The sequence below is a fragment of the Sorex fumeus genome, unplaced genomic scaffold (genome assembly GCF_029834395.1).
Source record: "Sorex fumeus unplaced genomic scaffold, SorFum_2.1 ptg000131l, whole genome shotgun sequence".
Taxonomy (NCBI): Eukaryota; Metazoa; Chordata; class Mammalia; order Eulipotyphla; family Soricidae; genus Sorex; species Sorex fumeus.
Window position 1 is genome coordinate 13,413,456 of NW_026606188.1, and position 144,179 is coordinate 13,557,634.

Below are 144,179 nucleotides of genomic sequence, written 5' to 3' on the forward strand. Positions count from 1 at the left end.
AAATGGCAGGCTACCGAATGTAACCTGCCCACACAGCAGAGTCTGGCAAACTCTCCGTGGTGTACCCAATATGCCAAATACCAGTAACAATGATAGGTCTCATTCTCCTAACCCTGGATGAGCTTTTAATATGGCAGTTTTTAAAAAATCTCAGGGCTAGGGCGAAGGAGATGTTACTGGGGCCTGCTCGAGGCAACAGGACGAACAACAGGATGGTCGTGATCGTCATGATAAAATACTATATTTAGAGAACCCTAAAGCCTCCACCAAGAAACTCCTAAAGACAATAGACTTGTATAGTAAAGTTGCAGGCTATAAAATCAATACCCAAAAGTCCATGACTTTCCTATATGCAAACAATGAGACAGAGGAAAGTGACATAAAAAAAGCAATCACAATCATGCCCCAGAAAATCATGTACCTTGAAATCAACTTAACTAAGGAGGTAAAGGACCTCTACAAAGAAAACAACAATAACAACAACAACAAAAACGCTGCCTCACGAAATAGAGGACACGAGGAAATGGAAACATATCTCCTGCTCATGAATTGGGAGAATTAACATTGTCAAAATGGCCATACTCCCCAAGGCATTACACAGATTCAATGCGATTCCTATAAGGATACCCATGACATTCTTCAAAGAAATGGAGCAAACACTCCTGAAATTCATATGGAAAAACAAATCCCCACGAATAGCTAAAGTAATTCTTGGGAAGAAGAAGATGGGAGGCCTCACCTTCCCTAACCTCAAACTCTACTACAAAGCGGTTATAATTAAAACAGCATGGTACTGGAACAAAGGTAGAGTTGCAGACCAAAGGAACAGGGATGAATATCCTTACACACATCCTCAAATATATGGTCATCTAATCTTTGAAAACAGAGCAAGAAATGTGAAGTGGAACAAGGAAAGCCTCTTTAACAAATGGTGCTTGCAAAACTGGATGCACACATGCAAAAAATGTGCTCAGACCTCTACCTATCACCATGCACAAAAGTCAGAACAAAATGGATTAAAGACCTCAATATCAGACCGGAATCCATAAGGTACATTGAAGAAGACAAATCGGCAAAACCCTCTACAACACTGAAGCTAAAGGAATCTTCAAAGATGACACTTCACTGACCAAACAAGTGGAAACAGAGATAAACAAAAGGGACTATCTTAAACTAAGAAGTTTCCGCACCTCAAAAGATACAGTTACCAGAATACAAAGACAATCTACAAAATGGGAAAGGATATTTGCCCAATACCCATCTGATAAGGGGTTGATATCAAGGATATAGGAGGCATTTTTTGAACTCTACAAAAAGAAAACATCCATCAGAAAATGGGGCAATGAAGTGAACAGAACCTTTCTCAAAGAAGAAATCCGAATGACCAGAAGACACATGAAAAATGCTCTTCATCACTAATCATCAGGAAGATCAAGAGCAAAACAACAATGAGATATCACCTCACACTACAGAGACTGGCCCACATCCAAAAGAACAAAAGCAACCGGTTTTGTCGTGGATATGGGGAGAAAGAGAATCTCTTTCAGTGCTGGTGGGAGAGCCAACTGGTTCAGCCCTTTTGGAAAACAGTATGGATGCCTATCTAAAAATTAGAAATTGTGCTCCCATTGACCAAGCAATACCACTCCTGGGAATATATCCTGGAAAGGCAAAAAAAGTATAGTTAAAATGACATCTGCATTTGTGTTTTCACTGTAGCACTGTTTACAATAGCCAGAATTTGAAAAAAACCCAAGTGCCTGAAAACAGATGACTGGTTAAAGAAACTTTGGTACATCTACACAATGGAATACTACACAGCTGTTAGAAAAGATGAAGTCAGGAAATTTGCATATAAGTGGATCAACATGGAAAGTATCATGTTAAGTGAAACGAATCAGAAAGAAAGGAACAGACATAGAAAGATTGCACTCATGTGTGGAATATAAAGAAAGGGAGACTTAACACCCCAAAATAGTAGAGATAAGCACGAGGACGATTACTCCACTACTTGGAAGCTGGCCTCACACGCTGGGGGAAAAGGCAGTTCAGATAAATAAGGGAACACCAAGTAAATGGTGCTTGGAGGGGCCTGCTTGGGATGGGAGATGTGTGTTGGAAGTAGACTATAGACCGAACACGATGGCCACTCAATACCTCTATTGCAAATCACAACACCCAAAATGAGAGAGAGAGGGGCCGGAGTGATAGCACAGCGGGTAGGGCATTTGCTTTGCACGCGGCTGACCTGGGTTCAATCCCTGGCATCCCATATGGTCCCCCAAGCACCGCCAGGAGTAATTCCTGAGTGCAGAGCCAGAAATAACCCCTGAGCATCGCTGGGTGTGACCCCCCAAAAAGAAAAAAAAACAAAATGAGAGAGAGAGATCAAAAGGGTATGCCCTGCCACAGAGGTGGAGTGGCGTGGGGGGGGGGGGGATGAGGTGGGGATGGGGGCAGGTATACTGGGATCATTGGTGGTGGAGAATGGGCACTGGTGAAGGGATGGGTACTGGGCATTGTATGACTGAAACGTAACCATGAAAGTTTGTAAGTCTGTAGCTGCACCTCACGGGGATCCATTACAAAAAATAAAAAAAAGAAATGCAATACCACCCAATTTCTTATTTTTTCCGTAAGGCTTTGGCTTTTGAAATGTTTTATTTCTTATTTTATTTTTGTTCTTATTTAATTTTTAATTTAAAAATATTTATTAGAACACCATTATTCAGTTGTTCCAGTCATTAGATGTTCTAGCACCAATTCTACCTTCTTCCACAAATGTCCACAGTTTTTCACCCACCACCCAGCTTGATCCTTTAGCAGGCACAAACCAAGTGTTTGTTACAACACAAAGTCAAATGGAATTATCAAGTAAAAGTCAATTTATGACTACTGTTATATCTCACAATGGTGTTAATGAAGTCACTGAGAGTTACTGTGCTGGTCCGTGCTAGTTGAGCTTCTGTGTTAGTGGTTTTGCTCATTGAATTTGGTGGGCTTCTGTGCAAATTTTCCATCAGATTTGCACTCAATGACGGTGGGCTTCCTTGGAATTTTAGGATCCTCTGTTCTCTTACTGCCTCAGTCCTAGAATCAGTCATTTCTCCAACACAGATCCAATCAGAATGGGTATTAGACTTGTTGTTTTGTATTCTTGGTTATGAGTAGCATATGATGTCGTGGCTGCGGGAGTGGCCTTGCATTCTTGTAATTCTAATAATAAGGGTCTGGAGAGATTTCTATAAGAGCTGCTCTGTTCCGAGATTCGTTTGTGTGTCTCTGGGATCACGGTCATCAAGGAGCTTAATAAGTAGCCGGAGGGCCATTCATGGGTGTCATCCTTTATTTCATATCTTATCTACACTGTCCACTTATTTTGCTAAACATCATGGTAACATAATCACGATCATGATCACGACCATACTGTTGTTCGTTGATTGCCTCGAGTACACCCCAGTAACGTCTCCTTCGTCCTAGCCCTGAGAGTTTTTTTTTTAAAAAAAATGCCATATCAAAGCTCATTCAGGGTTAGGTAACATATTCAATATTGTTTTATTAATTAGTTTCTCAATCATTTATTTTATTGTGTCCTCTAGTGAGCATTTTGATTTGCTTCCAATTTTGTTGAACACTTTCATTCTGTACCTCTTTTGGTTTCCTAAGTTAGATTCCTTTGATTCTGAGCACCTTGTTTTTGAAAATTCGTGGATGTTTCTGCCAGTGAGAACACGGATATAGTTCATTGCCCATAAGAATAGTGTAATTAAGGGTCAGAAGACTAAAATTTTCATTCAGCCCAAATTACAAAACGATATTAAGATGGAAGATTTCCTTCTCTGTTAGAGGTTGTCAAGGTGTCTGGAATGATTGGCAAACAAATGAGCAAGCAAACCTAGTAATCTTGCAGAGCTCAGAGAAGAGCTTATGAAGCGCTTCTTTATAAGGAAGAAAAGGATAAAAAAAGGAGAATGGAAAATGAAATGGTTTGATAAAAACCCCTCCAAATGGTATTATCAAGCTAGGGGTAGTGCAGGAGAAGGGGATAGACAGGACTGTACAGTACACGGGGTTCTGTTTCTATCTCCAGCCATACACCCCAAGCCCATCAAGGTGTAGTTGTGAAGTCTGCCAGTCAGGTAAGTGAAGAAAAACATGTAGATAGCAAATAGCAAGTGATATGTGTGAAGTAATGGGAGAAGGATTCAAGATGAGGCAGGGAAGCAATGTCAGTAGACAACCCCCTGGCAGTGAGGGTCCAAGCTAGGCAGAAAAGCCTGATTTACAGGCGTGAGAAAATATTTCAGAAGTTCTATGACAGACTACATGGTCTCTCTCTGTTACAGCCAGGGGCAGCAAGTACAAGCCAGTCCCAGGTAACCACTGAGCTACTAGCTCACTCTACATTCATTAGAATAGTTTAGCATATCAAAACCATGCAAACTGGTGCCAGGACCCTTTCACAGCCACCATGAGAAAGCAGTTAGGACCTCAGACCCAAGGCATTTCATCTCCCTTGGGGAGGAGGATGGGAGGTCAAAGAAGGGTGGGAAGTGGAACAATGGAAAAGGCAAAATGTTGACTGAACTAGGAGCATGGGTTGGGGCTCACTCCTTGCATTTGGAGACCCCACTTTGATCCATGACATCATATGGTCCCTTGCGTATAACCAGGTGCATATCAGGCCTTCAAGCATCTCTGGGGTGGCTCTGGAAGCCATTGAGCACTGCTGGACAGGCCAATGTAGCCTCTGGCCCTGTATGACCCAGTAGCACCCCAACCTTAGTCCCTCACTAGAACCTCCAGTGCAGCTGCCAAAAATCACTAGGAGGGACCCAGGTTTCATAGAAGCCCTGGGAGCCCTTCCCTGGAAATATGCACCATGAAGGCAGTTGTGGTGTGCCCTCTTGCACCTCACTGCCTGCTCATGCCAGAGTCTCTCTGCTGCTTTCTCTTCCCCTGAAGCAAGGACTCTCTTGATGCTGAACTGATGCTTGAATTTCTTTTCCTTCTTAAAGAAACAGTCCTTTATTTCCTCACGAAAATGGTTTCTGAGAAAAGCACAAGAATCAGGGGCAAGGTGGTAGGTGCTGTGCAGATGCAAGCAGCGCTGTATCTTGGGGCTCTCATCCTCAACTGGGTACCAGACTGGCTGAGGACAACTGGGCACCCTGAGCACTGCTTGGGAGGTCATCTACCCATCCATCCATCCATCCATCCATCCATCCATCCCTCCATCCATCCATCCCTCAACCCACCCACCTTTCCATCCATCCACCCACCCATCCCTCCATCTCCCCAAAAGAAAATTAACAAACAGCATGGCCCAGAGCAGTTGAAGAAACAGAAAAGGTCCTAGGACACGATGCAATGCCGCATGGGGCCACCAGTTAGACATGTCTGGCTCCCTGCAGGTCCAGGCCCCTGTGCACAGACAGAGGGAGATCTCTCAGGCTTCAAGATAGAAGAACTTAGAGTCCTCACCCCAGGCCTACCAAGGCCTGGAAGGATTCCCACTAACCCCACTAGCACAATGAGGAAGCACAAGAAGTCCCCTGCACTAATGGATGATGTAGAAAAGATGGGGAGGCCCTAAGCACACAAGAGCTCTCAACTCTTTCCAGTGAAGTGCAGGACAGGGTGTTAACTGAAATGAAGACAACAACAGAAGAGAGTTTCAACAATGAAAGAGAAAGTATAAGGAAACTTAAATCAGAAATCACCGAATTTTATTATTAGTATAATAATAAGAACAAACAAATAGCACAATGAAGAGAACTAATTGGAGCAGAGGAATTCATCCATGTGCTCAAGAACAAGTCTCAGAAAACCATTCATAAGTAATAGTAGGGAAAAAAACGATGAAGAAAACATCAGAAATTTATGAAGCTACAAGAGGAAACAATATCTTAATTATAAGGATCCCAAATGGCATGGAAAGAGAAAACAAAAAATAAGCTTTGGTAGAAGAAATTGTAGCAAGTGTTTCACCAATCTGAGGATTGATCATACACATACATATAGAAAGCACAAGTAGTACCAAACAGAATCAATACAAACAGCAAAATCATTCAGATGCATTATAATCAAAGTGACAAAGATAGAAATATAATCCCAAGAACAGCAAGAATGAAGCAAAATATTCCCTACAAAACAGGTTTTTTGAAATTGATAATAGATCTCTTGAATGAAAGGCTAAATGCTAGGAGGAAATGGTATGACATAGCCAACATAATAAATGAAACAGGCATTCAAACAAGTATCCTCTAAGAGCCAGCTATCATTCATGTTTGAAGGAGCAATATAAAACTTCAATGACAAACAGAAGCTAAAGAAGTTCATAGACACTAAACTAGTAATGCAAGATATACTGAATAGTTTTTACAGAAGGCAAATTAAATACTACAGAAATGGAAATTATACAAAATATACAGAATTCATACAAAGGAATAATAACTTGCTTTGTTAAAAAATTTCCTTAAAAATAAATGGACTGAACTCCTGAAAACACAGAATGGCCAGATGAATCAGAAAAATTGAACTAATGGGAAAAGAAAGAAAGAAAAGTGGTCTGCTGCTTCATATGTGTTTAATATATATTCATGAAACACATAAAAACCATCATGGAAAAACATGGGCTCAAGCTAAAAGGCTAGAAAATCATCATACTGGGAAGTGGCAATTAAAAACCATGGCAATTAAAAGCCATGGTTATACCAGATGCAACAAGTGCTTGAAGTCTGTAGCACTGTCCTCCTGTTGTTCATCGATTTGCTCGAGTGGGCACCAGTAACATCTCCATTGTGAGACTTGTTGTTACTGTTTTTGCCATATTGAATATGCCACGGGGAGCTTGCCAGGCTCTGCTGTGTGGGCGGGATACTCTCGGTAGCTTGCCCGGCTTTCTGAGAGGGGCGGATGAATCGAAACTGGGTCGACCGCATGCAAGGCAAACTCCCTACCTGCTGTGCTATTGATAGAAAATTGTCAAATGGTATCAGGAAGAGAATTTCCAAGGTAATTTAGAAAACCTCAAGGAGGGTGGAGAGATAGTGTGGCAGTCAGGGCACTCACCTTGCCTTCGGACAACCCGGGTTCTATCCCTGGTACCCTGTATGGGCCCACCAGGATATAGATCCCTGAGTGTAGATCCATGGAGTAAGTCCCAAGAACCCGAGAACAGACTTTTAAACAAAACAAATAATGAAAGATGGTGATGGTTAAAGGGAATGTATGTGAAGAAGACAATAATAATTAACACATATACACCAAATGAGGGAGCTTTAAGAAATGGAAAGGAACCATTTTAGGTCAGAAGGAAAATCTCAGTAATATAATATAGAGTAATATAATAGAGTAATAAAATATAATACAGTAATATAATAGAGTAGGTGGCTTCAAAACTTCCTTCTCACCCTTAGATGAACTAGACAGAGAATCAGTAAGAAAACAGAAAGGAGAAATAGAGTCAGGATAAATAGACATTTATAGTGGTCTCCATTCCCTGAAAGTTAGCTATGCATACTTTTCCAGTGCACGTGGGTCATTCTTTCTAGACTCACAAAGAAAACATCTAAAGAAAATTCCGATAAACTTAATCAGAAAGGAAAGGGGAGAAACTACAATAGAAATCAAAAAAATAGAGATCAGAAGAGTTTACCATGAATGAATTTAAGCCACTAAGCTGGAAGATATGGAATAAATGGATAATTTCTTCAGAACCAGACAGCTTTCCAAGACTAGATTAGGAGGAAGTACAAAACCTGAATGCCCTATTACCAAAAATTCCCTATTACCAAAAGTAGTGACAAAAATTGTCTACTCAAGAGGGCCAGGTTGGTTTATCAATAAGTTCTTCCAAATCTCTACATAGGACCCCATCTTCCTCAAGCGCTACCAGGCAGTAGAAGAAATAGGAAACTTCATAGTTTAGATTAGAATAACATCCCCTTTATAATATAATATGAAAGAGACATTACTAAATAAAAAGAACACTTCAAACCAATTTTCCTGGTGAACATACATGCAGTTATTCTCAATAAAATTCTGACAAATCAAATACAATGCATAAAACACATTACACACCATGATTAAAAAGGATTTATCTCAGGGATACAAGGATGATTCAACATTCGCAAATCAATTAACATGATATGCCATATTAATAAAAGGAAAACAAAAACTATATGATCATTTCTATAAAAAAGTTTAACAAGAATCAGTATCCATTAAGATGAAAACCTTCAATAAAATGAGAATTTAAGGAATGTAATTCATTATTGGAAAGGTCATATACAACAAACCCACAGTTAACATCTTTATTGGGGAAAATCTGACAGACTTTCCTCTAAGATTAAGCACAAGTCAAAGATGTTTACTTTGAGCATTTTCAGTTAACATAGTACTCATGGCCTAATAAGCAATTCAGCAAGAAAGAGAAATTAAAGGAATCAAAACTGCCAAAGATGAAGCTAAACTATCACTAGTTTCACATGACATGATGTTGTACTTAAAATTTCTAAAGACTTCATCAAAGGAGTTCTGGAAACTGTAAATATATTCAATAAAGTAGCAGGCTACAAAATCAATGCACAGAAATTTGTCACATTCCTTAATTTTTTTTATTAAAGCACCATGACTTACAAAGTTATTCATAGTTGGGATTTAGACATACTATGTCCCAGCATCAATCCCACCACCAGTTTTCTTCCCTCCTTCAAGGTCACCAGCTTTCTCTCACCCTAACCCCTCATCCCATATCCCCAGTCTGTCACCTTCACAAGCACCCTTTATGTTTGGTTGTTGGAGCTTGTATCTCTTGTTTTCAGTGTTTTTGACTGTGGTTTGGATATTTGTTACACCACTACTTTACACCACGATGTATTGGGACCCCACTGACCCTGTTCTCCATTGATTTCCATCTATCTCTTCTTCCCCCACTCAATTTCTTTCTTGTCTATCCTATTTTCGACACTCTATGACTAAAAGTGACCTAAGCATGCCCCTTTTCAAACATTGTGTTCCATTGTCCAGTTATTCTCTATGTTACAAACAAGTGAGATCACCATGTGTTTGTCCTTCTTCCGACTTACTTCATTAATATGAAGTCTTCTAGTTCCATTTTGCAGTGAGTCGCATGATTTCATTATTCCTTACAGCAGTATAGTATTCACTGTGTAGATACACCATGCATGGCAAAGCCTGGCAAGTTACCTGTGGCGTATTCGATATGCCAAAAACAGTAACATTAACAGGTCTCATTCTCCTGACCCTGAAAGAGCCTGCAGTACAACAGCGTTGGGAAAGACAAGTAAGGAGAGGCTGCTTAAATCTCAGGACTGGGACGAATAGAGATGTTACTGGCACTAGCTTGAGTAAATTGATGAACAACGGGATGACAGTGATACAGTGATACAGTGATATACACCACATCTTCATATACACTTATCATTGGACACCTAGGCTGAAGAAACCTGTTACATTCTTATATCCAAACAAGAATGCAGAAAGGGAATAAATAAGTATTTAAAACCACCCCATTTATAACGATATAAAAATAACCTTTAGTATCTAGGAATCAATCTAAAAAAGAAAGTGAAAGAGCTGTTCAGTGAAAATTATAATTCACTCTTGGAAGAAACAAAAGAAGACACAAAGAAATGGAATCAATTTCTTGTTCATCAATTGAAAGGGTCAACATCATCATTTTTGTATTTCCCCAAGTAAATTACAGATGGAACACAGAGAAAACTTTTAAAATTTGTATGAATCAATAAAACTCCCCAAGTAGTCAAAAATATGGGAAGTATTTGATTCTCAGACTTTTTCTATTTTTTTTTGTTTGTTTGTTTTGGTGCCACACCCAGCAGTGCTCAGGGTTTATCCTAGCTGTGCACTAAGAGATCACTCCTAGAGGACTGAAGGGACTGTCAGGGACTAAACTGGGATTAATATTTTGCTGCATGCAAGCAAATTCCCTACCCACTGTACTATAGCTCTGACCCTTGTGTTCCCAGGCTTTAATAATATTTACTTTAAGCTAAGAACAATTAAAATGCCATGGTTCTGGGAGAAAGAGGCACTCTCAGGTCGCTGGAATAGAATTGGAAGTTCATAAACGAATCCTCAAATGTATGGACAACAAATTTATGACAAAAGGGGACAATGCATGAAAAAGAGTGAGGAGACCTTCTTCAACAAACAGTGCGGGAAACTCTGGTTAGCCACATGCAGAAATGCATTTAGACTCTACTCACATGATTCACAAAGGTCAATTCAAAATGATCAAAGACCTCAGCATGAAACCTGCCTCTATAAAATATATCGAGGACAACGCAAATGGGATCCTTCAAGATCTTGGTCTCAAAGGGGTCTTCATTGATATGACCTCATTGGCAAAGAAAACAAATGCATAAATAAATGATATGATGTACAACTATAAACACTCTACACTCTGAATAAAATGAGGCCTAAAAACAAAACGACACCCCACACAACCAACACAGGGATAATATTCAGATTATATAAAACTTTCAAAGTTCAACCAAAACAAAATAAAAACACCAATTAAAAGTGGGGAGAAGAGATAAACAGATAATTCTTCAAATTTCCTCTCAACATAAAGCTGAACAGTCATATGAAAAATTGTTCATTATCTCTGACATGAGGATATGCAGATGAAAATGACAGTAAGATATCACCTCATGCACTGTTGGTGAGACCACAGCGTGGCTCAGTCTCTCTGGAAAATGGTTTGGAGACTCCTCAGAATATTACAAATACAACTTACATATGACTCTGCTATTCTACTCCTGGGAATTTATAACAAAACATTAATTTGCACACCTATGTTTATCATAGCACTATCTATAAGAGCCCAGTTCTGGAAACAGCCCAAGTGCCCACCAGTAGGTGAGTAGATAAAGACGTTGTGGTATACGTACACAATGGAACAGTATTCCACAATGAGAAATGATGAAATTTTGGAAGTTTGCTGCAGCTTGTATGGAATTAGAAGGCATCATGAAGAATGTGAATCAGAAAGTAAAAGATAAATACTGAATGATCTCGCTCCTATGTGGAGCATAAAGAAAGAAAAGAATTAGACAATTCCCGATGGAGACAAACCTTGAAATATAATCAATGAAACTGGGAACTGGGTGTGGGGGAAGTAACTGTGGTTTAATGGTGGAGGGACTGGTGTCATGCTCTGCAGCCACAAAATAACAAATTTAATACTATTGTAACTATGATATCTAATTTAAAAACTCAGGAAAAGGATAGCTACCATTTGAATGCTCTCTGTTGGAGGTTTTGAGATCTGAATAGCAAACCTTTCTCTTCATAGGTGTTAAACAAACTAAGAAATAAGACAAAAGATGGCAAATAATGCCCTTTGTATCAATAAAGGCTAAGATAGGAGAATGGTTTATTTGTATAAGCAAATGTCTTTTTCTAAGGCTATCTCTGGCATGTGGGAAATAATCATTTTGTTAGGTCTTTTTATAGCACAGCGGGTAGGGTGTTTGCCTTACAAGCGGCCGATCCGAGTTCGATTCCTCCGCCCCTCTCTGAGAGCCCGGCAAGCTACCGAGAGTATTCGATATGCCAGACACAGTAACAACAAAGTCTCCAATGGAGACGTTACTGGGCCCGCTCGAGCAAATCGACGATCAACGGGAGGGCCTTTACCTTTACCTTACCTTACCTTTTATATATTTTAAAATTCAAGGTCCACATGAAATGCTTTATTTTACACAAGAAACAGAAATAGCAAATGAGGGAGATATACTTAAATGCTCTCAGGTTTAGTTATGTCTGTTTTTTTCCCCCCTGATTGTCCATCTCTTTCTGTCCAGGCATAGGAACTGTAGAGTCCTGCAATTTGTTGCCCCATTTACCTGGCGAGCTCCAAAAGCAGAATTATAAATCATGATGGCAGGGCCTTCCTGAACTTGTATGAATTGAAATAACACAGATCCTCCTGTCTCTGCAGCCCACTAGTTCCAGCTATGCTGGTCACACTAGACTCCTGTATGAGATCACCTGTAGTCTTGCCTGGAGGGGCAGTGTTCAAGGACCCAAACAGGCTGTCCCTGTGCTTCATTCATGGCCACTGCAGATGGAAGTCTCTTCCAGGGTGTGCAGGAAAACGCAGAAAATCATTCCTGTTCCAGCTATGCTCAATGCACGGTTCTGAACTTTTTTTTTTAAATTTTATTGAATCACCGTGAGATAGTTACAAGCTTTCATGTTTGGGTTACAATCACACAATGATCAAACACCCATCCCTCCACCAGTGCACATTCTCCACCAATATCCCTAGTATACCCCCCTTTCCCACCCTTCTGCCTCCATGGCAGACATGATTCCCCATAATCTCTCTCTACTTTTGGGCATTATGGTTTGCAATACAGACCCTGAGAGGCTATCATGTTTGGTCCCTTATCTACTTTCTGCACGCATCTCCCATCCTGACTGATTCCTCCAGCCATCTTTTTCCTAGTGATCCCTTCTCTATTCCAGCTGCTTTCTCCCCTTTGCTCATGAGGCAGGCTTCCAGCTATGGAGCAATCTATCTGTCCTGTGTATCTACTATCCTTAGGTGTCAGCCTCATGTTATGTTGTTTTATACTCCACAAATGAGTGCAGTCCTTCTATGTCTGTCCCTCTCTTTAGAGCTCAAGCAAGGCAGCCCGTCTTCCAGCTGATTTGCGGAAGTCTTCCACAGTGCAGCTGCGCTCCTGCAATGCCATCGCATCTCCTCCTCAGGGAATTGGCAACTACTGAGGGTGGGTTTGGGGGAGGGACAGCACTTTTGTTTGCATTAAGATCTGATCTCTGGGGTCAAGAGACAGCACAGCAGTCAGGATGCCTGCTAGGTGTGTGTGGAACCCGCCAGGGCAGCCCTGGAGGGTCCCTGAAGCTCTGGAGTCTGGCACCACAAGCCTAGCCCCCCAGCTCTCTTGGGTCCCGCAATGAACACTGGTATTTCCTGAAGAGGCCCCTGCCCCCTGAGCACTGCTTAGGAGACCCCACTCTTCCAAACCTGACCCCTCAACCAGCAGGAGTTAAGACCAACCAAAACAGTGCATGGAAAACTAGTTTCCAAAGCTCCTTGTGTCTGGAACACATTCAACAGGGATCTGAATTCGCCCTCTCTGCACCTCTTCTGTTCCTCAGAGCCACTCTTGCTCCACTCACTCCATCACAGGGCTGCCTGCAACTGATATCCCTCCTTGTTTGGAGACATGGGGAGAGTTTTTCTTTCCTGCAGAGACTTCCTTTTTTGCCCAAGTGAAAGAGCCAGCCAGATCTGCTTAGCTCCAGCAGCCGGTCACTGGTAGACTTGGTCTTGAGTGCCGCCCTGGGTCTGCCTAGGTGTGGCCTGCCCTGTCCCGTCCCTGTAGCACTCGGAGACAATGCATATGGTTTCTTGTTTCTCCTGTCTTCTAATAAGAGGCACTGCTGGCTTTGTTCCTCTTTTCAAAGATGTTTGTTTAGAAAAGCCTGCTTCCCCAGTCCCTGGTGAGAGCAGATTTTGCAGGCCCAACAGGTGTCCTGCTCTGGGATACAGGTGTGGCCGCCTGCCAGGAGCCCCTTGCAAAGAGTGCAGTTTCCTAAGCTCAGATACTCTCATCTGCAGCATAGGGTCATCACGTGTCATGCATAGTCATGCACAGACTCTGCATCAACCTGCAGCAACCAGGAACCAAGCGAATGGAGGCAACTGGCAAAGTCCCACAGCTTGGAGTGATGTGAGGAATAAAACCTGAGAGATATGTAAGTTGCAAATTAGATTAACTCTCCCCCACTCCTGCCCAAACCTTTAACAATGAGCAAATAGTTGTAGTTAACCTATAATTTAGATTTGGTAGCAAAAACAGAAGCAGAGTGGTTGGCTTATCAAGGTCATGTTACTTTAAATATAATTTTTGAGAGAAAAATATTCCAGAATTTAATAAAAATGAGCATGGCTTTGGTTACTTATTGAACTGTAGGGGAGAAAAATGTACAATGTATGGGGTGAGTTGGGAAAGGAAGTAGAATAGTTTCACTAACAATAAGGCATTTCCATTGACAGTGTAAATTTTTTTGCCAGCCAAACAACAGTTTCTTTTAGGAAAGATAAAACACAGGGAAAGTACATACATGGTTTCTAGTTGCTTCGATTCCTGATTAATGGAATTAGAGTCACATAGGGATATTCTGAAAGAGATATTTCATTCAGTTCTCTAAATTATCAATAATTTGGAAAAAGTTATTAGTTATTGATGCATGCATTCAAAGGCATGCTTTTATCAATATTGAATTGCGCAAGACTAAGAGAAAGAATCAATGTATATGTGTGTTCATATATACTTACAAATGTGTAAAGAACATGACTAGTTTAATAAGGGTGGAGTTAGTTCTTCAATTCAGTTAAGAAGAAGCTGTTTGATTGTTACCTGCCATGCCTGGGAATTCAGACATGAGAGAATGATGCAGGAGAACCGCCATCTGACAGTAAAGGTTAGTCACTTCAGGTTGGCAATAATGCAAGGACTGTGGTTCTGAGCAGCATTTTAAGGAGGTGGTGGCAGAGCCCCCACCAGAGTTGGCCGGTGCAGAATGAGAAAAGTGGCCCTATACAAAAGGCAGGAGCTGTTTCACATGTGTGCTACTGGGAGACATGATTGGGCCTATGAAATGCCGCCCATGGAGGGATTCTGAACGACTCCAGTTCCTTAAGCAGTGGCCAGGTGAATATCCTGTAATAAATGGACTTTTATGTTTAGGATGCAGATGCTATAGAAGGGATTTGCCAAAATTGCTAGCTCTAACACTGTTGATTCACTGACATATAAACTGTTATTCTATTAACAGAAAGAGAACCAGAAACTTTCTAAAGCTTCTAAACAAAATGAATAGTTTTCTTTTAATGTGAAATCTACTCTGGGTATTCAATGTACCCTTCAAAGCTGGGTGAGAGGCCAGAGGCCTTTGGCATTGTACAAAGTTCTCCTGAAGCAGGTAGCTGACTGTGCTTCATAGCTGCCCAGGAGGGAGTCCTGAGGGTCTTCATGGCTATGCCCTCTCTCTTGGCTGAACCCACAGGGATGCTACTATCCCTTAGGCAGGTGAAGGCAGGGGCTACTCCTGTAGGGCCTTTTCCAGAGGAAGGTTCATCAGCCACTTCTGTAAATCCTGGCTTTAGAAGGAGGGCCTTCCTAGATCAAAGCTCGGGAGAGGTAAAATCATGTGCTCACAAGTCATCTATAGATTTTCTTAAAAGCTGTTCCTTGCCATAACCCTATTGCTGTGGGTTTATGACAGAAGTGATATGACTGCACATTAAATGTTAGAAAAGACCACTGAGTATATCCTGTTTATTTGTTAATGATTTACATGGAAAATGATGACTTGGTGTTGTAGAACAAAAAACTAATCATTACATTTAGACCTGGGCTTTTGAAAAACTTGCATTCCATTTTAACAATTCATATACATTTTACAGCTTATATATAAAAAATCAGATCACAATCTTAAGAATTAGTTTGCTTAGAGATAAACAATTAAGAAACACAAAAGAAAACCACATGGATCTACCTTTAAATATCAGCATTCATATTATGAGAAAAAGAAAATATAAAAAAAATTAGAATAAGTCGTTTAACAGAGAAATGAGAAAAACAATTTTATTAACATTCATACTTATTTCTCATATAGTGTTAACTTTCTCAAAAGGATCCAAGTTATAATCAAACAATATTTTGGTATTTAAACTTACTAGCCTTATCATCTATCATTTTGTTACAATAAAAATGCTAAAACCTGAATCTTTTTTTTTTTTAAACTAAAAGGTTTAAGTCAATTCTTGTTCAACTTTGCTCCTTCATAGCAGCTGTTTGGAGACAAAGGGGCACCAAGGATGAAGGTGGGTGGTGGGTGGATGAGAGAGCACAGCCGCTCTCTGCAGTTCAGCTCTCAGTTAGGGGCCAAGCTCCTCAACAACAGGAAGACAAGAGCTAAATCTCAACAGGCGAAGAGTTATTTTCTTTGGGACAGCTGCTATCTAGGAGAAGAAAATCAAGGTCCCTTAATACTGCCTAAATATAATATGTGGCTTTTATTAGAGAGAAATCTGGCGTAATGTGAGCTTAACCAGTAAGTGCCACAATGGATAAATATTATTTAAAACAAACAAAAAAAATCACACTAGCCACAAAGTTTTGAAAATAAACCAAAAAAATTACACTAACCACAAATTTCCACAATATACACATGAGAAGTAATTTTAATCTGATTTGAATCCTTGACACTAACAAATCATTAGTGAAATATGGTATGGAAAGATCAGAGTAGAAAACAAGCAAAGATCAGTTTTTACAACAGTGACTATATACATCAGCAGGGCAGCATGCTAGCTAATGCAGTATTAAGGCCTGAATGTCAGCATTTCCAAAGCCATAGAAGCCCCAAAGAACCTCTAAATTACAAATTCACCACATTACATGCATGCAATGTTCAATTCTTTTTACCCATTAAAGGCTACACAGTATTTTTTTTTGCTGTAAATACCAGACACATTTACAATATATGCAAAAATTAGAATGCAAGTGTTGTATTAAGCCAACAGCAAAAATTCATTTATGAACAGATAAAATTGATGAAATATAGAGAAATTACACAAACAAAATTTTTCTTTGGGGAAGCCATGTATTCTTTTTATATATTCAGACTAAATAAATAATTAATGTACTACTTGGGTAGATGTGAACTCATCAAGTGCTTTGCTGTTTTACTTGCTCATGTGTATTCTAACGCTCATCATTCTCGGGTGCTGATCTCAAGTCATATATGGAAGTTAAATATTATTTCCAGATTTGCACATATTTGCCTACTATCAGTGCGATCACACAGAAGGAAAGCTATGCAATAGCAATTTGGGGTCTTATAATCACAAGATGACCCAAAGGATCACATTTCAATAAAAAAAGAATAAGGAAAGTTGTTTCCCTTATTGTAGACATTTGTGAAAAGAACTCGTACAGAAGGCAAATCTGAGGTCAGAATCTCCTTATCTCTTTTAGAGAAAGGAAAATAAGAAAGGGATTATACACATACTCGTTCCATTCACACTAGGCAATCATCCTATCTACTCCCTTCTTCACCCGTGGTGTAATCAGCTTAACTTGAACTACCTATTTTTTTTATTTCAGTTCCAGGTAAACGATATTACCAAAACACATTATGGTACAACAAAGCAACAAATACTAAGAATTTAATAGGAACACTCCTTACTCCAAAATACTTTTAAAAGAATGAATTATAATCTAGGTATAGCTTAGGTAGGTTTTAAAAATGGTATTAATGGCCATTAACAGTCTTATCAGTTTCATTTTTTATACAAGTTAGTACAATTAATATTCTAGCTTTCTGAAGTATTCATAATTTCCTTCAGAATATAACAGAGTACGTGTTAAAGCATTTATGCATGTCCTCACACTTCCCAAAATATATCAGGACCAAAATTATCTCAGACAGTATAAATCACCCAATATTTATTAAACTAATATGCCTCAAGTGTTCTGGACCTTCAAGTATAACTTTATCCTACAGTCGCCTAAATCACTTCACAGCGCACTGAGCACCAAACACAGTCCTTACGCATTACTAGGTTCACCTCTAGCTCCAGCCATAGCAATGATGCTGTATGTTTTATTAATATAACTTTAAGTACATCCACCACTTGAAGAAAATAACTTACTTTACTATCTACAATTTTAGACCTTAAAATTTTGCAATGCTCTAGTGAGAATTTTAGCCTTTGACTTTGTAAAAATTCCTAATTTTAAACAAAGATGGGAAAGTAGACACTTTCCAAAAAAACCACTCAGTGTTAGTTACCAAGAGGTTTTAATGTGGCAAAAGTAAAGGAATCAATGCAGAAAAACATGTTTTAGAAATCTTTTTATTTCCAATGAAACCAAATTTTACCACTGCTGTGATCACAGTCTTCACATTTGATGCAAATAGGAGAACTTAATCATAATCACTTAGTGGCAATGCTCAGACAAAAACAATATTATATGCCACATAGATGATTATTTCTTCTGGAAGAATTCACAGATAAGCATGACTTTACAGTTAAAATGTGAACACAGTCAACTAAGGATTCAACATTCAGCTGGAAAATGTTTAGCACTTCCTGCAACCTAAGCTTAGTTTAGAAGGCAATTCCCTTTCTAAACCACTGCACAGACTACACAGAGCATTCCAATATATTTCTATATAATCATCTGCATGTCGGTCGGTCGGATCTGCTGATGCACTGCGTCGGGACTCCCTCGGTGTTGCTTTAGGAGGTGGACGGTGGGGCGTCGCGCTCAGGCTCTGCTGGCGAAGCTGCAGGGGCTTCCACGACGACGGGCGGGAAGTGGCGGCGGCACACGGGGCACGTTCCTGACTGCAGGGAGCCAAAAGCAACAGTTCAGAGCAAACAGGAGACCTTACCTGCCACGAAAGGCCTAGTCACTACAAAGCTGTCCCCTCTCAAACAGCCAAGTGTCAGTCCGACAGGGAGGTGGGCACTACCGCCACACACCGACCACACCGGCTGGAGCCGCCTGAACCCCGCTCATCTCGGCCAGGCTGGGTGCGAAAATATGCAGGAATCGCTCAGCACTGGCCAACACAAAGCAGGTGTCAGATACTGCAACCTTTCTAAATCTGAGGATATCTTGGGATTTTAAAGAAATGGGATATTAAGGGCAAAAGAGTGTAATTTTAGGTGAACCTTCCTAAATCAAGTAATCTTACAGCCGGGAAAGGGGACGATAATACTGGGTGCAGCGAATCAGAGGTACTGTACAGAGGCGTGATGCTGAAGGCAGGCGGAATGAGAGAAGCATTAGATTCCCACAGGAACAGCAAGTGTTTCTACTTAGGCTGCAAAAAAGATTTTTAAGTAGTCTGAACAAGGATCATCTGTGAGGAGAAAGGGAACAAAAGCTCCCCCTGCCCTCACTCCCCCCAAAAAGGGACAAAAGTGAAAGAAAAGGGAAGAAGGAGAAAAGGGAGGGGAAAGGCTGCAGAGAAGAACCATATGACTAAGTGGAACAGCCGGGCAGTGATTTGTGAATTTCTATCCTTTAGGCAAACTGTTCACAGGAGCCTGGGCAGTGTGCTGGTCACTGCAAGGCAGCTGTGTGAGTGATGCCTAGTGCTGCCCGCAGGCACCATGCACAGACCCTGGCAATGTAGGGTCTCTCTGCAGCCCTAGGTGTGACCCCCACAGCACACACAGAAGCACGTATGTGAATCCCCATCATTGTAAAGGACAACGGAGAGAAGGGCTGGAACGGAGGAAAGGAGTCCACATTATGGGAGTAAAGGTTCTTCTTAAGCAAAAAAAAAAAAAAAAAAAAAAAAATATCTAGAAGTTTTTGAACAAATTTTAATGATAGCATATAGAGAAGCAGACTAAGAGATTCCTGGTGGTTCACTAAATATTGCTTATTTACATTTTCAGAGACAATGTTCACATTAGCAGAGTACCTGCATATTCTACCATCCTCTGCAGAGTGCCAAAGGCTTCTTTGCTTGAGATGCTTTTGAAATTCCATTTCAGAGATATGAGTGTCTTAACCATAAAATGTTTCGATATTGACTCATTTCCCAAAATTTAATTTCCTAGGACATGCCAAGTGTCATTATGAGCCCATATAATTCTTCAGGAATGTTAGTGAAGGAAAACATTCTCTTGTAATTAACTGTAAACATTAAAAGAGAACTACCTTGAACACTAGTGTTAGAAGTAGTATAAACACGCAGCTAAATTAAATAACTGAAAAAGCCACTATGCTGCTACCTTACAGGAGAAACCTAGAATCTACTCGGAAGCTGAAGTCACTCTGGTGCTCACCTTCTGGAGCCAAATGGAGACGCAGGGTTTGTGGAAGAAGTGGTGACAGGGCAGCTCCGTGGCTATGTCGTCCTTGATGTATTCACTGCAGCAGATCGGGCAGCACTGCTCCTGGCCAATCGCTGCAACGATGAGCAAGGTTACTGCCACCCATGTCCCACCAAGACCAAGCTGGATACCAGCCAGACCCAGAGCTATCTCCAAAAGGCAAAAGGCACCAAACACTGACTCCTGAAATGGCAAGACGTTTCTATCTGAATTGAACTACTGAACACTGCTTCTGTAGGAAAGCTGATTAAAAAATATCTTTCTCAGCCAACCACTTAGAAAACAGAAAGTATTCTTTCACTACGTGAAAGTTTGTCAGGATGTGGTTTAGAGCTATTTAATAAAACTTTCCTTTCATATTTTTTCTTCCAGATGACCTGGCAGTGGGTGACCTGACACTAGAGATGGATAGGGCCTTTACCGGTGTGATCCTCAAGAACCAGGGTCTCGGGAAGCCCATCGATGCTCTCCTTGCTGGCTGGCGGGTTGGCTACCTCCACGTCCACTGCGAGAGACTCCAGGTGTGCCAGGGCGGTCTGCAAAGAAGGCACAGTTCTTTATTAGCAAACAGCAACAATGGTTCACCAATTATGTGTGTGTTTTAGGATTGCAAAGTGTCACACCCCTCTAACCCTGTCCAAGGCCCTGTCAGTCCCTGACCCCTGGCCTGGGTAACCAACTCCTATTGTCAGAATCAGGCTTTGCTCTCAGTGGGTCTGCCTCCTCCCGTGTTTGTTTCTTCACACACTAAGTATGAGTGAGATCACACGGTCGTCTTTTCTCATGGATGTGACAGCAAAAAAGCAAACTTCATCTTTTTCTATAGCTGAATAATATATTGCTTTCCATGGATAACAAAACTTGATGCATCTCTCATTGGGCACTCGACCATTTCCACCCCTTGGATAAGGGAATCTCTCCACCTTTGCTGACACACGTGTACCAGCAGGGCATTCTGCTAAAGAAACTCAGACAAACTCAACAATACTGAACACATTTGGCTCTTTGTGCAGACACTGTGGAAAGAAAAGAAGGGCAGTAGGGGTAAAGTAACTGTCTCTCTGCCATTCATGACTGCAAACCAGGTCTGGGCCTTTTAAGTACTTCCCCCTTGTCTGGAATGCTGGGAAGATTCCACGTGAAGGAAGGACTCTGCCTCCTGGGTGCTGTGTCTGCAGGGTTGAGAGCAATGGGCGAGGGTGCCCTACTGAGGGCTCCCTCTGCAGCATGGAGCACTCCAGCAGGACACTCCTGCAGCGAGTGGGCGAGGCGGACTGGCTCCATCAGTCCCTGGGCCCTGAAAGGGATGACTCCATAGCAGAGTACTTCTATCACCAGCTGGGAGAGCTTCTCATCACTGGAGGGATGATCTTTGCTGAGTTCCAACAGGCAGCTCTCAAGTAGGATGAGCCAGCCCAGGGCGAACACCTCTGCAAGTCGCCTGTGCCCGCCAAATGGGGCATTGGCCTGGGCACAGGAATGGGAATGCTTTAACTCAGAGTATCAAACATGTCTTTACAGCTGAAATTCCTTTATTCTTCTGTAGTCACTTTATTTTCTACTGGCCCAAACAATTACTGGCATAGATTCCTGTCTTTATTACTCTAAGCCAGTGTTATAGTTATTCTTCATATTAAAATCCTCTATTCAAAGGACCATTTTCCTCTAGAGATTGAGCCCAGACTGACGAGAAAACTGGTTTTAGAAATGGTTCCTAAAAAAAGCAAAAATGGTATTTGATGAGTAATTTGGTTGGGTGTTTTGACTTGAATTTAGCGCTGAGGCACTTGCTAATAGGAAAGGGACCCTTCACCTCTGGTCTATAGTGGCACAATGAACCAAACTATCACTATGTATGGCTGCAGGGAAGTGCCAATTTAAGGCATGTCATAGGAGCCCAAGGGAGCTGCACTTAACCTTTCAGAAGCAACGTTAAAACTGGAATAAGAGATGGATTTTTCTGAGTGCCCAAGTGAGTTTAGAAAGCAAAGATGACAAACTCAGCCAAAAAACTCCTAGAGTAAAACACAGAATGTGAACCAAGAACTTTTCAAATAACCCTATAAAGAACCCTTCTGAAATTAAGACATAGAGGGTAACTATAAATTGTTAAAAATAAAGAGAGATCAATTCTGGGTCAGAGAGATGGTAAAACTGGTAGGATGCTTGCCTTGCACGTGGCCAACTGAGGTCAGAACCCATATGGCCCTCAAGCCCTGTCACGAGTAAGCCTGGGGCACTGCCATGTGTGACCCCAAATCAAAGAGAGAGATTCTTAGTCTTGTCAATTTCTCAAATTATAAAAGACAAAATTTTGAATTCACAATGGGGACATCAGGATGGACTCAGATCTGACTCTTTTGAATATCCAAGTCTCCTATTATTAGGGGTAGTAGCTTATCCTCCACAGACCAGACTTTTTTCTACTTGAAGTTCTATGATAATGTCATTTGAAGTATATATCTAAGCATGTTACCAGAAAACAACAATTGTCAATAAGGCAGAATGATCCAGAACACAGACTCTTTGAGGTATGCTTGGCTCGCTCCAACCAGGCAAGCATCTTCACCAGCTGACAGAAGGAGTTATAGGAGGAAATCCTATGTACTGATACAGTTCTGTGCTTGTATGACCAATTACAGAAACAAGACTAATAGTTTTGCACATTATCTAATGCGTGTTACATATGTGTTTATTTATGCCTGCATGGCATTTTCTTTTTCCTCCTTCCCATTTTAATTTAATAAAGCAGTCAATTTTACTGTAATTTAATTATTAAAGACAGCACTCAAGTGACGGACTGAACTTATAATTTGTAATTATAAAGCCAGCACAGAATATAACCCCTTTCGGAACTGTTTATTCATCTGTTCATGCTGGGGAAAGGAAGAGAGTCTTTGGTCTGCGGAATAGCTGTATTTTGTTAGGCAGACATACTGTCATTGGGTGACGGTTCACAGGTATGCAGGAAAGAGCTCTATGGGTGCCAGATAGCGAAAGGGCCGCCTGCTCCATCATCAACGCAGGGCTCATCCCACAGTCACTATTTCTATCAGCTTTGTGAAAGTGGATCTGGGCCACTTCATATTTCTCCTCCTGATCATGGTCACGCTGTTTGTGTACTGAGGCCCCGGCGGAGGCTCTGCAGGGGGAGGATCTGCTGCACCTCCTGCCTGTGGGACCCGGTGGGGCACAGCCTCGGCAGTTCTGCAGCATCTCACTGACTCTCCTCACAGAGCAGTGTCTGCTGAACAGCAGTGCTGAGACCAACAGTCTCCATGGGAGATCACACACACACATGACCCAGTGTGGCATGTGGGCACGTGGGCCTGTCCATGGTGCTCTACCATAGACCTACCAACCTCAACTGTACTTACTTACCTCGGGAAATTTTGAGATAAAAATGATACTCTAATGTTCCTGAAAGTCTTAACCTTTTAAAATACGTGGTACTGTGATTACAGTTGTTCATAGTTGAGTTTCAAGCACCCAATTTCCAACATCAGACTCACCACCATGTTCTCTCCACCAAGGAACCCAGATGGACTCTCCTGGCCCCGTGCCCCTCTCTCCCTCGACATGCACATTGTTAAGTGTGGTGGTGGTACTTCAGACCTCATGCTTTCAGATTTGCTGGTTCTATGGTTCAGATATAACGTTATTCCACACCTTTACACCGCCAAATGTGTCCATTACCTTCCGTCAGCTTCTTGTTTTCCCCACTTCAGCTTCTTTCCTTCATGTCCTCAGCTCTATGATCCAGGGACAGGGCCATCTCAGGATTTCCCCCCTTCTACACCTCATATTCCCTTGTCCTGTTATTCTATAGACCACAGGGAAGTGAGATCATCTGGTACTTTTCTTTTTCTGACTTTATTCAACATGATTATCCTCCAGTTGCATCCAAATTGTAGCAAACTGCATGACTTCATCCTTCCTGGCAACTGTATAGTATTCTACTGTGTATGTGCACTCCTCTGCTGTTGGATACCTCAGTTGATTCTGTACTCTAGCCACAGTGATAAGTGCTACAATGAATAATGGTGCGCATGTCCTATGCAATGTTTTTGTGTTCTGGGAGTAAAGGGCTAAGAAGTACAATTGCTGGGTCATATGATCACTTTTCAGAGAACTCTCCATACTGTTTTTCACTAGATTGAACTAGACATCATTCCTTAATAGCAGTGGACGAGAATTCCCTTTTTTCCCACATTACCTCCAACACAGATAACATTTTTGTTTGCTCATCTTTTGGACATCCAACATCCAAATTAGTTTCTCTGAAACAATTTAGAAACTGTGGCTTCTCTGTGTGGGGGGAGGTCGGTGCTTGTGGGGAGTTTGGGTCTCACCTGCTATACTCTGGGCTGACTCCTGGCTCTGCACTCAGGGGTCAATCCTGGCAATGCTCAGAGGCCACATAGGTTACCAGGGATCGAACATGGGTAGGCCATATGCAAGGTAAGCTCTTATTCTCTGTATTATCCCTCCAGCCTCTAGAAACTATGGTTTAAAGAAGACATCTACTAGTGTGGTGAAAAATTTCAAACATGAAAATGGACTTCCCACCTTAGGCGAAGACAATTATGAGCAAGTTTTTCTGTTTCAGTTATATTAAGATAAAAAAGGCAAATCAAACCTAAGCACTGAATGTTCCAAATATATGGACGTATACTTGTGATGTGGCAAAATAAGCTTCCTAATGGCATGATGCATCAGGAAAACATTTAAAAGTCATGGGAACAAAATAAGAGAAATAATTTGTCTATACACAGAGATCTTCAATTTCATGTCATAAATATACTTGCATTTCAGGTTCATATATTCATAATTCAGTGGGAGGGAAATGTATTTTCTAGATTTAAGCAGACCATTTTCCATTCTGCAATAAAAACTGGAAAGCAGTGCAATCCAGGCAAACTGGCCACAGTGATGATTCAAAAAAGCTGCCACTGAACGTATAGAAAACTTTACCTTTAAAACATAAAGACCAAATAAACCTTAAACCTTGAATTTTTATCATTCTGCACTCTGAGCATCAGAAATACCTCCATAGCCTGGGCCAAGCGTTCTTCCAGGGCCATGTATGTCAGGAACTGAGGATCCACATAGGAAATTGCTTCAGCAACTCCCAGTCCATCCGCAAAGCCATCAAAGAGGCTGGAAAAGATACACACAGTTGGTAAGTTTCGCAGACAGAGACAAGTCTATTTCCATACTGATGCCAGTAAATAGATTCTGAGCAGAAAGCCTTAAGGTATTTTCATTTAAATTTTGTGGGATAATTCCTGGATAACAAATCTTGGCTGAGACTTCCCAGGCGATCTTGGGAGAACTTGGGTGATCTTGGGGAGTCAAAGTTCCTGACTGATCAAAGTCCTGGCAGCCGCACTCACACCCCAGCAGCCACCACCATGCCTCAGATCAGAATTCCAAGTGAAGAATTTTCGATTTTCTGGAGCACGTGGCCACGAATGCAGCCATGTGACACGTCCAAACTATAATGCTGACAGCCCAGTAGAAGCATACCAGATTGAATGGGAATGCAATGTACAGCCAACCAATTAAACTAACAAAACGTTAACACAGAAGTCTCAGCTTGAAACAACAGCTTAGAAACTCTCAGAGAAGGACTTAATGTCCCTGTGGTGAGATAAAACAATTCTCACAAATTTGGTCATTCTGTTAGCCATTTAGTGGTACCAAGCAATACAGAGGACCTCTCGTGGACCTCTTTGGGGACAGGCTTGAAGGGTGGCTGGGAAAATGGAGACAATGGTGGAGGGAAGGTGACAGTGGTGGTGGGCTTGGGGTTAGAATACTGAATGCCTGAAACAAATAATCACCAACAACTTTGTAATGCAGTGTTTAAAGTGGGAAAACATTTTTAATTAAAATTTGTTGGAGAAGAAAATCTAACAGGAGAGTTAACTGTGAAGCATCAAGAGTAAACACAACTCTGCCCCTTTTCCAGTAGGCTACACACTATTGCCCAGTTTGCAGAAAAATGATGTCTGGATGTTTCCAGCTCCAACTCAGGGTAACTGGCAGCTGTGACCAAGACAGCAGGATTTCCCCCTCTGATCTTCCCTTCTGGTTTTTCCTTCGACTTGTTTTCAGTTTCCCACTAAAATTTAGGGAGGCCTTTTAACATGGTCAATGAATCATCGCGTTTAATTCTATCTTGACAAAAATAATATCTCTTTTCTTGCCTTGTATTATGACTTTGGGCTTTACAATTATTTTATGTTTTTTTCTATTTCCCTCCCTCACTCTTTTCCTCATTACTTTTTAATTTTTTTCCCCCATTTGTTTTTATTACAATACTGTGATATACAAAGTCAGTCAGAATTGAGTTTCAGGCTTATGTTTCAACACCAGTCCTATCAGCAATTTCAGATTCCCCCCAGTGTCTCCAGGTTCCCCTCCTGGTGGAATTTGGATCCGATACCTTCAGTGATGCTGGCTCTCCAGTTCAGTTAAATGCATACACCTCACCTCCAAATCACACTCAGAGGGTCCTCACCCCTACCCGTCACCTCACATCCTCCCAGTCTTAGGCCCAGTCTTAGGTTCTTTCCTTTCCTATCCTCCTTAGATTGAAAATCAAGGGTAAATGTAACTTTGCATTCCCCTGTACTGGAATTCTATTAAGTCTCATCGCCTTGTTTGGCTCTTCTTCCTCTGATTAACTTCTCTTAACAGTTTCATCCAAATTGCAGTGAACTTCTTGATTTCACTGTCCCTTGTGGATGCATGGATTCCACTGTGTACATACGCTACAACTTCAATACCCGCTCATCTGCTGCTGGACACCCACGCTGATTCCATATCCTAGCAGTGCAGCAATGACATGCTATGCCCTTTTGAATGAATGTTTTTGTGTCCTGGAGGTGATACCAAGTATGCCACAGGTACACTTGTGATACCAAGTAAGTGGAATTGCTGGGTGATATGACAGCTCTATTCTTCTTTGGCGAAATCTCTCAAACTGGTTTCTATCGGGGTTGAACCAGGCAACATTCCCACCAAGTTCCTTTACACCACATCCCTGCCAACTCAGTTTCCAGTTTTTTGTTTTTCTAGGTAAAAGGCAAGGTAAGGGCCCTCCCGTTGATCGTCGATTTGCTCGAGCAGGCCCAGTAACGTCTCCATTGGAGACTTTGTTGTTACTGTGTCTGGCATATCGAATACTCTCGGTAGCTTGCCGGGCTCTCCGAGTTGTTTTTCTAATATGTGTTATTCTCACTGGTATGAAATCTCAGTGTTTTCCTGATTTGGATTTCCTTGATGATACGTGATGATGAGCACTTTACCATGTGCCCAGTGGCCATCTGCCTGTCTTCAGAGAAGTGGTTATTTCGTAGTTTGTTATTGTTCTTGATCTCTTGAGTTCTTTATGTATCTTGGATTTTTACCCTTGATCTAATAAGTACAAATATTCACTCCAATTCAGTGGATGTCTTTCACTTAAATCGTATTTTTTCTGTCATGCAGAAGCCTTTAATTTGAAGTAGTTCCACCTGTTTAATTTTGTTTCTGTTGCCTTTGATTATGGAACCATATTGCTGCAAACAACTCAGGTTGAAATCTTGAAGTGTTCTGCCAATATATTTCTCAATGTGTGTTGTAGATTCTGAGCTGATCTCAAGAACTTTGTTCCGGTTTGACTGACTTTTGTGTAAGGTGTATCCAGATTTTTTTTTTTGCTTTTTTTTAGTATATGATCACCCATTTTTCCCCACAACACTTGCTAACGAGGTTATTTTTATTTCGTGTGCCCAGCTCCTTAGTCGAAAGCTACCTGACCACAGATCTGCTGATCTGTCTTTTGGATACTTGATTCCAAACCATTGGTCAGAATCCATCCTTTTTCCAACCCCATGCTGTTGATCACTATAATTCAACAATAGTTTCAGTTAAAGTAATGAGTTCCCTTTGAATTTCCTATTTCTCAGTATGGCTTTGGCTATTCAGGGTACTTTATGATTCCACACAAACTTTATTGTTGATTGATCTAGGTTCTTGGAAGATGTCATCAGAACTTGGATATAAACTGCATTAGATTTATGCAATAATTCAAGTAGGATGGTCATTTTTCACAATATTAAATCTTCTGATCCATGAGCCTGAATATATATATATATTTTCATTTTCTAAGGTCTTCTTTCTCTTTCTCACATGATTTATAGTCTTCACAGTATAGATCTCTTGTATCTTTTGTTGAATTGATTTTCAGGTTTAATGTTTCTGGACACTTCTGCATGTAATCTCTTTGATATTCACTATTCATTTTGATCTCTATTTTAGTTCACAATTTGCATATAGCAATGTAACAGATTTTTGTTTGTTGACATTGTACCCAGCTACTTTATTGGTTTTCTGTTACTAGGAACTTTTTAGTGGACTCTTCAGTGTCTTCTATTTATCTGCAATGTCACCTGCAAATAGTGATAATCTAACATAGTCTTTGCCAATTTAGATCCTTATTTCTTTGGGCTGGAACGATAGCACAGCAGGCAGGGCATTTGCCTTGCATGTGGCTGACCCGGGTTCAATTCCTCTGCCCCTCTCAGAAAGCCCGACAAGCTACTGAGAGTATCCTGCCTGTACGGTAAAGCCTGGCAAGCTACCTGTGACGTACTGGATATGCTGAAAACAGTAACAACAAGTCTCACAATGGAGTCGTTATTGATGCCTACTCGAGCAAATTGATGAACAACAGGATGTCAGTGCTACAGTGCTTGATTTTTTTTATTTGCCCAATGCCAACTGTTGACTTCTAATACTATACTGAATAAAAGTGGACATAGTGGACATAATTGCCTTGTCACAGATATCAGAGGAAACATTTCTTTTTTTAATTTTATTTTAATTTTTTTTCTTTTTATATTTATTGAATCACTGTGGGAAAAGTTACTAAGCTTGCAGGTTTAAGTCTCGGTCATACAATGATCAAACAACTTTCCCTTCACCAGTACTCATTTTTCACCATCAAGAACCCCAGTATACCCCCTCTCCCACCCCTCCAAATGCCTGTGAGGCAGATGATTTCTACTTAACTCTTCTCTACATTGATTACATTCATTATTTCGATGAAAGATGCACCATTATTGTTTTAGAATTTCCCCCCGAACAATCAGAATTGCTGAAAAGGCATCGTGAAATATTTTGTTTTCTATAGCTGGTTATGAGAATCATATAATGTCATGCAGCCACGATTTTGGATTTCTGCAAAGAGCCAGATAATTACGAGATTGGTCTCTGTGTGGCTGGTGTTATGGCTGTGCCAGAGAGCCGCTCATGGGGGATAACTCGTGACCTCAGTAGGGCGTGAAGGATGTGCTGGTACCGCCCCCCTTCCCATGAGACTGCAGTTGCCCTGTCACCACCGGCTCGTACCTGGTTTTCCTATAAGCTCTGAGGTGGCGGCCACCTTGCTGCCAGGGGGGAAAAAGGCGGAAGGGAGCAACACCCTTTCCCTCCTGGGGAGGCATGGCACCGTAGTTTAACGCATGGTTCATTCACTTTTCTTCTGAAAGCTGCTGGGCTCTGGACTAAATCCTTTTGCCTCTGGAGCCATGGCCATGCCAGAGAGCCACTCGTGGGGGATAACTCGTGACCTCAGTAGGGCGTGAAGGATGTGCTGGTACCGTCCCCCTTCCCATGAGACTGCAGTTGCCCCGTCACCACCGGCTCGTATCTGGCTTTCCTATAAGCTGAGGTGGCAGCCACCTTGCTGCCAGGGGGGAAAAGGCGGAAGAGAGCAACACCCTTTCCCTACTGGGGAGGCATGGCGCCGTAGTTTAACACATGGACCATTCACTTTTTTTCTGCAAGCTGCTGGGCTCTGGACTAAGTCCTTTTGCCTCTGGCGCCATGTCCGTGCCAGAGAGCCGCTTATGGGGGGCAACTCATGACCTCAGTAGGGCATGAAGGATGAGCAAGTACTGTCCCCCTTCCCATGAGACTGCAGTTGCCCCTTCACTGCCGGCTCATACCTGGCTTTCCAATAAGCTCTGAGGTGGCGGCTACCTTGCTGCCAGGGGAGAAAAAGGTGGAAGGGAGCAACACCCTTTCCCTCCTGGGGAGGCATGGCACCATAGTTTAAGGCAACATTTCATTTTTTTTTACAGTGAGAATATTGGCTGTTTGTTGCAGATGATCATTATTATCTTAAGAAAGGTTCCTCCCACTCCTACTATGTTGACAATTTTTAATCATGAATGGATGCTGAATCATGATGAAGGCTTTCTCTATACTGATTATGATTCTATGATTTTTATCTTTCCTTTTACTGACGTGGTATATCAACAAAAAAGATCACCTACTAGGGCATAACTCAAACATATATTAATTTACAAAAATATAAATCAAACCATATAACCTTTCAGACCACAATTCCATGAGTGTAGAAAAATAACCATAAAAAAAAGTTGGGGACAAACTCCAACACCTGCAAACTGAACAAAAATAACAACTGGATTAAAGAGGAAATTGAGGAAGAAATATAAAGATTCCTTAAAACTAATAAAAATGAAGAATCAAAGTATCAGAATCTATGGGACACAGCAAAAACTATAGTGAGGGGAAATTCATAGTAATACACACCGACACAAGAAAAGAAAAAGCTCAAATCAATAAGACAACGCACACCTTAAATACCTGGAGAAGGAATAACTAAATCTCAAAACTAGTAGAGTGGAGGAAAGAATAAAAACCAGAGCAGAAATCAGTAATATCGAAGCCAAGAAAGCAATGTAAAGAATTAATGAAACCAAAAGCTGGTTCTTGAAAAGAATAAACAAGATAGACCAATTTTAGCTAAACTCACAAGGAGGGTGGGGGGGGGGGGAGAGAGAGAGAGAGAGAGAGAGAGAGAGAGAGAGCGCTAAATAAATCAAATAGGAGATGAAAGGGAGAAGTTACAAGTACATTCAGAAATCAAAGATATCGTGTGAGGGGTGACTATAAACAACTTCACACAGCTGGAGAACCTGGAGGAAATTGACAGATTCTTTGAATCATGCCACCTCCCAAAACTGCAAGGGAAAATAGAAAACCCGAGGAGACCAACCACAAGCAAGGATATTGAAACAGTAATTAAGAATCCCTCCAAAAAAAAAAAAAAAGCTTTGGGCCAGTTGGGTTCACTGGTGAGTTCTATCAGACCTTCAAAGAAGATTTTTACTCTTCAAGCACCTTCAAAATATTAAAGAACAGAAATCCTTTCTAGTCAATATCCAATTAAGGGAAAAAAAATTTCCGAGACCAATTTCTCTGATGAATTCTCAACAACAACAAAAAAATTCTCAACAAAATCTTAGCCAACTAAATTCAATAGCATCGAAAGATCAAGCACCAAGATCAAGTAGGATTTATTCTAGGGAGGCAAGGATGGTGTGGCACATGCAAGTGGGTTGGATGAGCAAGCCCTCTCCAAGGCAGATCTATCTTGTTTACTCTTTTCAAGAACCAGCTTCTGGTTTCATTGACTCCTGGTAGGCCAAAATTCAGCTACTTCTTAAAGGAAGTGCACTCTCCGCCCACGGGTGGGGGCATAGGGCCTGTTCTCCTTCCCTTTGCAGACTCCACAGATCTCTCAGCGATTCTTTTCTTCTCAGGCAAAAACAAACCCAGACACTCAAAACCCGGTTATAATGGTTATAATTTGGTCACTGCAGACTAACAAGCACTTAACTACTGTAAATGCTAACAATTGTTTCAAAGAGTAACAAGAAATGATACTGAAAGTGTTAGGAGTTAGTAGGTGAAGAAGTGGGGTTTTTATAAATTTTTATCTTTCTAGTAGTCCTTAATTGTAAAGGGATGCCTGTAATTATGGAAGGGCACCTATACAGTGGAAAATTCTGAATGACAACACCCAGCGTAGGGATCAGAAGTGAACTCAGCAGAAACGTGACTGCTGAGCTGAGGAGAACAAAAGTTCCCTTTCGCCCGGAAAAATTCATAACTCAGATCTGTCATTAGTCAACCTAAGGGCCACAAAATAAGTGGCCTGTACTTTCCACTAATATCAAGATGATGAAAGACAAGGAAAGACTGAGAAAGCAGTTGAGATCAAGAGACTAAGGAGACAGGCTGACTAAATGTGATGAGGGCTCCTGAGATGGGCAAAAAAGAACATTTTCTCCCAAGCTTTATGGGACAATTGTAGACAGTTAAGGTCTATAGGCTAAATAATAATATTTTGATTTATTATATGTTAATATTCTGATTCTGTAATTTCAGTGTATTATAAGAAAACATCCTTGTTTTTAGAAAAATTCATCCTAGATTTTTTATAGATAGCACTGTAGCGCTGTCCTCCCGTTGTTCATTGATTTGCTCGAGTGGGCCCAGCAATGTCTCCGTTGTGAGACTTGTTGTTACTGTGTTTGGCATATTGAATACATCACAGGTTGCTTGCCAGGCTTTGCTGTGCGGGTGAGATACTCTTGGTAGCTTGCCAGGCTCTCCGAGGGGGCACAGGAATCGAACTCAGGTTGGCCAAGTTGGCCGCCTGTAAGGCAAACGCCCTACTGCTGTGCTATCACTCCAGCCCTTTAATGTTTTATAGGTATTAAATATAGTATTTGCAACTTAGAAAATGGTCAGGAGTTTAAAAAAAAGGCCATGAATATAGAGGAAGAAAGGAAAAAGAATCAATGTGGTAAAGGTTAATATTTAAGAAATCTTGCTATATGGGAAGTCCTAATTGTAGTTTCTGAAAGTCTTATTTCAAATTAGAATAATAAAACTATTAACAAACCATGGCTGAAGCCAAAGAGATAGTCAAGCTGGCAAGGCCTTAAAAAGCTGGGTCAGCCTTGAACAGGCCTGACCTGCGCTTAACCCTGGCAGCACAGGTTCCCCCAAGCACTGCCTGCAGTGGCCCCTGAGCTGAGAGCCACGAATAAGCCCTGAGCACAGCCAGGTGTGGCCCCCCAAAACAAAACAAGAAACCGAACAAAAACTCAAGCTGTGGTCACAGCCACACAATTTAGCTTAATTATAACTCCAATTTCTTATATGAAGATTTAAGTTAAGTAGTTTGGTTTTCTTTTAACAAAATCGTTGAGGACACACCTTGATGGTGCTCAGGTGCTACCCCTGGCAATGCTTGAGGGGCCCACATAGTACTGGGGGCCAAACTAGGACTCCCCCAAGCATAGCATGCACGCCAGCCCACTGAGCTCTCTCTAGCCCACTGCAGTTACCGAGTTAGCTAGGAACAAGTAACAGAATTAAGATTTATTTAAATCTAAAACCCATGCTTTCGCTACATCAACTTTTGCCTACTAAGTTATGAGAAATACTTTCTGAGCACTCGGGAATACTCTGTGATTTTTAAAATAAGTTAATGTATGGTAGAGGCCTCTTTCTACTTAAAACTACAGAACTCAAAAGCCTTATTTTTCTTCTAAGTAGCAATAAAACTTAAAAAAAAATACAAGTAAAATGCTATTAACATTTGGCTAGACACAAACAATTGCTGTGGTGCCATGGTTTTTCCTTTTTAGTTGCCAACCCTGCATTTTATCTTAATAATAAAAATCAAACTATGATTGACTGAGCAACTTTTAAAATACTGAGATGTTGGCACATGTAGAAATTCAAAACAGTTACCTTTGAAAACTCCATTTCAGGGCCAGAGAGGTAGTTCTCGGGGGTGAGGTGCTTGGGTCAGCACCATTTCTGACACCACACCGAGTTCCCCAGCACAACCAGTTCTGACCCAGGAGCACAGAGCCAGGAACTAAGTCCTGAGCAAAGTCAGTTGTGCCCCTCACCAAAACAAACAAAATACCCAATTTGGTTTTAAAATCAATGCAAAAATTCTTTTCATTTAAAAAATATTTTCCTATTTAAAAACCACAGCTACTATGAAGCACTCCAAATCTGATAATCAGCAGGTCTCTAGAACTTTAACACAACAGCAATATCCAGACATAACTGTCAGTATCAAAAATAAAAATGCTTTCAAAATTAAGCTGAAATTCTATTCAATAAAGACTTCTATCATTCCTTTTAATTTTCTTTAAATGTGGAACATCATTTACAAGTTATTTGGAAATGCGTATCAAGATATTAAAACAATATTTATCTCAGCAATGTCATCTCGACTGACTTATTCTAACGAAATAACACCAATACAGAATAAACTCTGGAGAGAGACGGTGGTTATGGAATTATTTCAGAGTGCAATGGTCAGTTAAATTTTAGTGCATCTACAGGATCGAGCATCTTCATAATGGGATTGCTTTTATAGCCTTGAAAATGTGCACTAGAAAAATATTTCCTCATATGAAATTATAAGAAACATAAACATGCACAGATGGTGATACACAGATGATTCTGTCATCTGCTGAGCATTTGATAAAATGATGTCGAACAATGGAGAGAAGACCTAAGAACTCCGGGGTCAGGAAGGTGGCTCTGCATTTTGCATCAGCAATTGTTTGTTGATAACTGCAGGGCTGCCCCTGCGTCCCCCCTCCACCATGTGCTGTGAGATCTCCACAATTATCCTTTAAAGTAAGGATGGACAAGGTTAACAAGCACAGTAGTGGACACATATCAGGGGTAGAGACAGCACCGAGATCTGCAGAACCATGAGCAGGTGACGTCACTGATCTTCCCAAACACAAGAAACAACAATGGGGTATGGGCGGAGGAGGTGAGGTTGGAGGGTAAGCTGATCATGCAGTGGTGACAAACCACACTACTACTTCCACAGAATAACAGATAAAGTTCTCTGCCGCACACTCTCTTCAGAATGAAAATAGGAAACAGTTGGGAGGATCTTGAGAATTTGCTGAGTTTCATGTCTGGAACAAGTTGGAGAAAATACAAGAAAGTAGCAACATACAAAAAAACTGAACACAGAAAGGATGTCTCAGACACAAACCTAGAAATCTCTGGTTATGAAACACACAACATTAAGTCTAAAACACATGAATTCGAGAAATCCACATTTGTCAGGAGATAGAAGCTTTTTGTCTTCATTTTTCTTTATTTTCAACAATAGCTTTTTAATAGAAAAAAATAAGACAAATTCTATCTATGCAGAGAAACTTGTATCTTGTACATTTCATTAATTAGCTACTGTCTAATGCTGTAAGTGAAAACAATTTCCAAGCATGAGCATTATAAAATGTAAGAATTTTATAATCTACCTAATATATACTCTTCTTTTAAAGAAGTCCACTGTTCAGGGCTGGAGCAATAGCACAGCGGGTAGGGCATTTGCCTTGCATGCAGCCAACCGGGGTTCGATTCCCAGCATCCCATATGGTCCCCTGAGCACCACCAGGAGTAATTCCTGAGTTCAGAGTCAGGAGTAACCCCTGTGCATTGCTGGGTGTGACCCAAAAAGCAAAGAAAAAAGAAAAAAAAAAGAAGTCCACTATTCCTTATCAGCAAAAAGTAAAATAAGTAACACAGCAGAAAAGATACAATAATATCTTCTATATTTTACCTGTAAACAAAGTTAAACTGTGAGAGACACACACACGAACCTTGGAACAGAGCGGCTCTTGGCAGAAATGTCTCTGGACTTTGCATTAGGCCACCTTTGCTTGGCCACCTCAGCTGGGAAAAGGTGTCATCCCTCTGTCTATTTCCCGGAAGCCCGGTGGCTGCCATCTCTTCCAGAGCTCACTGGAAAATCCAGGCATAGGCCAGCAGTGATGACACATGCTGGGCTTCATGGGAGCCTGTCCTTCTCTTCCCCTGCCCCGACAGGACCCTGAGATGCCGCCCACAAATGGCCCAGCCAGCTACTGACTAAGTTCCATAATGGCCATGGTCCCAGAGACACACAAATGAATCTCAGAACTGAGTGGCTCTTGGTAGAAATCTCTCCAGACCTAATTATTAAAATTTCAGAATTCCAAGATCACATGTGGCTGCTCTCAGGACTGCGCGGCATCATATGCTATTCACAACCAGCAACAGAAAGCAAATTGTCTAATGCTGCCTTTTCGGCAGGTCTGAGTGTTGGGGGAAAATTCCAAATAACAATGGTGGGACTGGTGTCAAAATGTTGAATGTAATCAATGTAGAAAGCGAGGGTAATGTGAAAATTATCTGCCAAACAGGCAAAGGTAGGAGTGGGATTTGGGGTATACCGGGGTTGCTGGTGGTGGAAAATGTGCACTGGTGAAGGGATGGGTGTTTCATCATAGTATGACTGAGACTCAAACATGGAAGCTTAGTAACTATTCTCACAGTGATTCAAAAAATAAATAAAAAAAGTTAGAACTGTGAAGGAAAACTATTCTTCTGACTCTGGTTCAAGCACTTCTTAAATTCTTCTGGTGGCATTCATTGAGTTGGTTTTTTTTTTTTTGTTTTTGCTTTTTTTATAATGAGAGGAGGTTATATTAATCTGGACATGTAAGGTACAAAGTGAGAAGCTTGAAACTAGTGAGTGTATAAATAACTAGTGTCTAAGATGAGCTTCAAGGTAGTTGCAGGTAGAGAAACAGTTCACTGAGAAAAGTCCAGTGTGAAGAAGTTTGGGTGACACAGTACAGGGGGAAGGCGCTTGCCCTGCATGCAGCAAACCCAGATTCTATCCCCAGTGCCCCTTATGGTCTCCTGAGCCAGGAGTGATCCTGAGCACAGAGCAGGAGTAAGCCCTGGGCACTACTGGATGTGGCCCCGAAAGAAAACCAGAACAGTAAGTGAGAAATGAAAAGGAGCTTTGGAAGGAAGAAGCCCGACTGCCTTGGAGCTAGAGAACAGGCAAGTCTGAGAGGGGAAGAAGAGACCCAGCACACACCTCCAGTCCACGTCCAGGTCTTCACTCACACTGGAGTCGTCCTCAAGGTTGTTGTTCCCGTCCAGCATGAAGGCTTCTGGCTGTGCAAACTCACTGGCAGGCTCGTTCCCCTCGTCACTGCTGCTCTCGTTCACTTCACTGTACTGCAGCCAGGGGATCTCCCCCTCCTCCAAGGATGTCTGTTCCCTGAAAAACATTCCAAGGGGAGAGAAACCATTATTTTAAAATACATCGTACTGTTCTTTAAAGAATTCTAGTAAGTGCAAGTAGAATCTTGAGTTCTTTCCACTTGAAAAAAATTGACTACGAACTTTTTCTAAAGGAAAGCAAGTTTAGTAAGGGTCACTAGCAAAGAGCAATAGTTCTTATTTCCATAAGAACCGACTTACTTGATTTATGAATCGTTTTTACTCCTCTGTTCTCTTTTGTCAGGACAAGGATTCACCTTAGATAATATAAATTAATTTTAAACGTAATAGCTTTCAACACGCTTAAACTAAAATCCAAATTCCTCAACCTGGCCTCTAAACAAACACAGGTAGCACATGCTTTCTCCGCGTCCACTTCCCAACTGCAGCTCTCGTGACTCTTTCTACTCCCAGAACACAGGAAGGTCATTTCCACCTTGGGGCCATTTCCTCTACCTGAAATATGCTTTTATCAGATCTCTGAAGACCTATTTCCCCTTTATATTCAGGTCAGGCTGAGTCCCTCCCTCTCAGGAGGGCTCTGGAAGCACTTCTTTTAATTACCTTACTAAAGGCCCTTGGCCTCCACCATCATTCCATACGGCTTCATTAAAATGTGTACATAATCTGCAACCCATCACTAAACCAACACACAGAAAAGTAAAAATGCCCAAAACTCGAACAAGAAATCAACTTGTTAAAATTATAGGACATGAAGCAGAAGGTAAACATTCTTAATAAAAAAAAAGTCTTAAAAGGCAAAAGTAGCCGCCCATGAGTGGCTCTCCAGCACAGTCATGGCCCCAGAGGCACAGACCTAATTTGCAACCCAGCAGCTTTTGGCAGAAATGTGAATGGACTATGCATTACGCTACAGCACTGTGCACCCCCCCCCCCCCCGCCCACCACCAAGGGAAAGGGTTCTGTCTCTTCCACTTTCCCCCCCACCCCCAGGCAGCACAGTGGCCGCCGCTTCAGAGCTTACCGCACAACCAGGTATGAGCCGGTGGACGAGCCGATGGTGATGGGGCAACTGTGGCCTCAGGGGATGGGGTGTGGAACCAGCATATCCTTTCTGCCCCACCCATCGAGAACAGGAGTTGCATCCCCCCCCCCCCTCAGCTGCTTTTGGCAGAAATCCCTCCAGACTTAATTAGTAAAATATCAGAAATCCAAAATCACACGGCCTTGTGGCTGTGCAACATCACATGGTCTTCATAACCAGCAATAGAAGACAAATTATTTCACGATGCCTTTTCTGCAGGTCTGATTGTTGGGGTAAAATTCCAAACAATAATAGTGCATCTTCTGTCGAAATAATGAATGTAATCAAAGTAGAGAGAGAGTTAAGTGGAAATCATCTGCCTCACAGGCATGCAGAGGGGTGGGATGGGGGTATATTGGGGTTCTTGGTTGGTGAAAAATGTGCACTGGTGAAGGGTTGGGTGTTTGACCATTGTATGACTGAGACTTAAACCTGAAAGCTTTGTAACTGTTCTCACGGTGATTCAATAAATAAAAAAAAAAAAATAAGGCAAAAGTATACCAATAAGAAAATTATGGATACATTTCAACAGAAAGAGAGCAAAGGACATAAGCAATTGGAAAACGAAAAATTCTAATGGATCTTAAATATATGAAAAGATGTTGCAGTTTACTTACAACAATATAGATTAACAGAGAAGTGAAATATTGGCAAAATGTTAAATCCTGGTAATCCAGTATTGGTGAAGCTTTGATAAAAGGTAATTCATATAGTTTTGATAAGAAAATAACTATACAATTTCTTTGTAAAGAAATTTGGCAATAACTATAGTATCTGTGCTTTCACTGAACTATTTCCACTTTTAGATATTTCTCCTAAAAATAAAAAAAAAAGAAAATGGAGTGCTTGGAGAGACAGCACAGCAGGTCAGCCTGGCATGTGGTCACTCAGGTTTGATCCCCAGCACCCCACATGGTCCCCTGAGCCTACCAGAGAGATCCCTGAGCACAGTACTAGGAGTAAGCCATGAGCACTGCTGGGTGTGGCCCCGAAACAAAGCAAGCCTGAAGTCTGCACATGATCATCTTTGCAGTGCTGCCCGAGAGTGAGAATGACAAGACCTCTAGACAGGCTTGGTGACGTACGTCACGACATTCCCAACTCGTTTCATTAATGTGGATGTTTAGAAGACTGAACTGATGTCCATGGACAGAGGGGTACGCAGGCTGCCCAACACACAGGTCATCAGCAGGCTCCAGTGCCGGAGGCCCAGCGGATTCCCCGACCCTGAATGAAACATCAGAGCCTGCCTGAGCCATTGCTCGGGAGAAGCAGGGCGACTTCCAGCAGGAGAGGGACACGCCACAGCTGGGAGAGACAGGTGTAGAGGCAGCCCTGGGCACCCTTCTGAAAGGTGGGAGTCACAACTCTGAAATCCTGTCCGCACCTAGGTCTTGACAGAGTCCCAGCCAGGGGACATGTCTCAGCGGCCCTGCAGTTCTGTTTGTCCTGGTCACTGAGGGATGCGTGCTCAGCCTGTCCACTGCTGACTGCAAGCAGCTCCCTCAGTCAGCAAGGTGTCCCCCTGCTCAGGGTGCCAACACACATGCCAGGGCAGCAGGGCACTGCCGACACCTAGCCATCTCGGCTGCTTCTCATGTGCTCTGGGAACTGGCACAGGGCTTGCCTGGCCCTCATGAACCCATGTTCTTGCTTGCTGCAGGACATCCCCAGATGCAAAGGTGCCCCTAGCACTCAGGTTCTCAGAGCCCTGATAGCCCAATAGGACTATCTGGACTTGGCACAGGCCTCGCCCTGGGTGGTATGGAGGCTGCTCAAACAGGGCACATGGAGGGGCACCTGTGACACGGCATACTGGCTACCCGGCCAAATACATCACATCACACCCGCTGCTACCAGGTGCCAGCACCACGACCTGGCTGCAGTGACAGCTCTTCGGGACTCAGGACTACAAACCCCACTGCTGACAGGCCTGAGACATCACAGCTACTGTCAGGTACCAACCATTGCAGACCTGGGACCTGTCCCAGCCTGCTAAGTCTCCAGGCTGCACTTTCAGAGGCCCGAGGGGCTGTCAATTTGGTGAGTCAGGCCCACACATGCTCAGAGCCACTACCACTACCACTCACTACCCAGAATTTGTACATGGATCTCTGGTCCCCATCTGGGTTGGCTGAAATCTGGCCCCTCAACCCTAACCTTCCGTGGCACCAAGCACATGAAGGAATGAGGACTCCATGGGCATCAACAGATAACGATATCAGTCTGGGCAAGGACTTGAAGAACTGCAGGGCTTGCGACCTCCCTGATAAAGACTTCCGAGCAACAATTCTAAGGACGTTCACCAAGTAAGGAGATCGATGGCAGAGAACTTCAGTAAGCTAAATGATGAGAAATCCAAATTTAGCCACAAGCTAAACACAGAAGCTGAACTTAGAAAACAATCACGGGCCAAGACCGTCAACAGCAGAATGAAAGAGGCTTGAAAAGGTAGAAGAAACCACCAATAAGGAAAAAAGGAAAGGGCTTGTTCAAAGGGCTGCAAGTGCAGTCCTGAGTTCAGCTTAAAACCTCATCTCCCCTCTACCCACTGGTCTCCAAGCGTCCCTAAAGCAATGCTGGGTATATCTGGGTGCTCCCTGAGCACTGGGAGCACCACACCAATGGTCTGAGCACCTAACCATCAGGCCTGCATAGCTGGGCCACAAAGAAATAGAAAAGTTACATATTAAAAACTGGAGAAAACCTAAGAAATTAACGTGACAGTACCAAGAGAAATAATATTAAAATACAGGGGTTCCAGAAGGAGAGAAAAGAGAGAAAGGGGAACTGAATAAACAGCCGAAAATTTCCACAGTCTGTCTTTGGATGGAGATATCCCAGATCCAAGAAGCTCAAGATACCAAACAGACAAATACCATAACACACTGCAATTAAAATGACAGGTGCAAAGACAGAAATAAAAACCAAAAAGCAATGAGAAAAGCAAAGGTTCCATGTAAGGGAAACTCACACAGACCTTTCAATTGAAATTCAACATGACACAGGAAATTGTTATGGAATACTCAGAGCACAGTGTGAAAAAATCTCCAGCCACCTGATTCTTCCTCAAAGGAAAAAAAAAATCTTTAATCAAAGAATACACTAGAGGGGCTGGAGCAATAGCACAGCGGGTAGGGCATTTGCCTTGCACGCGACTGACCCGGGTTCAATCCCCAGCATCCCATATGGTCCCCCAAGCACTGCCAGGAGTGACTCCTGAGTGCAGAGCCAGGAGTAACCACTATGCATCAGCTGGGTGAAAATTTGAGGGAGTGGTAATTTTTTTTTTTTTAACACAAGCATCACTTAAAGGAATAAATGGGAACTAATCTGACTCTGTTAAGAAATAAGATATAAAAAGGAAAGAAGCCCTACAGAGAAGCAGGAAGATAAATAAACATAAGACATGGTAAAGCCGAGTAATAATGGAGTGTCAGAGAATGAACAACTCAAGTCAGAATTGCTTTAAATTTAAAACGGGTTTTAAGTGTAGAACTCTAAATATAAACTTTAGGGGAACACTACAAGAAATAGTCTTTGTAAGTAGGATAGTCACATACAACAGAATAAAGCTACACCACTATGTCAGACAATGCACAAAGTTAAACTCCAAACGGATTAAACACTTGGATATTACTCATAAACAAATGGTACTATATCTAGCTAAAAAGTTTCTGCTGCAAAGAAAATTACTGCCAATACAGAAAAGAATCATACTCAGTAGGACAAAAAACATCCAAATCATCATGTCTAAGATATAAAATTGTCAAAAAAAAAATCCCATCAAAAAATGAAGAGAAGAGCTTAACAGACATTTCTCCAAAGAAGATATACAGACAGCCATCAGGCATATAAAAAAATGCTTATCATCACCAATTACCAGGAAAATACAAGTCAAAATGGCAATGAGAGAAAATTTCACACCAGTAATACTCGCCCATATCAAAAAGAAAAGGAATGCAAATGTAGGAGGTGAAGAAAAAGTAACCCTCACTCACTGCTTGTAGGAATATAAATTGGTACAGTTTCTATAAAATTAATAAAAGGGCCTCTCAAAAAATTAAAACTACTCTATGATCCTACAATCCTACCACTAGGAATCTAAATCAAGAAACGAAAAACAGGAATCCAAAGAGAGATGCACAACATGATGACATTTGTTACAATCTGGACATAACACCGTAGCCACCAACAATCGAGCAGGTAAGGAAGCTGGGACCCATATACAGGGTGGAATACTACTCACTCACAGGAGAAGATGAAGCCTGGCCCCTCTGTGGATGTAAAGCATGGATAGAAACAGAAGGACCATGCCAAGTGAAGTCAGTCAGAATGAGAAAGAACTACCAATACTGTGATAAATATACACAGAAACACAGCAGGGGTAAACAAGAGTCAAACCCTCCTCTGGAAGTTAACAAGTTAACAATGTGTGTGTGTGTGTGTGTGTGTGTGTGTGTGTGTGTGTGTGTGTGTGTGTTTGGGGGTGGGGGCAGGGAGGCAGGAAGGATTCCAGAGAAAGGGAAGATGTAATATTGGCTCTTTGGTGGTGGCTGTGGTATAGTAAGATTTGTTCCCAAAACTTACAAACATTTACATTCCTACAAGCCACTGTTACCTCAAAAACAAAACTTAAAAAAGAGAATTGGAAAAAAAATCGGAGTATCTGTTTCTTACAATAGTTATTTGGACATAATAAAACATTTAGTTAGATATTGCTATTGGTAACACTTGATAGTTTCTTACTGTCATTACAATAATCAACTTATTCAGTTATAAAATAATATATAGATGCAAATATTGAAATGAAAATACTAATAAGCAAAAATAAGAGAAATAAAGTACTAAATATACCATTCTTTTATACCAATTTGGAATGCATGTTCATATTTACCTTCATATGTCTTTCTTTAAATGTAGATAAAAGCCATAACTGTTGATAAAAGTTTATAGTTGGTAAGGTAAGGTAAAGGTAAAGGCTCTCCCGTTGATCGTCGATTTGCTCGAGCGGGCCCAGTAACATCTCCATTGGAGACTTTGTTGTTACTGTGTCTGGCATATCGAATACTCTCGGTAGCTTGCCGGGCTCTCCGAGAGGGGCGGAGGAATCGAACTCGGGTCGGCCATGTTGGCCGCGTGCAAGGCAAACGCCCTACCCGCTGTGCTATCGCTCCAGCCCTTGATTAAATAACAAAGCTCCACTATTAAAATCAGTAAGTTCAAAAATCAAGTATTTTTAAATTTGAAAACTGTTCTATCTCACCACAGAGTTGTCAAGGCCTTGTCTAAGCATTGACCAGACTGTGTTGCTGCTAAACCTTCTATAACTCTCCCATCTAATCTGGAGAATGGAAGAATTAGGTGTCTAGAGTCTGCGGGCGTGGCCACCCAAGCTTCGGGAAGTACCGGAGGAGGTGGTGGAAGGTCACCTACCCCCACTCCCAGAAGACCCCAGAGTTCTCAGCCTGTAGAGCGAAGTAACTGACATTATTTGCAGTATGGCATATCTCAGGGAGTATTAGCACAGGGCTGCCAGGACTTATGCAGGGCGAGGAGCCTGCCCCCTTCCCAAGGGTGCCCACAGTGTGTCCATGAATTTTAGCTGCACGGCAGCATCTCCTCAGAGATTTACTCCTGAATTCATACAGTATGTGTCTATATATTTTTTATAATTATTAAATTTTATTTCCATTAAGATGTTCACAATAATCGATTACATTCAACATTTCAACACCAATCCCACCACCATCACTTCAAATTTTCCTACCACCATTCAAGTCTGTCTCACAGGCAGATGCTAGATAATTTATTTTGCTTTGTTATGAATAGTATGAGATGTCTGTAAGGGTCTTTCTCACAGTGATGACAAAAAAGCAAAAAAAAAAAATTATGAAATGTCATGTGGCCACTTTTGCAGCCTCATGCTCCTGGAATTCTAAAATTTTAAATAACTGGAATCCAGAAGCCCCTGAGTTGCAAGCTGATCAGTTCCAAGATTTATTTGTGAGCCTCTGGATCATGGCTATCAGTGTGCTGAAATCTCACGTGTCTATCTTTTAACTTCCACAGAGGAAACTGCAGTGTCCATGTTTTCTGGGAACAGCACTGAGCCCATTGTGGGTCCCAGAATACTGTGGGTCCCAGTTCTGAGCTGCAATGGTTTCTACCTCTTCACAGTGTACAGGGGAAGACCAACTGGCCCCACTCCCTCCAGGTGGAGGCAAACTGTCTTTGACCCTAGTGCCTAGAGCGTGAGCCCCTTTGACAGATCAGATTGGGAACGTTCCATGAACGTTACACACATGTTCCACACACCAGAAAAGCTGGTGTGTGCTGAGAGCTGGCAGAGAGGCAGGACACATGCTCATCTGGCAGAAAAGCAAGCTGCACACCAAGCGGGGAAAATCAATAAAGAGGTTGCCTATTGCTTATTTTTTTTAAACAATCAGTTTTTCAACTATTATCTGACTGTTTTGGTTTTTGTTTTACTATTTTCAACTGTCTTATCTTTAGTTTCTTATTTTGGGGGGGGGTTCTATGTTAATTAATGAATTGTTCATCTATTGTCCTACAAATACTCCTGTTCTGTGGAGTCCAGCTTGCCTGCTCACTCAACAGGGTCTATAAAAGCTCAGCAAGAGAGTTGGGGGCTGCTCTCCTGCTCAAGTCCTGTGCAGAAATAACCGGCACTGATGAGCTAATAAATAATTCCCGACTTCAACTTTTCAACTTTGCCAAGTGTGCCTCGCTCCCTCCGCCTGTAACATTATACAGATTTTTAGCATGTTTATCAATTCCTACTTTAAAATGTGTTTTTATGAGAAATTCATCTAGAAATAGCCCTCTTAGCAATTGATTTCTAACAATTTGTTAAAAAAAAAAACCCTCCAAATTAAAGGCTTTGTAATTAAAAGGTAATTAATCGTACGGCCTTACAAATATTTCAGAGACCAACCCTTGACCAAAGTAGAACAAGAAATGAATCTTCAGTAATGAGTCATATAACCAATTACTCTGAACACAATTGTTTCTATATTTAGTGAAGTCAACAGGCATTTAACAGGTAACATCTGCTAACATTCTGAACACTTGTGTTTCCTTAATTTCAACCAAAGTACACATTCCTTTTTCTTTTGAATTGGAAACTAAGCTTTATTTATTCACTTAATCACTTAACTTCCCGATAGTCGTGGATTTGCTCGAGCGGGCGCCAGTAACGTCTCCATTTGTCCCTGTCGCGTGCTACTGTAGCCCAATGGCATCTGTTCGCTCCGGGAACATGAAGGGCCTCAAACCGATCCTTCATGATCTTGACGAAGAAGTCTGACCATCTGGTAGGTGGGCGGCCACGCGGTCTTTTGACATCCCGTGGAATCCAGTCGGTAACAGCTCTAGTCCAGCGGTCGTCTTTAAATCTCATTACGTGACCAGCCCATCTGATTTTCGACACCTTGGCAAATGAGACAGTGTCCCTGAACCTTGATCGTCGATGGATGTCAGAACTCCGGATTCTTTCTCTCATTTGAGTGAAACGTGATATTCCAAGCATAGCTCTTTCTATTCTTCTTTGGGAGACCTGAATAGCGTTCTCATCTTGTTTGCGTAGGGCCCAGGTCTCTGAGGCATATGTTAATGCAAGCTTTATTTATTTATTGCACTTACAAATTCAGATTTCCAATTACTGTGTTTTGATTTTTTGACATGTACTTTAAAATGACATACGTTTATAATTTTCTTCAGGTTTAAGGATACAAAGGCCATAGAAAGTTCTTTTTATACTTCGCTGAAAAATACAGTAATATGATTCTTCAAAAATTTAGTTAAGAAAATCCTAGAGTATTTAGGAGGATTCATAAAATCATCTACTTTTTTCCCCCTCCAAGGGAAGATATTACATCATTGATTACATTTTTGTGGTGATAAAATTATTCAGATTGTTGTCTCCCAAATTTTGGTAAGTTCTGATTTTCTTGAAATTTGTCAATTTTACGTTTATAAAAATACTGGTGCAAAATTTAGAGAACTTTTTTTAGTTCATCCAATCTTTATTGTTTTAGTAATTATATACCCTTTTATACTTCAATTATATAATCCTTCTTCTGGTTCACTATCTGATCTTTTCATGGAATCAACATTTAACGTTTTTGTTCCTCTATGCATTTTATCTTTGCTATTTCGATTATTCTCCTTATTTTCTTTATTCCAGGATTCTTGTTCTACTTTAAGATAAATGAACATTTATCTATCTCTGTTTTCACTTGCTCAGACAGTGGCGTGGCATCTTTGAAGATACCATTAGCTTCAATGTCATGGAGGGTTTTGCCAACTTTGTCTTCAATGTACCTTATGGTTTCTGGTCTGATGTTGAGGTCTTAATCCATTTTGATCTTACTTTTGTACATGGTGTTAGGCAGAGTTCTGAGCCCACTTTTTTGCATGTAGCCGTCCAGTGTTGCCAGCACAATTTGTTAAAGAGATTTTCCTTACTCCACTTCACATTACTTGCACCTTTATCAAAGATTAGATGATCATATGATTGAGGGGAGATGTCAGTGCATTCAACCCTGTTCCATTGGTCTGCAGTTCTGCCTTTGTTCCAATACCATGCTGTTTTAATTATTACTGCTTTGTAGTACAGTTTGAAGTTCGGGAGGTTGATTCCTCCCATTTTCTTTTTCCCAAGAATTGCTTTAGCTATTCGTGGGGGCTTATTGTTCCATATAAATTTCAGGAGTGTTTGCTCCATTTCTTTGAAGAATATCGTGGGTATCCTTATAGGGATTGCATTGAATTTATACAATGCTTTCGGTAGTATTGCCATTTTGACAATGGGTCAAAAAAAAGATATCTCCCGACACATGAGCAGGGGATATCTTTCCATTTCCTCATGTCCTCTTTTATTTCTTGAAGTAGCGTTTTGTAGTTTTCTTTGTACAGGTCCTGGGGGTGGGGGGGATATTATCCATGGTGGTGGAAAATGGGCACTGGTGGAGGGATGGGTATCTGATCATTGTATAATCAAACCCAAGCACAAAAAACTGTAAATCTACAACTGTACCTCATGGTGTTTCACTAATAAAAAAAAATTTAAAAAAAAGTTAAATAAAATAGAAGATAATGGAATGGAAAAAAAAAAGATAAATGAACAATTCCTACAGTTTGTTTTTCTCTTTTCTTGTCTTTATAATAAAAATAAATTTCTTTTAAATAAGTAACACTGAATCCCGTTATTTATTATATTTAGTCATTATAGGATTTCATCCTATAACTTGTGCTTTTCATCTCTACCTCTTACATGCCTTTTATTCATTCATTGAATTTGAGTTGATTTTCAAAGATGCTTTTCAATGCCTTTACTTCTCTTATATCGCCACCCTTTTGTCCTACTCCACGCATCAGGTTTTCAGAATGTACACTCGCGGGTAGGGTGTTTGCCTTGCACATGGCCGACCTGGGTTCAATTCCTCCATCCCTCTCGGAGAGCCCAGCAAGCTACCGAGATTATCCTGCCCACACAGCAGAGCCTGGCAAGCTCCCCATGGCATATCCAATATGCCAAAAATAGTAACAAATCTCACAACGAAGACATTACTGGTGCCCACTCGAGTAAATCAATGAACAACGGGAGGACAGTGATACAGTGCTACTATAGTCTAGTAGCAGTTATCCTTGAAATGTCCTTATACAAATTTATTTATTTTTTAATTAATGTACAAGTACTACTATTTATTCAGCCACTGATTAAGCTGATTGAATTGGGCATGAACTCCACATTACTTTTTTATTTTATTATATTACTGTGAGATAGGGCTACGAAGCTTTCATGTTTGAGATTCAGTCATACGAAGATAGAACACCCATCCCTCCACCAGTGCACATTTTCCATCACCAATGTCCCAAGTATCTCCCCCCGCTTCCATCTTCACCCTGCCTCTATGACAGACAATTTTCCCTATATCCTCTCTCTAATTTTGGGCGTTAAGTTTTGCTCAAATTTTCCGACCACCATTCAAGCCTATGTAAATTTCTAGATTGTAAACGGTTGGGTTTCATACATCTCTGTATGGCACTAATCCACTTTGGGATTCAACTGGGAGTCGCCGGGCCAGGGCTGTTGGTGCGCTAAGATGACGTCCAGAGGCAAACTGTGGGCCTGATGGCCAGTCTCTGGGCAAGTGGGGGCCCAGGGAGGGACAGCCCAGATCCTCTGCTGCCATGCGGCCTGGAGATTTAGTCCTGAATCCGCATACCTTGGCCTTGCTTGTGGAAGCTCTTGGTCACCGGGATTCCATATGGAGTAGGCGGGAGACTGCACCTGCTCCATCTGGGATGCCCGGGTGATACTGGCTTGGTATGGGGCCCGGAGAGATCTCCGGTGCTGTGGTATCTTCTGGGACTTGCCTGTTTCTCTGGGCCACAGCTGTTGGTACACTAAGATCCACATTAAAAATTTTCAGCAGATTATATCTTGGTGAGGTCAATCCTGAGACAGGGAGTCAGGCTTGGGATATGGTGGCAATTTTGGATTGTGGAAGCAAGCGGCTGCCAGGGGCTCTGCTTGGGTGGGCACAAGCCAACCCGTCCTCTTCATTTTACTGCAGTCTGTTCAGCCATGTATGGGCCAAGCTTAACTGTGGCTTTTGGTCTCTTTCGAGATTTATTTAGGGGTCTCTGGGGCAAGGTCGATGGTAGAGCTTACAGGGAGGTGCTGGAATTGGGGGTGACTGCCAGTGCTTCCATATGTATTGGGAAGTGGTTGGGAAGTGGGGGAGGTAGCCCATCCCAACTCTGAGTGAGCTGGTATAGCTGAGTTGGAGGTGGTTTGTGGGTATGGCTCCCACATATCTAATTTTTGGACGTTTAACTTCTTGGTAAACTTGGTTCCAAGTGGTTGGGGTCTGGCCAAAGGCACAGTGGCAATTTTGCGGTATCAGGAAGCCTGAAGGCACCATCAGGCTGCTGATGCACTTGCCCTTCAGGTACAAGTTGACTTGTTGGTGGCACCATACCCCCTCCTCATATGAATTTAATTTGTTACCTTTGAGCAATTAAAAACAGACTTTTTACTCAAATAGCTTATGAGTTTCAAGTATGTATATTTTTATTTATCCTATTCTTAATATGCTGCAAAAATTTTTATTCAACATAGAAGTTGCAAATATTTTTATTCTTGTTTATCCCTATTTATAATAACCTTGGGTATTTCCCTTAAATTCAAAATCCAAATGTCCAAGTGCTTATTTACAACTTATTTTTTTAGCTGGCATGGAAAACGTCACTAAAGTGTTCCTAATTCTTAGTCCTTTCCCCTTCTCCATGGCACTAACATTTACCAGACACAGAGACCAAAAATCCAATCCAGATGGATTCTTCATTTTCCTTGATTCCAGCACTCTTCAGCCTATTATTAATAATAATACTCAATTCAATCTATTTACTCAGTTCAAGTCTAATTACTCAACTCTAGTAACAATCACTTTTCTTTTTCTTCTTTGTTTTTTGGGTGACACCCATTTGTGCTCCTGGAGGTCCTTAAGAATCCATTTGTGGTGGTGGAGATCAAATCAACTCAGGTTAGTCTCATGCAAGCAAATGCACTACCCACTGAGGTCCTCTTTTTCCTGTTTGCTTCTGAGATAAACCAGTGGTGCTCAGACCACTCCTGACTGTGTGATGGGGTAATTCCTGGCACTGCTCAGAGGAATCTCCATAATTGCAGGGGATCCAATCAGTCTTGGCCATATGCAAGTGCCTTAGAGACGCCTATATTAGCTTTTGGCTCTCTACTTAGAATCTAAGTTTGAATTTTTCCCTCAGAAAAATTTACCAAAATAGATCCCAATAAAGATAAAAATTAGAACTAATTAACATAGGGAAAAGTAATCAAAGGATACACTTGCCTGAAAATAAAACAGTAAGCCTAGAGATTTTCATAAGCAAAAACAGCCTTTAGAGGAATAATCTATCTAAAGTCCCTAAAGATATAAACCATTTAAAAATACGCTATTCAAACAAGCAAGAACAAACATTTTTTAAAAGGCATGGTCTATTAGCAACACAAGTGCCAGACTATAATAGAGTCACTGTATTTATGTATCTCAATATAAAAATTCATTGTAAAATATTAACAAACAGAATCCAGTAGCTCATTAAAACAGTAACAAAGCCTAAGAATGTAATATTGGCCTCATCTCAAGAAGCAAGGATAGCTGAAAATTATGAAATGTAAAAACACAATCTTTCTCATGGTCATGAGTTCAATATTGAAAGACATTATCATCCATTCTTATTACAAAGATGGGAACAAAGTTCAACAGACTTTCTGTAAGAGATCTATGAAATGGAAACAAAGTATATTTAAGGGGTTCTGTTTTGGGTGAGGAGCGCTGGGTCGCACGGGAGGTGCTTGGGACTTGCTTCTGGCTGAGCCAAGCAAGGCAAGTGTCCCTCCTGCCGTGTGTTCACTCAGGCTCTTCAGTGGTGTTTTCCGTTTAAGTGGCCTATTTATGAGATGGCTCTAAGGGTCTGAGCCCTTGCTGGAGACAATGCCCAGTTATACAGGTAAGGCGTGGGAAAGTGGTGCTGTGTGGCTTCTCTCTGCGGGCTGCCACCTCTTCCTGCTAAACCAAGCTGTGCTGAGAGCGCCACACCCACTTACTAGCATTCAGCCCATGGCTACACCAACAGAGCTGAGTAACTGCATACAAAACCCCACGTGTCTACTATCTGGCCTCTCACAGTCTTAAGTCTGACAAATAGGGCTTTCCCGTTAAAGTTAGGAAAGCAAAGATGTTTAACAGCAACACTGGAGGTACCAGCCAAGTAACTAGACAGTAATACTAAAGCTGTTCACTTTTCCCACTATTCCTGTGAATGATCGCTACTTGCCACTAAGGAGTTTTCCCTTCTCCTTTGCCATATTGATACCCAAGTCATAGAGAAATGCAGCTCTAATTTCTGCATACCTAACTCCACTAAGTTAATATTTTCAATGCTCATGTTTTCTTTAACAAAGCAAAATCAAAATGTTTAAAATATCATAACAAAATGCACAGAAATTACCTGCGTTTTCAATTTCTTACAAAATACCAAAAACATAATAAAAATACCTGAAGCGGGCCAGAGAAATCATATAGCAAGAAGGGTACTTGCCTTAAATATGGCTAAGCTAGGTCAACCCCTAGCACTTCACAGACCACTTCATTTCCCTCAGACCTGCCAGGATTGACCTCTGAGCACACAGCCAGGAATAAATCCTGAGCACAGCTGGGTGTGGCCCCAAAAGAAAACAAAATCTGAAGAGTCTGCGGGTCTGATATAGTGCTTGTAAATGCAGTTAATAGCATGCCCTACATTCTAATGTAATGTATACTGTTCTTTTTTCTTTTTGAGTTTGGGGACATACCTGGCTTTGCTCAGGGGTTGCTCCTGGCTCTGCACTCAGGAATTACTCCTAGTGGTACATGGGGCAACCACATGGGATGCCAGGGATTGAATCACATGCAAGGCAAACATACTGCCCACTATGTTATCATTCCAGCCCCTTGCATACAGTTCATACACAACATTTAGAAAGAACAAAGAACACGATTCAACTCACCCCTCCTGAAGCGATAACCCCTGGTTTTCCTCCTCAGGACCACTGCTCTCACTCTGTAACTCAGGTTCATTCTCATCCTTTCCAGGCAGAGTCTCCCAGCTCTCATCACTTGAGGACTGATCTTTTTCTGTACCAGAAAATCTATGAGGCAAAGAAGTAGACCACTCGCCATCACTACATTCTGAACTGCAATTGAGAACAGAAACAAAACAGGCCGTCATTAAGTGCTCATTCACTCATCACCTGAAATTTTAATCAGCTACCAAGTTCCTACATAATGTTTAGAATATTTTTAAAACACAAAAATATTCAGAAGAATATAGCTTTTCAAACATATAAAACATGGTAATTTATGGACTATATCAATTTATTATTTTCTTCACTAAACAACTGCATGATGCCTCAATATAAGTTCTCCTTATTTTAGACATACTGCTGCATTAAAATGAATCATAATTTGGTAATCATAAATACTACCCATAGTAAACCACAAACTACTTATTTGAACTAAAATATATTTAAATATACATTGATAACTAATGACAGATCTGATATAGAACATTGGATTTCCACTATTACCATGTTTTTAAAAACCTAAATATTTTTTCCTTGTTTTTCTACAAACGGAAGTGGATTCAAATTCTTAAGAACAAAAACACTGTCAAACAAACTGTCAAACACTGTCTTCCCGTTGTTCATCGATTTGCTCGAGCGGGACTAGTAACGTCTCCATTTTGAGACTTGTTGTTACTGTGTTTGGCATATCGAATACATCACGAGTAGCTTGCCAGGCTCTCCGAGAGGGGCGGAAGAATCGAATCCGGCTCGGCCGGGCTGGCTGTGAGCAAGGCAAACGCCCTACCACTGTGCTACTGCTCCAGCCCAGAACAAAAAACACTACAAAATTAATAAAGTCATCATGTAGGAATTTACAAACACAAAGTAAACCTCAATTCAGGAAAATACCTAGGATAGGAACCAAAAGGCCTATGGTAAGTAAGGCTAATGGAGAATCTCAAAAAATAAGTTACTTTTGGTCATACTTCAGCAAATTTGGTTACATTTAACTACTGTTAGTCTTCAGGAACTAGTCATACCAAAGACTAGCATATTACTTACTTATCAATGCTGAAAATAAGTTTTAAAAGACCCTTCAACTAGATCAACAATTCTGCTTAAGAATTCTCTGAAAGATTTCCCTTTGAACACTGCATTTTGGGATGGCAAATAAAACTCAGTTTATGTTTTTGAAAGAGAAGTTTCTACTTCCTTTCCTGAATGTTTTATTTGTGATCTCGAGACAAAATGTTTCGTCCTTCCGAGGCATAGGAACCCAGGGTCAAGCTGCTATCAACAAAGCAGCAGCACAAGCTGTGATTTGACTGTCAGAGGAATTTAAAAAAAAAAATAAAGTCAACTTCAATTTAGATCAAGTAAAAAACTGCAGGGTTCCAGGTGACACAGCCCCCTCAAGGCACAAGGAAGGTGCTGCTTCACTAAGGGAGATGCCCAACCTGCTTATTATCAGTGCTCCATGACCTGAAGAACGATGGAAGTTCATCATATATCTGCATTCATGTCAAAATTTTGACACAGGCAATATGAATCTGGGTAGAGGGGGTCACACTCGGAGGTCAAGGCTTACTTCTAGCTCACTTCTGGCTTGAGGATCACTCCTGGCGAAGTTCAGGGGACCACAGGGGGTGCCAGGGCTCTAACTCAGGTCAGCCATGTACTGCTACTGCTCTAGCCTCACACACAGGAAAACATTTTTAATAAAATGAATGAGTTACATTTCGTGACTATAGTTTCTCAAAATCAAATGTAAATTACCAACTTCAACTGTGACATTTCTTTAACTATTAGCTATGATTTCTCTATTTGTTGCATGGTAAATTAAGGGGAGGCGGCCACACCCAGCTGTGCTCAGGGCTTACTCCTGGCTCTGTGCTGACAGGGTTGGACCACACATGGCTGTGCTGGAACCATCCTGGCTCTGTGCTCGGGGGACCATCCTGGCAGTGCTGGAGACCACACCAGTGTCAGGAATCCAAGTGTTGGCAGGATGCAAAGTGCTTTACCTGATGTCTCTACTACTTTTCTAGTCCCAAGCTTGTAGAAATGTTTAACATATCTATTTGTAAGAAAAATCATGTTTAAAACATTCCACTCAGTAAAATCATGCTCAGAAAGATAACATAACAATTCTGAACTTTTGGGGAAAGAAATTAACAATGCAATTATCTCCAAATTTCAGCATAGAAGACAATTTATATTCCCAAAACAATAAACTGATATCAAGGATTTGCATCGGTTGACAGTCAACTGATAAGTTGGAAAATATGGAAAATACGGATTTGGAAAATATGGCCCTTTGGAAAATATGGCCCTTCTACTTGTATTTTTATTTTGTTAAGTAGTTTGTGAGTTAAAAAAATGGGGGAGAGGGCACTGTTTACATGCTTAGGTTTTTTTAAAAATTTTTTTTGCGTTTTGGGTCACACCTGGCAATGGACAGGTGTTACTCCTGGATCTTCACTCAGGAATTACTTCTGGCGGTGTTCGGGGGACCATATGGGATGTAGGGAATCGAATCCGGGTCAGCCACGTGCAAGGCAAATGCCATACCCGCTGTGCTACCGCTCCGGCCCTTACATACTTAATTTTGATGTTGCCTCTTTGTCAAACTGAATTATTTGGCTGAAGAAATATTTGTAAGAAACAGCTTACAAATTGTGGCCTAGATTATTATGTATATAAAATGTGCTCATGTGCCTAATGTAACAGCAATCTGTATAAGTGAAAAACTGTATCCCAGCACTGACCACTATACTAAGCTTTCATAACTAACTGCTCACTTACATTTTGAATTTTTATAATGAAATTCACTTACCACATAAATTTCTTTCTTAATTTTCTATTTGCTAATAGCATTACTCTTCATGTAGGAAGCAAAACACTTATCCTTCTGCCTCTTACAAACTGCCCACACAATTTCTTTTTAGCTTAACTTATCCAATATAATGTTCATATCCTAGTTCCTCTACCTCCATCTTCCATTTAAAAAAAAATTCTGATTCAAATGCTATCTCCAAAACTGAACTTCTGTAATTACTACCTGGTGTTCCTAAATTTACTCTTTTAACTTAACAATGCATTCTAAACATCACATTTTCCATTTATATCAAATAAAAGTAACAATTTCAATGTTTATAAAACTTACAATAAAAATAAAGCCATGTTGAAAGCTTCAAGGATTCTTTTCCCTAGAGCAGAATGTCACAAACTTAAACTTAAGTCCTTTCCCTTGTGCCATCACAATTTTCACTGCTGCACTATATTAACATTGTATGTCAAATACCAGGTAAGGAATACAGGTTTCAGATTCCAGAGTCAGTCTGTCCGAACCTGGACCAAGTGCTTACTATTTGTGAAAAAGTCACATAACTGGGAGCCCTTATCACCTCACAAGCTAGGAGCATATGATAACAATACTTACGGAGATCAATTTGTACAAAATTGATCAATTCTGAGATTAGTCTCTCAGATCAGTCTGTATAAAACTTTCTAACGGTGTCCACTAAATATGCCATTAGCAACTATTATCTTTACAAAAATTGTTCCACTCAAATACACTCTCTCTTCAAAATAATAAACAGTCATATTCAATGTGTTAGTTATATTTTCCAAAGTCTCCTTTAAATAAGTAACAATAAAAACCAAAAGCCGTGTTGCACTGTTCTTATTTTGTAGGACACTGGCGTAGAGAACCAGCTGACACTTTAAGTGGCCTTTGTGATGTTTGCCATCTGTCCAGATCTGAGTCTACCCCACACCCCTCTCCCGAGCCACGCATGGCCAGGCCTCCGCCAGAGCCATCTCCCCTCCTGGACAAGCCAACTCAGTTCCAATACCTCACCCAAGGCAAGTACACTGCTTCTAGGTTCTCAGTAACTTTGTGGGCTAGACTTCTTATTTGACCCCTTGACCAAGTCCCAGGTGCTCTGTGATGGTGCAGAGAAATGCAGTCAGTTCCTCAGAACTACAAGGGCTAGACAGCTACAAGGTTTGTCGGATGCTAGCAGTTTACATTCAACAGCTCTTTAATATGTGTTTGGGGAATTAGCACAGACTGGTGATATCTATCTATCTATCTATCTATCTATCTATCTATCTATCTATAGCACTGTAGCACTGTCCTTCTGTTGTTCATAGATTTGCTAGAGCGGGCCCAGTAATGTCTCCATTGTGAGGCTTCTGTTACTGTGCTTGGCATATCGAATACATCACAGGTAACTTGCCAGGCTTTGCCGTATAGGCGAGATACTCTTGGTAGCTTGCCAGGCTCTCCGAGAGGGACGGAGGAATCGAACCCGGCTAAGCCGGGTGGGACACATGCAAGGCAAATGCCCTACCACTGTGCTATATGTCACATATATAAATACACACATAAAGAATTTCCTATTAATATTTCACTTTGGACATTATCTATTACAAATTTCAAACATAATTCCTTACTAATCTGTAGCCCTAAAAGTCTAAAGTGGATCTAGGGGCTAATTAAAGGGAACTACAGAACTATGATTAAGATGTTCTACTATAATAAAAAAAAAAACCCTAAAAACCAAAGTTCTACTGTAGGCAACTACTTTACTGATGAAATGAAGATCTATATTTAAGAACAGGTTAAAGTTCCATTTGTAATGGTCTCTTTTTCATCCCGGATGGTAGAAGATTGACTGCTATGAGCAAGCTTTAAAATAAGCCAGATCTGGGTCAGGATTCTGATTCAGAAGTTATCAACAAAACATAAGCCATGGCAACCAACCTCACTTTTCCTCATCTATAAGACAAGGATATCAATATTTACTTTTCTGTTCTACAGTGATCACTTAATCACTTAACTTCCCGATAGTCGTGGATTTGCTCGAGCGGGCGCCAGTAACGTCTACATTTGTCCCTGTCGCGTGCTACTGTAGTCCAATGGCATCTGTTCGCTCCGGGAACATGAAGGGCCCCAAACCGATCGTTCATGATCTTGACGAAGAAGTCTGACCATCTGGTAGGTGGGCGGCCACGCGGTCTTTTGACATCCCGTGGAATCCAGTCGGTAACAGCTCTAGTCCAGCGGTCGTCTTTAAATCTCATTACGTGACCAGCCCATCTGATTTTCGACACCTTGGCAAATGAGACAGCGTCCCTGATTCTTGATCGTCGACGGATGTCAGAACTTCGGATTCTTTCTCTCATTTGAGTGAAACGTGATATTCCAAGCATAGCTCTTTCTATTCTTCTTTGGGAGACCTCAATAGCGTTCTCATCCTGTTTGCGTAGGGCCCAGGTCTCTGTGGCATATGTTAATGCAGGAAGAACAGTGGAATCAAAGAGATGTGCCCGGAGCCGGAGGTTCTTCGTCCTCTTAGCTATTTCTTCGACGTTCTTGAAGGCATTCCAAGCCGCTCTCTTCCTCCTGCGCAGCTCGGGTGCCAGGTCATTTCTCATGTTGACCTCTCGACCTAGGTACACATAGCTGTTGCATTCGGAGATGGTCGTTCTGATGAGAGCAAATGGGGCGTCAGGAACGAGGCTGTTTCTCATAAACATTGTCTTTGTAAGATTCAGCTGTAGTCCTACCTTTCCACACTCACGGTCAAAGTCGGCCAGCATTTGTGCCGCTTGGCTGATGTTTGGTGTTATTAAAACAATGTCATCAGCAAAGCGGAGGTGGTGTAGTTGCCCACCATCTATCTTCACTCCCATTCCTTCCATTCCAGTCGTCGCATGATGTTCTCGAGGGTAGCACTGAAGAGTTTCAGTGAAATGGTATCACCCTGCCGCACCCCTCTCTTGACATCAACGATCACTTTTTTGTAGAATGGTGAGATCCTGGTAGTGAATCCGCAATACAGCTCACGGAGGATCCTGATGTATTGGGCTTGAATGCCCTGATTGGCTAGGGCTTCAATGACTGCTTCAGTCTCAACAGAATCAAAGGCCTTCTTTAAATCAATGAATGTTAAACAGAGCGGCATCTTGAACTCCCGAGAAACCTCAATGAGCTTGGTTATCATGTGGATATGGTTGATGGTGCTGAATCCTTTGCGGAACCCGGCTTGCTCGCATGGTTCTCCTTCATCTAGTGTTCTGTCAATCCTATTTAGGATGACTCGAGTGAACAACTTGTAGATGACAGACAGTAGGCAGATCGGGCGATAGTTGCCAATGTCATGGATGTCTCCCTTCTTGAACAATAGTACGGTCCTGCTGGTTTTCCATTGGGACGGAACCTTGCATTCAGACAGGTAGCGAGTGAAGACCCGAGCCAGTGTATTGATGAGTACTGATGGCAGGTTTTTTAGGTGTTCAGGTCTGATCTTGTCTGGGCCGGGTGCTGTTTGTTTCTTTACCAACGAAATGGCGTGTCGGATTTCGGAAGGGAGAACATTGGGAACGACATATCCATCCTGTGGAATTTGGTATGTGGACATGGCTGTCGAAGAGATCTGAGTAGAAGTCATGGATAATCTTCTCCATTGCCGTTCTGGAGGATGTGTTGGATCCATCAGGACGTCGGAGGGCAGTCATCTTGGTCTTATAGTTGGCGAAGGACAGGCGGACGTTACGAATACTTTTCCCGGCTTCTGCCGCATCTACCAGTACTTCTGCTCTTCTCTCTTTGAGGTCTTCCTTGATTGCATCTCTGCACTGCTTTGCGAGCTCAGACGTTAGCTTGCGGTTGCCTGAGGCATGCGCCAAACCACGCTGGCGAATTAGCTCAAGAGTTTTCGAAGATAGGCGATTTTTTGTGGCTATCTCTCTCTTGGCGTTCCTCGCACATTCATGGAGGTGCTGAACCAGTCGATCGTATTCCTCGTCAATGTTGTCAATAATGGCATCTTCCCATGTTGCCGCAATAGTACCAAAGAGTTCCCAGTTGGTGGTCATTCTGGGAGTTCTCTTTTTGAACTTTGCAGCACTTTCTCCCCGCTCTGTGAAGTGTAATTTTGCACGAAGGAGACGGTGGTCTGATCCCGTTCGAAATTTTGGGACAACAGCGACATCAGTCAGGCAAAACCGTCGATTGAATATGATGTGGTCTATTTCCTTGTGGAATCGTCCACTGGGAGACTCCCATGTCCATCGTTTAGATTCTGCCTTCTGGAACTGTGAGTTACAATGAATGGTCTTGGTCGACATGATAAACTCAGACAGTCTCTCACCCTGTTCGTCCCATTCTAGGCCATGGGGCCTGATGTGAAGTTCTTCAGCTGATCTTCTCGGTCCTATCTTGGCATTAAAATCACCCACAATGATCTTGTAGAAGGTGTGGTCTTCTTTATAGAACTTCTCTAGCTCCATGTAGAACTTCTCGATTTCTCTTTCATCATAATGAGATATTGGTGCGTAGACAAGGAAGATAGAAACTGCAGGCAGTGAGCCACATCTATTCAAATGTAAATGTCCGATTTGGGTTGTTAGGCATTTGAATGAATCAATGATAGTCAATGAATACCACAGATAGAATGAGCTGCATAGTTTTGGCAACAGAATAAAGGGAGAAGCTATTTCTTTCATCATATATATATGTATATATATATGCTGTCTGCTTAGATATTTCAATTTTTCGATTGGTTTTCCTACCAGCATATCATACTCCTTTCGCTACCAAGGTAAACTGATTCTACATCCACTGATTTGCTTTATTTAACGGAAATATTAGCCTTGTGTTCACCCAATCAACTGTACTTTCTGTCTGTCTTTGTATTACAGGTCAGCAAAATTATGCATGCCTTGGTTCATGAATGAAACCTGAGCCCAGCCTACTCTGTACAGGCAAGAAGGCTAAGAACATTGTCTTGGTATTTTTAAATTGCTGTAAGTGCCAATACAATACCCTGGATTTTGCCCTCTGGTTAACAAAGCCTATAATATATATTATCTGGTCATCCTTTAAGAAAATGGGTAATGAGAAAAGTTAACTGGCTGTGAACAACAGTAGGTTGCTGCGAACATTAAGAAACACAATATTCTGGGGGTTTGTTTTCAAAGTGGTTGGTAAGGGTTGACAGTACAGGAATAAGAGCAAGATACAGAACATTTATCCTTAAAAGTGCTAAAAAGAAACAGGCTAAGTACAGAGAAAATGAGATCAAGTGAATATCTTTCAAAACTTACCCAAAAATTGCTTTTTAACACATTAAGAATTAAAAAAAAAACTTTCTTTTGGTACACGGGACTGAAATATATGTAACTTTATAAAAAAATTTTAAGGTGGTAGATATAAATGAGACATAAAACAAAACTATTAAGTAAAAAGCAACCTGCTAATCCCTGAACCCACCAAGGAATTTATTTGTCTGGCTTTCAGGTATTTGTCACACTGTCACTGTCACTGTCCTCCCATTGTTCATCGATTTGCTCGAGCAGGCCCAGTAACGTCTCCATTGGAGACTTTGTTGTTACTGTGTTTGGCATATCGAATACATCTAGGCCTAAACTATACAGTAATTCAGAGAAAAGTAAGATTTTAGAAAATTTCATCTCTAACTTACTGAAGATCCAAAGCTCTTTCTGAATTTTATTGAAAATAATCTGGATGGAAATTATGCTCAAATATCATATAATCCTAACTTTTCAAAGATACTATACTGGATGTAGGAAATCTGGGACATTTCACTACCACTAACTGTGAAAGAAAGATATGACTGAAAGTTATTCAAGTATGTTAGGGCTGTACAATACAGTAATTAAGGTCGAGGAGGCTGGGCTTTTTCAACTGCACCTGCCTACCAGCATTTTCCTGTCTTTTCTCTTAAATCAGTTTATTTTAATCTGCAACACCCTAGTATACCCAAGAAACAAATCTACGTTTCTTACTCCTAAACATCTACAGATCTATGAACTTGAAAGGCAACATTTTGCTAACAAAACAAAACAAAACCCCCAAACAACACTGTAAGTGCATGTACTTTAAGACCTTCGCTTTGAAGGGTTATATGTAGGTACTTTGTTTGCTGTGATATGTAAGGAGATCATAAGAGTTATTTTTCCTTCATGCCTCCCGAGGGAAAGGAACTTAACTTCAGCCTTGTGAAAATAAGGCTGGTGGCCCCCTGGAACAGGGAACACTCCCATCCACATGCAGTGAGCCCAGGAAATAAAGTCAGACATCAAGGGGGGATTTCATTATCATTATTTAATGTATCAAACTGAAATCAACTGAAAGACTCATCAACTAGGACCAGATGTTGCTTTCATGTCTCAATACCCCCATCAGCAACAACAAAACTGTCCTGATGTTTTACCTTAGGTAAGATATTTTACCTCCTAGGCAAGATTAAGGCCGAACGAGAGGAGAGTTGAAAGGATGCCCCAGAGCCAGAGAACAGGTCTGGAGATGATAACTTCTCAACAGTCAGAGCCAAGATCAGAACGTGCTGCCGTGGAGGAAGGTTCTTTCAAGCTTACCATCTTGTCCTTAGTTACCGCGGTTCAGGGTACACTTCAAAAGAGCAGGGTGTTAACCTTATCTCTCTAGTCTAATTCAAAGTCTGGTAATTATATGCTGCCTATTAAAATTACCCTTGCAGTTCTAATTTAATAAGGTGGTGCTCAGTTCCTGTCAAATAACTCGGAGCATCCCTACCAGCTGCAATGCTTATTTCAGAGAGAACAATATTTCGGATGTGAGTAAGTGATCATTTAAATTTTTTTCAGGGAAGAAATGGGTCATGTATTCATTAAAATATTTTCCACTTATAAAGAATACAGAAACTATATTAAAGTGTCAAATTTCCTATACCATAAAATGTCATGGTGAATTTTAATTATTGTCCTGGTAAGAGTTCTATTTGTAGGTACTATAATAAAAATATAACATAAAAACTCAAGAATATCATCTTTCAGTTTTACAGAGCAAAAAAAAAAAATTGCATCAAAGCAGTTTTTATACTTTCCTTCTAAAGATATTTATGGAAAAGTGTGTAAGTTTCCCCATTTTTCTAAACTGTCTGTGTCAGAACTGAGCAGGACTACAGACAAACATCAAGAGGATGAACACACAGCAAATGAAAGCAAATAGGAGTGTAAGAACAGTAACTTTTCATACCTTAGCTGTCACCATATTAAAGGTCCTTTAATGTTTTAACTAGGATCCTCAGTGGGGAGCAAGGGTAGAAGAACTAGAAATAGAAGTACAGAAATAGAGCAACTCCTCAAACTTGTTTAGAAGAGCAAAACGAGCCCTAAAACAGATCTTAAAGCATATACATCTGATACATATATATCATATGTATGTGAAAATCAGAATCTTCCCAGGTTTCTGATTTCTTTCTAGGAAGCATTATTCCTAAGAATTTGTTCAGTGATGAGGCTCTGAAAGAAAACCATACAAAACATTTCTAAGTGGGGTATCTTGGGGGTGGGGGACTTCCCTGGAGGCACTTCCCAGAGATTCCTGGTCAGGGGCCAGCAGGGCCTGAGAGCACGCTGCTCTTGGGCTGCACATGATGCCAGGGATGGAACCCAGCTCAGCCACCTGGGAATCACATACCTCACCACCGCACCATAGCTTTGGCCATCAGTGTGTATTACAGAATGCTTCAGAGGACAGAGCAACAATACAGTGGTCAAGGCACCTGCCATACACAGCTGATCACCATCTGGTATCCCAAATCAGCCAGGATTGATCCCTAAATGCAGAGCCAGGAGGAAGTCCTGAGTACCAGATGTGGCCAAAACACCAAAAAGAATGCTTCAAATTCAGTTCCATATCTTGAACATAGCACTATAGCACTGTCCTGTTGTTCATCGATTTGCTCGAGCAGGCACCAATAACGTCTCCATTGTGAGACTTGTTGTTACTGCTTTTGGCATATCAAATATGCCCTGGGGAGTTTGCAGGTGAGATACTCTCATAGCTTGCCGGGCTCTCTGAGAAGGGCAGAGGAATAGAACCCAGGTCGACGGCGTGCAAAGCAAACACTCACTGTGCTATCACTCCAGCCCATCTTAAGCATAACTCAACTAAAGATTTCTAAGTTAAAACATTACTAAAAAGTTAAAAAGAAAGATTTGTGGGCGAGAGAGACAGTACAGCATGTAAGTTCCTGTCCTGCACAGGGCTAACCAGGGCTCTATGCCTATCACCCTTGACAGGAGTGATTACTGAGCACTGTTAGATGTTCCCTCCCTGCCCCCCCCCCCCCCAAAATTCTACTGCTTAAAATTTTGACATTATTACTTAAGGGGGTTAAAAAAAAAACCCCTAAGTCCAGAGAGATAGCTCAAAGTCTGGAGCGTGTAATTTGCACGTAAGTGGCCCATGTTCGATTTCTGGCAACATATGATCTCCTGATACCACTGAGCAAAATTTATTGGAAAAAAATCAACTTAAAAGTCAAGAGTCAAGACTGCCCTTTCTCTTGAAGGCAGCAAAAATGATATGATCCATTCATTAGATGTTATCAAACATGGTGTTTGATATTTGTTTAAAAACAATTCTTTTTTCACTTGTGTGTCCACAAATGGAGAAGGCAAAAATGTTTTTCTTCAAAGAAAGCAAAAATATAACTGGAAAACAAATTATCCTTACATTTTCTATAAGATCAATTACCTACACCATGCTTGTTGTAATTTTTCTAGGGGGGAAGAGGTTGAAAATGCCCAGAAGTGCTCAGGACTTACTCCTCATTCTGTGCTCACAAAGAACTAGGTCAACTGCTTCTTAGGCAAGCAAGGGCCTTACCTGCTCTACTTTTTCTGCAATGTGTGTGATTTGTTCTACTAGGCATCTAGAAGTACAACAGAAGTTCATCGTCCAATCTAATAATCGTTAGTGTGTGCTGAATGTTTGGGGATTTATATACTTTTCCAGGAGATTTAGAAATAACGAACTCCCAATGAAGTCCAAGCAAGCACCCAAGTACTGCAGCACATTCAGATCTCAGATTTGCCACCTCAAGTACATAAACATTAATTCAGGTTTTGCTGCCAATGCCCACTATTCTGTAACTTTGTGGAGTTTAGGGAAAAGTTTATGATCTAACCTGAAAAAAATTAGAAATAAAGCAGGCAAAAACATTATACTTAGTTTTAAAGAGGGCACATAAATATTGCCTGATAACCCTTTAAGTTTTATAAATTCAAAGTGACAAAGAAATTTTATTCCAGTTCTTTGTTATGTATAACTACATCACAGAAACACTTTATAGGTACAAAGAACATCATGTATATTTAATACATTATATGAAATGAAATAAACAAATGCATTAATACTCAAAATGGTAATTTTCTTGCTTTCTATTAGCTAGTTAAAATATTCTAGAGCTGGGGCGGGAGCGATAGAACAGCAGTAAGGCAGTTGCCTTGCACATAGCCTATCAGGGTTGAACTCCCAGAAATATACTCCCCTGAGCCCACCAGGTATGATCCCTGAGTGCAGAGCCAGAAGGAAGCCCTGAGCACTGCTGGGTGTGGCTCAAAAATAATAAACAAACAAAATTTAAATACTCCAGAATAATTTATACAAGTTAATGAACAGTTATTGAGCACTTCTGGGGATAATAAACTTGTTAAGAATGATAAATGAAAGCTTCGTTTTTGGGGTGGTGAAAATTTTTTGTCAGCAGTTGGACAAAAATTGTTTCTCTCTTCTTCCTGTTGTCTTACAGGTCTTAAAAAAATAAATCTGTCAAAAGAACCAGAATGCTCTTAATACAAAAAATAATCTGTATATTGACACTCTTGAGAAGAGTACCCTAGGGGCAGCAGAGAGCACAGGGCCAGGTGCTGCCCGCGTGCAGCAGGCCACTATGCCATGCCCCACACCACCAGGAGACCGGGCACAGCACACAAGTCAGCCCTGCACAATGCCAGGTGTGACCCCAAAACAGAACAGAAAATAAGTGAGCAACAGTGATAAAGAAAAGAGTTAGGTAATATGTAAATATTCAATGCAACTGCAGTTAGTAATTTTTAACCCTAGAAACTCAGACTATTTTAGGTGGAATTGCTAATGAAAAATAAGTAAAATTTTTTTTAAATAAAGTGACTGCAAAAGTAAAGGCAAGAAAAAGAAGCCTGCAAGGACAATAAATATTTTCTGTGATCGGACTCAAGTGACAGTACAGCAGATAGGGCTCATGCCTTGCACACGGCCAACCCAGGTTCAATCCCCAGCACAACTTATGGTCCCCTTGCACCTGCCAGGAAAGATCCTGAGTGCAGAGCCAGGAGGAAGCCCTGAGCACTGCCAGGTGTGGCCCCCAAACAAAACAAAACAAAATTTCTGTCTCTCATAATCATATTTTAAATCCATAATGGCTTAGCATAGAATTTTTAAAAAATACAATAAATCCTTACCTGCATTTCATTAACTGAAATAACCATGTACTGAAATAGTATCTGTAACCTTTTGTAAGTCATTATCTGAACTTGTAATTCTGTAAAATCCTATAATACCACAAAGAAAGTTTCCTGTACTAATGAATCATTTATATGCATGGTAAGCACTCAATGAATCATATCTGATTAAGTCAAAATATGTAAGTACCTGCCCACATAGCAGTAACAACACCTTTATCTGAACAGCATGTGAACACTTACCTGTTTAAAGATTAAGATTAAGATTAAATTTAAGATTAAGTCCCTGCCCACAAAGCAGTAAGGACACCTTTGTCCAATAGAAGGAGAACCCTTACCTGCTTCAAGATTAAGTTTAAGATTAAGATTAGGGAGTATGGTGTTGCCAGCAGGTCAACCTGTACTTGTGGGGCGAGTGCATCAACAGCCTGATGGTAACTTCAGACTTTAAGATACCCCAAAATTGCTGCTGCGCCTTTGGCCAGACCCCAACAACTGGAGCCAAGTTTACCAAGAAATTAAACGGCCAAAAGTTAAGTATGTGGGAGACACACCCACAAGCCACCTCCAGCTCAGCTATATAAGCTCATTTATTGGCCTTATTTTAGTGACCCATAAATCTCGAAAGAGATCAAAAGATGTAGTTAGGGCCTGTATTGCAGGGACAGACGGGAACCCGTGACTGAGAGCTCCAGGCTCGCTTGGATCAGGACTGGGCCTCCTCCCCGCAGGTGCCCAGTTTTCCAGTAGTTTGGCAGTCACACCCACAAACTGTCCCAAGCAATGTGTAATCATGTCAATGGCCAAGACCCAGAGATTATAAACTAATGCTCCTAGAAGAGAGTGCTGCAGAATGCCCTGACCCTGTGCCAGGCCGTCTTCACTGGGGCACCTGGGAGGGGAGTGGATTGAGTTTCCCTCCCTGCCCCAAGCAGAACCCCGGCAGACGAAAACCTCCAGAACCCAACCACCACTATGCACAAGGCCACTCTCATATGGGATGAACATCACCAGAGAGCGGACCAGCAGAAAAACTCAGGTATGTGGGAACCCGTGACTGAGATCTCTAAACTTACTCGGAATGGAACTGGGCCTCCTCTCCCCAGGTCCCCAGTTTTCCAGCAGCTTGGAAGTCACACCCACAAACTGCCCTGGTGCCATGTAATCACATCAACTGCCAAGACCCAGAGACTATAAACTAAAGCTCCCGGAAGAGAATGGCACATAATTTCCTGGACATTATATTCTATCCATAACAAGTAATCCAAAACAAATCGTCTAGCATTGCCTTTTCGAAAGTTTTGAGTGGTGGTGAGACTGGTGTCAAAATAGCGAATGTAACCAAAGTAAAGAAAGAGAAAGTATGGGGGAAATTGTCTAGGAACAGGCAGGGGAAGGGTTGGGACAAGGGTGAGGGGCGGAATACTGGGGATTTTGGTGGTGGAAAATGTGCACTGGTGAAGGGATGGGTGTTTGATGACTGTATGACCAAAGCTCAAACATGAAAGCGTTGTAACTGTATCTCACAGTAAATCAAAAAAAAGGGGGGAGGGGGGAGATAATAATAAAATAATAAAATTAACATTCAGAATAGAATTAAACAAAAGTAACGTGGAGTCCATGCCCAATTCAATCAGCTTAATTAATGGTTGAATAAATAGCAGTACTCCTACATTAATAATAATAATAATAATAATAATAATAATAATAATAATAAAGAATAAGATTAAAGATTAAGTCCCTGCCCACAAAGCAGTAACAACACCTTTGTCCGAACAGCACGTGTTCAGAGAAAACCCTCACCTGTCTTCATCTTTGTCATAGAGCTGGTAGTAATCTCCACAGCCATTCCAAAAGGCACTATCCGCGGCATCTGGCCTTCCTGCTGTGGCTCCACTGTCTGTTTCCCGGGATGTCGCCCTTGCATAGGGTGGGTCCAAGAACATACACTCATGGTCTCCATCGTAGTCATCACACTTAATCAGGAGGTCATCCGAAGTGTTCTCCTCCACTTCCAAAGCCTCCCTCCACTTCTGAACACTTCTCTGATTGGCTTCATGCCTATTGAAACCTGATTCTTGATCCACCTGGCTTGAACTTACCACTTTTCTAACCTTGGGCCTCACCACCTGTTCCGGAGAACGGCCCTGGTTCCTGGCCCTATCTCTGGAATTTTGTTCACTTTTACTATGAACCAGCACACAGGCTAAATCTTCCGATAAATGTTCTCTCTGTCTCTCCTGGCTAATATGATTCTGCTGTTTCTTTTCAACAATCTCATCTCCAGAATAGGACATCTGAAATTCCTGACTGCTCTGATGGACTAACTCAGGACCTTTAGTAGAACTTTTCACTATAGGTGCTGAATCTAATTCTTCAAGCTCATCTCTGATTTCACAGTTAAAAAAAGGAACTGGTAGTGACAGACCAGCGTATCCTTCCACTTTTCCATTTTCCAACCCAAACACCGTATTACCTGATGCTTCCTGACATCTCTCACCTTCCACCACTTCTGTGGAAAGCTGAAGATGGTCAGTATCCTCTCCATGTCTGCTCTCTGGAACATAAGAATCAGTATGAACCAATGGAACTCCATTTTCATCACCTGAGGCATGACAACCTCCTAGGGAATACGCTCCCTCAGAGTGATGATGGAGATTCATATTTCTTCCTAAGGACTCCCTGCCTTCCTCACTACAGAGCATGGCTGCAAAGGGAGGACTGCTCTCCCTGAACTGACTCAATGCTGAATCACAAACTGGAATTTTCGTTCCATTTTTCTCTGATAAAGTGTCACTGGGTAAAGAATGATGATCTTGATCCACTGGACTGCAACCTTCATAAAGAGTAAAAGAAAACATATTTGGAGGGATTGATTGAGATAAAATGTTATTTACTAGTAATTAAGTGGAAGGCACACACTTCCCTGAGAATACGCAGGAATGTCATTCTCCTCCCTAGCTTAACTAAGAGGGTAAATTGGTTACCTATGAGCTTATTTCTGCCTCTCAGTACCTCTCTCAACTGAGCTTCTCCCTCACATCTCTTCTCATGTTTCCCAACTAAATCCTACTTATTGAAACATTCTCCAAAAGACATAAAAGGAGAGGCTAATGAGAATTTCCACAATGAGAAGCAGAAAAGAAACTATACTACTCTCCAATTGCCAGGATACACAATTCAAACTTAAGATTCTTCTATTTCATGAAGGTAAAAATAAATATGATGGTTTCATGAAGGTAAAAATAAATATGATGGAAGTAATTATGATAGGAAAAATACGATAAAATAGGTTAGCAACTTAACAGAAATGTTTCTATTGTGACTTGATGTTAAGTCTCCAGATATGCAGCAGATATCACTTCCCAAAATGGTCTGCTATAACACTGCTCTAGCCATGACATGACTTTAGCTTTGTTATTACTAATATTGACAACCAAAAAGTCAGTCTGCTGATTCTTTTTGCTATATTGTCAGAATTCTGATACAAGACTAGTATCAGATCTGTTCTATAAATTACATTAAGTACAAGTAATTCAACACAAAATGAAGACATATGAAATTTGTTGGAACTTTATATACTATTGAAAAGTGAAGATCAACTGTATTCCACAAATCACTTTGTAACTGAATCAGTTAATAATTTAGATTCTTGTTTATAATGACAGCAAAAAATTACAATCATCAAATTTGTTCCAGACAAGAGGAAGACAATGCAACTCAAGAAAATGGTAATTATAGTACATGGATATCAGCAAAGTAACTTTTCAAATCACTTAATAATTAAGAAATATTAATTGAATAGCAAGCATCATTTGGAATTTATATAAAATACCTCTACAAATTATTCATGCTATTTATATAAAATACCTCTACAAATTATTCATGCTAAATTAGAGACACAATTAAAATAACAAAATAAAGGTATATGAACATAATATGCTAGGAAAATATACTTGATTCACATTTAATATAATTTTGATTAAAAGGTGAAGATTTCCTCTGGTGAAATTTATGACAATATAATCATTACCATGTCATAACCAGCTAGATTCTATTTTCTGTAAGATTAAGTGTATACCACTTACAATATTTGTTTTTACAAACAGAATTTCTTGATAGGAAATGCATACTCATGCAGCCAACTATCACAAGATTGGTTCCTACATACTTTTTATCAGCCCGTAAGTACTTTCACACTGCATACCTGAGGAACCTTCCTTTGGAACATCATCAAGTTCCAACACTTCATAGTCATCACCAGCCCGACCCAAACTCCTTTCATGCCTAGTCATACACGGCTTAAAGCTGACATATGCATGTCTTCTTCCATATCTCCTGCCTGTAATTGTTTGATAGCCTCCTGCTGGTTTGGGCCAGGCAGCTTTGCTGAATTCTTGATCCATTGCTGAAAATAAAAAATAATTAAAATGTTGGAGTGGCATTTAACAACGGTTGTCTTCATTCTAGTGATGGGGGTGTGGGGGGTGGGAAGGAGGTGGGGGTAGGGGATATTCATATTTTGACAGTAATTTGCTGAATAGTGAGTTAGGAACATACAGAGTAACTTAAAACATGCATGGTTGGAGAGATAGGAGTTCAGTCCCTGGCATTACATATGGTTCCCTGAGCACCACCTCAGTGAGCTCTGAGCAGCTCCAGGTGTGGCCCCACACCTCCCCACCATGCCTGTACCAGCACCCCCCCACCCCCCCAAAAAAACCTACAACGAAATATGTTTCGAGACTTATGCTTAAGACTTTATTTTGTTTTCTTGCTTGTTTTTTGTTTTGGGGCCATATCCAGCAGTGCTCAGGGGCCCACACGCATGGTGCAAGAGATGCATGCTGGGTCCACATACTCAAGGCAAGGGCCATAATCCCTTTACTATCTCCATGATTTCTTAAAGGTATTTTTGAGTATAAATAAATTATGTATCTTTTAACGTTAATGCCCCTAAAGTAGTTCAGACAAACGTCATTAAAGATAAAAAAAAAATCCTCTAATTTATTTATAAAGTATCTGAATAGATGTTCAAACACATTTATTGAGTAAATTACTAGAACAGAACATGATATAATGGTTTCAATTACATTAAGAATCTTTTTTTTTTCTTTTTCCTTTTTTGGGTCACACCCAGCGATGCACAGGGGTTACTCCTGGCTCATGCACTCAGGAATCACTCCTGGCAAGGCTCAGGGGACCATAGGGGATGCTGGAAATCGAACCTGGGTCGGCCGCGTGCAAGGCAAACGCCCTATCCACTGTGCTATTGCTCCAGCCCCCCAATTACATTAAGAATCTTAACAAAGAATTTCTTTATATGACTATCATTAAGGATAAATGGACTACACTACATCAGATATCAAAAATTAGGGTCAGATAAAATTCCCCAAAAGAAAACAATCATGAGCCTCATCAAATATAAGATACTCTACCCACCAATGAAACATATTAGGAACATCAAAATTAGAATTTCCTGAATAGAAGTTTTGATGCTATGGGATGCAGAGGAGTAAACAGTAGCTTGCGCGCGCGCACACACACACACACACACACACACACACACACACATTTGCTAAGTCAATTTCTGTATTATGTATACAACATAGGAACTAAACAAAACATATTTCAAAGTATATGGAATAGTCAATGAATGAAAGTTTCTTTGGTTTTTAAATTAAAACAAGAAACAATTGCTTCCAAGCATTAATAAAACAAAACCACATGTTTAAAACATACAATATTAAATTTCATTGTATGTTGAAATAACTACAACCTTGTGAAGTAGGTATGCATTCTATTTCCGAAACCACAATTAACAATAAAATTAAATATTTAAATAACTTGCAAATAATCCCATATTAAGACTTCAGAACCAATCTCTTTAATAATCTACTAGAGAGGCAGAGTCAAAATGGACAGTACAGTAAAAGCTCTTTTCCAGAATTTCTGTTTTTAATCTTACTATGGCAGACAGGGTGGATGGGCTGCATTTGGCAGTGCTCAGAGGCTACTACTAGCTCTGGGCTTAGGGAACACTTCTGGTCATGCCCAGGCACCGCACGTGGTGTTGGGGTTTAAACCTGTGTCTACTGATGCACAGCAAGCACTTTCACCCTTGTACTCTCTCTCCAGTACTATAGATCAGAACAAGAAATCAAGCATATAGAAATATTCATTGTGTGGGTTAAGACTGTCCCTCACTTTCGGTGCCTGTCACACAGGGTTCTGAGGGGGGTTCTCTGGGCATGAGGAGGTCCGCATGCAGAGCAGAAGTCACACACACCCGTTTCTTACCTGCTTGCTCTTTCTCTGTGTACTGTGACATATATGGCAGCTTTCAGATGCCCCGTCAGTGAAATTATGGATCTGATTTAGTCCCACTGATGCGCTGAAGAAGTTGTAAGAGAATTCTACAAAAAAATCATGAGTTAGCAAACACAAAACAAATATCACAGAACTAATGTTTCTCCTGGCAAAGCTCTTAGTCTCATAAAAGGTTTAAAAGTTGATCGAACAAATCAAAAAACCTTAAAGCCATCAAGACAGCTATTGGAAAACACATTTGCATCTTCTCTTGAAAAACCTACCAATAATAATGCAAGGTGCATGAAAATAAGGGAAAACCCCCAGACAAAGTGTGTTCTGTTACCAACTACTTGGGAAACTGCATTTTACTACTACTTGTTTCTCCACGATGCAGTATTGTTCCTTTAGGCATGATACTGTTCAAAGAAGTAACACTGAAAATGTGATTCTTTCGCTGCTCCGAGGTGGTTAGACCAGGGCTCATCTGCACCCATCCCTGCTCCCCAGGCTACATTCTTCATGACTGTCAATCTGTCCTGATAACTTGAGTCTCCAGTAACAAATCTATCAAAAAGAGAGAAACTACAATTTACCTTTAACTATGAAGGCCATCTGTTTTGAAATTAATTCATTCACTATTTCAAAAGCTGCAACTTGTGCTTTAAAAACATTTTAGTAAGGGCTAAGTTTTTTTTTAATAGCTTTTTACACTTAAACACATGAACTACTGCTAATTGCCTATTGAACTACTGCTAATTGCCTATCATCACTGAAATCTATAAGTTGACATTTCTGCAAATGAGTTTAACTTTATGCTATCTCACCACGGACAGCTGCACAAATACATTAACACACCTCAAGGTACACACACACATACACACACACAGACACACACACTCATTCATATGAATGATAAATGAAGCATCAAGCTCCCGAACATATTTTGCCTGCTGCTTTTTCAGAAAAACAATACTCAATGCCCTATCTTCATTAAGCGAGTATAGAGAAATGACAGAAAGTATCCCCCTGCCCCCAACTCTACCTGGGACAACTAAACTCTCTTGGATTGCACCACCCATACACACACCTCAGGGCTGGAGCGATAGCACAGCGGTAGGGCGTTTGCCTTACAAGTTGTAGGCCAACACGGCCGACCCGAGTTCGATTCCTCCACCCCTCTCGGAGAGCCCGGTAAGCTACCAAGAGTATTCCATATGCCAAACACAGTAACAACAAAGTCTCCAATGGAGATGTTACTGGGCCCGCTCGAGCAAATCGATGATCAACGGGAGGACCTTTACCTTACCTTATACACACACCTCAGAGTTATCAAGCCCCCCCTACCCCACCAAACACCTGGGTAAGACAGCTCAGTTATCTAAATCAAATCAGACTGCTGGTGCGGGCAATAGTAAAGCAGTACAGAGATCTCTCCAAAAATAGGAACAGAACCCCCATACGACCTAACCGAACTGCTTCCTGGCATCTTTCTACAAACCACGCAAACATTAATTAGAGAGAACATGTGAAATATGCACACCTATGTTCACTGCTGCAATTAGGACAGAAGCCTAACTACAGAAACCACCCAATGCCTAACTATGGATGGAAGACTCAAGAAATTGAAGCACACCGACTCATACTATAAAAATATAAAGCTCTAAAATAATCATGTGATTTGCTGCAACATGTATAGCAACCAAAGGATATCATGCTGAGTAAAAGCAGCTGGAAAAATAGGGATCCACAGAATGAACTTTTTCTGATGAGGGACTTAAAGGGCCCAAGGTAACACAAAGGGAGAACTGATCCACACAAATGAGTTTGGAGAAGGCGGTTTGAACAGAGAGACACGAAGGCCCTTGAGAGAGGGAGGGCAAATGCTGATGATAAGCATGGCACTGGAAATACTGACCAGAAACCATCATTAACAGTATTGTCAATCATAGACAGAAGCACAGTAAAAACATTTTTAAGAAGAGATTACAAATTCTGACTATAGGGGTCGAAAAATATTAATTAAGGCGTTTGCCTTGCATGAGGCTCACCCAGTCGACCTGGGTTCAACTCTTCCACCTCTCTCGCAGAGGCTGGCAAGCTACCAAGAGTATTCCACCTGCACGGCAAAGCCTGGCAAGCTACCAGTAATGTATTCGATATACCAAACACAGTAACAAGTCTCACAATTGGAGACGTTCTGGGCATGCTTGAGCAAATCGATGAACAATGGGAGGACACTGGACAGTAGACAATACAATCCTAATATTGACAGAAGTAATGTGAAACAATAAGAATCTTCTCAGATTCAGTGCAGTCCATACACAGAAATTACAACCAAGGATTCAAATTTGCGGGGGCATTTAACCCAGTCTCTGCTACAGAATAATGTCTTTTCCTACCACATTCAGGTACAATTTTGACTACTGAAAAACAAAAATAAACAAAATGGACAAATATTCCTGCCTTTAAAAAATTACAGTACGAATATACATCACTGTCACTGTCCTCCCATTGTTCATCTATTTGCTCGAGCGGGCCTAGTAACGTCTCCATTGTGACACTTGTTGCTGTGTTTGGAATATCAAATACATCACGGGTAGCTTGCCAGGCTTTGTTGTGCAGGCAAGATAAACTCGGTAGCTTGCCGGGCTCTCGGTAAGGGGCAGAGGAATTGAACCTGGGTTGGCCAGGTTGGCCTCGTGCAAGGCAAACACCCCACTCACTGTGCGATCGCTCCAGCCCACAAATATTCAGCAGAAAAAGTAGTAAATGTTAGATAACAAATAACACATGCTTCGGAGTGAAATAAAGCTGAGCCTAGAGTTGTTGGAGGTGTAGGATTTACAATAAAGTGGCTGGTGAAGGCCTGAGAAGGGGTGATGTAGGCAAATGCTTGTGAACAAGGAATATGTGTAAATTTGGGAAAAATAAGCTCTCAGGCAGAATAAACAGAAAATTGTGAAGAAATTCTAGAAGTGATCACGTAATGGCAAGAAGTTTGAGAAACAACTGGAGAAAGCAATAGATGAGCTCAGGAAATTAAACAGGGAAGGGGTTGAGAGGAGGATGGAGCAGATCACATACAGAAATATAAAATAAGAATTTAAGTTTTGTTCTGAGTGAAACAGAAAACCGTGAAGAGTTTAATGCTTTCTTGTTCTCTGCTTTTTAAAAAAAAAAATTATTACTACTTTCAACAGTGGCTCTTATGAATAAAATGTATAGACTCTGTGTAGATGCCATTTACCTCTACTTCATTTAAGGGAAGCTATGGCAAATGCCTACAATATTCCTTCATTCCCAGCTCTGAAGAATTAAAAAAAAGAAATAACAGAAGATGGAAGGAAAATGAATAATAAGGAATGAAGACTGTACATCAAGATTACATCAAGATTAAAGTGATTAATTCATCAGTACCAGATTTGCACAAAAAGTGAACTGGGAACATTCCGTTTCTCAAGTTTTCTCTGAAGATGTTTCTTTGCCAAATTAGTCTCCTGCTCTTGTACTGCTCTAATAAATAACATATGACTTATTTGTACTTGCGATAATTACTCACTTCAGATGCTTTGAAGTTTTCATATACTTCCAAATAACTGTGCTACATTGCAATTATTAATCTCAAAGTCATCACTCTTCTTATCTGAACTAGGATAGTATGCCAGCAACACTAGACAGAAACCACCACTGAAAGAAAACAAGGGAGGGACTGGAGAGGAAACAGAGGCACTTGCCTTGCACAAAGCTTACCAAATTTCAATCCATGGGCACCACATATGGTCCCCCTCACAGCACCATCAGAGTGAGTCCAGAACGGACTGGAACACTCCGTAAGCACTCACCACCATCTCCCCAAAGGAAACAATGGTGGCTCAAATGGTAGAGCACACACCTAACACATGGGAGGCCCTGGACCCAGCAATCCCTCCAGGGGCCACTCAGCAATCCCGTGCCCCTTTGATGAAATACCTGTCATACTAAGAAAAGGAGAGAAAAAAATATTGGCTATACTTGGATTCAAACTCTGAGACTTAAGCAAACTAAATGAAAGCAAGTGGCAGCAGAATAGAAAAATTAAAATCTACAAGTAAATTTAAAAGTAACAGACACAATATACTGCAATGCAGGCACGAAGAACTATAGTTGGAAGTATAGGACGGTTCCATCCTGAAATGCCTCAGCATCACCCAACTACCTGAGAGCAGACATTTAATAACAAGGTTTATGTTATGTTTATTAAAAATAATACATTTAGTACTATACAATTTTTGATCTAGTATCTAATACAGTATAATCACAGTGATTTTAAAATATGGCCATAAACCCACTCAATGCCTCTACTGCAAACTATTGCATTACAACACCCTAAAGAAAAGAGTGAGCAAAAGGGAATGCCCTGCCACAGAAGCAGAGTGGGGTGGGGGAGGATGGGGAGTGGGGGTGGGAGGGCTAGTGGGATCATTGGTGGTGGAGAATGGACTCTGGTGGAGGGATGGGTACTCGATCATTGTATAACTGAAACCCAAGCACAAAAGTTTGTAAGTCTACAACTGTACCTCATGATGTTTCACACACACACACACACACAAAAAAAGAGGCCAAAAATGTTTTATTACTTCTTCAAAGACCAGTCCAGTAGTCCAGTAATACCCCCCTTAAAGCACAGGCAAGATATGTAGTGACTTATTTCCAATGCAGATGTGACAGCAATAACAGTGCACCTGGACTAGATGAATCTACCAGTGAATTTTACCAAACCTTCAAAAAGGAATTTAACCCTATTCTCCAACTCTTACAGTAGTTTTATTATTTCCAAATATATTTTGTGAAACCAACATTACTCTGATAACAAAACCAGACAAGGACATCAGACCAAAAAAGGCAGGGGGCACAAGTATTTCTGGTGAACATAGATGCAAAAATTCTCAACTAAACACAAGCAAATCGAATTCAATGATATATTAAAAGGATCATACACTTGACCAAAAAAAAAACTATGTTAGAGATACAACATATGCAACTCAATTAGTCCAATATGCTGCCATCAATGAAAGGGAAGAAAAATATACTTGACTCTGTCAGTCAGTAGATGCTGAGAGCATTTTTACAAGATTTAGCATCCAATTATAATAAAAACTCATAACGGGGGTTAGAGACATATATCTCAACACAATAAAGGTCAAATACTAGACCCCACAGAAACATGCTCAATGATAAAAAGCTTAAAGATTTTACTCAAATCAAGTACAAAACAACGCTGTTCATCCTCAAAATTTCTATTAAATTTGATATCTAAGCACAGCCAAAGTAATTAGACAACAAAAAAATTAAAAAAAATTTAACTGGAGGGGGCTGGAGCAATAGCACAGTGGGTAGGGCGTTTGCTTTCCACAAGGCCAACCCGGGTTCGATTCCCAGCATCCCATATGGTCCCCTGAGCACTGCCAGGGGTGATTCCTGAGTGCAGAGCCAGGAGTAACCTCTGTGCATCGCTGGGTGTGACCCAAAAAGCAAAAAAAAAAAAAAAAATTAACTGTAAAAAGAGTTTGTAGATGGTAAGACACTGTTTTTTTTCTTTTTAAATGAAAAAAAAACACTAAAGAGTTATTAGAAATCATAGCAATGTATATGGTTAAATCAATATAAAAAAATTCATGGCATTCTTAGATGCAAATAGTAAAAAAGGATATATTAAGAAAACAATGTACCCCTTTCCGTCGCCCAAGCCGAGCTGGTCTCTTCTCCCCACACAGGTCAGTTTTCCTGCCGCTTCTTGAACCCGGGACTTGGATTTTACCATGCAAGCCCCCAGGCGTCCCCTGAACGCCTGGAGACAAAGCAGATCTGAGCCTCTCTGCCTCTCCCTTTCCGCTGCCCAAGCCGAGCTGGTCTCTTCTACCCACCCAGTCTTTACTCCCCGGACACACACCAGGTAACCGTGGGGGTGTGGCCACCTTAGAAGTGGGCGTGGCTTTTAAAAGTGGGCGTGACCTAATTCTGGGCGGGCCACCGTTTGCGTGGCCACAAGTAGTTTACTCATACCAAGACATCTAACCCCTACACCTACACACTAATATGAAGAAAACAACGCAAATCCCCACCACAGGGAGACAACGAGGAAACAAGTCCAGAAGCCTCAGAAGGTGCTAGCCCCCTTAGGGACCTCTCTGAAAAAGAATTCAGATATGAAGTCATTAAGATGTTCAATCAATTCAATGAAACAGTCAGACAGATAAATTGAAAGAGGGCATGAAAGAAACAATGGATCGCACAATCGACAAAATACAGGAAGAAATGAGAGCCGAAATTGGACAGCTTCGCACAGAAATGGCATGGATCAGAGATTCCATAGATGAAATCAAAAACTCAGTCTGTGCCCTCAAAAATAGAATGACCACAGCTGAGGAAAGAATCAGTGAGCTGGAAGATCAGCTGCACCAAGCCAACACGCAACAACAAACAGTGGCAAAGGACCTCAAAGTAGCTCTACAGAAAATCAGAGTCCTAGGAGACGATTCCTAAAGAAACAACATTAGAATCATTGGACTACCAGAAGCTCAGGGAAACAATCCCAATGAAAAAACTATGGTTAAACAAATCATCGTCGAGAAATTCCCAGAGCTCCACAATACAGCCATTCAGATTCAAGAAGCCTGAAGGGGCCACCTAAAAGAGACCCAAACAAAAACTCTCCAAGACATATTATAGTTAGAATGATCGATGCTGCCAATAGAGACACAATACTGCAAGCAGCAAGGGCAAAAAAGGAAATCACATACAAAGGAGCACCCCTTAGATTCACAGCAGACCTATCAGAGGAAACCCTCCAAGCCCGAAGGCAGTGGCGAGATACAGTCAAAAAACTCACTGAAATGAATGCTTCACCAAGAATAATTTATCCGGCTAAACTCTCACTCAAAATGGAAGGATCGGTAAACAGCAGCTCAGGAACTTCATAGATTCAAAACCAAACCTAAAACAAGGGCTAAAGGGGCTACTATAAGACAAGACAAACCCTACAAGCACAACACACCCTTACAGAAAGATGACACAAAACCCAATAACTATACTCTCTCTCAATGTCAATGGTCTAAATTCACCATTTAAGAGACACAGAGTGGCAAAATGGATACAGAGACAGAACCCAACATTCTGCTGCCTACAAGAAACTCATCTCAACACTCAGACCAAACACAGACTCAAAGTCAAAGGATGGAAAACAAGCCTGCAAGCAAACAGCTCCTTCAAAAAAGCTGTGGTGGCCATACTAGTATCCGACATTAATTTCACCTTGAAAAAGATTAGAAGGGACAGTGAAGGCTATTTTCTCTTCATCAAGGGATACGTACAACAGGAAGAAATCACACTCTTAAATGTATCAGCACCTAATGAGGGAACAGCTAAATATTTAAAACAACTGTTAACAGGTTTTAAGGAGGACTTTGCTAGCAACACAATAGTACTTGGAGACTTCAACATCGCCGTATCACCTCTGAACAGATCAACAAGAACAAAACCCAGCAAGGAATCATTGACTCTGAAAGAAGAAATAGAAGAGAAAGGGCTTATAGACCTATACAGGGCTTTATACTCCCAAAAGAAAGAATACACATTCTTCTCCAGTGCACATGGAACATTTTCCAAAACAGACCATGTGCTACGACACAAAATATACCTCAACAGAATCAGGAAGATAGAAATAGTATCAGCCATCTTTTCAGACCATGATGCACTGAGGATAGAAGTGAATCACACACTGACACGGAGAACAAAATCAAACACCCGGAAATTAAACAACTCAATGCTGAACAACGAGTGGGTCAGGAACGAAGTCAAGGAAGAAATCAAAAGATACCTGGAAACACATGAGAATGAAGACACAAGCTACGAGAACCTATGGGATGCAGCAAAAGCCATATTAAGGGGAAAATTTATAGCTCTGCAAGCATATCTTAGGTCTGTAGAAACGATGCACATAAACAACTTGACCTTACAACTCAAGACCTTAGAAAAGGATCAACAGAAAGAGCCTAAATCAGGCAGAAGGAAAGAGATCATAAAACTTAGAGCAGAAATCAATGACATGGAAACCAAGGAAACAATCTGAAAGATCAATGAAACCAAGAGCTGGTTCTTAGAGAAAATAAACAAGATAGATAAACCACTAGCAACACTCACAAAGAAACAGAGAGAGAGAGAACCCTAATAAACCGAATCAGAAATGAGAAGGGGGATATCACAACAGAAACCAAAGAAATCCAAAAGATCATCAGAGACAACTTTGAAAGTCTGTATGCCACGAAACAAGAGAACCTATAAGAAATGGACAAATTCCTGGACTCCTATTATCTCCCAAAGCTGAATCAAGAAGATCTGGATTAGCATCAACGAAATAGAAACTATAATCAAGTCTTCCCAAAAACAAAAGCCCAGGTCCAGATGGATTCACTAGCAAATCTTTCCAAACATTTAAAGAGGACCTGCTGCCAGTCCTTCTCAAGCTTTTCCAGGAAATTGAAAAAACGGAAACTCTCCCAAACAGTTTCTATGAAGCCCATATCTCTCTAAGACCAAAAGGAAGCAAAGACACCACGAGAAAAGAAAACTACATGCCGATATCCCTGATGAACACAGATGCAAAGATTCTCAACAAAATACTAGTGAATAGAATTCAACTACTCATCAAAAAGATCATACACCATGACCAAGTAGGATTCATCCCGGGGATGGAAGGCTGGATTAACACTTGGAAATCAATCAAAAGAAAAGATAAAAATCATATGATCATATCAATAGATGCAGAGAAAGCATTTGACAAGATCCAGCACCCATTTATGATGAAAACCCTAGCCAAAATGGGTATAGAGGGGACTTTTCTCAATATAGTTAAAGCCATCTACCACAAGCCTACAACAAGGATCGTCCTCAATGGCGAAAAACTGAGAGCCTTCTCTCTAAGATCAGGGACAAGACAAGGATGTCCACTCTCTCCACTCCTGTTCAATATAGTACTGGAAGTACTTGCAATAGCGATTAGGCAAGAAAAAGATATTAGGGGCATCCAGGTAGGAAAGGAAGAAATCAAGCTCTCACTATTCACAGATGATATGATACTATACTTAGAGAATCCTAAAACCTCTACCAAGAAACTTCTAGAAACAATAGGTTTGTATAGTAAGGAGGCAGGCTATAAAATCAATACCCGAAAGTCCATGGTTTTCCTATATGCAAATAGTGAAAGAGAAGAAAGTGACATGAAGAAAACAATCCCGTTTACAATTGTGCCCCAGAAAATCAAGTAACTAGGAATCACCTTAATTAAGGAAGTAAAGGACCTGTACAAAGAAAACTACAAAACTCTACTTCAGGAAATAAAGGAGGATACGAGGAAATGGAAAAATATCCCCTGTTCATGGATCGGGAGAATTAACATTGTCAAAATGGCAATACTTCCCAAAGCACTGTATAAATTCAACGCAATCCCTATTAGGATATCTATGACATTCTTCAAAGAAATGGAGCAAACACTCCTGAAATTTATATGGAACAATAAGCCCCCACGAATAGCTAAAGCAATTCTTGGGAAAAAGAAAATGGGAGGAATCAACCTCCCTAACTTCAAACTCTACTACAAGGCAGTAATAATTAAAATAGCATGGTACTGGAACAAAGACAGAGCTGTAGACCAACGGAACAGGCTTAAATATATTGACAACTCCCCGCAAGCACACAAGCATCTAATCTTCGATAAGGGGGCAAGAAAAGTGAAGTGGAGCAGGGAAAGCCTCTTTAATAAATTGTGCTGGCAAAACTGGATTGCTACATGCAAAAGAATGGGCTCAGATCTCTGCCTAACTCCATGTACAAAAGTAAGATCTAAGTGGATTAAAGACCTCAACATCAGGCCGGAATCTATAAGATACATTGAGGGAAATGTTGGCAAAACCCTTCATGACACAGAAGCTAATGGTGTCTTCAAAGATGTCACACCTCTGGCCAAGCAAGTGAAAACAGAGATAGACAAATGGGACTATCTTAAACTAAGAAGCTTCTGCACCTCAAAAGAAACAGTGACCAAAATACAAAGACAGTCTACAGAATGGGAAAGGATATTAGCCAAATACACATCCGATAAGGGGTTAATGTCAAGGATATACAACGTACTGGTCGAACTTCACAAAAAAAAAAAAAATTCAACCCCATCAAAAAATGGGGAGATGAAATGAATAGAAACTTTGACAAAGAAGAAATCCGAATGGCTAAAAGGCACATGAGAAAATGCTCTACATCATTAATCATCAGGGAGATGCAGATCAAAACAACAATGAGATATCATTTCACACCACAGAGACTGGCCCATATCCACAAGAACAAAAGCAACCGGTGCTGGTGTGGATGTGGCGAAAAAGGGACACTCCTTCACTGTTGGTGGGAATGCCAACTGGTTCAGCCCTTTTGGAAAACAGTATGGACGATTCTCAAAAAATTAGAAATTGAGCTCCCATTTGATCCAGCAATACCACTCCTGGGAATATATCCCAGGGAGGCAAAAATGTATAGTCGAAGTGACATCTACAATTGTCTGTTCATTGCAGCACTCTTTACAATAGCCAGAATCTGGAAAAAACCTGAGTGCCCAAGAACAGATGACTGGTTAAAGAAACTTTGGTACATTTACACAATGGAGTACTATGTAGCTGTTAGAAAAGATGAAGTTATGAAATTTACATACAAGTGGTACTACATGGAAAGTATCATGCTAAGCGAAATGAGTCAGGAAGAGAGGAAGAGACATAGAAAGATTGCATTTATCTGGGGAACATAAAGTAACAAAATAGGAGACTAACACCCAAGAATGGCCGAGATTAGTACCAGGAATTTTACTCCATGGCTTGGAGGCCAACCACACATACTAGGGGAAAAGGGAGTTCAGATAGAGAAGGGAACACCAAATAAAGGTATTGGGAGGATCCTCCCAGGATGGGAGAAGCATGCTGAAAGTAGACTATAGACTAAACATGATTGTCACCCATTGCCTCTTTTGCAAACCACAACACCCAATAAAAGAGAGAGAGAGAGAGAACAAAAGGGAATGCCCTGCCACAGAGGCAGGGTGGGTTGGGAGGAATGGGGGGTGGGAGGGATACTGGGATCCACGGTGGTAGGAAATGGGCACTGGTGGAGGGATGGGTATTTTAGCATTGTATAATTAAAACCCAAGCACAAAAATGTGTAAGTTTGCAACTGTACCTCATGATGTCTCACTATTAAAAATTAAAATAAATAAATAAAAGTTTCCTTGTTCCCATGTTTTCAAATTTAAAAAAAAAACAATGTATCCAAAATAATTAAATAGCCAGGGCTGGTACTACAGACCCCTGAGAACCGCTAGGAATAATTCTTGAGTGCAGAGCCAAGAGTAACCCCTGAGCATTGTCAGATGAGAGCCCAAAAGCCAAAAAAAAAAAAAAAGGGTATCAAATACCTATAAAATGCCAGTGTATTAAAACACACACACACACAAACACATACAAAACCAATATACAAACTAGAACATAATAGCTTATATTATATCATAAGGTATCTTAAACAGCTAATCTTCAAAAACTACCAAATTGGACGCAATCATGTTATCTGAATTTAAATTCTATTACAAAGATACTAATAAAAAATTGTTTGCATTTTTACATACACTGGCAATTAATCTATGAGAAGCAAATTATGATCACTGAATGAAAAATGTCTTCAACAAATGGTACCAAAAATACACGACAGCTACATATAATAGGGTCAAACTGGATTACGCTCTAATACTTAAACAGTAATACACTCAAAATGGATTAAAGACCTGGGTAAGTATATAGAAGCTAACCTATATGGATGATTCCATAATACCAAGATTGTAATGTCCTAGAGGACTCTACCCTAAAGAACGGGAAATAGCAGCCAAGATAAACATCTAGACTATACTAAGTTGAAAAGCTGTTGCATAGCAATAGAAAATACAAATAAAATGCACAGACAGGCTGCTTACTGGAAGAAGATACTTAAATGAGACAGCCCTCACACCTATGAGAATGGCTACATCAAAATGAACATGGTCAGGGATGTAGAAAAAAAGGAACCTCTACAGGGGTCAGAAAGAAGGAACATTTGTCTTGCACATGGCTGACATGGGTTTGTCCCCAACACCCATTTAGCCCCTGAACCTCACTAGGAGTGATCTCTGAGTACAAACCAAGGAATAAACCCTGAGCATCATCAAGTGAGGCTCTCTACCGCTTCTCCCAAAAAAATAACCTTCAGGTACTAGGGAAATGGAATCTGGTGTAGCTTCCTCAAGAAGCTAAAAACCTGTAACCCACTCTGGATATGCACTGAAAGATGTGGGAAGATTGTGTTGGAACGATACCCCACAAGGTAAGGCACTTGCATTGCTTGTGCCAGACCCCAGTTCGAGCCCCACTTCCACATATAGATGCCCAGAGCTCTGCCAGGAATAACTTTGAACACAGTAAGACATGTCACCCCAAAAATGGGGAGGGGGAGAAGACATGAAAAGATTAAAATGAAAAGTTAGATCCACTGTTTATTTCTGTGTCACTTACAAGAGCCAAGATGTTGAAAGAAATGAAATGTCTATCCACAGATGACTGTGTAACAATGTGGTAGAAATAGAAACTGTAGTATTATTCAGTGATTAAGGAAATGCAAAAGTTGGGGGCTGGAGCAATAGCACAGCAGGTAGGGCATTTGCCTTGCATGCGGCCAATCTGGGTTCGATTCCCAGCATCCCATATGGTCCCGAGAACCGCCAGGGGTAATTCCTGAGAGCAGTGCTAGGAGTAACCCCTGTGCATCTCCAGGGATGAACCCCCCCCCAAAAAAAGAAAAAAAAATGCAAAACTTTGCTATTTTCATCAAAAATGGAAGCATGGAAGCACTAAGCAACTAAGAAGGAATAGAGATTTAACAAGTGCATTATAAAGGATCACTGTCCACTGTCCTCCCGTAGTTCATCGATTTGCTCGAGTGGGCCCAGTAACGTCTCCATTGGAGACTTCATTGTTACTGTGTTTGGCATATCGAATATGTCACGGGTAGCTTGCCAGGCTCTGCCGTGTGGGCGAGATACTCTCGGTAGCTTGCCGGGCTCTCTGAGAGGGGCAGAGGAATCGAACTCGGGTCAGCCATGTTGGCTGCGTACAAGGCAAATGCCCCTACCACTGTGCTATCGCTCCAGCCCATTATAAAGGATAAAAAACAAACCAAAAAAAGACCAATACAAAACAAAATGAAAATGAACCATTGAGTGTCTGGGATTATGGCCATTAAGCTACTTGATCAGGAGGCACAGAGGCCATTACTAAGTGGTGACTTGGTGTCTTGCTGGGGCAGGGGGAGGACAGGGCCAGCTCCACCCCCATCTCATGAGGCCCCACGTGTCTCGTCACTGCAGGCCCCTACCTGTCCATTGGCCTCTGGAAGATGGCAGCCACCAAGCCACCAGGGGGAACAGGAGGAGGGAGGTCACCTTTTTCCAGCTGGGGTGGCCCAGCACCAGTAACCTAATGAGGAGTCTGGATGCATTTCCGCCAAAAGCCACTGGGTTTCAAGATTTGTTTCTGAGACTCTGGGATCATGTCCATTAAGCAACTTGATAAGGAGCCAGAGAGGCCATTCGTGGGTGGCAACTCAAGACATCATATGCTATTCATAATCATCAATCACTTGATCACTCAACTTCCCATTAATCATCGATTTGCTCGAGTGAGCGCCAGTAACGTCTCCATTTGTCCCTGTCGCGTGCTAGTGTAGTGCCCAATGGCGTGTTTGTTCTAGGAACACAAAAAGCCTCAAACTGATAGTTCAGGGTCTTGACAAAGAAGTCTGACCATCTGGTAGGTGGGCGGCCACATGGTCTTTTGACGTCCCGTGGAATCCAGTCGGTAACGGCTCTAGTCCAGCAGTCATGTCCAAATCACATTACATGTCCAGCCCATCTGATTTTCAACACCTTGGCAAACAAGACAGTATCCCTGATTCTTGACCAACAACGGAAGTTGGAACTCCGGATTCTTTCTCTCATTTGAGTGAAACGTGGTATTCCAAGTATAGCTCTTTCGATTCCTCTTTGGGAGACCCGAATAGCGTTCTCATCCTGTTTTCGTAGGGACCAGGTCTCTTAGGTGTATGTTAATGCAGGAATAATAGTGGAATCGAAGAGATGTGCCTGGAGCCAGAGGTTGTTCACCCTCTTAGCTATTTCTTCCACGCTCTTGAAGACGTTCCAAGCTGCTCTCTTCCTCCTGCGCAACTCAGGTGCCAGGTCATTCGTCATGTTGACTTCTCGACCTAGGTACACATAAATGTTGCATTCGGAGATGTTTGTCCTGTTGAGAGTGAATGGAACATCAGGAACGAGACCGTTTCTCATAAAAATTGTCTTCATGAGATTCAGCTGTAGTCCGACCTTTCCACACTCATGGTCGAAGTCGGCCAGCATTTGTGCTGCTTGGCTAATGTTTATTAGAAGGATGTCATCAGCAAAGCGTAAGTGGTGTAGTTGCCAACCATCTATCTTCACTCATATATAACCAATAGAAAACAAATTTCTTAATGTTGCCTTTTCAACAGATCTGAGTGCCGGGGTAAAATCCCAAATAATAACGGTGGGTCTGGTGTCGAAATACTAAATGTAGTCAAATGGGGAGGGGGGAGAGAGAGAGAGAGAGAGAGAGAGAGAGAGAGAGAGAGAGAGAGAGAGAGAGAGATGTGGAAATCATCTGCCCCATAGGTAGGGGGAGGTTGTGGGATGTGGGGCATGCTGGGGTTTTTGGTGGTGGAAAATGGGCACTGGTGAAGAACGGGTGCTTTATCATTGTATGATAGAGACTTAAGCCTGAAAGCTTTGTAACTGCTCTCACAGAGACTCAATAAAGAAATTTATAAAAATAAAATAAACCAATGGACACTGGCCACAGAACTGAGGTGATCAGAGGCGAGGAGAAGGTTGGAGGGTTGGTGGACAGGGAGACGGTCTTGGCAGAGAATTCCGACCAATCCAAAGCCACTGATACTCTGTCAGCTCAGAGAGGAGAGGAACTGGGAGTGGGCCTGACATCCTTCCCCAGGACACAAGCACTGGACCATCTCTGTGTGAGCTGGATGAAGGTCAGGCCCACTTAAGCTCTAGCACTGGCTGTGTGGGGTAGCTGGGAAGAGGGACTGAGCAAATGTAAGAGGAGGGCAAGGAGGGGAGGGGGCGCTGCTGGTAACAAGTCCATGTGGAAACAAAAAAGACATTAAAAAGGGGGGATGAGTGTTAGGTTAATACAATTCTTTCTGAAATAAAAGCAAAAAATAAAAGCATAGAGAAAATTCCTTCTCTAGATGAATCACCTGGTACACCTGAGTTCTGTAACACTTCCCAAAGTCCTTGAGAATGAATTCACTTCACCTCCACAAATATTTTTGCTTCAAAAAGTGTTTTATTCTATGGAACATTTTTGGAAAGAAAAACACAGGAGTATTAAGGAAAAAAGTGACCAAGGAAAATAACTCCTTTGAATCTGGAAATTTCCAATTTTCCTCATCATTACTCAGATTCTAGAGGTCAGCAGCTTGGGGGCTGGTTCACCCCTGCATTTCCCCCTCCCCCATTAAATTGATAGCCTTGGAGCTAATCCCTTCTAAGAAATTTTGTGTACAGGGAATAAAGTGCTGTATCTGACTGATAAACTGGATTCCCAACATTTATATGGGAGACTTGACTGTAAGAAAGATGGCATTTTCTCCTGGAAATACACTAACATATGAAAGTTGGGTGCCTCGGTAGAATTAATCAAAATGTCCCATAGAGTTCTATTTGGTGATTAGAAATGGGAAACCCGACAGTAGCATTCTATAATACTGTTAATAAAATTGGACGTCCTCCCTTCAACAGTTTGTAAAAGAAAGAACTATAGCACCATTTCCTTTCAGGGCGTTCGCCTTACAAGTGGCCAACAAGGCTGACCCGAGTTCGATTCCTCCGCCCCTCTCGGAGAGCCCGGCAAGCTACCGAGAGTATTCGATATGCCAGACACAGTAACAACAAAGTCTCCAATGGAGACATTACTGGGCCCGCTCGAGCAAATCGACGATCAACGGGAGGGCCTTTACCTTTACCTTTTTTTACCTTAAGAGAAAATTAGGGTCAACGACAAAGTGTTGAAAGTGATTTCTTTTGTATGACCAAACATCTTGTTTTCTTCTAGAAATTCTCTGAGGAAACAAAGAAGTAATTCCAAAAACTTCCTTGAGTCTGGGCATTATTTGAAATTTAGCTTGGTCTATAAAATCAAGTAGCCACTGTGTTTTAATACCTCCTTGGCTTCTGGGTCTACTTTCCCTGGGCCAGAATCCTTTGGGGTGAAGAAAAGCGTTATTAGCACATGCTATTAATCACATAGCCTTAAACCCAAAATGCATTTCAGTGACACGTTTCAGAAGGATGCAGGAAGAAATAAGTGTGCTCCTAGTGCAAAAATCATTCTGCAATAAAATAACTGAAATTACATGCATTTAGATCCTAGCTTTCTACCTACTGCTACCTATTTCTACTTACTACTAAAACAATCTGTAATCCCACTCATAAAAGTACATTTTCTCCTTTTCAAGTATCTACTTCTCTCAGCCTAGAAAGCAGCGCATTGGAGTTCAGTATCAAAATGAATTATACCAACCTGTTGCTAATCCGTAATGTGAGAACCATTGCTTAGCATCTGCCTGTGCTCCACATCACCTGAAGATACTAATTAATGCGTTTTTTTAATGTAATCTACGCTTGTATTTGCATTATTTCTTACACTTGCATACACTTTTTTCTAGGTTTCTACCTCTAGATTTCCCTTCATGGCAGAAATAGTGTTTTAAATATGTACACAGTTGCAAAATATTCTAGTAGATCCTATATACCATATTACTAAAATCAACTGTAGTAATGGAAATAATCTACTGTCAACTTCAAAATTATGGGCTGTGATATAAAACTTCTAGGAAATAAGACCTATTTCTGATCCTGGGCACCAGTCTCCTGAGCTTACGTAGGAGTAGCAGCTGCTGGGCTCTGCCAAGTGTGATGTAAAAACCTAAAAATGGTGTTTGTGGGGGGGAGGGGACGGTGGGCAGGAGCACATAGGCATGTGACCCCTAAGGAGCACAGCAGTGTGCCCCAGTGAGCATGTGAGCATTACAGAACTGGGTGCCTCGACTCAAGCATGACCATGACAGTCAACAGGGGCCAAGTCTCAGTGGGCACTGTGACCTGTGCGTCAGGATCACACCCCCAAGTGCAGTCCCACAACTAGTACAAACATGTAGAGCACCATGGCCGACGTGTGGTACCACAGGTCATCTGAGTTTTACTGGCTCATTGGTCACCAACAATGCAGGCAAAGTGTAGGGGAGAGTGAATATTGGCCTAAATCAAAAGCACATCACTGTGATGAGAAAGTGGGTGTTAAAGAAAACAGGACAAAATACTTCTGCAAGATGACAGATGCACAGAGCATCCGAGTACTCTATAGAAATGTTGAAGACCTTTTTGTCTGTGTTTCTTTAATGTTTGGAAATAGGACCAGAGAAAACGCTCAGAAGGTTGGAGAAAATGATTTGCATGTGGGAGGTCTTGTTAGCACCCAGTAACAAGATTCCCCAGGCATCAAGCCAGAAATAGCACCGAGCATGACCAGATACAGTCTGCAAACAAAGAAATGTTTGGAGATTTTCACAGTAATAACTTTCAGAGTATTTTCCTTTTCTCTGCAATCATTTGCTGAAGAATATTCTGGATATAAGGACCCTAAAGTATACAAAACAGTAAACTTTTACACATAAATCTAAATGACTATCACCTAAAGTATTATGCCAAACATTACTATCATTTACCAGTAACTCCTGCACCAGAGTTTCCTCACTTTCATTACCACAGATTTGTTTCTCCCGTTTTATTTTTATTTTTCTATTGCATCACTGTGAGATACTATTACAGAGTTGTTCATGGCTGGGTTTGTCATATGACGTTCCAACACCAATCTCTTCACAGGTGTACATTTACCACCATCATCACCAGTGTCCCTCCTGCCACTGCCCCACCATCCCACCCCCACTGTCTGCCTATATGGAAGGTACTTTTCCGCTCCCTCCCTTCCTCCCTCTACGCCCCTCCACTTGTCAGTTCTTGTCAGTGATCATTTCCAACTACGTTGTCATAGTGATCCCATCTTCTTCTTCTTCTTTATTTTTTTTCTTTTCTGGTCACACCTGGCGATTCACAGGGGTTACTCCTGGCTCTGCACTCAGGAATTACTCTTAGCGGTGCTCAGGGGACAATATAGAATAATGGGAATTGAACCCGGGTCGGCGATGTACAAGGCAAACGGTATGTCACTGTGACATTTTTCTCATTAGCAACGGAGCACACCTACCTATGTGTACTGGCTTTTGATGCAGAGGTGGGCCAAACCTGACTGTGCTCACAATTTACTCTTGACTCTGCTCATGGGCTACTCGTAGCTTGGGGATCACCTGTGTTGCCAGGGATCGAACCAGGGTCAGTGACGAGAAAGGCTTCTTTTCTTGGGGGCTGGAGAGATAAAAGGGCTAAAGCACATCTACACTCATAAAACACAATGACCTAAATGTTTTTTCCTATATTCTAATAAGATCTGTCTATCAAAATTATATATCATGAAGTGTTCTTGGAAATACTTCCTCTTTTATTATTCTTAAAAGTCTGTACAAAAGAAACATTCATTTTGTCTAGATGTCTGGAAGAGTGACCTGTGAGGATAGCTGGGTCAAATTTCTTTGCAAGAGCTTTTTGTGAACTTAATTTATTAAACATAAAACTTACGTTTTCTTGTTCTTCTCATGTTTTAAAATGCTGTTCTTCTGAATCATGATCTTTTATTCAAGTTACCAAATGTATAATCTAAATTGTTCAGAATTCTTAACAGTATTTGTAGGATCTGTAGTGATGCCTCTTCCAATGACAGTATTAATATAATTTGTGTTTTCTCTCAACTTTTCTTCTTAACTAGCTCATTGCATCTTTCTTTGTTTTAAAGTTTTCAACAAAATTGGACATTTTCCTATTCCACTGATTTCTTCTTTTATAGTTACTACTTCCTTCTTCCTTAGGCATGTTTAATTGCTCTCTTCTGTTATAAACTTAAACTACTGATTCTCATTCTTCTTTATTAACATATACACGTGAAATTATAAAGTTCTCTCCAAGTCCTAGTCATTTCAGTTATAATTTACAAGTTCACATAAAAATTTTCTGCTTCAAAGATGAAAATGTTTTTCTACTTTCTACTGTAACTTTGAACTGTTTAGAAATATCCTGGTAATTTCCAAACATTTGAACCTTTTTCTGATATGGAATTGTATTTAACTCCACAACACTCTGAAAACATGCACTGTTTAATTTCATTCCCCTGAAATTTGATAGTTCTTTAAGAACCTGAATATCTTGGCAAACTTCCCATTGCACTTTAAAAATAAAAAGCAGTGATCAATTGTTAGGAGTGTTCTATACTATCAGATTTTAAATACAACGTCCTATAAATGCCAGCTGCATTGAGTAGATTAATCCATGTCATCTTCTATTGCCTTACTGATATATCTTAAACATTTTTATCAGTTATATATTTTAAATCTACTGCTATGAATTCATAGCTGTCTTAACTGGTTGTTATGTTAACTTACTACATTCAGAAAGTATTTCTTAGGCGATATATTTAAGGAGTATGTCTTTCTGACAAACTGATTCATTCATCATTATTTTCTACTTTGCCTTTTATAACATTACTTTTTCCTTTTCTATATTGTATAGTATTGATATACTCATTTTAGTTTTTTTCACTTGCATGTACTACATTTTCTTTTAACCTTACGGTTTTTTTTTAATATAAACAGAAAATAGGCCTTATTTATGAGACTTAGCAATATTCACACCTTCGGTGAAGCATTTTAATTCATTTTACATTTAACAGAATTATCAATACAGACTGACTTAAGTATCATGTTGCTATCATTTTAATTTGTCTTATCTATTCTTTCTTCCTTTTCTTCCTTTAGACTTCCTATCTTGAGTTCTTTGGAACTAATCATTTTCCTTTACTATTTCTCCTGGTCTACTAGTTTGTCTGATATGCCTTTTGGTATATTTTAGTGGTTACCCTAAAAGTAAAAAAAGGCATACTCCCTGTTTGATGGATATTATTTTCTAGAAGCTCTATATTGTTTACCTACCTCTGAAACAACATTTCCTTCTTCCAGACAATTATATTGCAAGTAAAGACAAAGGACAATTTAGAAAAGTTTAGAAACAGAAATTGCGGGTACTCTGAACATTGATGCCCACTCACAATTTCTGCTTTTGAATCTCAATAGGAGTGAAAGGCTTAGGAGACTAGAATGAGGTCAGCTCCTCCATTAGTGGAAGGAAGTGGTTGATTCCCAATGGAAGGATGGAAATCCTTCACACCTAAAGAAATCCTTCACACCTAGGGGGAGTGGGTCATGAGCACGTGGATGATGGGCAGTATCTTTGTGTACATCAAAATCAAAAACCTGAACAATATTACTACTCTATCATCCAAAACGTAATAAAACATACATGCATTCATTAAAAATAAGATTAGGATGCTAAACTTAAAGAAATGAATAAAAATCTTAAAGTATAGGTAATAAGGGTGTCCCACTGCCTTCCACTGTGGGTAGGGTCTGATAACTCTGATAAAAAATTATTTAAAAAATTATATCAACAGAAATAAGAAGTAATCTTATGGACTCTTAAACTAGTCAATAAAAATATAAATGAATTTCAAGACATGTCATGAGAATCAGAGATTTTAAAGAGGAAAATAAAAAAGGAGGAGGATAGGGGAGGAAATAAAACAAATCTCCAAGAATCAACAAGCTGCAACAAAAGATTTATCATGGGTAAAACTGGAGTCCTGCAAACGAGTGTAAATAATAGATTAAAACAATTCTGTGAGAATTTTCCAAAAATGATTTCTGCCCCTCTCAGAGAGCCTGGCAAGCTACTGAGAGTATTTCACCTGCATGGTAAAGCCTGGCAAGCTAACCGTGACGTATACGATATGCCAAACACAGTAAAAAGAAGTCTCACAATGGAGACGTTACTGGGCCTGCTTGATCAAACCGATGAACAATGGGAGAACAGTGACAGTGACAGTGATTTAAAATATTAGATCAGACTTCTTTCACTCTGCAGACACCCATGTTCTCTCTTGAACACGTACTTCTTTCTCACATAAGCTTCTTCCCCTCAGAAGACAGTACTCACTCTTGAACCCCTACCTCTCTCTCTCTCCTCTCTCATGTCTTTAAATTTCTTTCAATAAGAATTATTCTGCTTCAAAAAAAAAAAGACTGAGTTTTCAATTTGATTCTAATGAACACTGCCTTGTTAAAACAAAGCAATACTGTGCAAAGAAATAAAGCAGAATTAGAATTATCCCAATATTGTCTATAAAATTTGCATAATGTGATTTAAGAGTACACTCCATGCCAAAAATCAATAGTTGGAAAATGTGGCCTACTCGTGAAAGGTAAAGCGAAATAATGAAATCAGTCTCAAGATTGTTTTAAACATATAAATCATTTCAATGATTACAGCGATATGCCAGACACAGTAACAACAAAGTCTCCAATGGAGACGTTACTGGGCCCGCTCGAGCAAATCGACGATCAACGGGAGGGCCTTTACCTTTACCTTTTACAGCTATGTGTTAATAAATCTGTGCACATGCAAATAAGATATAAAACATTGGGAAAGACCAAATAGCAAACAGCAGAGTTATACAACTGCAAAATGCTCCAAATAAAATTTTGGCCTAAAGTTTTTGGCACCTCATTAAAACACTGTAGAAATCACATCAAAGAATCAATAAACTTGAAAATGGCAAGGTAAAGGTAAAGGTAAAGGCCCCCCCCCCCCCCGTTGATCGTCGATTTGCTCGAGCGGGGCCCAGTAACGTCTCCATTGGAGACTTTGTTGTTACTGTGTCTGGCATATCGAATACTCTCGGTAGCTTGCCGGGCTCTCCGAGAGGGGCGGAGGAATCGAACTCGGGTTGGCCATGTTGGCCGCTTGTAAGGCGAACGCCCTACCCGCTGTGCTATCGCTCCAGCCCAGAAAATGGCAAAACAGAAAAAAAAAAAAAGAATTATTCTGCTTCACTATATATATGTATATATATAATAGATCATAAATATTAAGGTGCTTTGCAATTATTCAAGATAAAAAAAAAGTCTCACCAATTAGAAACAGAATGGAAACATCCCTAACTCAAATTTTACTCTACTTGTAGTTATTAAAAGATCGAAGCTTTCAGACAAAATATAAAGCTATCTGCACTTTATATTCATAGTCACATCATAGGGGGGCATTTGTACATATGCCCCCCCTAACTCCTTCAGCAATAAGGGGGGAAGGAGATAGGCGGGCATATGTACAAACTGAAATAAGATTGTTTTATGGTCACAAAAGATATGATTCTTTACATGGAAAAATCCAACGGCTCTATGAAAAAGTCACTGAAATAACTGGATTTAAAAGATCACAGGATTCAGACAAATATATAAAAATCAACCATATTTCTATAAGTTACCAAAGACAGAGAAATTGAAGAAAATTTTCATTTACAATGATATCCAAATAACTAGATTGAAATCTATATATGAGCAATCTGTCTATAGAATGATCATAAAGAACATACGACTACATAAATGGTGATATCCTGTGTTCTCTGAACATGATTACTAAGATTTCAGTTCTTTTCAAGTTGATTGATAAATTCCCTATCATCGAAATTAAAACCTCTAGAAACGGAGGAAGTCAAATTAAGTGATTTGAAACAGGAGAACAGGTAATACTCTTAATCATATGCAAAGTATTAAGAAACCAAGCAATGTACCTAAGAAATTGGACAATCCACACACACAAAAAAAAACCCAAGACTTGGTCAGAAGAACTATGGTGTGAGGGTGCTGAGCTGGGGGTGGAGGGTACGGGAAGGACCTTGGGCTAATGGTGGAGCTCCTGGACCTGCAGGGGTGGGCATGGTGATGGGGCATGGAAAGGAAGAAAGGGGGGTCGCGGAGCACTTGGGGATTTTGGTAGTGAAGGTGGAGTGACTGACATCAAAACAACACTGATCTAAAAATAAAATAAAATAAACTTCAAATTAACATCCTCTTGATATTTCTGTAGAAACCTGCAAATGACCTCTAAAAAATTATAAAAAGGCAAAGAAATTAGAATAGCCAAAATTATTATGAAAAAACATAAATTAGAGCACTCATTAAATGACTTTAAGGTTTATTATAAAACAAAGATCACAAGCTGTTAAACTATAAAAAGGTCAAAGAATTATCCAGAATAGACTCATATTAGTGGTGAACTGACTGATTTTCAATGTTTCACTCAATAGAGAAAACTGTTTCCAACAAAAGGTGCTAGAGTAAGGAGATGAGCCTTCAGTCTATCTCACACCAAATACAGAAACAATCCCAATGAACAGTATTTCTTGATATAAATGTCAATTTCTTAGAGAAGAAAACCTCAGAAATAACTCAATTATGCCTTCAGCAAGTTTAGAGGTACATCATGAAATTTTAAAATGTGCAAATTCAACTTAAACAAAAAGCAAAGTTACTCCTTTTTAAAAAGTTAGGAAAATGGAAAACGTCAGAATACAATATACTTATGATGTACCTGTATGAGCATTGTATACATTTCTTATAAATCACAATATAATGGCCTAAAATGAGCACCAAAAAAAAAAGAAAATCACAAAGAAAACAAGCAAATAAACACAAGTACATTTTCAGAGAAACAGTAATCAGATAAAGGTAAATTACAATCATGGTCTGAGGACTCTATACCTACTAAAGGCATTTAAATGAAAAAGACTGAGATAACTAAGAGATGCTAAAGATATAGAGCAATTGTATCTGTAAAATGGGAAAAGTCTGGTAGATTCACTTACTATACATACAACTGACAATCTCAGTTTCTAGAATGTGCCCAAAAATCTCATGAATGCTCACAGTAGCTTTACTAATAGCAGTGCAAGTATTTGTGAATAGGGAATGGTCAAAAAACTGTGCAAATCAACTTAGCTAAGACAGAAACCATTTCAAATGCAAAAATACAGATGGTCCTCAAGAACACCATGCTTAGAAGAAAAAAAGTCATATGTATGAAATTCTTGAAGAAATGAAATGAATTTATAAGGGAAAAAAAAAGACAAGTGGTTTACAGAGACTAAAGGTAAAAACTGTGAAAAAGTGTAGACAGGAAGTTTGGGAGATGCATTTGTATATTTCAATGTAAAGATTATTGATTGTGCAAGGAAAATATATTACTCTTGATAATGGTAGCACTGCACTATAGCGCTGTCCTCCTGTTGTTCATCGATTTGCTCGAGCAGGTCCAGTAACGTCTCCATTGTAAGACTTGTTGTTACTGTGTTTGGCATATGGAATACGTCATGGGGAGCTTGCCAGGCTTGATAATGGTATAGTAGTGACATAAGTGTATACATAAAGCACAACTTGTTTATTTTTTAAAAATCCATGTCAATTATCCTCAATAACATTAATTCCTTAAAAGGAGCTCTCCTTAGGAAATACAAACTAAAGAATTCACTCACTCATGATGCCTAGTTATCTAGAACATGTAAAAAATAGATAGTATTTAACACAGCCCTCTACCTTATTGCTTTATACTTTTTAAATGCCAACAGAAATAAAAAAACAATAACGTCACTTTGGAAAGCCAATACTTTAAAGTCATATTCCCTATCACTAAACATCATAATTGATACTAAAACTCTGGAGACTCTGCTCTAAAAGAAGCACCACCAAGTTTTGAGGTATCATTCCTATTTTCAACATAACATAGGATATATATTGGCCAAAGTAATGATGAAAACAAGTTTTAAAAATTAGAAGTAAAAAAAAAAAAATCCCTAAAATTAGAAGTAAAGCAACAAAACTAAGTATCTGTAAATAGTCAATTCCATAAACCGGTTACTACATACTGTCACTGTCACTGTCCTCCTGTTGTTCATCAATTTGCTCAAGCAGGCCCAGTAACATCTCCATTGCGAGATTTCTTGTTTCTGTGTTTGGCATATACAAATATGTCAGGGGTAGCTTGCCAGGCTTTGCCATGCAGGCAAGACACTCTCAGTAGCTTGCCGGGCTCTCCGAGAGGGGAGGAGGTTACTACATACACAAGAGAAAACTCAAAACTTTCCTATAACCAAAATTAGAAAAAAGAAAAACTTGTCATTGAAAGTTTCCAGTCACGGTTCGATCAAACCATAAAACGGCTATAAATATGAAGAAGGAATGCCGTAAGATAAGAAAGTAAACCAAAAATATAAAGCATAAAATCTTCTCTAAAAATATAAAGCAATGCATGATGAACATAAAGTTTGGACACTTACATGTTTGAGAAACTTCTTATCATAAATAAGTTATCTCCAAATTAACCTAAAAGTCCAACATAAATTGATCTGAAATATCTAGGGATTTTTATTTAAGTCTAAAGTTTATCTGGAGAAGACTGAAGAAGAAACACGAAGTTAAGCACAACTTTGTAGAAAGTAATAAACAGGGAGAAATGATGGTCAAAATGTTAAATACGCATGCCCCTTAAACCAACAATTCCATTGCTAGGTATCCACACCCCAGAACAGCCACAAAAAGACAAAAAGTTTTTTGGGCAGTAATTGGCCTAAGGAGCCAAGCTGGAGGGCTGGGAAAGTGGACAGTCTCATGTTTTACCTTCCTCTATACCGTTTGGATTTTTTAAGTACAGGATGATCGAAAGTTTGTAATTAAGAACTAATGAACAAATTCGGAAGTCGGCTTCAACAAAAGTATAATTTGTGGCAGCAAAAAGAAACTGCAACGAGTTTAAACCTTTTCCAGGGAATGGCTAAGCAAACAGCCCATCCAACTTAACGGGGCCTTTGCAGAACATCAGGGAGATCTATTTAGGACAAGTCAAGATGTACAAGATATGTAATTAAGCGGAAAAGCACGTGGCAAATCAATGTCTGATGCCCAAGGTCCTGAATGCAGCCCTACCAAACACGGCGCAGATGAGTACAGGCTGGAGAGATGCGCAGAGACACGTACACGCTGGACAGATACACACGAACCCTTACATGCGGGAGAGATGCATGCAAGCCCGGACAATGCTGGAAAGACACGCAGGACCCCGTACATGCTGGACAGACGTGCAGGAACCCGTACATGCCACAAAGACGCACAGGAACCCGTACACACCAGAAAGATGCACAGGAACCCGTACATGCCAGAGAGACTCGCAGGAAACCGTACATGCCAGAGAGACGCACAGGAACCCGTACATCTGGACATTTGAGCACGAACCCGTACAGGCTGGACAGGTATGTATGAACCTATATACGCCGGACAGATGCACATGAAACCGTACCCCGTACACGCTGAACAGATGCGCAGGAACCCTTTCCTGAGTCCTGATGCTGCATGCACCCAAGCTGCGGTACCTTCACCTCTGCCTCCACTACTTTTTTGGCACCGCGGAGTTTTACACAAGCTTGCAGCTCCGCAATTAACTTTCAAAAAATGAAACAGCCATTTCATAGAAAAATTACATAGATTCCAAAAGGCAATCACAAAATTTGGGGGGGGGGATGTTAGACCACTTATTGACGCTATCTTCAAGTTACTAACTTTGTCGTGGCATGATCTGCAGTCTTGCACAGAGGTGATGCCATTTTTGAGAAACTGGATCAAAGAATTCATGATAAAAATAGAAATAGAGTTTTTAAAAAAAAGAAAGAACAGAAAACTTCACGACCCGGTAATGGAGAACTGTGTCTCTACAGACTAAAAATAGAAACATAACGCATGCTGCAGAGGGAAAGTTCCTAAACAGATTACTGGTCCTTCCTGAGGGGAAGAAAGAAGGGGAAGGGGAGGAAAGGGGGATGGAGAGGAGGGAGGGAGGGAAGGGAGGGAAGGGAAGGGAAGGGAAGGGAAGGGAAGGGAAGGGAAGGGAAGGGAAGGGAAGGGAAGGGGAGGGAAGGGAAGGGAAGGGAAGGGAAGGGAGGGAGGGAGGGAGGGAGGGAGGAAGGGAGGAAGGAAGGAAGGAAGGAAGGAAGGAAGGAAGGAAGGAAGGAAGGAAGGAAGGAAGGACGGACGGACGGACAGGCTATATACTCCTCCTCTTTCATTCAACTTGGAGTGAGTGGCTTTTAACTCAATTTCTTATGTGAGCAAAAATGACTCAGAGCAGAGACCAGCGGCTAAGGAGGATGGGAGGTGTGTGTGCCTGGGTGCAGGCAGGGCCCAGGACTGGGTGCAGGAAGGGCCGAGCTGCAGGCAGGGGCAGAATTAGGGATCGGGGTGCACAGAGGGCCAGGGTCCGGAGTGAGAGATACATGCATGATCCGGGCCGTGGCGCACAGCAGGACCGGGCCGGGGTGCACACAGGGCCAGGGCCGGGTGCACGCAGGGTCCAGGCCAAGGTGCACTCAGAGCCCGGGTCGGGGTGTAAGCAGTGCAGGCCCGGGTGCAGGCAGGGCAGAGGCGGGGTGCAGGCAGGCCCGGGTGGAATGCAGGCAGGGGGCGGGCCGAAGTGCAGACAGGGCCCGGGAAAAGGTGCAGGCAGTGCTGGCCGGGGTGCAGGCACGGCCCGGGGTGCAGGCAGAGCCCCAGGTGCAGGCAGTGTCGGGCGGGGTGCAGGCAGGGCCCCGGGTGCAGGCAGGCCCGGGAGGGCTGCAGGCTGGGCCGAGGTGGGTGCGCGACCAGCCCCACGGCCAGCCGGGTCACCCGCAGAGCGGCGGCTGCGGCAGTTCGGGTGGGAATGCAGGGAAGGGGAACGGGCGGTGCTGTGGCGTCCAGCCAGCAGGGACGGCGCGGAACCGGGTGGCCGGGAGGGCAGGCCAGGGGCACCGAGCCCACCCCCAGGGCCGGCGCCCGCGAGGGACAGGCCGGCGCCGGCGGGTCGGCCCTGGCCCGGGGTGGGCGGCAGCGAGCTCCTCGGCCCGACCCGCACAGGTCCGAGCAGAACACACCAGAGTCGAGGGGGTGGAAGACGAAAAAGCCCCTCACCGGAATGTCCAGGGGCTTCGGGACGTCCAGCGCGGGACCCAGCCGCCACCACCGCCTCCTTCTCCGCCTCCGGCTCCTCCCCGCCCAACGCGCGGCGGCGGCGGCGGCGGCGGCGGCGGCGGCGGCGGAAGCAGAGGCGGCGGCGGCGCGGCCCGCCTCTTGCGCCGCGGCGGATACCGGAGGGGATGCGGGCCACGCCCCCGAGCCCGCATGAACCAATCGACGCAAAGAACCCCTGCGGAAACGCCTCCTTAGCCAATCGAAACCCGAGCAGTGGGTTACGTCACGGGTTGGGACGTGGCAGCGCAAGGGCAAACTACTAAAGCGGCCTGAGAGCCAGGCCCCGCCCAGTTCCCTCGGGGACTGCCGCGATTGGCTGGGGAGCGGAAGCACGCGCGCCTCGCCCCGCCCCCGTCGCGCGGCCCGCCCTGTGTCCCTGCGCGCTGCAACGTGTGCTGGGGGCGCGGCAGCCGTGGGCAGCCTGTGGCTGGGGCGCCGCGGGGGAAGGGCACGCCTGCTTGGAGGCCGGCGAGCCCCATGGACAAGGTCTCCGAGCAGCCGGCATGCAACCCCGCGGCCTGCTGAGTCTGCCCGGAGCCTGGGGTTTGCAGCTCCAGGCGGCTCGCTGCCCAGCTGCGGGCCCTGGACGCCTTTCCCGCCGCATGTGACCGGCGCAGCGGAGCTCTGGCGTCAGCGGTGCGAAGTCGCACTTGCGGCCAGCTTGCCGACCACAGGCCCTTCCTCCCGTCGGTGGCCGCACCCCTTCCACCCACTGAACACGGGCCCGTCCCTGGCCGCTGCCAGGTCTCACGAGATGCCCACACTGCTTTTTTTGGTGTGGTCTTTTGTTTAGTTTTGATTTTTGCTCTTTGGGGGAAACAAATCATTCAAGCCTGAAATTTAAGTTATGTGAATGTGCTGGGCCTTCTGTGAAAACAAATCTTAAATCTCACCCCACTTCTCTGTTTCTCGTGTAAAAATAATTTCCACTAATTATTTCTTTGCACATGTGACTTTCCCCCCATTCAACTCCTTTTATGCGAAAGAGAATTCACAATGTCATCACATTTCCCCAATTTCTCTCCACAATGCTGCATGTTAATCTCACTGTTATATAGTCTGTTGAGGTCAGTATCTCCGAAGATTGTGTATTTTTTTCTTCCTATTGCTGTGTATACCACTGCAATGTTCTTTAGGTTTTTTTTTATTTCCTTTAAACAATTACATTTTTTATTTTTTATTTCCTTTAAACAATTACATTTTTTATTTCCTTTAAACAATTACATTTTTCAATTTCCTTGTGGGAAAATTTTTTAAGTATTATAAATGGAAAACGATTCAGATTTTTCATTTATCCTAAATCGAATGCAACTAAAAAAAATGAATACGAAACACAGTATAATAGTTTTTCTAGAAACTATTATATACTATAAAGTTTCTGAGCCTAAACAAACCCCAGCTAAAAAAGTGGAGTTTCCTCAGCATTAGAAGATTGTAAAAACAAAGAATACAAATGGCATGTTTACTATGAAGCAATCGAAGAGTAGGGAAAAATAGAGCCAAGTGGTAATTACTCTCTAACCATGTGAGTGAATTCTCGTCCTGCATGCCATTCCAACTGAAGTCATTCGAGGCATCAGAGGAACCTAAGTTATTCTGGGGCAACACTAATACTGAGAGATTGTGCTCTCAAGCCATATTCTAATATAGTACCTGCATTATAGCTGTATGCCACTAGACAAACCTTTCTGGCCAAGAATTCCTATTTAAATAGGAGTAAAATTAAACTAAAAAATTCAATGCCATGTAACTAGATATAGTAAATACCAAATACAAATTAGCTTATATATTTTATTATTACATAGATAAAGAGAAAATAATAGGTATTTATTAGCTAATGTATTATCTATTTCAGCCATAGGAAGCAATTATAAAGGCTGAAGATAGCACATGATATGATACAGTCATTATTAAAGCTTGATGCTGAAAGCAATAGCATCAGCATTACCTGGGAACTTTATTTCAATGGAAATTATCAGGTAATTCCAACCTCAGATTGTAATCAAACTTATAAATGTAAGACAATCAATCTTTACTTTTGCATGCCTCCGTATGGTTTTGATAAGCATAAAATTTGATGACCACACATGTAATAGAAAAAGAATAGGTCAAGGAGTAAGAAAATCTGGGTTTTAATCTGAATCTTTGAGCAATATCAACAAAAATGAAGACTTAAAAATTTTCTGAAAAGCAATAAGTGTCGAAATTATCATTATCAGCTTCTCTGTTAAATTCAGTACAGCCTCAGCAATACCCAAAGCATTTATTCAATAATAATGACTGAATTTTGCTAAGGACAAAGAGCTTTACAACATTTTTACTTTCTTTGATTCGGTCCTCTCATCTCAAATTCTAGTGTAGCACTGAAAAATCAATTTATATCTTTTCTTATTTTTTTATTGTGGGGAGTTTCTCAGTTTTCAGTGAGACGGCTAATCTTATGGAAGTAAATCAATTGTGGCTGCAACCAGAAGTCCACCAGATAATTATTTAAAGTTGAAGCAGGGTAAATCATTCTTTGTCTCTAGACTGTCTTGTTTCTTATCAACAGACATACTTCCTCTGAATTTTATACCTCTAAATTTTATGAGTCATTAGCCACATCTGAAGTTCTCTCTCAGGCTTAATTCTCAAGGCAAGGGCAGGCAAAAGAACTATGGGATGAATTCAAGAGGAACAACATAGAAATCATCAGAATTCCAGAGGGACAGGGAGGAAACCCCAATGAGGTGGTAACAATTAAAGACATCATTGTGACAATTTCCCAGAGATGGAAATCGCAGGCATCCAGGTCCAAGAAAGCTCAAGGGTATCAGCTAAAAGAGACCCTAATAGAAAGACTCTATGATATATCCTAATCAGAATGATTAATACCGTAGATATACAAAACTGCAGCAGCAAGATCAAAGAAGGAAATTACATACAAAGGAGTGTCCCTTAGATTTATAGTAGACTTATCAGACAAAACCCTCTGGACCCAAGGGCAGTGGTGGGATATTGTGAAAAAACTCAATGAAATGAATGCCTAACCAATAATATTTTACCTGACTAGACTCTTATTCACATTTAAAGTAAACAACTTCATGGAGGGGGTATGGTGCCGCCAGCAGGTCAATCTGTACCTGTGAGGCAAGTGCATCAGCAGCCTCATGGTGCCTTCAGACTTCCAGATACCCCAAAATTGCTGCTGTGCCTTTGGCCAGACCCCAAAAACTTGGGGCAAAGTTTACCAAGAAAGTAAACGGCCAAAAGTTAGGTATGTGGGAAACACACCCACAAACCACCTCCGGCTCAGCTATATAATTGGAGGCAAGGCCTCTTTGGTTCTTGATTGAACTGCTTAATGGACATGATCCCAGAGACTCAGAAATGAATCTCAAAACCCAGTGGCTTTAGGTAAAAATGCGTCTGGTCTCTGCAGTAGGCAACCGGTGCTGGGCCAACCCAGGTGGGAATAGGTTTCGTGCCTTGGCCTGTTCCCCCTGGAAGCACAGTGGCCGCCATCCATCTGAGGCCACTGGATAGTCACATTTGGGCCCCCAGTGACGAGACACACAGGGCCTCACGGGATGAGGGTGGAGCCGGGCTTGTCCTCCCCACCCCAACGATACCCCAAGTCATCGCCCACGAATGGCCTCTCTGACTCCTGATCAAGCTGCTTAACGGCCATGATCCCAGAGACTCAGAAACAAATCTCAAAACCCAGTGGCGTTTGGCAGAAATGCATCTGGACTCCATAGTACGTTACTGTTGCCGAGCCACCCCAGGGAGGAACGTGTGTTGTCCCTCCGCCTGCTCCCTCTTGGCGACTTGGTGGCTGTCATCCTCTAGAGGCCATTGGACAGTCAGGCTTGGACCCGCAGTGACGAAACTTGTTGGGTCTCATGGGATGTGGGGGGAGGTGGAGCCTGGCCTGTCCTCCCCACCCTAACGAGACCCCAAGTCATCACCCACAAACGGCCTCTCTGGCTCCTCATCAAGCTGCTCAGCGGCCTTGATCCCACAGACTCAGAAACAAATCTTGAAACCCAGCGGCTTTTGTCAGAAATGTGTCTGGACCCCGCAGTAGGTTACTGTCACCGGGTCACCCCAGGGGGGAATGGGTGCTGTCCCTCCGCCTGCTCCCTCTTGGTGACTTGGTGGCTGTCATCCTCCAGAGACCATTGGACAGTCAGGCTTGGGCCCGCAGTGACGAAAATTGTTGGGTCTCACGGGATGGGGGGGAGGTGGAGCCGGGCCTGTCCTCCCCACCCCAATGAGACTCCAAGTCATCGCCCACGAATGGCCTCTTTGGCTCCTCATCAAGCTGCTCAATGGCCATGATCCCAGAGACTCAGGAGCAGATCTCTAAACCCAGTGACTTTTGGCAGAAATCCCTCCAGATTTAAGTGTTAAAATTTCAGAATTTCAAGACCACATGACCCTACTGCAGCCACACGACATCATATGTTAGTCATAACCAGCAATAGAACACAAATTGTCTATTGTTGCCTTTTCAGCAGATCTGAGTGTTGGGGTAAAATCTTAAATAATGGTGGGTCTGGTGTCGAAATAGTGAATGTGATCAAAGTAGAGAGAGAGTAATGTAGAAAATCATCTGCCCCACAGGCAGGGGGAGGGTGTGGGATGGGGGTATACTGGGATTTTTGGTAGTGGAGAATGGGCACTGGTGAAGGTACGGGTGTTTCACTGTATGATTGTGACTTAGACCCAAAAGCTTTGTAGCTGCTCTCACGGTGATTCAATAAATAAAATTATAAAAAATGGAAAGAGGAAAAAAAAGTAAGGTGGAGTTCATGCACAATTCAATCAGCTAATCAGTGGCTGAATAAATAGCAGTACTCCTACAAAAAAAGAGAAAAAAAAACAACTTCATGGATAAATAACAGCTCAGTAACTTCATAGACTCAAAACCAACTTTAAAAGAAAGATGGAAGGAGCTATTGTAAGGGAAAACAAATCCTATAAACACAACAAACTTTTATAGAGAGATGGCATAAAATCCATGACAATAGTCTCTCTCAATGTCAGTGATTGAAACTAGTCAATTAAGAGACACAGGGTAGCAAAATGAATTTTAAAAAACTGAATCCAACCTCCTGCTGTTTGCAAGAAATGTATTTGAATAAGAACAGATACTACACTTGATCTTAGCCAAAAGGCCGAATTGGGCTGGAGTGATAGCACAGCAGTATGGCGTTTGCATTGTGCGCTGTAGGCCCTGCCGAACCGGGTTCGATTCCTCTGCCCCTTTGGAGAGTCCAGCAAGATACCAAGAGTATCTCACCCACGTGGCAAAGACTGGCAAGCTCCCTGTGATATATTCGATGTGCCAAACACAGTAACACCAAGTCTCACAACGGAGACGTTACTGGGCCCACTCGAGCAAATGAACAATGGGAGGACAGTGCTACAGTTGTGCTACAGTGCTATATTTGAATAGTCAGAGCAAACACAGACTCAAACTTGAAGGTTAGAAAATAATTCTTTAGCAAATAACTCCTTCAAAAGGACTGGGGTGGCCATAGTAGAATCTAGTGACATAGATTCAAGGCTGAAAAAGATTAGAAAGGACAGCAATGGCCATTTCTTAATAATCACGAGATATGTACATCAGGAAGAAATTACACTCCTAAACATTTATGCACCCAATGAGGGACCGGAAAAATACTCAAAGCAACTTTGAGTAGACTTCAAGGAGGACATTGGTAACAACACAATAATAGTTGGAGACTTGAACACAACTTTGTCACCTCTTGACAGATCAATGACTAAACTTATCAAAGAAATACTGGCTTTGAAGGAAAATTAAAGAGAAGTGTTTAGTGTATATATATTTTAGTGTATACACACACACACACACACACACATATATATATATATATATACACACATTTTATTCCCCAAATCAAAGTACATATTTTTGGGCACATGGGAAATTCTCCAACATAGATCACATGCTCTCTCAAAAAACATACCTCCATAAAATCAAGAAGATACAAGTCATATCAACTATCTTTCAGATGATAATGCACTGATAATAGAAGTTAATCATACACAGAACCAGAAAACCAGATCAAACACTTTGAAATTAAACACTTGCTACTGAACAACCAGTGGGTTAGAGGGGAAATCAAGGAGGAAATCTAAAGATTTCTGGAAATAAATGAGAATGAGGACACAAGCTACCAGAACTTGTGGGACAAGCAAAAGCAATATTAGGAGAAAAGTTTATAGCTGGGAAAGCATTCATCAGAAAGGAAGAACAAGCCCACATAAATAACTTGAAGTATAGCTTAAGATCTTGGACAGTGACCAACAATAGGAGTCCCAACAAGGCAGGATGAAGGAAATAATAAAACTTAGAGTAGAAATTTGCGAGCTGGAATCCCCCCAAACAATTGAAAACATCAACAAAACCAAGAAATGGTTCACTGAGAAAATATGAACCACTGAGATCAATAAACCACTAGCAAGAAAGTGGGACATCACAACAGAAGCCACAGAAGTTAAGGGTTCTTCAGTGATTACTTGGAAAATGTTTATGCCATGAAATAAGAGAACCTTGAAGAAATGGATAAATTCCTGGATTCCTGTAAGTTCCCAAGGCTGAACCAAGGTTTTGCATACCTGAACAGATCTATCTCTAATGAGGAAAATGAAACAGTAATCAAAAGTCTGCTCAAAATGCAAAGCCCTGGCCTAGATAAATTCATTAGTGAATTCTTCCAAACCTTTAAAGAGGACCTACTACCAATCCTTTTGAAGATTTTCCAGGAAATTGAAGAAACAGAAATACTCCCAAACAGTTTATATGAAGCAAACATCCCTGATAACAAAAGCAGACAGAGATACCACAAAAAAAAGAAAACTAGAGGCTGATATCCCTATTGAACACAAATGTAAAAGTCCTGAACAAAATACTAGCAAATAGAATCCAACAATTCAGCAAAAGATAATACACTATGACAATGTAGTATTCATCCTAGGGATATAAGGATGGTTTAACATTTGCAAGTCAATCAACATAATTCACCCTATCAATAAAAGAAAAGATAAATCCATATGATTATATCAATAGATGCAGAGAAAGCATTTTACAAGATCCAGTACCCACTGGATCTCCCAATAAAATGGAAGTTGAAAGAACTTTCCTCATAGTCAAAGTCATTTATCAGAAGCCTACAGCAAGCATTTTATTAAATGGGGAAGAACTAAAAGCCTTTCCTCTAAGATCAGGCACAAGACAAAGGTGCTCACCCTCACCACTCCTATTCAATATAGTATTTGAAGTTCTTGTCACAGCAATTATGCAAGAAATTGATATCAAGGGCATCCAGATAGAAAAGGAAAATGTCAATCTTTCACTATTAGCAGATGATACTATACTTAGAAAATTCCTAAGGCTCTACAGCAAAAATCCTAGAAATTACAGGTTTGAGTTTCAAAGTAGCCCGATACAAAGTCAATACTTAAAAATTCATGGGTTTCCTCATATACAAATAATGAAAGGGAAGAAAGAGATATTAAAAAAACAATCCTATTCACGATTGTGCCTCAGAAAATCAAGTACCTCGGAATCATCCTAACTAAGAGGACACAAGGAAATGAAGATATATCTTCTTCTCATGGACCAAGAGGTTTAACATCATCAAAATAGTGATAGTCCCCCAAGTGATATTAGATTCAATACAGTCTTTATAAGGATACCTATGACTTTTTTTAGAGAAATAACTCAAACACTCTTGAAATTCATATGAACTATAAAGCTTCATGAATAGTTAAAGCAATTCTTGGGTAAAAGAATATGGAAGGTATCACCTTCCCCAACTTCAAACTTTACTTCAAAGCAGTAGTAATTAAAACACCATGGTATTGGAATAAAGACGGACCCACAGATCTGCTGACTAGAGTTGAATATCATGGAACAGACGCTCAACTTTATGATCATTTAATATTTGATAATGGAGCAGGTAATGAAGTGGAGCAAGGAAAGCCTCTTTAACAAGTGGTTCTGGGAAAACTGAGCAGCTAGCTACAAAACAAAATGTAGTCAATCCTCTTTCTTATGTCGTGAACAAAAGTCAGATCAAAATGGATTAAAGTCCTCAATATGAGGCCTGAATATATAAGATTTACTGAGGAAAATAAGGGCAGAAATCTCCTTGACTTTGAAGCTAAAGGTATCTTCAAAGATGAAACACCATTGACCAAGAAAGTGGAAGCAAAGATTAGCAAATGGGACTACATTAAACTAAGAAGCTGCTGCATCTCAAATGTAACACTGACCAAGATACAAAGACAGCCAGAGGGTATTATATATCCAATCTATTGGACAAGGCACTGGTAGAACTTTTCAAGAAAAAATTCCAACCCCATGAAAATAGGGAAGGAGAAATGAACAGAAACGTCCTCAAAAAAAAAAAAAAAGAAATACACATGGCCAATAGGCACATGGGAATAATACTCCACATCACTAATCATCAGGGAGATTAGAATCAAAACAATAGTGAGATATCATCTTACACCATGGAGATTGGTACATATCCCAAAAAAAGAACAACCAGTGCTGGTGGGGATGCGGGGAGAAAGCTACTCTCTTTCATTTTTGGTGATAATGCTGACTGGTCCAGACCTTTTGGAAAACTGTATGATCATTTCTCACAAAATTAGAAATTGAGCTTCCATATGACTCAGCAACACCAGTTCTGGGAATATAACCTCGGAGACAAAAATAAAACCACACAGCAGAAAGGCCATCTGCACTTCTATGTTCATTGCTGCACTATTCAAAACAACCAGTATCTGAAAACAACCTGAATGCCCAAGAACAGACAACTGGTTAAAGATACCAAGATACATCTACACAAAGGCATGTTACACAGCTCTTGGGAAAATAAAGTCATAAAATTTGCTTATAAATGGATGGATACCGAACATATCATGCTGAGTGAAGTGAGTCAGAAGTAATGGGACAAATAATTACTGCACTTATTTTTGGGATATAACAAATATATAGTATTAGACTATAAGCCATGGACAAAGAAATGGGGGCAAGGAGAACTGGTCCATCATTGAAAGCTTGTCAAAGGTGGGGAGAAGGGAAAGAGGTTAGTTAGGACAGAGAAGAAATCACCATGACAATGACAGTTGGAAATGATTACTCTGAACAAGAATTGAATAATAAAAGTAGGTAAAGGGATATACATGATAACCTTATAGTAGCTGTCCTCAATGACTAAGAGGAAAGCGAGACATAGAGATAGAGAAAAAAAGTGTCTGCAGTAGACCCAGACTGAGGGTAGAGTAGTGGATGGAGACAAATTGGGGACATTTGTGCTAGGAAATGTACACTGGTGAAGTGGTGGTTTTGTGTGACTAAAACCCAACCATGGGCAATTTTGTAACTGTTCATCTCAGTGATTTTATTTAAGAAAGAAAGAAAGAAAGAAAGAAAGAAAGAAAGAAGGAAGGAAGGAAGGAAGGAAGGAAGGAAGGAGGGAAGGAGGGAGGGAAGGAAGAAAGGAAGGAGGGAGGGAAGGAGGGAGGGAAGGAAGGAAGGAAGGAAGGAAGGAAGGAAGGAAGGAAGGAAGGAGGGAAGGAAGGAGGGAAGGAAGGAGGGAAGGAAGGAAGGAAGGCGGGAAAGAAGGAAGGAAGGAAGGAAGGAAGGAAGGAGGGAAGGAGGGAGGGAAGGAGGGAGGGAGGGAGGGAAGGAAGGAGGGAGGGAGGGATGAAGGGAGGAAGGAAGGAAGGAGGGAGGGATGAAGGAAGGAGAAAGAAGAGTAAGGATTCCACCATACTAAAAAAATAAAATAGGCATACAAATAAAAATGTACTGATAATAAATCAAATGGAAAAATTTAACATTCTACCGAGAGTATTCGATATGCCAAACACAGTAACAACAAAGTCTCCAATGGAGACGTTACTGGGCCCGCTCGAGCAAATCGACGATCAACGGGAGGGCCTTTACCTTTACCTTTACTAGCTGAGGAAATGAGAAAGCAATCCACCCTGGATGGAATCCCACCCTTGAGGACATCGCCTAGTAATCTGGAGTGCTGACTTCTCAGAAGACATGTTGTCCTTGAGTTTATCTCCTGAAGGAGTGACTTTATATCTCTTTATTGTTATGATACTGTTAAATACCACCTTTCTATCCTCATCCTTCATGATTCCTATATAACTATGCTGTAAGGGGTAAGAGAGGAGGAGATGGTGAAAAGGAGATGTTGAAGAGTTTGAAGACTATATGTTGGGGATGAGAAAATTGGGACTAGATGCTGAACATTAGATGCTGAGGACTGGATGCTGAGAACTAGAGGTGGAGACCAGAAAGTTGATGACGAGGTGGTGAAGATGAGGAGGAGAACTGGGACTTTGATACTTTGGGATTGCGAGGAGACTAGGATGATGGAACTATGATGACTGGAACTACAACCAAAACTATGACCACGATTGTGCCCTAAAGGGAGAGATCGGAATACCTTAGGGAAGAGAGAAATAAACCAACAACCAACCAGCCTGGGGCCCAGTTCCTGTTTCGCCATTTCCCCAGGTCCTTCACCAGTCCTTCTGCTGCTGCCACTGTGGACTGGCCTGGGGAGGCAATTCTCGGCCACCAAATGCTTAGCTCCAGCACCTGCATGGGCCCATGAACCCTCTTTTTATTGGAAACTTACAGTGGAGGGGCACACAGAACAGTGCTTAGGGCTTATTCCTGCCTTCGGTCCTCAGTGATCACTCCTGGCAGGCTCAGGGACCATCTGGGGTGCTGGGGATTAAACTCAGGTCTGCCACCTGCAATACAAGCATTTTACCTGCTGTATTACTCTGCACCATGGATTTTCTTCTTTTTTTTTAAAGGAGAAAACATTATCCTCTGTTTTCATCTGTTGCTGGAAACTTATGTTATTTTTATTATTACGTTGCAGTAAACACTGGGGCACAGACCTTTTGAAGATCCTGGTAGCTTCATTTAGATTCAGAGCCACAAGAGGGTTGCTGAACTATAGAGTAGTTTTACTTTTGGAGGGAACCACCCAATTGCTTTCCAGAATGGCTGTACCAATTTACATTTCCACCAGTAGTGTAAAAGGGTTTCCTTTGCTCCATATCCTCAAAAGTATTTATTTTCTGGTGAGAGCTATCCTAATATATGTGAGATGATGTCAGAGTTCTGATTTTTGTTTTTCCTCATGAATACTGAAATTGAAAATATTTTCATATACCTATGAGTCATTTGTATATATTATCCAGAATAAAAGTACTGTAGCAATATCCTTCCGTTGTTCATTGATTTGCTTGAATGGGCACCAGTAATATCTCCATTGTGAGACTTGTTGTTACTGTTTTTGGCATATCAAATACATCACGGGTACCTTGCCAGGCTTTATCATATGGGCAGGATACTCTCGGTAGCTTGCCAGACTCTCTAAGAGGGACGGAGGAATCAAACCCGGGTCGGCTGTGTGCAAGGCAAACACCCTACCCACTGTTGCTATCGCTCCGGAATAATAATATATTGCGATAGCACAGCGGTAGGGCATCTTATCAGGACATCTTTTTATGATATCTTATTATCTCATTCCTACTTTGGACAAACTTGCAGGCTATCGAATATAGCCTGCCCACAGGGCAGAGTCTGGCAAACTCCCCGTGGCACACCAAATATGCCAAATACCAGTAACAATGATGGGTCTCATTCTCCTAAAGAGCCTTGAATATAATCTCAGGGCTAGGATGAATGAGACGTTACTGGGGCCTGCTCGAGGCAATCAACGAATAACAGGATGATGAATGAATGAATTTTCTTAGACTATCTAAAGATTTTCCAATTTGTTGTCTTTAAAAATATCAGCTCTTTGGACTGGAATAATAGCACAGTGGGTAGGGCGCTTGCCTTGCACGTGGCCAACCCGGGTTTTATTCTCAGCATCCCACATGGTCCCCTGAGCACTGCCAGGAGTAATTCCTGAGTGCAAAGCACTCAGAGTAATTTCTGAGTGCAAATGCACGTGTGTGTGTGTGTGTGTGTGTGTGTGTGTGTGTGTGTGCCATACCCATCTTCGCTTATGGCTAACTCTTGGCTCTGTGCTCAGGGACAATTTCTAGCAGTGTTTAGGGGACTAATTGAAGGGTTAGGGATCCAAATGGAGATAGCTGGATTCAAAGCAAGTGTTTTTTTTTTTCCCTTTATTTTATTTTATTTTTTTTTAAAGTTGTAGATTTACAATTTTTTGTGCTTTGGTTTCAATTATACAATGATCAGATACCCATCCCTCCACCAGTGCCCATTTTCCACCACCATGGATAATATCCCTCCCACCCCCATCCCCCCATCCCCCCTGTCTCTGTGGCAGGGCAATCCCCTGTGTTCTCTCTCTCCTTTTGGGTGTTGTGGTCTGCAAAAGAGGCATTGAGTGGCAAACATGTTCAGTCCATAGTCTACTTTCTACATGCATCTCCCCTCCTGGGAGGATCCTCCAAACATCCTTTATTTGGTGCTCCCTTCTCTATCTGAACAGCCCTTTCCTCTAGGATACCCGGCTGGCCTCTAAGTTATGGAGTAATCCTCCTGGTGCAAAGCAAGTGTTTTAATCCCTGCATTGTTTCTCTGGTTCTGGAGTGTGTGCTCTTATATTTACCTCTCATTTCTTGTATACAAATTCAGGAGGATTAGAAGGAAGGTGATTTTTTTGAACACAGTAGTATAGATTAAATATATAATAGCTGTTGTTTTGGACATAGTAGTACAAATACTAGATTATTCAAGAGGACTTATGTGGATCATATGGGGAATTATGTGTGATGTCTTCAGCAGTGCCCAGCACAGAAGACTTGAAAAAGTAGGGGTTTACATAATTTATTGACTCTCACTTATTAGAGAAAGAGAGTATATAGCTAAATGGAAAGTGATAAATTCTTGTTTTTTATGACAGGAGTTGTATCAGTAGGGATTATAAATTGCTCTATTGAACAAAAATATCACAATTATCTTGGGTGACTTCCAGAAGTGTAAAGATGAGTGGCAAAGTGAGCTTTGGGACAGACAGGGACAGAAGCTGGACCTGCAGAATCATGAGCTGCACCACATACGAAATTCAGGAGCACATGCTGCCACCCACCAAGTCACTCTTGGCAGACAATTAAACTGTGCCCAAGCAGGCAAAGTCTTTGGAGGGCACTAAGCTATGTTCCAGTGAAAGGGTTAAAGCAGGCTTTAGGTATTTTCTGATTCTGTAATAGCAAGCCCTGCCCCCTCTTATGGTCCATAAGATAGGGAGCTCCTCAAACAAAATGGAATTCATATTTCAGATAACTAAAAAGAAATGGCCAATATCCTGAGTACATAGTCAATATTAGAGCAAACATTCAGCGTCACTTTTAGAAATGTGAACATTTAGATACCTTTACAAAATAAATTCCTAAAATTATAATAATTGCTAAGATAAAATGTGAACTAAAACACTTTAATATTAGGTGATTAACAGAAGGATAAAATATCTAAAGATTTAATGTGCTGTTATCTTTTTCTATCCTCTTACTTGATGAAGAAGTTCTTCAATATCATTTAAGCATTTTCTGTATTTAGGGAGCTCATTGAAAGAGCACTTTATTTCAACTATGAATTGTTAGAAATTTCTTCTTATATATAAGATAAAATGCTCCTTCTTATAATATCCACTTTGAGTACTATATCTGATTAATCAGAATAGAGCCTAGTATTTATAAGCCTTATTTTGCTACTGGAGTTGGGTCAATATTTTATTTCTGATTTTGTTTTTATTTATTTTTTTAATTTTTATTTATTTTTTTTATAATTTATTTATTTATTGAATCACTGTGGGAAAAGTTACAGAGCTTTCGGGTTTAGGTCTCAGTCATGTAGATACCAAACACATTTCCCTTTACCAATACTCATTTTTAACCCCGAACCCCAATAGACCCCCACCTCCCACCCCTCCCAGTTCTTGTTAGGCAGATGAGTTCTAGTTAATACTCTATCTACTTTGACTAGATAGATTATTTCGATAGAAGATGCACAATTATTGTTTAGAGTTTACGACCCACCCCCCACAATCAGACATGCTGAAACAGTGTTGTGAAATGATTTGCTTTCTACAACTTGGTTTAAGAATAAAATGATGTCGCGCGGCCGCAATAGCGGCCGCGCGGTTTTGAATTTCTGCTATTTTACTTATTGACCCTGGAAGAATTTCTATTAAAAGTTAGCTAGTTAAGAGATTGGTTTCTGTGCCCTGGAGTCGTGGCCGTGCCGGAGAGCCGCTCGTGGGGGGCAGCTGGCGACCTCGGTGGGGCGTGGGGGACGGCCCACAAAGCCCCCCTTCCCATGAGGTCCCTGCCGCTCCCGCCAGCCCCGGCTCAAACCTGCTTTCCACAAGGCTCCCGTGCGGCCGCCATCTTTCTTTCCAGAGAGGAGCGGGCGGGCCGGTCAACGCCCTTTCCCCTCCGGGCAGGCTTGGTGACGCGGTTCAACACAAGTCCATTTGCTTTTCTGCTCCAAGCGGCTGGTTCTCTGTGCTAAGTCCTTGTGCCTCCGGGGCCGTGGCCGTGCCGGAGAGCCGCTCGTGGGGGGCAGCTGGCGACCTCGGTGGGGCGTGGGGGACGGCCCACAAAGCCCCCCTTCCCATGAGGTCCCTGCCGCTCCCGCCAGCCCCGGCTCAAACCTGCTTTCCACAAGGCTCCCGTGCGGCCGCCATCTTTCTTTCCAGAGCTCTGATTTTGTTTTTAACTGGTTAGACAATTTAACTTTTTTATTGCTCTTCACTCTTTCTCTCACTTTCTAATTTTTTTTATTTCTGTAAATGAAGCTTTTGACAATATATATCCTGAAGTTATTGTGAGGCATCAGGAGATAATTTTATGATTTGATATGACCCAACATGTAGTGAACATTCAGTAAGGATTAGTGATGAGAATGACTGGTTGATAATTATGACAATGGCATTTCTGAAATTATAAGGAAGTCACAATGGAAGTTTAGAATGACATTGGAACCTAACGCAATAGTAAAGAGAGGCTAAGGATATGGTACAGATGGCTGAAAGTGAGTAATTTGCGTTGCATGTAGCCAACCACTGTTACCCATGTAGTTCTCTGAACACCAGCAGGAGTAAGCCCTGAGTATCTCCAGGAGTGCCCCTTCCCCGAGAAAAACCAAGGATGATATTGAGAATGAACACTCTGTTGTAGTGAGATATTCATTGTAGTCCTGATTCTACCATAATCTAAAAGAAATGATCACACTATCTCCTTTATAATAGAATATTTGAACTAAATTATCTTAATGAGATCTCTTTGAATTCTAAATTTCTGAGACTATATATAGATGCATACCAAATTTTTCATACTTAATATTACCAGTTACTTCACTTATATATAATAAAACTGGTTAACAGAACCATCAGAGTAATTTCTGTCAACTTTTCTTAGCAATTATTGTGAGTGCAAGAGTGATTATTTTGCTAGTACTAGTAGACTTATTTCTTCAGGTAACTAAAATTATTATCTTCAGATTTGAAAATAGAGCATAAGTATATACAGCTATGAACAAAATAACTCACATTAACTTTTTAAATTAAAAATGCTCTAGTATTTTGAAAGAAAATTTTTTAGTGAAACAAGGTAGTTTTTTGAATGAAAATTGCTCAGAAAGATGTGAGAGGAGAGAGAGGGAAAATATGTGCTCTGGAAGCTTCTCCAGGGTAGAAATAAACAAGCAAAGGTACAAGCAAGCAAGATAAATATTCAAGGAAGAACACATCTTGAAGAGAAAGCTTGAAAGAAAATGTTTATTGCTTTTTACTATTTTAAATACATATTCCAAGAAATATGTACAAAATGTATGTATATATTTATACACGTATATATGTATATATATGCGTACATATATTCATACATACATGTGGATACACATATTATAGACAGTCTATATGGTTAGTCTACATAGTGTATGTAGATAATATGTATTTTTTTTGTTCATCACTATATCCTGGTGTAGCAGAGTATATTGTCAGAGCCTACACACAAACACACACGATGAATTAAGAAGTTGCAGCATTTGGAAACCAAGCAGTAGTATGGCATGTAGGGTGCTTGCCTTGCACGTGGCCAACCTGGGTTCTATCTCTAGCACCAAATGTGATCCCCTAAGCCCTGTCAGGAGTCCTGAGCACAGAGCCAGGATTAAATTCTGAGTACAGCTTAGTATGGCCCCCAAATAGACAAACAAAAAACAAACCAAACCCCCCCCAAAGTTACAGCATTTGTGCACACTAATCACATATCTAAGCAAAGCCTGACTCTATTTTTTAAAGTGCTAACCTTGCTTTCTGAAGAGAGGAGCTGCAGTAAAAAAAGATGATATATGTCTTTACTAAATTAAGTTAATAAAATCTTTGAAAAGTCATTGCTTTCTGGAATTTCTATTGCCAAAAGTTTAGAAATGTTGACTTGAAGATTGGAATAAGTAGCCAGAAATTGCTTTTGTAGAATCCCCCCTAATTTTGTTTTTGAAAGAGACTAAGTGTAGATTAGGACATTGAGAGAGAGATATTTTGGACTGCAGAACCATCATTATGCAGATAATATTCAGCTTTATTCAGCCGTACATCTTCCTTTCCTCTAGTCCAGATGGTGAAATGATTCATCTATTTCACTGGACAGCAAATCCAGGGAGATGGAAGAGGAGCTGTTATAATCCAAATAAAAGTAGATTATGTTTCAGGAACACAGGAAAAATATTTGTAGGCAATGGTGCTAATATGTTGATTGTAATTGGTAATAATTTATATTCTTTTATTTTTACTTTTTAATTAATTAATTAATTAATTATAGAATCACAGTGAGATACACAGTTACAGTGTTGTTTATGATTGACTTTCAGTCATATGTTCCAGCACTCGTCCTCTCATCAGTATGCTTTTTCCACCACCAATGGTCCCAGTTTCCCTCCCGCCCCCTGCCTCCCGCACCTATTGCAGGCACTTTCTCTTTCTCTTTCTCTTTTCTCTCTCTTTTCTTTCTCTTTTTCCTTTTTGGGCCTTATGGCTTGCAATAAAGATAATGAACGGTTATCAGGTATATTCCTTTAACTACTTTCTACACTCAGTTCCTGTCCAACATGATCATTTCCAACTATTATTGTTATGTTGGTCCCTTCTCTATCCTAACTGCCCTTTGCAACCACACACTCTTGTGGTAAGCTTCCAACCATTGACAAGTCCTCCTGGACCCTGTTTACCCTGTCCTTTGATATGTCTCATACTATATATGTATCTATATATATTTATAGATATAGATATGTATATCCCACAAAGGAAGTCATTCCACACCTGTTCCTTTCATGACTCAATTTACTCAGCATGGTACTCTCCATGCCCACCCATTCATAAGAACATTTCATTATTTCATTCTTCCTAATGGCTACATAGTATTTCATTGTGTCATCATTTCTTTATCCAGTCATTTTTTTTCTCAGGCACTCAGGTTTTTTCTAGATTCTGGATATTGTAAACAGTGCTGCAACAAACATAGGAGTGCAGTTGGTGTTTCAGCTGTGTGTTTTGTTATGTTACCCAGGATATGTTACCAAAAGTGGTACTGCCCATATTATTTTCTGAAAGGGCTGGACCAGTTGGCATTCCCACCAAATGGAGAGTCCCTTTCTTCCTGCATCCGCGCAAGCACTGGTTGCTTTCATTCTTTTGGATGTGTGCCAGTCTCTGTGGTGTAAGATGATATCTCAGTGTGGTTTTGATTTGCATCTCTCTAATGATTAGTGATTTACATTCTTTTTTATATTCAAAGCTTGAATTTCACATTGTTTCCACAATTCCTATGAACTTTTCTGACCAGACATTCATTTTAGCTTCATTGTGTGTATGTTACAAACACTTTTGATTTTCAAATAAAATAATTTATTGATTTAAAATTATTTTTATGAAATGCATATATCTATAAAACTTCAAACACGGTATGTGGGCACTAGAACTATTCTTCCGAACCACATGGGGACACCGGGTTGGGCAATTTCACTCCAGCGACCAGTCAGTCCCTGATCCCGAAAGTCACTCCCTCAACCTGCCCCCAGGTTCATCTTGCAGAACACAGCCGTGAAGAAACCTGGACGGCAGGCTCCACAACTCCCGGAGAATTCTCCGGGCCCTTTACCGAGCTGATATCACTAGGAGGTCCCAGATGGAGTAGGTGCTGTCTCCCCGCCTTCTCCAGATGGAATCTCAGTGACCATGTGCTTCTACAAGCATGGCTCCAGTATGCGGGCATCAGGCCACATAACTATTATGTGGCCACGTGACCTTTCCTGATATGCAAAGTGAACAATGGAAAGTAAATAAATGATCTAGCGTCTGTCCCTGGAAGGCAGACTTGAATGGTGGTGGGAAAATTTGAGCAAAATATAATGCCCAAACTAAATGCATCTGGACTGTGCATTAAACTACGGTGCTATGCCACCCTGGGAGGGGAAGGGTGTTTGTCCCTTATCCTGTGCCCCCTTGTGGCGTTGGCAAGGTGGCCTCCATCTTTTAGAGCCTAATGGGCAGTCAGGTATGAGACTGCATTGGCAAGGCATGCGGGGCCTCATGGGATAGGGGGTGGAACCGGCCCTACTCCCCGCCTTGACAAGGCCTTGGGTTGCCACCCACAAACGCCTCCTCCGGCTCCTGAACGACCATTATCCCAGAGGCCCGCAAACCAATCTCAGAGCCCAGGGGTTTTTGGCAGTAATCCCTCTAGGTTTATTACTAAAATATCAGAAATCCAAAATCACGTGGCCGATATTGCGGCCACACAACATCATATGCTCTTCATAATCAGCAATAGAAAACAAATTATCTAATGATGTCTTTTTGGCAGGTCTGAATGTTGGGGAAAATTCCAAATAATAATGTTGGGTCTTTTGTTGTAATATTGAATGTGATCAATGTAGAGAGAGAGAGTAAAGTGGAAATCTGCCACACAGGCGGGGATGGGGGGTGGGAGGGGTGTTATACTGGGTTTCTTGGTGGGTGTTTGATCATTGTATAACAGACCGAGACTTAAACTAAAAGTCTTTGTTATTGTTCTCACAGCAATTCAATAAATACAACTTAAAAAAAGAAAAAAAACTTCAAACATGTGATTTAATAATGACTTCACTTAAAAATACTGAAAACTTTATGTGAACTGTTAAGAATGTTGCTAGAACATGTGTAGAATTATTTTTCTAAAAACCTAGAAAATTTTTGTTCTAAAGGAAAGCTAATGGGAGATATATATGAGGTTTGATAGACAAAAAAGAAGAGTCTGATAAAGAACATTTTGTGTATACTTAACTTCTCTCTTTGTTATTATAGAAGATTTTCATGAGTCTTGTGTAGGGGTTTATATATATGTTATCACGGGAAAATTAGAATCTTACCTTCTTTCCAAAAGTCATGAAGAAATATTTGATATTTCTCAATGTATTATCACATGAAAAATTGAATCTTGCCTTCTTTCCCCAAAATATGAGGAAATAATTGATTTTGAGGAAATCGGAGAAGCTTTCTTTCAAAACTGGAAGTTTAGTTTCTCATGCCAAAAAAGAAAAGACAAGTAGACAATATTTGTTTCTAGCAATTAATAAACAGTTTACTATGATTACTCTACAACTAAAGTGACAATGCTAGCTGCCCTAAATAATTTCACTACTATATTTGTACTTTCCACCTGCCTAGCATATATTTTTCTTTGCTCCTGTAATAATGTCTGGATTTTTCAACTGCAAAGAACCTTCTCTCCTGTCTGACAGTCTCCAGGGCTCTTCAGTCATGTGCTCACTCACGGCTCTCTCTTTAGCAGATACATTACACAGGGTAAGAGAGTCAGTCTACTAACCATGGAATTTAAATTTCGAGTCAGTAACAATAAAATTTTGCTGGAGCTGTTAGATCCAGAAAGGTGTGTTTCTTAAAAGATTCTACTTTCTAGATATCTATAGCTGTTCTTTTAAATTTGTTCCAAATCAAAATTCAGCTTCAGTTTTTCTGTAATTATATGAGCTAAATATTTATTCATTAAGTAAATTCCCTATCTGCTTGACTTAGAGACAATCTCTGATGCTTATAAACAGAGTACTAGTGTTTTTTGTATTAGTCAGAATAATGGCTCTCCAAGATTGTCCATGATTTCATCCCTGAGCCTGTGAAAATATTAGGCTACAGGGCAACAAGAAATGAAGTTAGAAGAAGATATTAATATTGCTAATAAAATGATCTTAAGATGAAGAGTTTATTTCTAGTGATGCAATGAAACTATATTGTACTTATGTGGAGAAGTGGGAGGTAGAGGTTTCATAAATACAGAAAACTTGTTTTAAAACACAAGACTGAATATTGTCTTCACAAATGGAAATGGACTGTGAGTTAATGATCAACTCCTGGAAGCTGAAAAACTAAGAACACAGATTCTTCCTTTGAGCTCCATAAATGAACAAAGCCCTGTCAACATATTCTTTCAGCCCAGTGACATGTATTTCACTATCTAATGTCAAAACTGTTAGATAATAAGTCCATGCTGTGTGCACGTTGTCATTCTCAGGGGCTGCCAGAGCTATCAAGTCTGCTCCTGAGGAGGAATGCTGTCATAGGGATCTAACTCAGGGCCTCTTAGCTAAGTACAGTCCATGCTGTACTTCTAACACAATTTTTTACTCATTTGTCTATTGTTGGACAATTTGGTTGTGTTTTGATCTTGGCTGTTGTAAATATTCTATGATGAACATAGCTTTCTTATGTCCCTTTAGATTAGTGTTTTTGATTTCTTGGGGTATGCCTGGGAGTGGTCATGTGGAAGTTCTGTTTTTAGTATTTAGAGATGTCGCTAAACTATTTTCCCTAGAGGATGAAACAAGCAGTGTTCACAAGAGCATGAATGAGAGTTCCTTTTATTTGTCAGGGGAAGGTGGGTGGTGGTGGTGGTGGTGGTGGTGGTTGGCGGGGCGGGAGGGGGACATCCTACAGTGCTCAGGTCTTGGTGGTGGTTGGTGTGGGGGACATCCTGCAGTGCTCAGGACTTACTCCTGACTCTATGTTAGGATTAACTTCTGGCTCTTTTCTCAGGGAGGTATTTGAAGTGCTTGGATTGAGTCCTGTAAACCTTTTTTCCCCCTAGACATTTTTTATTGAGGTACCAGGATTTAAAATACAGTAAAGTCATAGTTCCCATGATTTTGACTATTTTTATCTCACATAAAATCTTTCTCTCTTTCTCCTATTTTTCTCCTCTCTTCTGTCTCTCTCTCTTATTGCGGAGATGGTGACACCTACACAATATAGATGAATAGAGCATATCTATAGAAATTCTACAAAATTGTAACTCAATGATAGGTTAATAAAATAAATTTTTAAAAAACGTCTTTAGTGGTATATAAATTAAAATATTATAGATAATTTTGTACTAATTCAATTTAAATTTACACAAAATAGGTAAATTCTACAAATGTAAAATTTAGTGTGCAGATAATTAAGAAAAATTTATTAGAAAAAATAAGAATAAGCCTATAAAATGTGTCTATATAAATGTGCTTTATGTTACTGGTTTTATATTAGAAAATATTATAGATACTGCTTAAGCATCTGTGTTAATAAATTGAAGTTTGTAATAAGAAAACACCTGATCAGAAATAGAACATTCAATAAAAATGAGACATTAATTTGTTATTGAAAATATATAAAATCTCTTAGTAAGTTAAGAGAAGCATATCTTTCCTAATATGTACACTGTTCTCCCGTTGTTCATCGATCGATTTGTTCAGTAATGTCTCCATTGTGATACTTGTTGTTACTGTGTTTGGCATATCCAATACGTCATGGGGAGCTTCCCAGGCTTTGCCGTGTGGGCAAGATACTCTCCATAGCTTGCCAGGCTATCTAAGAGGGGCGGAGGAATTGAACCTGGCTTAATATTTGAGGGCAACTAAAAGAACCAAGAATGAGTGCTACACTCAATGCCACATGCTGAGAATTTGGTTCTGTCCTTAAAAGAAGCTCCTGTAACTCTTCTTGAAAAAACTGACTTCAAGACTATGAATTTTCTAAGCTGCTCCCTATCTGTAAAGCTGCATATAGTTCCTCCAAATTTGAACAATAATCTAGATAGACAGTATGATTGGTGAGACAGTATGATTGGTGAGGCGTTCATTTCATTTTTTTTGTACTATATTTTTCTATTCCCATCGGGTTTATTGTCCCATTTTATGGATCTGTTGTAAATTTTATGGGTTTTTCTTTGTATGTAAGTTCTTTCGTTGACCTTGTTGCTTTCAATATTCTATCTCCTGTCTTTGGTTTTAGTCATTATAAGTCCAAAGTGTCTTAGAGTTTTCTTATTTTTGCTGGGACCATTCAGGCATCTTGTATTTGGTTGCCCGTGTTCCTTGACTCTGGGAGTATCTAACATTGATTTGTTTTACTATTGGTTTTTCATCAAATTCGCCTTCCTGTTCCTCAAGGATTATGATTCTTATACTGTTTCTCTTGAGTTCATCCCATAGTTCTCTGTTGTGCTGTCCACTTTCAGACATTTTCCCATCATCTGTTGTTTTATGGAGGTTTACTCCATTTCATTTTGGAGATCTCTAGTCTTTTCCTCAGCCGCTCTTATTCTACTGCTCACAACTTCTATTGAATGTTTTATATCACCCACCATCCTCTTCTTTTTTGTCATTTATGATTGTAGCTTTCTCATCTTGGCACATACTTTCTTGTGTTTTGCTGACTACCTGTGCCCTCATTTCTTTGAATTCATTAAATGTTGATTAATCCTCAAGATGGTGTCAGTGAAGTCATTTCTGAGGATTTAAAGAGCTGGTTGATGTTCATTGCACCTTACTTGTTATTGTTTTTATTTACTGAATGTAGTGGGCTCCTATGCATCTTTTCCATTTTATTTGCTGTGTATCTTCTGTATTAAGAGTGAATGTTTTTTATTGGGGTTCTTCATGGTAAAAAATAAGTATTGGTAAAGGGAAATGTGTTTGATATTTGCATGACTGAGACATAAACCTGAAAGCTTTGTAACCTTTCCCACAGTGATTCAATAAATAAAAAAAAATGTAAAAAAAAAAAAAGAGTGAATGTTTATAGTTAGCTCCTCTGGGAGACTCTCAGGAATTAGTCTTGGAGCTGCATTTTTTCCCTTTTCAGTCTGACTTCATCCAGTGACAGGAAACATACCAGGAACAGTGAGAAATTTGGTGATTAGAGATTTTGGAAGACATGGCACTGGGCCTGTTAATGTGGCATGGTTCAGCCATAGAGGATTCCTGGACCTAGTTAGAGGGGAGAAAAATCTGCATCTATTCCAAAAAAGTCTTGGGTCAGTCAGTCAGGAGACTAATTTCATTTGGAATGGTGGGGAAACAAGCATACATTTATGATATGTACATTCTAGCTAGTTTGAGATGATGCTTTATTGTCATTTATATTTGAATTTCCCTAATAATCAGTGATGATGAACTTTTTTCCATATATTTGCCAATTTTATGATACTTTTTAAGAAGTGTCAGTCCATCTCCACTTCTCATTTTTTTATGTGTTTTGTTGTTGAACTTTTGGGGTGCTTTATATTTCCTGGATATTAGACTTTTGTCAATGTGTGATGTGCGGATATTTAATCCTATACAGAGGAGATATATTTTTAAATGTTAGACCTGGAACAATAGCACAGTGGTAGGGGGTTTGCCTTGCACGCAGCCAACATGGCCGACCCGAGTTTGATTACTCCGCCCCTCTCGGAGAGCCCGGCAAGCTACCGAGAGTATCTCGCCCTCACAGCAGAGCCCGGCAAGCTACCCATGATGTATTCGATATGCCAAACACAGTAACAACAAAAGTCTCCAATGGAGACATTACTGGGCCCGCTCGAGCAAATTGATGAACAACGGGAGGACAGTGACAGTGACAGTGACAGACCTCATTTATAATTTGTGGGCTGGAGCGATAGCACAGCAGGTAGGGCATTTGCCTTGCACATGGCCGACCTGAATTTGATACCTCTGCCCCTCTCAGAGAGCCTGGCAAGCTACGGAGAATATCCTGCCCGCATGGCAGAGCCTGGCAAAATTCCTGTGGCGTATTCAATATGCCCAAAACAGTTACAAGTCTCACAGTGAAGACGTTACTGGTGCCTGCTCGAACAAATCGATGAACAACAGGAAGACAGTGCTACAGTGCTATTTATAATTCACAGTACAGTGCCTTTTAGTTTGATGTAGCTCCATTTGTTTTCTTCTGCTTTTCTTTTCTTTGTCACTGAAGATTTCTCTGAGATCAAGATCTTGGAGAACCCTGCTTGTGTTATTTTTATAGCAATAGGTTTGATATTAATATATTTAATCAATTTTTAGTTGACCTTTATTTATGGTATGAAATAGGGGTCTAATTCCACATTGGGGCACATCACTCTCCAGTTTTCCAAATACCATTTGTTGAAGAGACTCTCCTTACACTTCATGCACTTAGCCCCTTTGTCATAATTAACTTCTCATTTAGATGATGTTGCTTCCTGGACTCAGTTCTTGAACTGAGAGTCTGTCTTTGTTCCAGTACCATGTAGTTTTGATTACTAGTGCTTTGTAATAAAGATTAAAGTCTGAAAGTGCAATGCCTGACATTTTCTTTTTTCTAAGGATTGTTTTTGAAACTCTGGTGTTTTTAGGATTACATAAAAATTTTAGAATTATATTACCTTTGTTCTTAAAAATTGCCAAGGAAATTTTGAGGGGAATTGCATTTCATCTGTAGACTATTTGGGGTAAGATGCTCATTTTAACAATACTGACTCTTCCAAACCATGAACAAATGATATGTTCCTATCTTTTTGTGTCTTCTATATTTTTTAGATGTTATTTATAATATTCACCAAAGAGGTCTTTTATTTCCTGTAAGATAACATTGGTTTGCCCTTCCTCCCTGACCATTGGGAGCTTGTGTTTGTTGATTGCCCCTCAACCTGGCAATTACCTTTGTCTCCTGATCAGATTCTGACTTGTGAATATTGTCTTTCTATTCTCCTTAATGTCCTTTGCATAGTTAGTTTTTTCAGAGCAATTACTTTTTGTATGGATACATGAGACAGTTAAAAAGACAAGCCTGTGGCTTGGGAGTTGATTGACTCCAGATAATATTACCCCCTGAACATCTGTTCTCTCGACTAGAGCCTCATTTGCCCTTAAAACTTCCTAGATCCCCAAAAGCAGGGTCCTGACAAGGGACTGGTTGGACCCAGGGCAAGCGGTGAGCTATGAGCTACCCTGGCATTGAAATGGACCTGGTCAAAGTGCCCTAATACTTAACAATAAATTTAAGAGCTTGGTCATGGACAAATTCTGTCATGATACAAAAGTAATAACTAGATTTGGACCCTGCTGGGGTCTGAACACCGTAGTCTGGGTCTGTAGTGAGATGTCCCTAGGAGAGTTGTCCTACAAGCCTAAAAGTGTCTATTAGTATGGCCATACAGAATGGTAAATATTATAAAGTAGAACTAAAGATGTTAATTAAGTTGCTGCTATAAAGAGAGGAGAAATATACCTTAAGGGCTGTTTTGCCTTTGTGGGTTGCAGGTGGTTGGAAAGACTGGAAAAACATTTTTGATCACGCTTCTCATGGGGAAGTGTGGTTAGGGAAGAATGGTGAGAAGATAAAATAGAGCAGCTGCGGGGAGAAAGGAATTGATTGATTGAAGGAGGGGGGATTGAAGGAGAAGGAGAGCAGAGAGAGAGAGAGACAACAGAGAGAGAGATAGAGGAGACAGATACAGCGGGAAGAAAGAATTGCATGGTTAGAGGGATAGGCAGAGAGCTAGAGAGAGAGAAAGAGAGGGTTGGAGAGAGATGGGAGATATGAGAGATTGAATAAACAGCAAATAATCAGCAATCAGCAAGGCTCTCGTTCTTCCTTTGTCTGTCCAAGGCAACAGCCATCCTGGGTGGAAAAGCGGCTCGAGAGCACCGAATATGGGTGGTGAGAGAGAGCCTTTCACATGTAATCCCCATGCTTGAGAGGGGCTTATACAGCCCGAGATCAATTGAGGATTTACACAATTTCCTCTGTTAAATTTATTCCTAGATTTATTCTGAGATTTTTTGACATCATACTAAGTGGAATTGCAAATGTTTTCTTTTCTATGTCATTGTTTACACATAAGAATGGAATAAATAAAAAGAATATAGCTTATCTCTGTGCATTGATTTTTGTAGCATGCTGCTTTACCATGTAAGTTTTTTAAAAATTTTTATTAGTGAGTTGTAGACTTATAAATTTTTGTGCTTGGGTTTCAGTTATACAATGATCAAATACTCATCCCTCCACCAGTCCCCATTTCCCACCACCACGGATCCCAGTATCCCTCTCAACCCCCATCCTGCCCACCCCACCCTGCCTCTGTGGCAGGGCATTCCCTTTTGTTCTATCTCTCCTATTGGGTGTTGTGGTTTGCAAAAGAGGCAATGGGTGGCAATCATGTTTGGTCTATGGTCTACTTTCAGCATGCTTCTCCCATTCTGGGAGGATCTTCCCAACACCATTTATTTGGTGCTCCTTTAACAAATTGTGCTGGCAAAACTGGACAGCTACATGCAAAAACGTGGGCTCAGATCTCTGCCTAACGCCATATACAAAAGTAAGATCAAAGTGGATTAAAGACCTCAACATCAGACCGGAATCCTTCAATCAAGGTACCTTGAAGAAAAAGTTGGCAAAACCCTCCATGACATTGAAGCTAATGGTGTCTTCAAAGATGTCACGCCACTGGCCAAGCAAGTGAAAGCAGAGATAGACAAATGGGACTATCTTAAACTAAGAAGCTTCTGCACCTCCAAAGAAACAGTAATCAAAATACAAAGACAGTCTACAGAATGGGAAAGGATATTCGCCGAATACACATCTGACAAGGGGTTGATATCAAGGATATACAAAGTACTGGTTGAACTCCACAAGAAAAAAACTACCATGTAAGTTTTGCTTGCTATATAATTTTGTTTTTTTCTCAGTATATCTTTAGGATTTTGTATGTATTAAACCATGTCTTCTGCAAATAGTGATATTTTCAACTCTTCATCAATTTGAATTTCTTTGATTTTTATTTTGTGCCTAATTGTTGTGGCAAGGACTTCTAATACTACATCAAACAACAGTTATTGGTGAAAGCGGACATTGCTGTTTTGTGCTGGACCTTAAAGGAAAAGAGACTGGTCATTAAGGATGATGCTAACTGTGGGTTTATTGCATATACCCTTTATGATATTGAAATAAACTCCTTCAATCCCCATTTTATTGAGGGTTGTTTCCAAAATTCATAAATAAATTCAGGGCCAGTGGGTAAGACATTTGCCTTGCACATGCCAAACAGGGCTCCATCCCTGTCATCTCATTTGGTTCCTGAGCACTTTCAGGAGTGATCTCTGAATGCAGTCAGATGTAATCCCTGAGCATTAACAAGTGTGGCAACCTCCTTACCCCCAAATTAAAAAAAATCCTCTTTGATTTCTTGTTGACCCAATATTTAATTGCATGCTTCTTGATCTTCACACATTTGAGCTTTTCTCATATTTCTTTTTATGGTTCATTTGTATTACTTTTCACTGTGATCCAAAATATTCTTACAATGATTGGACCTTAATGAAATTATTGACATTTTTTTTGTGTCTCAACGTGTGGCTTATTTTTGAGAATGTTTTGTGTGCATTAGAGAAGAATCTGATATTACTCTTATCATCATCATTATCATCGGTTTTGAGACTATACCAGGTTAGACTCAGGCTGTAATCCTGGCTCTGTGCTCGGGAATCACTTCCAGTGGGTTAGGGGTCATACGTAGAGCTAGGAATCCAACACAGGTCAGCCGAATGCAAGGCAAGCACCTTACCCATCACTCAGGACCAGAGTTGACTTCTTTAAAGCTGGAGATTTAGTAAATGTCTATTAAGACCTTTTAGACTTTTGTGTATGTTACCTTTTTAAAACAATTTTTATTGAGGTACCAGAAGTTGTAATACAGTTTTTGTACTTTTTATGCATCATTCCAATATAACAAACATGATCAGAGTGCCTGCTTCCTGCCATCAGTATCCCAGGCCCCACCAGTCGCCCCTTCCCAGTGTAAACTCAATTCTGTGGATAAAAATTTCTAGTTCTGATGTCTGTGGCCATTTACTATTATTATTGCCTATTTCTTTATGTCCCGCATATAAGAAAAATATTTTTAAATTCATTGTGGAGGTGATGACACACACACATAAATGAATAAAGCTAAAGTCTTAAAATTTTACAAAACTGTAAATCAATGATAAGTTAATGAAAAATTATTTTCCAAAACTTTGTATCTTTGTCTTTTCACTGTATATAAATTAAAAAAGTAAATAGCATGAATAATGCTAATATATTTTAAAAATTTACATAGAGATGAATCCCAAAAATATACAATATAGTAAAAATGAAGATAACAGAATTAAGAAAATGTTAAGGGAAAATATGAATATGCCTATAAAGGTATAAAAGTGTTTTTTACTATAATAAGGGAACATTGACTTTATTTCTTTCATGCTTTATTTAGACATCGTGTTTTACAGAGTTGTTCATGATGATGTGTTTCAGGCATTCAATATTCCAACCCCAATCCCACCATCACTGTTACCTTTGCTCTACCATTGTCTCCATTTTCCCAACCATCTCTCAAGCCTGTTCCTGTAGTGAAGACCAAAATAATTTATTTTATATTGCTTGTTGGCTGCATGCAAGGCAAATGCCCTACCCACTATGCTATCGCTCCAGCCCCTTGTTATTACTAAATGGCTAGTGGAATGATCAAAAAATACTTTAGTAAAAGAAAATTTTTGAAAATTGTTGTATCTTGTCATGGGGAGATAAAGTACTTGTCTGAAGGTTTACTAAGCTATTATTGCTATTAAACCTCCTGTGTTAATGTTTTTGTTAGTTGAGTTTATTTGGCTTCTACCTTACATTCCCATTCAATCTGGTGTGCTCCTACTGTTGATGTTAGTATTGTAGAGTTTGGAGATGTCACTCCAGAAATTCCAGAATATTTGACAGGGCAGTGAGCTTCCATGACAGCATCTGTGGAAGACGGGTGTGGCTGCTGGGGCTTCCAAAAGCAAGGGGAAGTGGGAAGAGGTCACCCACCCATCAGAGGTCACTACTCAGAGAAGAACTGGAGTTTTCATCACAATCACGACGACGATCAAGACCATCCTGTTATTCGTCGATTGCCTCGAGGAGGCACCAGTAACGTCTCCTTAGTCCTAACCCTGAGATTTTTTAAAAAGTGCCATATTCAAGGCTCTTTCAGAGTTAGGAGAATGAGACCCTTCATTGTTACTGGTATTTGGCATACTGGGTATGCCACACGGAGTTTGTCAGACTCTGCCGTGTGGGCAGATTACATTCGGTAGTCTGCCAGTTTGTCAAAGTAGGAATGAGATGATAAGATGTCACACGGCCGCAAATGCGGCTGCGCGCTTCTGGAGCTGCATTTTATAGTCTCTGAGTCTTGGCATTTTCATAGCTAAAAAAAAAACCTGGTGTACCTAAAATGTCAGAAGTTTGGCATCTCTGTGGAGCTCAGCAGTGAGGTGGTGAAGTAGGCTGTAGGCTTGGTGGCAGCTGTTAGGGGTTGAGTGTGGCTGCAGGGCTTTAGTGGGGCAGGAACTTGGAACTCCCTCTTTCCTAGTTCACTCTGAAGGTCTCAGCAGGGACCCAGATACCCAAGAAATGTTGTGATTGGTTGTGGCTAGCTGATCTCTTTAGAGATTTAATTATTCGTCTCTGGAATGGGGCCAGTAAAGGAGCTTACAGAGTGGCAGTGGTGGAAGGTGGGTCTGCAGCCGGGGCTTTCAGAAGCATGGGAAGTGGGGAGATCACCCATCCCAACTCAGAGGCCTCAGAGTTCTCAATATTGGCTTTATTAAAAAAATAAATTATAGGGGCTGGAGAAATAGTACAGCGGGTAGGGCGTTTGCCTTGCATGTACCGACCCGGGTTTGATTCCCAGCACCCCATATGGTCCCCCAAGCACCACCAGGAGTAATTCCTGAGTGTAAAGCCAGGAGTAACCCCTGAGCATCGCCAGGTGTGACCCCCAAAATTAAATTACGTGGCTACAGAGATAGTACAGCAAGTAGAGGCTTACCTTGCTTGTGGCAAAACCTGGTTTTATCTTCAGCACCCCATGGAGTTCCCTGAACCCACCAGGAGTTATCTTTAAGCTCAGAATCAGGAATAAACTCTGAGAAGAGCTGAATGTGTCCGTAAAACAAAAGAAAATTAAATTATAGAGAATGTTTAAGCATCTGCATTAATAAGTAGAACATTGTAACAAAACTCTCTATAGATGTAAAAAATTGAAAAGGTGTAGAGCATTCACTATAAATGAAATGTTAATTCATTACTAAAAAATATAAAATATTTTAGCAAGCTAAAAGCAATTAGAATTTTCTTAATCTGGTAGAGGACAACTATAAGCACCATGAGTGAATGACATACTCAATGCAAAATACTTAGAAATTTTTCTTGTCTTTTTCATTTGTTTTTTGAAGCCACACCTGGTTGTGCTTAGGGCTTACTTCTGGCTCTGTGCTCAAGGGACACTCCTGGTGCTACTCACAGGATTATAAAGAGTGCTGGCTATGTAATCTTGGTCAGCTGGGTGCATGGAAAGTGTCCTACCTATTGTACTCTCTTTGTCTTTAAAACAAACTTCTTTAGTGCTTCTTACAAACCAGGTTTCAAGGCTATGAATTCCCTATGCTGTTTGCTATCTGTGCATCAGGCTCTGTATTATTCTTTCAACTGTGAATGATAATCAGATAATTGGGTAGAATATTCCTGGTGAGGTGTTCATTTCAAAGAGTTATATCCCACCATTTTCTTCGGACTCCTGGAGTCTTATTTGATAGATCTGCTGTGAATCTTTTGGGCTTTCCTTTGTAAGTCTCTTTGTTGATGTCATTCTGCTATTTAGACCTCCCATTGAAATTTTTTCAAATATAACCTCCAATTCTCTTAATATCTGTCATTTCTGATTGTGATTTTCCCATTTCAGCTCTCATATCTTATTGGGCCTTACTACCTGTGCCATTGTTTCTTTGACACAGTTTAACACTCATTAAACATCCTTATTGTGGTGTCACTAAAGTCATTCTCTACGAGTTTACTGGTTGGTTGGTACTGATAGAGTCTTCTCTGTTGTTATTTTTACCCAATAAGCTTTATGGGTGTTGATGCATCTTCCTTGTTGGATTTATAGTCTTCCTGTTGTGCTGAGGTCGAGTCTTTGTGGTGAACCCCTTGTTGAGTTTCTAACAGATGAAGTTGTGTGATGTTTCTATCCTTCTCTGTCTTAACCCAGTGACAAGCTTGAGCAGTGTGAGGTGTGATGAGGAGAGCTGCCAGGATATATGGAGATGGTGGAGGTGTGGTAGAGGTTGCCAGGAGCCGACTAGAAGAGATGACAACCTACATTGAGTTCCAAAAATGTCCCATTGATTTTGGCTGGGAGTTTTGAAAGTTAGATGAGCAAGCAGAGTGTCTGATATGTGAAGGTGGAAGGACATCTTGTCACAGTGCTCTCATTTTCTTACCGATTTTCTCTCTAGTTCATCTGCTAATTGGGGAAAGTTGTTGTCTCCTACTACTACAGCACTGCTATTTGAGGTTTCCCTTTCCTTTCAGTTCTATTAGTAGTGGCTTTACATATTTCTTTGTTCCTTCATTTGGTGTGTATGTTAGTCTTAACGCCTATTGATCTCTTATTCATTTGTGAGTCCATCCATCTTTTACTGCCATTTTTAGTTTGTAATCTATTTGTCTGATATAAGCATGGCTGTCTATACCTCTTAAATTTCCCTGTATAATTGTTTTCTAAAATTTTCATTTTTTTTGAAGCCACATCTGGTTGTGCTTGGGACTTAGAGACTATGTTTATTGTGAAATCTTAAGCCTGTGTCCTAAAAGCCGTAGGAGGTTGGGTTTTGTTTCCTGATCCATCCCGCCATTCGTAGCTTTTTGTTTGGTAAACTCAGGCCATTGATGTCTGAATTTACCAATTCAGGAATTGGTGAAATGAGAAATGTAAAAATATAATTTAATTTTACTATATGGACTCTGGGTGTTTCTGTTGCACTTGTGAACAGAGTGTAAGAATCACGTGCTGACTCCTAGATGTCTTCAGTTTTACAGTTCTTTATTTTACAGCACTCTAGGTATATCTTGGAGGACTGACTCTTCAATGTAATCATCAGAAGCAGCAGGAGTAGCAGCAGTCTCTGTGTCGAGATAGCTACAGCAACTACTCTTTCCCTCTTCACATGGTGACCTGTGTTTACAGATATGACACACTTCCACTCCTTCATTGTTTTGTTACAGATAGCAGAACAGCCTATGTAAATGACAGTCTTCCTATTGGGATAACCAAAGGGTACATGTACTACCAAGTTAATGGTAGTACATTAACTCTTATGTAAATAAGAGTTTGTAGGGTAGGCCAACCAGTTAGCTCATGTTTGAAAATAATGGACCAATTGGAAGGAGGCCTTGATTATCTTACCCTCCTCATTTCCTGTATAACCTATCATAGTTTGTTTCTGTTATTTCGTTTTCTTATGTTATTTACTTGTTCATTGACGTCTGTATTGTAGATGTTGAGATCAGCCTCCATTTGCCTTTACTTGTTTGAATTTTCTGTATATGTTTTTGGTTTTAGGATTACCATGAGCTTTACATCTAGAGTCCTAAGATTATATCCCATTTTTAGTTGAATGCAAGTAAATCTTATGTACGCTCCCTTCTTTCCCACATTTTATGTTAAGTATATTGATACTTTTCAGCATAATATCTCTTTCATGAAGATGGCACTCAAATATTTCATGGAGTCAGTTTAGTAACCAGGAGTTCCAATAATTTTTGTTTATCTCTAAAGTTTTTTTTATCAGTGCTTCAAATCTAAGTAATAATCTAGCTAGAAACTATTTTTGATTCGAGGTTTTACACTTAACATTTTGAATATGTCGTGACATTCCTTTCTAATCCAATCTGTAGCATTTTACTTGACAAATACATGATAGTCTTATAAAAGTTCCCTTGTTCATGAATATTTGATTTTCTCTTGATGCTCTTAGAATTATCTCTTTATCTTTGACTTTTACTCTTTAAAGTATAATGTGCATTGGTATTTGTCTGGATGTATTTTGTTTTGAATTCTCTGAGCTGCTTGGATCTGTGCATTATATCTCCTTTCTTGGTTTTCAGAAGTTCTTGACTATTATTTATTCAAATATGAAATCTACCCTCATTTCTCTATTTTCTCCTTCTTGAACTTTTATGATGCAGATGATTTTTATCTTCATGTTGTCCATAAACTTATATAAATTTTTAAGTGTTCTTTTTCTCGTCTTTGTTGATAGTTTCCTCTATGTTGTTAGCTCTTTGATTTGATTGACTTCTGACATTCTATTGTAGAGAGTCTCTATTATTATTTTTAGTTCAATTATTCAGTTCTATATCTTAATAATTTCTGTTCATATTTATCCTCATGGGCTGGAGCGATAGCACAGCGGGTAGGGCGTTTGCCTTGCACGCAGCCAACATGGCCGACCCGAGTTCGATTCCTCCGCCCCTCTCGGAGAGCCCGGCAAGCTACCGAGAGTATTCGATATGCCAGACACAGTAACAACAAAGTCTCCAATGGAGACGTTACTGGGCCCGCTCGAACAAATCGATGATCAACGGGAGGGCCTTTACCTTACCTTTTACCTTTATCCTCATACTTTTTTTGTTATTAATAGTGTTCCTTTCCATTAAGTTCTTCATGAAGCATTACATGTGTTTCTTTGAAGTCTTCACTTAGTTTTTGTAGAACTGATATTCTTGGGGTTCTGCCCTGATTTTGATAATGATGACTTTCTCAGTTTTATCATTATGTCTGGTGCTACATGAGTTCCCCAGTTCTTGGTTCCACAAACAATGAAAAAAAATAGAATTATCCCCTAGGGTTGTCTTCAATGATCCCACTATGGTGATCAAAAACTCCATGTGGAGTGAGTGCAGGACCAAAGTCCTTTGACACCTGTGGACATGTCAACAAGCAGGTGCACACCTATGGCGTATACATTTTAAAGAAACTATGGAAGGGTGAAATTCAAAATAATTGGCAAAATTAGAGAAAGAAATTAAAAGACAACTCAGAAGAATATTAAAAAATAACTTTTGAATATATGAAAATTTATTAAATTTCATTCATATTTATACAAATACAAATTAAAGATTTATAATTTGTATTTTCAGATTGCATTTTTTCTTTTACTTCGTTTAAAAAGTGCTTTCCCACTGGCCAATTTATCCTCATGAATCTAGTTAAAATTATAGTCATAGCTACTTGAGATAGACTAACCATTCATTGTTCAAAATAAATTGTTCTCTGGCTTTGGCAAAAATACATTGGATGAAATTTCTATTCATAAATGTATTGAAATTGAAATATAGTCCTCTTTGATATTGGAAATAAGGTAGTAGTTATAAAATATACATAGTGGAGAAATTCTGGCAAATGAGCTATACTGACATTGGGACACATTCTTTTATTCATATTTTAAGATATTTTATTAGAGTAGGCCCAGAGTATTTGACTACATATAAAAGAACTATAACTTTGATCCCTGTCTCCTACTATATCTATAAAATTGATCATCATAGTGATTATTTGTACTGGTATTATTTCAAATTTTTTAGCTATCAGAAAATATTATTTACTCACAGATACACACTATTTGTGCATAAAATTAATGCATGTGCATGGAAGAACACCTGCTTCAAGGGCTGCTTCCTGTTTCTCCCAGGTTCTGGAGAGATGCTCAGGTTTCAGATGGCCTGACCCATTGAACAGTGGTGAATGCTAAGGCCCTGTGAGATCAGTCGTCCTCAATTCCTTTTTGCTTAAGTAATAGGATTTATCCACTCTGTACAGACTTTTCTGGGGAATATCCATTGCGACTTACTTTCAAATCCCAATATAGATATTGATGAATAGAACAGCATTTGCAAATGAGTTAAGACCTAGGTCACTAATATGTAGTCGGTCTGAGGAAGCTAATAACATTGATTGAGTCAAAACTGCCTAGAGGACTGCAGGAATATCAGAATGTAAACTTATTAAGTTAAAGTAAAAAATAACTACTGTAAGAGATGGGAGACCTGCAGCCACAGCGAAGAGCTCACTGTGTGCAATCTGAGAGCTACGTGTGATTCACAGGGACAAACACAAAGCACTTATGATCCTAACAAAGCACTGTCTGTAGCACTGTCCTCCTGTTGTTCATCAAATTGCTCGAGCAGGCCCAGTAACATCTCTACTGTGAGACTTGTTGTTACTGTGTTTGGCATATCGAATACATCACTGGGAGCTTGCCAGGCTTTGCCGTGCGGGCGAGATACTCTCGGTAGCTTGCTGTGCTCTCCAAGAGGGGTGGGGGCAAGGCAAACACCCTACCGCTGTGCCTTAGCTCCTGGGGAGAGTGTATGTGCATATATCAATGGATGCAGTTTCACCCACAGAATCAGGCCACTTATAAATGATGTCTAGGCTGTCAGATCCTCCAGAGCTTCTGGAGAGGAATTCTTCTAGTTTTATCATATATCATTCTCCTTTGCATGGCCTTGGAAGGACACCACTATCCTCAAGGACTCTCCTGGTTTTGCCTTGGCTGACCTGACCAGTACGTGTTTAAACATTTTCTTAATATTAGTTCTAGAGGTATGGGAGACTTCTCTTTTGCAGAAGAATCTGCCCTTCACAGATGTGATAATGCTATTTTCCATTTTACAGTTTAAATTTCATAAAAACAATCCATTTAATTCATTTCAAAGTTCTCGAGGGTCACCTGTATATAAAGCTCTCATTATATACCACATTTAGCTTCTAATAACAACAACAACATTTTTAATTTGTTATTATATGGAGAAACATTTTCAAGAAAATAATAAGTAATAGCCTTAGACATTTATCTTTACGTTATGGAATGCATTGCAGAAGGGAAAATATGTTGAGTTTCCATGTTAACTTATAAAATATAAGTCCATAAAATCATCAAAATATAAATGTGTTAAATTATGAAAGATAGATCCATAAAAATTCAAAAGTAAATTTATTCTTAGTTTAGATAGCAAGCAATCCTTTTGGGTCATGTATTCTGCTATCTGTAACTTAATTGTTTTTTATTATTGGTGTATTTTTTATCTTAATATATTTATAGTAGTGATAAATTATCAGATGAAGAATTAGTGAATCATGTCCTAAAACATTTTTGAAAGCATAGTAGTTGAAAGAGCCAAACAAATTAATAATATTAAAGGAATTATATTATTACCTAAAAAATTTCATGGGCCATTGCCTATAAATTATTTTTTTCTAATACAAGAAAGAGTAATAAATTTTAATTATTTTTCAATTAGACAAAGTTTAAACTTAGGAAATACTATGAACTCATTTGCAGTTTTATATTTGAAAATTTGCCAAGCCAAACTTCATTTCTCACATGGTCCTTATTGTGGAGCAATTTCTGCAGGGTAGAAAACTGCATTCAATTATATTGTTCCTAGCAAATGTCTCACCAACAATATAGTGTATTTGTACACTTTGTCATCTTAACAGTCAATAAGAATACTGCTTTTTCACAAATTACATCAGAGGATTAATTTGGAAGAAATTAATCAAATCCAAACATGTACAATTGAATAGAATTACTGTTAGAATACTTTTAAAAGTGCTTCACAGAAACTACCATGCACCTATCATCTATTTAATTAATACCATTAAAATTATATCAATTCTTATTATCAATTCTTGATGAATTGAAAACTTTTCTTTATATGGTTTATTTCGAGCTGAAAACATCTATTTTTCCTATAAAATTAATTTTAGAACAGAAATGTGACTTTTACTATAATAATTTTCTGACAATGTATTTTCCACACTCATCACTTGATTATGATTACCTGATTTGTAAATATGATTTGAATCCAAAATAAATGGCTCAGAACTTGTGATATCAAGTGTTCAATGAGTTGTAGAATTTTGCCTAGAACTTTGCTACTTCTTATGTTATTAAGGATGCGTCAGTGTGAAAATTAAGATTAAATAATGATTCCAGTTTCTACATTTTTCCATTCATATACCTGATCATTCAAACAAGAGCCAAATCCCTTAAATTTCCCATATTAACATTAGGGTTTTTAAAAATATGATGTTTGATTTCACAAGAGATTTCCCACCTTAAGGTCATTCTAATTCCTCTTTCATGGATTTTCTGATTTCTACTGAAGGCTGACATGTGGTGGAACTTTTCCCCACGTGTGTTCATAGAGTTTCTCTTATGAGTAGCTTCTATAGTACATAGTGAGATTTGACATTTGAAGGAAGACTTTTCGACATTTACTACACTCATTGGGGTTCTCTCCCAAATTAATCCTCTGATCTACTGTAAAGTAAGAATTCTGAGAGAAGAACTTTCCATACTCAGAACACTCTTAGAATTTCTTGCCAGTGTGCCCTCTGTTATTGAAAGAGGGAAAAATTATGGGGAGGAATTTCTACTCGTCACCACAACTATAGGGTTTCTCTTCTGAGTAGCTTCTATAATGCACATTTTATAGAAGTGATTGTGGTTGTCCTCTAGTAGGACAATTCAGAATAATTTTCCACATAGATTACATATAGAATTTTTCCTATGCGTGTTCACCGAAGGCTGCATTTCTAAGGACTGCCTTCCCAAATTCATTATGTTTGTGTGGTTCCTCTCCTAAAGAAGCGGTGTAATGGTCAGGAATATAGGAGAACTGAGAGAACTTTCCATATTCACTATATTCTTGGGGCTTCTCACCCGTGTGTACTTTACAGTGTCTAAAGAAGGCATAATTTAAAAAGAAGGCTTTCTCACATTCATGACATTCATAGAACTTTTCCTCTAAATGACTTCTATAATATATAGTGAAGCATGACATCTGAGAAATAGCTTCCCACATTCCCTGTATTGATAGGGTTTTTTTTTCCTGATTGTATTTTCTGGTGTATGTTAAGAATTGATTTTTGGTGGTAGGATTTTCCATTCTTGATGTTTATAAAGCTACTCTCTGTGTGTATTCTCTGATTGTCACCGAGTGCTGACTTTTGGGAGGACTTCCCACATTCATTACATGGAAAAAGCCTCTCTCTTGAATGGTTTCTCTGTTGTCGATTAAGATAAGTCTTTCCACAGAAGTGTTTTTTCACATTTTGTTTCCCAGGATTTATCTCCTGAGTACTCAGATGTTGAGTGAGATGTAGCAGCTGACAGTCTTCTCGCACTCTTTACAATTACAAGGTTTCTCCTCTAAAAAAAAAAGGGGACTGGAGCGATAGCAGGGTGAGCAGGGCATTTGCCTTGCACACAGCTGACCCGGGTTCGATTCCTCCGCACCTTTTGGAGAACCTGGCAAACTACCAAGAGTATCCTGCCCGCATGGCAGAGCCTGGCAAGCTACCCGTGGTGTATTTGATATGCCAAAAACAGTAACAACAAGTCTCACAATGAAGATGTTACTGGTGCCCGCTTGAGCAAGGTAAAGGTAAAGGCCCTCCCGTTGATCGTCAATTTGCTCGAGCGGGCCCAGTAACGTCTTCATTGGAGACTTTGTTGTTACTGTGTCTGGCATATCGAATACTCTCGGTAGCTTGCCGGGCTCTCCGAGAGGGGCGGAGGAATCGAACTCGGGTCGGCCATGTTGGCCGCTAGTAAGACGAATGCCCTACCCGCTGTGCTATTGCTCCAGCCAATCAATGAAAAACAGGAGGACAGTGCGACAGTGCAGTGCTCCTCTAAGTGATCTCCAGGCATGGGGAAGATTCCCTGTTGGCAGAACAAATTTTCACATACATTTACTTTCATCAGGTTTCTCTCCTTTGCTGTATAATATTTTTCTAGAAAGGTTTTCCACATTCGCTGTAAAGGGTTTCATTTGTTTGAGATCTCAAGTAAACATTAAAATTTGACACCTGGATGTAGTGTGATCTGGAGTTGTTTCATTCACAGGCTGCTTGCCCGTAAAATGGGCCTTGCAACTAATGAAAACTGCTCGTTATCTTAAGGTTTTCATCTATTTATTATGGTTAAGGGACTTTTCTAAAATACTTAACTTTCTGGAGAATATTTTCCCCTTTTGAGAATAACCTTTCCATTTCAAATAAATGACAGTATTTCTCCCAACATACTTTAGCACATTTACCACACCTAGTGGGTGTCTTTCTTGCATGGCTACCATCATTAATAATTCTGAAGTAGATTTTAAATTCTTCACACATGATGCCCCATTATAAGACAGTACGCTTGAAACATTGAGGCTTTTATAGTCTTTTTTGTCAACTGCTGAAACTCTCTCTTTGACGGGGGGGGGGGGGGGGGGGGGAGGGGCAACAACTGGCTTTTGTCTTCATTGTCTTGCATTCTTTCTATTGGGTCATCAACCCTCCAGACTTTTCTGCATAATTATGACAAGCCATCACACTCTGCTGCCCAGGGCTCCTCTCCATTCTTGAATTTGATGGTCACATTTGGCTTGGTGCTATTGAAGCCCATGGCAGTTAGATGGCTACAGTTCTCCAGCACCATGTCCCTGTAGGTTGCCTTCAGGTTAAGGCCATTACAACATCCCAGAATGACACCGGCCCCTGAGATTCATGCATTTCTGCTGCTCTTGGAAGAATTTGGAGAAACTGTCACTGATTTGTACCTGAAAAAGAGTTGGAGTGTGAAAAAGGCTGTGTTGCCTATGTCCAAAACTGACAGAGCAGGGAACCTTCCTTGAAGAACTGATTGGCTTGTGAAGGGGTGGAAGGATATCTTACCACCTAGGACTGCTCACCTTCACCCCAGTCCAGTCTTTTTCTTTTTTTTTTCATTTGGTTTTATTTCAACTTTTTTTTCTTTTTGGGTCACAGCCAGTGATGCACAGGGGTTACTCCTGGCTCTTCACTCAGGAATTATTCCTGGCAGTGCTCAGGCGACCATATGAGATGCTGGGAATCGAATCTGGGTTGGTCGCATGCAAGGCAAACACCCTACCTGCTATGCTATCGCTCCAGCCCCGCAGTCCAATCTTGACCCAAAAATAAGGGGCCTCTTACCTAGATTTTCTGTCCCACAAGCCTGCACCTACAGCTGGAAGCTACCACCCGGGGACCAATGGGGAGCAATTTCTTTAACGTTCACAGTATGTTGGTTGTGTAAAATAATTTGTCTTTATAAGTTATTTGTAAATTCTTCTTGAAATTAAGCAGAAGAAATCCACTTGAGTTTAAAATGAATATAAGCTAGAGAAGACCAATTGTTCAAATATGTAAATGATGGGTTGTTGTTTCTCATATGTTAAGTAGGACTTCTCACTATGTAATTTTTTAATCCTTATGTAATATTACCGTGATCAAAGCAGTTTAACTACTTGTAGGATAATATTGTTTTGTCCTTCCTGCATAGCCTCAGGTAGTTTAGGTTTATTGGGTTGCTCCCATCACAGTGCTCCCATTCCTCTGTGTTTATTTGTAAATTCATTTCGAATCTTGGTCTCTAGAGTCCCTTTATCCTGGAACCATGGGTTTATTTCATAAACTACTTTAAAGCTGGACCGGAGTTGGTCTCTGGAAATGCGGTGTTCTGGGTCCGCTGTTCTGCAGGAGAGATACTGAATCAAATCCAGGAATGGCTTGGCCCATTCAATCCGGCTCGAGAAACTATGAAAGATCTTGGGAAGGCCCAGAATCTGCCCCATTTTAGTGGGGGATTGCTGCTAGGATTCTAAATCCCAGCTCATTAAAAAATCATGTTCTCCCACTCACTTTCTAGAGTGGGGGTGTACCGAACGCTATTTTTACCTTTAGTTGCTAGTTCATGTCCGCTCCAGGGATGCCAGCTGTATAAAACTCCAGGGACAGCCAGAGAAGCCCCAGCGGCTCTCCCCCTGACCACCCAGGTTCGAGGGGGCCCTGGGCTGGTCACCCAGCCGGGGCAGCCCAGGTCATGGGGCCGATGATGGAGGAAACAAGGGCTAAGCGGTTGATTGATCAGATGGCGTTTGCTCCATTTTCCCCATGTGCCTGCCCAATCTCTCTAAGCCTGCCATTCTAGTCTCACCCTGCTCCTCATTACCATCTCTTTCTGTCTCTCCTGCTCATCTCTCCATGCTCCATCTCGCAGCCTGGGCTCTCTCTCTCTCCACATGCCTGCTCCTGTGTTCTTTTTCTACATCCTTCTCTCTCTGTCCCTCTTGTTAGTCTCTCCACACTCCATCTTGCTCCCTGCTTTTTCTCACTCTCCAACTCTCTAGTCTCTCCAATTCCCCAGCCCTCTGGGCTGATACTGCACCCAGTCAGGTAGCAAAATCAATATAAGAAAGCCCTTCCTGAGGGCCCACCAAGTTCAAAGGAAATACCACCTAAGAGGTATTCCAAAGCCCTTCCTGGACTGCTGCGCAAACACCTCTTAAGGTTTTTTTCTCATTTCCTCAGTCCAAAACTCAATCAACATCTTAATACTAATTATCTTTGTGTGGACACAGTAAGAGATAACACTGAGGCTTGTAGGGCAGCTCTCCTGGGAACATCTTACCACAGACTTAGACTACAGTGCTCAGGTCAGATTAATTATTCCTAAACCTAACAGGGTCTGAATCTAGTTATTACTTTTTGGGTCATGACAACATTTGTCCATGACCAAACTCTTAACTTGTAGTTAAGCACTATGACACTTTGGCTAGGCCCATCTCTATGCCAGGGTAGCACATAGCTTACCGCTTGTCTTGGTTCCATCCAGTCCCTCCTAAGGACCCTGCTTTAGGGGGTGCTAGGAAGTAAGGGCAGCTGAGGCTTAGCTTGAAAGAACAGATGCCCAGGAGGACAATAACACTGAGAGTCACATTACAAAAGCATAGCATATACTGTCTTCTTGTGTCCATACAAAAAGGGCATTGCTCTGAATAAACTATGCAAAGGGCTTAAGGAGAAGAGAAAAACAATATTTACAAGTCAACAGAGCACAAAGTAAAAAGTTACAAATAAACACAGAGGAATGGGAGCACTGTGATGGGAGCAACACAATAAACCTAAACTTCCTGAGGCTATGCAGGAAGGACAAAACAATGTTATCCTACACTATTGCTTTGCTTTCCATCTCAGAGTGTAAGAAGAAATAGAACGAAACAACCACAAATATAAATCTAAAAAGAGGAAAAGGAGAGAGGGGATAATTATAGAACTAAAAGAAAGAGAAAAGGAGAAATGTGTGTTTCTTTAAGGCAGAATAACTGTGGCTTTCCTTCTTTAAGAAGCAAAGGTTCTCACTATTTGCCTTCTTGTTACACTCTATATTTACCCATATATTTAGAGTTTTAAAGGGAAAAACAAAGAAAAGGAGTAGGGAGAAAGGACAGAATTTTGATGATTTTATTCAGTCGTTTCTCACTGTGATAGGCACCAATGCAGATTATTCAGTGCAGTAAAAGTGTCAGTGTGGTTGGCCATTTCTTTATCAGGTTTTCAGACTCAGTCTACCACCTTCTTTCAATTAATAAAAAAAAGTTAGTCAACCCATTTCCCTCAAACTTCTTTAAACAAATCAATGGTAACAAGTTTCCTGCCCCAATTGCATCAGAGGCTGCAACCACCTCAGCATGATGGATCTAGAGTCTCTGTGGACAGAGGATTACCCACTTTGGAAAGCTGTTTTAGGTTATTTTTGCTGAAAGCTTTGCCGAGAGGTTTGCCTAACTTTGAACAATTCTGCAGCATGAAACACTCAGAGATAGTACAGGGACTAGAAAAGGGCACTTGCCTTGCCTGCTGCTGACGGCTGACCGTCATATGATCCCTGAAGCACCTGAAGAAGTTATTCCTGAGCACAAATCCAGGAGTCAGTCCTGAGCACCATAGGTATGTCCCCCAAACTTGATAATTAATAAACAAATACAAAATCAGCATAGTTAAAAGTATGGCTGAAAGATTGTGATTTCAAATGAGATTTATGACTGTTTGACCCAGTTTTACCTGAAACCCATATGAATAGAGAGATATTTAGGCCAACAAGAAATTCCTGTTTCTTAAATTTTTTTTATTGAATCACAATGAATTACCAAGTTATAATGTTATGCATAGTTGAGTTCAGGCATACAGTGTTCCAAGACCAGTCCTTGACTAGAGTCCTCTTACCTCCACCAGTGTTCCCAGTTTCTTTCCTATCCCCCAACCTATTTTTTTTTATCCTTTTATTTCCTTTTAGGCACAATGAGGATATCTAACTGACGGGATATCGTGCCAGTCACTTAATTTTCTTTAAGAACCCAGTGCTTGAGCAGAGTGACCACTTTCTTCTATCATTGTCCTAGTGGTCCCTTCCCTGACCTGACCTCCCAAATGTTAATTCCTTATTCCAATTTTGTATCAAAACTCCTGTTTTTATATGCAAATTTCTTTCTGATGGCTTATTTGTCATTGAACTTGAAGGCATTCTGACTAGCATAAGTTATTGATTAACATCTTCACCCACATTTGCAAATGGATGTTTCAAAACTACCATAGTCACACAACTTGTCAGTGACAATTTGGGAATAAATCCAAAAAGTCTGAGTCTAACCCAGTATATCAAAGAAATCTGTTAATCAGAATATGGTATTATAGGTGTGCCCCATTAGAAATTAAAATTATATTCAGCAGCGATTTTTTATACTTTTCTTAACATTGGGGCCCCTTAAACACAGACATTTTAATTAAAGTAAAGCATAGTTTAAAAAAACTCCTATTGGTAAAGATGGAATTTTGGCTGGAGAGGGTGTGATAAAATATTGTCCAAACCCAAAAGCCTCTCCAGTATGTCAGAAGCTCTGGGTTTGTGAGTGATGGTTTGAATTTTTCTACATGTAACTCTAGAGGGGTGTGAAGATGCCAACAAGTAGGACTGGTTAGAAAATCAAGTTAAAGTATTGCGTGTACTGTCATTTCTGTGAGAAATGTCTAGATTTACACGAAGAATATAGATAAACCCATGAATGTATAAACAAACTGGTAGACTTGCAGGTGACTTTTGAGACTTGCTTTGTCTGAAGAAAATTAAAGCCTTGTCGTGGTTTTGTGTTAAGCTCACTTTTTTTTTCTTTTTAGGTCACACCTAGCAATGCTCAGGGGTCACTCCTGGCTCTGCACTCAGGAATTACTCCTGGCAGTGCTCAGGGTACCATATGAAATGCTGGGAATTGAACCTGGGTCAGCCACGTGGAAAGCAAACACCCTACCCGCTGTGCTATCGCTCCAGCCCCAATTTTTGCTGTTGTTTTTTTTCCCTTTTTGAGTTAAGCTGACTTTTTCTATAGGCAACTTCTCCTGTGCTTAAACCCTTAACTTTCTATCTTTGAAAATAAAGTTGACTAAGTAGTGCTGAGTTTGATGTAGAAGCAAATTAATTTCTCAAAGTTATGAATAAGCTGAAGACAGTGATGTCTGGGAAGTTATGCATTTAGCATATATTTTACAGCATATTGACATGCGGAGTTACTTCCGTTTTGAATTGAATTTGTAATCCT

General features: G+C 40.6%; 1 protein-coding gene and 1 non-coding gene across 3 annotated transcripts; both read right to left on the reverse strand.

Annotated features, from left to right (window-relative positions):
• Positions 1 to 17,935: 17,935 nt before the first annotated feature.
• Positions 17,936 to 99,614, reverse strand: PJA2 (praja ring finger ubiquitin ligase 2). 2 transcript variants are annotated; one of them, XM_056139017.1, is made up of 10 exons: positions 99,448 to 99,614; positions 71,242 to 71,357; positions 69,149 to 69,349; positions 66,745 to 67,777; positions 51,580 to 51,765; positions 36,744 to 36,929; positions 25,003 to 25,114; positions 20,376 to 20,490; positions 19,907 to 20,028; positions 17,936 to 18,448 (listed from the first exon to the last, which is right to left on the reverse strand). In XM_056139017.1, the coding sequence occupies exons 2-10, from the start codon at positions 71,270 to 71,272 to the stop codon at positions 18,341 to 18,343; spliced, it is 2,094 nt and encodes a 697-aa protein (XP_055994992.1). In that variant the 5' UTR covers positions 71,273 to 71,357; positions 99,448 to 99,614; the 3' UTR covers positions 17,936 to 18,340. The 2 variants fall into 2 exon arrangements, with proteins under 2 accessions (XP_055994992.1, XP_055994993.1); XM_056139018.1 differs by lacking the exon at positions 71,242 to 71,357.
• A 4,872-nt stretch (positions 99,615 to 104,486) lies between these two features.
• LOC130015831 (U2 spliceosomal RNA) lies at positions 104,487 to 104,679 on the reverse strand. Its single transcript, XR_008791155.1, has one exon. It is a non-coding gene; the product is annotated as a U2 spliceosomal RNA (small nuclear RNA).
• Between the last annotated feature and the right edge of the window lie 39,500 nt (positions 104,680 to 144,179).

Excerpts from the sequence above, each read along its gene's own strand:
- PJA2 (XM_056139017.1), bottom strand. The coding sequence starts at position 71,272 with ATGTCACAGTACACAGAGAAAGAGCAAGCAG. Across the intron at positions 69,350-71,241 it reads CACAGAGAAAGAGCAAGCAG|CAATGGATCAAGAATTCAGC; the intron begins GTAAGAAACGGG and ends TTTTATTTTCAG. Across the intron at positions 20,491-25,002 it reads GCTTGGCCCAGGCTATGGAG|ACCGCCCTGGCACACCTGGA; the intron begins GTATTTCTGATG and ends CCTTCTTTGCAG.